The 137,134-nt window shown below is 35.4% G+C and overlaps 10 protein-coding genes and 1 non-coding gene across 13 annotated transcripts; 5 read left to right on the plus strand and 6 right to left on the minus strand.

Annotated features, from left to right (window-relative positions):
• Positions 1-34,379: 34,379 nt before the first annotated feature.
• Positions 34,380-37,500, minus strand: LOC133316488 (uncharacterized). Its single transcript, XM_061518245.1, has 7 exons — positions 37,037-37,500; positions 36,174-36,977; positions 35,931-36,128; positions 35,582-35,774; positions 35,098-35,431; positions 34,694-34,945; positions 34,380-34,552 (listed from the first exon to the last, which is right to left on the minus strand). Exons 1-7 carry the CDS (start codon positions 37,498-37,500, stop codon positions 34,380-34,382), a joined length of 2,418 nt encoding a protein of 805 aa, XP_061374229.1.
• A 74-nt stretch (positions 37,501-37,574) lies between these two features.
• Positions 37,575-38,564, minus strand: LOC133316489 (uncharacterized). Its single transcript, XM_061518246.1, has 2 exons — positions 38,038-38,564; positions 37,575-37,935 (listed from the first exon to the last, which is right to left on the minus strand). The coding sequence occupies exons 1-2, from the start codon at positions 38,562-38,564 to the stop codon at positions 37,575-37,577; spliced, it is 888 nt and encodes a 295-aa protein (XP_061374230.1).
• Positions 38,565-40,095: 1,531 nt separating this feature from the next.
• On the plus strand, positions 40,096-43,039 carry LOC133316501 (probable E3 ubiquitin-protein ligase LOG2). The gene is made up of 3 exons (XM_061518259.1): positions 40,096-40,883; positions 41,878-42,373; positions 42,647-43,039. Exons 1-3 carry the CDS (start codon positions 40,471-40,473, stop codon positions 42,785-42,787), a joined length of 1,050 nt encoding a protein of 349 aa, XP_061374243.1. The 5' UTR covers positions 40,096-40,470; the 3' UTR covers positions 42,788-43,039.
• Positions 43,040-43,297: 258 nt separating this feature from the next.
• Positions 43,298-45,421, minus strand: LOC133316499 (uncharacterized). 2 transcript variants are annotated; one of them, XM_061518257.1, is made up of 2 exons: positions 45,055-45,421; positions 43,298-44,943 (listed from the first exon to the last, which is right to left on the minus strand). In XM_061518257.1, exon 2 carries the CDS (start codon positions 44,913-44,915, stop codon positions 43,500-43,502), a length of 1,416 nt encoding a protein of 471 aa, XP_061374241.1. In that variant the 5' UTR covers positions 44,916-44,943; positions 45,055-45,421; the 3' UTR covers positions 43,298-43,499. The 2 variants fall into 2 exon arrangements, with proteins under 2 accessions (XP_061374241.1, XP_061374242.1); XM_061518258.1 differs by having other exon boundaries at positions 43,298-44,967.
• Positions 45,422-59,854: 14,433 nt separating this feature from the next.
• Positions 59,855-61,257, plus strand: LOC133316490 (uncharacterized). Its single transcript, XM_061518247.1, has 2 exons — positions 59,855-60,325; positions 60,562-61,257. The coding sequence occupies exons 1-2, from the start codon at positions 59,855-59,857 to the stop codon at positions 61,255-61,257; spliced, it is 1,167 nt and encodes a 388-aa protein (XP_061374231.1).
• Positions 61,258-61,735: 478 nt separating this feature from the next.
• Positions 61,736-62,638, plus strand: LOC133316492 (uncharacterized). Its single transcript, XM_061518248.1, has one exon. It carries the CDS (start codon positions 61,736-61,738, stop codon positions 62,636-62,638), a length of 903 nt encoding a protein of 300 aa, XP_061374232.1.
• A 5,674-nt stretch (positions 62,639-68,312) lies between these two features.
• Positions 68,313-74,226, plus strand: LOC133316498 (uncharacterized). 2 transcript variants are annotated; one of them, XM_061518256.1, is made up of 8 exons: positions 68,313-68,583; positions 69,695-70,171; positions 71,042-71,207; positions 71,866-72,135; positions 72,504-72,598; positions 72,670-72,760; positions 72,868-72,947; positions 73,570-74,226. In XM_061518256.1, exons 1-8 carry the CDS (start codon positions 68,491-68,493, stop codon positions 73,816-73,818), a joined length of 1,521 nt encoding a protein of 506 aa, XP_061374240.1. In that variant the 5' UTR covers positions 68,313-68,490; the 3' UTR covers positions 73,819-74,226. The 2 variants fall into 2 exon arrangements, with proteins under 2 accessions (XP_061374240.1, XP_061374239.1); XM_061518255.1 differs by having other exon boundaries at positions 71,866-72,154; positions 72,526-72,598; positions 73,570-74,223.
• A 6,164-nt stretch (positions 74,227-80,390) lies between these two features.
• LOC133316494 (uncharacterized) lies at positions 80,391-86,509 on the minus strand. The gene is made up of 11 exons (XM_061518250.1): positions 86,107-86,509; positions 85,416-85,730; positions 85,234-85,342; positions 85,049-85,142; positions 83,713-83,800; positions 83,538-83,621; positions 82,504-82,600; positions 82,305-82,392; positions 82,003-82,108; positions 81,665-81,757; positions 80,391-81,080 (listed from the first exon to the last, which is right to left on the minus strand). The coding sequence occupies exons 1-11, from the start codon at positions 86,275-86,277 to the stop codon at positions 80,682-80,684; spliced, it is 1,644 nt and encodes a 547-aa protein (XP_061374234.1). The 5' UTR covers positions 86,278-86,509; the 3' UTR covers positions 80,391-80,681.
• Positions 86,510-93,942: 7,433 nt separating this feature from the next.
• Positions 93,943-96,086, minus strand: LOC133316495 (zinc finger protein JACKDAW-like). The gene is made up of 3 exons (XM_061518252.1): positions 95,948-96,086; positions 95,436-95,832; positions 93,943-95,258 (listed from the first exon to the last, which is right to left on the minus strand). Exons 1-3 carry the CDS (start codon positions 96,084-96,086, stop codon positions 94,187-94,189), a joined length of 1,608 nt encoding a protein of 535 aa, XP_061374236.1. The 3' UTR covers positions 93,943-94,186.
• A 12,076-nt stretch (positions 96,087-108,162) lies between these two features.
• Positions 108,163-121,656, minus strand: LOC133316493 (uncharacterized). Its single transcript, XM_061518249.1, has 6 exons — positions 121,508-121,656; positions 121,375-121,447; positions 109,716-110,592; positions 109,358-109,658; positions 108,708-109,057; positions 108,163-108,242 (listed from the first exon to the last, which is right to left on the minus strand). The coding sequence occupies exons 1-6, from the start codon at positions 121,654-121,656 to the stop codon at positions 108,163-108,165; spliced, it is 1,830 nt and encodes a 609-aa protein (XP_061374233.1).
• Positions 110,396-110,502, plus strand: LOC133316509 (small nucleolar RNA R71). Its single transcript, XR_009752213.1, has one exon. It is a non-coding gene; the product is annotated as a small nucleolar RNA R71 (small nucleolar RNA).
• Positions 121,657-137,134: the final 15,478 nt, after the last annotated feature.

Here is a 137,134-nt window from a genome sequence, read left to right on the forward strand (position 1 = left end):
ATATAAATTACTCCCTTGAACATTGACCATGTTTCAAATTACCCTCTTGTACTTTTAATTATTTCAATTAACCCCATGTACTTTACGATTGTTTCAAATCAATAATTCCGTTAAAATTTTTACAAATGCTGTTAAACCTCCTCACATGTCTAAGTCCCAAATCTCTAAAGTTTCTTCTCTCTTTTCTTCTACATTCTCCCATCTCTTATTACAATTTTCTTTGGATCTTTTCTCAGTAGTTTGAGATGATTTCGATTTGGATCAGAGAAGATTAATGTATCTCTTTTCTTCTATGTTCTCCCATGATCTCTTTTAATACATATTAACATCTTCTACGAAGGGGAAACAATCATCGCTGGAAACTTTATAAATAAATAATCAAGAGCTAAACACTCATATTTTAGGAAGCCATGAGTAATCAAACTTACCTCCACAACAACAGTTACAAAGTTTCCAATGATGATTGTTCCCCTTCATAGAAGATGTTAATATGTACTTAGAGAGATCATGGGAGAACATAGAAGAAAAGAGACACATTAATCTTATTTGATCCAAATCGAAATCATCCCAAACTACTGAGAAAAGATCCAAAGAAAATTGTAATAAGAGATGAGAGAACGTAAAAGAAAAGAGAGAAGAAATTTTTGAGATTTGGGGCTTAGGGCATGTGAGGAGGTTTAACAATGTTTGTAAAAATTTTAACAGAATTGTTGATTTGAAACAATTATAAAGTACAGAAAGTTAATTGAAATAATTAAAAGTACAAGGGGATAATTTGAAACATGATCAAAGTTTAATGGGATAACTTATATTTTAGGCTAAAATTTAATTATTCTTAATATATTTTAAAATTTATAAAGATTTGTCCTGTTGTTTGCTTAACACATAATTTTCTCAAAGGTTACATTCTTTCATCATTATAGCCTATATTGCACCGACACCGACACGAGATACGACACGACACAACACGACGACACGTTAATTCTGAAAAATATTAAATTTCGACACGTTAGGACACGTTTTGATATTAAATAATATTTTTAATTTATGTAATGTATATTATATTTAGTATTCAATAATTTAACAAAAAAATAAAGCTAAACTTATAATATCCATTAATTTTGAAAAGAAACATAATATATCCCAAATCTATTATATATAAAAAGGAGAACCAAAGAAACCCCCTTTGTGTTCACACTTTGTGTTCACACTTGCAACCCTCCAAAAAGCTGACGTGTCAAACTCTAATTCATGTTCAGCTGTGTGTTCACATTGTGTGTTCACACTTGCTGTGATAAATATATATATTTTTACTATAATGCTACACAATCGCTTGGTGATAGTAAAAATGGTACGTAACTCTGTTTTTCCAGTTTGATAAGTTTTTTTCGACAAATCGACCGATTTTTTTTTACTGATAGTATTACTTCTGGGTGTTAACATATTAGTGTAACATATTTAATGAGTTTTTGCCTTTTGTATCGTAGATTCGCAGGCACAAGGAACAAAATTCACATAGCAAATGGCATATTTGGTAAGTGTTGATCTTTTAACTCCATATGTGCTTAGTGTTATTGATACTTTGAGTGGTATGCATTATTCTTTTTATATCCCTTTCTCATGTTAACATGATGTATTATGGTGTATTATGATGTTTTAGTATGCAAAAATAATTGATCCCTCTGAATAGCAGATCTTTGTTTGTGGTTGATATTTGCAAAGTTCTGTGTCAATGTCGTAGTTTTTTCCACCTGAAATATAGAACAAAATAGCAACGCAGTTTTTTTTTTGTAAGTATAAGGTTTGCAGTGCGATTAACCAACCACGACGAACGACAAAAATTTTGATCTTTTTCTCCCTGCATCGCATGGGTAATACACTAGTGTTTATATTAAACTTAATAAAATCGTAATTGTAATCTAACGAATCTAATAGTTGAAACTCAAAATGTAATGCAACGTGACCTTTGAACCTTTTATGAATCTTTGTAACGAGCATTGGAGTGTCGAGAAATGTCGGTGAGTATCGAGAAGTATCGGATACGACACGTCAGGATTTTTAAAGTGTCGGTGCTTCATAGATTATAGCAATATATGATTTAATAATATTATAAAAATAAATGATATTAATAATATGTTAAAATTAAATATTTATTACATTTATGTAAGTGAATATAAATATTTAACAAAATTTTATCATTTTCTCTCCACAACTTAAATCTTTTGAATCCGCCAATGTTTAAGTCTGGCGGATTAGAAACTAAAAATTTATTTAACTATTTAGGTTAAGCATACGTATTCGTGTCCTTGCGCTTATTTTTTTTTTTTTTTACCATGCCGAAGCAAATTATTAAGACATTGTTAGCCGGTGGCCACACGGTATATTTTCTTTAATGAAATCGAAAAGGATTTTGTAAATTTTTTATTGGCAAATTATAGATTAAGAATAAGTCAAGTCGTTTTCAACATAGAGAATGCGCGCATCTTTTGTTTTTGATGAAAATGTGCGCATCTTTAAACAAGCAACTGCACATGTTCTCTTGACCATATCTAATGAATTTTTTTTCATCATGAGTTAGTGAGGTCAACTTTGTATCCTACAACGCCAAGCAATTAAGATGCTGATATGGCATCTTGAATAAAATGACTTTTTTAAAATTAAATATAATTGCAATTTAGTTACTTATTTGCAATTTCAAATAATAGCCTTTTAGCATACCCTGTGTACGGGTGTTTTCAATTTTATTTTATTTTTTTATAATCACAAGTTAAGCATCAAATTGAGGGATATATTTGTAAGAATCTAATGTAAACTTAAAGTTGTCAATATGATCAATGATATATTATTTTGTATGTTCATTTAAGCATGAGTGGCTTAAGAAAAATGATATGAAAAATAAGCAATGACATTATATGCTTTGATGTGTCTTTTAGTAAGAGAATTCTATTACTTTTTATCATTTTAGCTATATGAGTCATTTAGAGGTGTTCATCAACCGATTCAAACCACGGTGACCGAATCGAAAAATCGAAAACAAAAAAAAAAACCGCAAATTTTAATTGGATTAGATCGGTTTTCGGATTGGTAGATGAAAACTGATCCAATCCAAATCAATCCAATATATTAATTTTTCTCTACCTACTTAGGTCTTTCCCCAATCATAGCCCAAAAATTTCTAAACCCAAGACCCATTAACCCATCAACTAAACCCAAGAAAAAAACATAATCACATCTTATCAACAAATTTTGATTTATGTAGAGGTTCATATCTCATTTTCCAAATAAAAAAACTATATTATCGTTTAGTGATGCTTTTGTATTTAAAAAAAAAGTAAAACTACAAAGGCAATATATACAAAAGATGTTATTTGCACAATAATCATGAAACAATTTTTAGGATTTTCAAAAAACCGAAAACCGATCCAATCCAAACCGAAAAAAGTGGATTGGATCGGATCGGATTTGAAAAAAAATCCAAACCGAATGGATGATTACATGATCAAACTGAAGAAATTGGATCAAATAATTTTTTCTTCTAAAACTGATCCAATCCAGACCGCGAACACCCATAGAGTCATCATCGTCTCCTATTGTAATACAGTTGATATGAGATACTACTCTCTATGTTACAAAGTAAAAAAAAAATTGTTTAAATTTTCAATTTGGTTATCTAAATATGATTGACAAGGTCCGAATTGACACCTTTTGCAAAATAATAATAATAATAATAATAATAATAATAATAAAATACAAAAAAATAGAAAATACAAAAAAAAATTAACCAAATGTAACGATTTTGAAAAATCTAACTGAATTGTCATATTTTAAGACTTGTTATCAGTTTCAACGAGTCATGTTTCTGTTTGGGCACATATAGTATATACAGAACCTTTTGTAACATCCTCAACCTCGAGCCGGTTCAATTAACATACATATGATACTTAACAGAAATAACGGAAGACTTAAACTTATGAAAATACGAGCTAACTTTTTCTTTTTCTCATTAAGCGTAAACGAAAATCGGACAGAATAACCTTTGTAAGTCGGACAACTGCGGATTTTCCAATCCCACTCTCAAGAGTTCCTGATAGACAGTTTAAACTATATATATATATATATATATCCAGAAGTACCAGTCATGCAAATATACTCAGATACCCATCTTTGGGCGCATGCAGAACTTGGCTCCGTGCCACTAATCTAATAGCATGCAATTCAATACATAACATAACTGAATACTACATAGTCATATCAACATGCCTGAATACATAAATGTACATGCATCGAATATGAACACTATACAACAATACATCTTTTCCAAAAATACGTCTAAAATAAATAGTAGCCTCCAGCCACCCAGAACTCCACATCCTCATACTAGTACCTCTAGCCACGGTTTGTGTCCTTGTCCCATGAGGCTCTTCAATTAACTGTGTTCCTGAAATCATATCCCCAAACGGGGTTAGAGACGAATCTCTAGTAAACTCCAGGTTTATGGAAAACTCTCTATACCCTATGCTCACTTCCTGCATGACAGTCAGATACATAATATACAAAACATCATATAAGCAATTATCATAACTGTACAAAGCATATATACATATCTTATCAAAGACATATGCAGTCATTCCCAAGGGATGAGCCCAAGCGGAAATCAACGTACGTAACAAATATCATTTACAAAAATCATCACAATACTCACATCAGAACAAAACGTGTTATATCAGAGATGTACGCAATCGTTTCCAAGGGATGACCCCAAGCGGAAATCAACGTACGTAACAAATATCATTTACAAAATCATCATACATATCACATAAAAGATGTCATATATTCAATTATCATAACTAAACAAAACATATACACATATCTTATAAGAGACGTACGCAGTTATTCCCAAGGGAGGACCCCAAGCGGAAATCAACGCACGTGTTCCCAAGGGAGGACCCCAAGCGGAACCAGAACATATCAGAGGCGTACGCAGTCATTCCCAAGGGAGGACCCCAAGCGGAACCAGAACATATCAGAGGCGTACGCAATCATTCTCAAGGGAGGACCCCAAGCGAAAATCAACGCACGTGTTCCCAAGGGAGGACCCCAAGCGAAAATCAACGCACGTGTTCCCAAAGGAGGACCCCAAGCGGAACCAGAACATATCAGAGGCGTACGCAGTCATTCCCAAAGGAGGGCCCCAAGCAGAAATCAACGCATGTGTTCCCAAGGGATGACCCCAAGCGGAACCAGAACATATCAGAGGTGTACACCGTCAATCTCAGGGGAACCCAAGAAGACATCAGTGTACCATACAAGTCAATTCCAGCCAAAGATCAATACAGAAATCATATTAGAACAAGTCATATAACAAATGTGTACACAGTCAATCCCAGGGGAGGACCCCAAGTGGGAATCAGTGTACGTGTTCCCAAGGATGGACCCCAAGCGGAACTCAACAAAACAAATCATATTAACACATATCAAAGTAAACACATCAAAACAAAACATATCATATTATCATATAGCTCTATATGAATGCATGTATATCATATATCTCATACATATCATACAATCCGACCACAGTCCGTACACTATGGCAGAACACAAAGTAGGAGCGAACCCCGTAAACATAGAGCTTACCTCTTGGAGTTTTACAATTTGCTTACTTGAAGAACAAGCTACTTGTCTTGCTCCACGAGAATCCAAATGTTCACGATCCCTAGGCACACCTAGAGAAGGAATTCATACAAATATCAATAAAATGTTTCAAAGCCAAGTAGTTAACCAGACACACCATTTATTGATTTTATCTTTTACTTATCAAATATTTCTTAACTTTTCATACATACGGTACTGTTCATCTCTACAAAGGGGCGCCACTTTCCCTTCCATTTTTCTCTCAATACAAGGCTTTTTGATAGATTGTGGATTAGGGGTTGTGTTTGTCTCTCAATTCTAAGCAACTTTGCTTTTTATCTCACTTGATTTCATCAAGAAATGAGGAAGTTACAATTCAAGCTCTCCTTCCAATGGCCGCCGGTTTGTCGCACAGAGAAGAAGAAAGAAGGACGCACGCATGAGAAGAAAAGAAATGAGGACACTCTATGTTTCTAACTTAAGTATTTAAGTTAGTTTAATTGGGTAAAATCTTATCTATCTACACACCTCCATTCACTACCAAACTTTGCACACTAGTCCAAAATATTTTTTTGGTAATATTTATAATTTTACTTTTTACTTTCGGGTAACTTTATTTACCCGCATTTTTACTCCTTAACTATCATTTTAACTCCATTTTCATCAAAGGTGACTTTATTTCTTTTTTCTTTATAAATATCCTTCCATATTAAATCCATAATAAAATGTGAGGGTCATTATACCTTTTGTCAAAGACAATAGATCAAAGATTTGTTGTGGGACCTAACGGGTTCCTGACCTGTCGTGTTTGACAGTGGGGCGTTGTCAATTTGATGTGTGACAAACTCATAGTTGTCCCTTCTACCTAACCCGTTAAACTCGCTACCCTTATTTCCTATGTAAACCACTTGTCGTGACACATTCGATAACTCACTACATTCCACATGTATACCTTTAGTCCATAGTAAAATTTATTACAGCTCTAGCCAGTGGCGGAGCCCGAGAAAAGACCCAGCCAGTGCCAAAAGACCCTACTAGTAAAATTTAGCTAGTACAAATGTTGTATTATTTTTAAAATCCTAACGAATAATAAGTCTACCATAATTTTTTTTTAAAATGTAGCATTTTTGAAAATCGGTCGATGCCTAGGAATCAAGTGGATCGCTGCTGATTGTAGCCATTTTTTACCCACACATTCCAAAAATGATCTCCAATCGTGAATTCTTAATAGTGGTTGTGTACTACAATGGTAGAAAATATCATGGTCTCGAACATCTCATTTTCAAAGGAGATTCAAGAATGATATGCACCAGTCCTTGTTGTAGCTATAATGTTCTGAAGAAGATAATCCACAAGAAATTAAGTCTAGAAAAAAATTAAATTGTTTCCCGCTTGACGAGTGTTGCGAATAATCGGCAAGTGTACTGATCGTTCCAAGTAATAAAATGATAAGTAGAGTATCGTCTCCACGAGGATTAAGGCACCGAATTTATTATAACTATTCCTCTCTTGTTGGATTAATAAGAATGGTTTAAGAACAATTATGGTTTGTGAAATATGAGAACAATTCAAGAAAATGTAAACAATTCAAAGGTTCTTTAGAAACTCAAGAACACAAGATTAAAGGTTGAGAAAATATTGCGGTAAAAAGAAACAAACACATTTACGATCCCCACCTTGCAACTTGGATTACATTTACGTTTACTTATTCAATTGATCAAACGATTCATCATCTTTTATATGATTAGTTAAGCCCTAATTCCTTAGACTTTAACCTTATTAACTCTATTAGAATTCTAATCCCTTAGAAATCCCTTTTCAAGTTAAACCTTAGAATCAATGAATCTTTAACGTTTTCGGTTCATGTAGCCTATCCCTAGTGCATACATGAACCGTTATCTTAACCTTTGTCAGGAATTAGAATTCCAATATCCCTATTGAAAACCCTAACCCTCACAATCCTAATAGATTGATCAGTTCCAAAAGAATTATAGAATGAAGAACAAGGAAAGATAAATTCAATTTAAAAACCTAAACATAAACTTCAACCAAACTACAAGGGGTTCACATCAAGGGTTGTGACCCTTACCACAATAATGAAACTAGCCAGACATATTCATGTCTGACAAAATAAACATAAAAGAAAATAAGTTTTAGAACCTAAAGAAGAGAAAGAAGATGAGGATCTTCCGTCTTGACCGTTCGAATCTTTGAAACTCCAAGAAGCTCCCAAGAATTCTCCCTCTCTTTGTTGTTTTTCTCTTCCTTGTTGTCAAAAAGTGCCTCATTCCTCTGTTTCTGATCCTTTTATTAGGTTTTGGGAAAACCTACTTTCAATTGCTCTCCAATTGGGCCTCTTTTTTAAGTAATTCGCATTAGATTAAAATCAAAAGTATCGCCCACGCACTTTGCACCAACTCTGACGCACTTTGCATGAGAAAACAGAGGGAAAACTGTCAAATGGCGTACTTTGCTCCAGGTCCTGCGCAAAGTGCGCCAAGCCCGCGCATTGTGCGCCAGGATACAGGAATGACTTGGATCAAATGGCGCACTTTGCGCTAAGTCCCGCGCACAGTGCGCCAGCTGGAAAACTGCACTTCTCTCATTTTTTATTTTTTTTTTGTGTTTCCTGCTATTAAAACACATAAATTGAGTGAGAGAATGATTGAGAAGGAATAATCAATATTTCTTGCATTTATGACTTATTTTCACACATTTATGATTAATTCCTTGCTTCTTTTATGTTAGAAAGCATCATAAGCTGAACGCATATCAACGAGTAAACACAACACTAGTGATGGGAAATGGATTGTCATGAAAGTTGTTGTTGATGATGATGTGGCATTTGTTGTAAATGCATCAATTGGCTAATCATGGAGGAGATTTATTAAACGTATACAGAAGTGGACTCTAGTGAACACATTATGTGTGAGTTATCGTTCCTTTCAATTCAGTCAATAGACATTAATAGGGAGTCATAGTTTAATATTGAAGAAAGGTATGTCTCCCCTCTCCACCTCCACCTCCACCTCCACCAATTTTAAGTCAAATTACAACCAAGGAAAATGAATATGATCATACTTGGGGCACACGTGGTGATGAAAATGAAGTTGACAAAATTCTACTTCCGGATAGTGACTCATTGAATACTGACATAGAGGGTGATTTTGATGTTGAACCATGTCCACATGTCGTCTTGACAAATGTTGTGATATGCCCTTAAGTTCCATCACTAGGCACTGTGGGTGGACACCATTAGTCAATAGGAGGTTAGTGTACTACCTAGTTTAATGTGATGTTATGTAAAAACATTATATGTATGTGATATTTAAATGTGCTTAAATCATATGTAATGTAAATTTTAAAAATCACATCTAAATATGGGAACGAATAAGGAATAAAGTGTATATATCTTAATACAACCAAATAAATATCAATGATGTCCAGGACATCTATCAATATCATGCTCATATAGTGACAACAATTAGCAATGTCGAGCAACCCTATTGGGGTTCCTCAGTGTCCTATTGTGCTGCTTCTTGGGTTCGTTCGAAGCATCTAAATTGATATGCAAAATCTCTTTTGCCATCATGGTAAGGTAACCTAAAGGTGATTTCAGATGAAATGCGGGATACGAATTGGGGGTCATAACCATAGGTGACCCAACTACCAGTCTATATCCCTCAACCAAATCATAAAACTTTGGTGAGTGTTGTGTATTGGACTATCCATGAAGCATATGGAGTGCGCGGGCACGATTCTTTTGTCTTCGAAATCTTGAAAGGAAGGGCACTGACGAAGCTTCTTTCTGAGAGAGATCAAAGACCCAGCTAAATTCAAACTTTGAATTTGCATTACTTTTTAGTATTACCTTTATGAACTTTTGTTGTTTCAAAGAACTGATCTGTATCTTAATACTCTTAAGCTCCTTCTTTTGAAATTAATTTAATGCATGTAGTTGTAATTTCAGAATTTTTAGTTTCATTCATCGTTAGCATGGTTTTTTAAATTTCTTTTTCTAGAATTTGAAAGGATTGGAGAACACCTTTTTTGGTATAACACTGTTATGCTTTCTTTGTTGCATTTGATTAACAAGATTATTAGCTTCAAGAAGCCATGAAAATGGACCTTAAACAATCTTTTTCATGACTCTGTAATTGGGAAATTAGAGGATTGTGAGATTTTGTTAATTGAACCCTTCAAAGGTGAGGGATAACCTGAAGTGAACTTGATCATTAAACTGAAAAATATGATTTAATAGCTTAGGAAAGGATTTAAGTGGGTTTAAACAACTGGAATTGAAAAATTCCATAAAAGGTGCTTTGGAAGTTCAATTTATGTGATAAAACTGCTATAGTAGTAGGAATATGCATGGATGCGAATTTTTAAGGGGAATCCATGAATTGAGAATTCCAGGATCTTATCATTGTTATTACTTGTTGAATAGATATTTTGGTTACTTTTGTTAATTTATATCCAATTATAATTTTAGTTTTGTGAGTCTTTAATTTAAAAGTTTGATTACTTGTTATTCAAGAAATAGATATAGATATAAAAAGAAACAAAAAACAACCGTTCTCTAGGGACAATCTTTAGAATTTGAATGCATATACTACTACTGTGTTTTTAGAACAAAACAAGGCAATATTAATTTTCTGTTTTGAGAAGCAATTATAAATCCTAACAGTAACCTACACAAATAATTAATTATTCATTATGTACACTTAACTACTAACTATTACACTGATTATTTTTATTTTAATATATAATTAACAATTGTTCAATAACATATTTATTAAATTAATGTGCTACACTACATTTCCCTGTACTATCTACAATCAATATGCTACATTAAAAAAATTAAATAGGAAAGGAATAGAAACTTAGTTGATATAAAGCTTTGGAGAGAATTCTAGAAAGAAGATTTTTAAAAAAAGGAGAAAATTGAAGAAATGAGGAGGTGAGGAAGAATTTGTAAGGGAATGGAGGTTTATATATGGGTCGGGGACAACGGACAAACCAGATTACACTACAAGTATCGCAATGGGGAGACCTATTGTGAAACACATCAAAACATGAACTCGTTAGACCCTGCAATGGGTCTTTGAGCTGTTATTTAAGTGAGTTATGTTCACAAGACACATGCTTAAACTAACTGGACATGCTTAGCTTGACAGGGTCTTAAAATGTGGTATTTCAATTAAATATTTCAGTCCTATGACATTTGAATTTTTTTTTCTTTTCAAAAAGGTGCCAATTTGGTCAGTTGCTAAATATTAAAATATTGTCACATTAATGAGAGTAAATCTATTATTCTTATCTCTTTTTTTTGGTAAATTATTATTCTTATCTTTTAATATATATTGTGCTTGTCACAAATTACTTAAGCCAATTGTTCCATACTAAATGGAAAGTAACTACTAACTAAAGGTTTTAATATGAAAAATCTTGGGGAGGCATTATTTTCAATCCAGTACTCAAATTAATAGAGATAAGACATGCAATTTATTCTGATTCTGAAAAATCTGGTATCGTTAAAGTTCTAAAATATTTCATTCATAAATTATTATAAACCCATGGATATTCACAACTAGAAAAAGCTCTATTATTGACGGAATTTATCCACGAAAAATATTACGTCAAAAATAGTAATGAAATTTTTGACGGAAATTCAATTCCGTTGGAAATAGAGACGGAAAATATTTTTCGTTGAATTTAGTTACGAAAATTTTCAACGAAAAATAAATTCCATCAAAAGTTTTGACAAAAATTAAATTTCATTGCAATTTTCAACGGAAAAAAGCCGTTGAAATTTTAAACAGAAAACAATTTCATTGAAATCTTCAACGAAATTATTTTTTCGTCGAATGATATAATTTTATTTTAATCAAAAATTATCGACGAACGACAATATTCTGTTGAAAATTGCAACGAAAATTTTTTTTATTTAAAAATGCAATGGATTTTTTCGTCAAAAATTTCAACGCAATTTGTTTTCCGTTGAAATTTTTTACTAGATTTTGAGTAAATTTTACAAGTCAATGAATCAAGTCATTTATAACTGTTTATGATATTGTAAATACATATTTAAAAATTCACATGTGAATGCTTAGATCCCCTTGTAGGATAATGGAACTGAAAATACGTAAATATGTCGCTAAGAAATCTCTGTAATTTTTTATGGAACTGAAAATAACAGAATTAAATTTCGTTGTAAATTTCAAATAAAAACACAATCACCATAAAATTCGCCTAAATAATTTAAAATTTGCAACGGAATTTTTTTCGTCAAAATTTTTGAATAAAAAAACACAATTCTCGTGAAACCTCATTAGCCAATGGGAATGCTTGAATAATTTAAAATTTGCAACGATATTTCTTTCCGTTGAAATTTGCATCGGAATTTTTTCTATCAAAATCCTCATGAAATCTCATTAGCGAATGGGAACGCTTGAATAATTTAAAATTTGCCAAATTTCGAATAAAAACACAATTCGCATGAAACCTGATTAGCCAATGGGAACACTTGAATAATTTAAAATTTGCAACGAAATTAAATTTCGTTGCAAATTTTGAATAAAAACACAATCCGCGTAAAGCCTCTTTAGCCAATGGGAACGCTTGAATAATTTAAAATTTGCAACGGAATTTTTTTCGTTGAAAATTTTGAATTAAAACCTTTATATATCATTCCATTTCATTAATCCTCAACGATTTTCACAATTCCAAATAGCAAATGGGGAAGCAAAAGGCAGCAGAGATGCAAATGCAAAGGGGAAGAAATCCATAGTTGCAAAGAAATCAACACCGATGGAGAAGAAGTCGAAGGTTGTCAAGAAGGAGGGTTGTGCTCCTCCAGCGAAAAAAAGAAAAGGAGAAAAAAGAAGATGAAGGAGCGATGCTTTGATAAGAAAATCTCTGTAGTTTTTTCTCAAGCTTTCTTTATTGTTATGGTGATAAAGCCATATTTCTTTTTGATTTTTTTTTCGTCTGTTTTGTAAAGAAGAAGATGGACAAAGTAGAAATGCTTAACAAGTACGAAATGTGTCTTTTTTTTGTGCCAGAATTTTCAATGGAAAATTTTCGCTGGTATTTTCAACGAAAATATTATTGTTTGTATTTTCAACGGAAAATATTTTCATTGGTATTTTCGACGGAATTCTAGTTAAATTTCATTGTCAACTATGACAGAACTTTTTGACGAAAATAATTTCCATCAAAATTTTCAACGAAATTTATTAAATAAATATTATATTTTGGCTTTATTTGTTGATGGAAAAATAAGTCTTGTGATGGAAAAATTCCGTTGAAATTTCCAACAGAAATTTTTTCCATTGCAAATTTCAATGGAAAAAAATTCTGTTGCCCTTCGACGAAGGATTTTCAAACGAAAAAATTCCGTCAAAAAACGCATTTTTGACCGAATTTTCATCATTTGCAACGAAAAATTTCCATAAAAAATATAGATATTTCTAGGTTTATAACACTAAGGGGGTGTTTGGTAGAGGAGAAAAAAAATTTTACCAGGTAAATATGATTATTAGGGAAATTGTGGGAAAGTATGTTTGCTAGTAAAGTTAAAAAAAATTTGTTTCGTTGGATGAAATATTACCGTTGGTTGGACAAAATCATTTGCGAGGGAATTTGCGACGAAAAATAGTAGCGAGGATGAAATTAACGACGGAATTTTCATAGCAATTTCGTCACTATACAGGTATTTTCTAGTAGTGGGTCGAGGGTAAAATATTGATGGGAAAGTGATATAAAATTACGTTTGTAACCCCTTTTTAATTGAAGTAACTTCAACTCACATAAACAGATTGGATTTGCATTGTTAAAGGGTATTTTAGTCACCTCCTTGTTTTCTTTTATCCATTTAGGCGATTATCTAAACAATACCATATTCAGAGTGGCATTTTTCCTCTGGGTTTGTCGTCCGTTTTTTCAAAGAAGTGACAAAAGATGGGCAACTCAGTTTGCTTGAAAAAATTTTAAAAACTTTCAACCAAACATGATATTCTTATAATGTCAATGACAATGCATGGATATCTAATAAGAAACCCTGAACCAAACGCGCCCTAAGATTATAACATTAGCAATAGCCAATATTGTCTATGTAATGAGTTAATCGAGAATAGGTGTTGGGAACTTGTGCGTTAACTAGATGCTAGTAAATCCATTAACTAAATGACTTATACTTAGTTTTCAAATATGCAAGTCGATCGACTCCACTAACTAAGGGGCTACTCAGTTTTCAATATACAAGTTAAAAGTATGAGCGTTGAGCTCTTTTGGTGTGCTTGGTTAGCAAGAATGCTTTGTATTTAATTATTCGCTACACTTTGCTTGTCTTGTTGAGAAACTATTTTTGGTTTTGGGCATGAAAAAAAATATAATGATGCTATGATTATATTGTCACATAAGATTTTTTTTTTTTTTTCCATCTTATGCATTTGATTGCCCTATTTGGTAAACTTGTTATTTATGTATGGGAAAATGGTTGATGTGTACCTTATTATATATATTGTCATATGATTTTGAGTCAAATAGTGATTAATATAAATGCACGATGAAGCATATTAGATTTCTAATTTAGATGAACAAGTCAGTTATTCAAGCTTATAGGAGCATCTTATTTATTCTCTTTCAAAAGGAAATGTCACTTATTCATATATAGAGGAGCATGTTAGTTACTTTTTACTAAGATAAAGCATGACAGTTTTAAGACTTTTTTCCCCTCATATAAAGCATGCTAGTTTTCTTGTTCAAAGAGAACATAACACTGATTTCTTACATTCGAGGAAAGCAAAGGTGTTGAAGAGCAATCAGTAAAGGAGTGACATTAAAATAACACTACAAGATTATATGTTTAGTGTTGTGTTATATGTTACATTATCGCTTAATGACTTTGAACTATGTTATTGATAATGTTCGTAATATGGAAGGTCTTATATACGTTAATAAAAAATATAATTACTGCCATGATTTAACATTGTAAGTTTCAGTTGGGTCAAGCTCAAGATATTACCCAGTTAATCATTATTATTTTTTTAAATCATGGCCACACAATTAAAAATAATAGTTGTAACCTGAGAATCATTTGTAAAAAAAAAAAAAGAAGAAGAAGCTTTTGAACAAATAATTTAATTAGTACCGCGAGAATATTTGAATATTCTATATTGTGAGTTGTCAATAATTGATAATATTTAAGTTTTATAAAAACGAGTTCATAGTGAATCCATGTAGAAAACATAATAGGTTGAGGAATAATCAATTTATTTTGAACCTAATACACCTTGTTGGGTTCATTTGTCGGGCGGCTATTAGAATAAGCTTATTTTTCAGTACTTCGTGATGAAAGCACTAATTAGGGATGAAAGGAACATATTCTCAAAATAGAATAATAATACTAATAAAAAATAAATAAATAAAAGGATGAAAGAAACGCTACAGCTGTATTCTTGCGTTCGACATAATCCAAAAAAAAAAAAAAAAAAAAAAAAACTTAAACTACGTCATTTGCGTTGCCTCATGAGTTGCTTGCTTCTGCTAGGATTTCAATAAAGAATGCGATATTTGGGTTTGGGTTATTTTCTGACCCAAGGGCCAAGTAAAAAAAAGACATAGTTAATTAAGCCCATCAGCTTTTGTTAAGTTGGGCTAATATAGTTTTAGAAAGTTGTTTCGTTAAGGTAGGCTTTCTAGAATATCTTAAAATCAAAAGTACAAAATTCTCAAAAACTAAAAACAACAAAATTAATAAACAAAAAATAATAATATTTTGTGTAGTTTATTATTTGCATATGAAATATGATCAAGCATCTAAAAAAATTTAAAGACAAAAAATAATAAATTAAATAATTTTTAAGTACACTTATCTTTGTTGCAAGTTGCAAATCTTTCGTCCTATAACGTTGAATATATGAATATATTACTAGCTGAGATTAATTCATATGATACATGCTTGATTTCGTTATACATGAGGTTTATTCAAAAAAAAAAAAAAATATGTTCTCTTATAATCACATCATATTAAATCTCGTGGATTTTTCTAGAAAAATATTTTTTTTCCAAAACTCTGCAAAATTAAAATTTCTGTTATAATTCTCCAATTAGTATTTTGCTAAAATTTTCAAAATCTATGCAGATATATAGAATGATGATTGTATAGTTCGTTATCCTCGAATGTCATAAAATTTCTAGGAATTTATGGATAATTATGTTATTTTAGACTCAGTGCAATAATGAATTTATTTTCAAGAAATAATATTTATTTTTTAAATCTTTTCAAAAATTAAAATTAAAAAACCCGATATTATTTTCTACCGAACAATATAGCTTTGGTTTTTAAACAACTTTTTTTCTAAACATTTACTTTCATTTCAAATTAAATATTTTTGCTAATCAATTTTCTATGTAAATAACCAATTTTATTCATTTTATTTTATTTTCAATATTTAGGGTAAAATAACTTTTGTTTAAGTTCATTAATGATTTTCACATTAAATAGTTTTTAAATGATACGACATAGGATTGTTACACCTTCCTTACACGTAAACTACTCCTAAATTAAATCTATTTTCAGAAACGACTAGATTCTTCAATAATATTTTTTTTTCCAAATAAATGTAGTGGAAGCTCCATTTTTTATTTTTTATTTATCGTCATCCCATTGCAATTCTATTAAAAAAAACTTGTATCAAATCCGTATTAAAACTTAAAGTATGGTAAAATATGATATGGCTTTGACCATAAAATTTTCTCATTCGCTATTGATTATAACTGGATTAGTTTAATTTTTTAAATTTATTAACTCAACTATTAATTTTGGACACGTTCAATGGTAAGGCATATGCCTTTCTTTTTTCTTCCAATTTTATGTCATGGGGAAAACAGAAGGGTTTCCAACACATTCGTGATCTGGCTAAAAGTTATAAAATAAAGGTGTGATCAATGGTTCTTTTGGAAACTAGAATTAGCTGGGAATATGCAAACAACAAGATCAAACAAAAATGATTTGATAGCTATTATAAGTATGAAAGTACTGATTTTTGGGGAGATATCTAGCTACTATGAGATCGGTGGGAGGTTGATGTTTCTATTCTAGTAATGCATCATCAATTCATCCATGTTGAAGTTAAGTGGCAGGGAAAGAGAAAGAAAAGACTTGAAAGAAAAGGGTATTTGAAATATTATTGAATTGTGTAAATAATCTGTACAAAGAGGTCTCTATTTATAGAGAATGAAAACCCTAATACTTGACCTAATGGGCTTGGCCCAATACAACAAATACTAATAATAATAAAATAACAAATATTTACAACACTCCCCCTCAAGCTGAGGAATAGATATTTATCATTCTCAGCTTGCTAGTAAGTTCTTGAAATCTGTCTGAAGGAAGTCCCTTTGTCAATAGATCAGTTAATTGACGCCCAGTGGGAATGTATGGAGTGGTAATCATCTCGCTATCAAGTTTCTCTTTGATGAAATGGCGGTCGACCTCAATATGTTTAGTCCGATCATGTTGAACCGGATTATGAGCTATACAAATAGCGGACTTATTGTCACATAGCAGCTTCATAGGTCCCTCACATTTTATTTTGAGATCATCAAGTATAATTTTCAGTCACAGTAACTCACAAATGCCTTGAGCCATAGCTCAAAATTCAGCTTCTGCACTTGATCTGGCGACCACATCTTGTTTCTTACTTCTCCATGTCACCAAGTTACCGCAAAGAAACATGCAGTAACCAGTGGTAGAACGACGGTCAGTCACGGATCCAGTATAATCAGCATCAGTGTAAACTTCTAAAGAGAGATTGCCATCACGACGGAATAATAATCCTTTACCAGGAGTAGCTTTAAGATACTACAGAATTCTCTCTACTGCCTGCATGTGTTTCTCCTTTGGATCGTGCATAAACTGACTGACAACACTAACAGCATAAGCTAGGTCTGGTCTAGTATGAGCCAGATATATCAATTTCCCAACTAGCCGTTGATATTGTCCTTTATCAACTGGAGGACTCTCTTCTTCATAGCCTATCTTGTGATTCTGCTCAATAGGAGTATTAGAGGGTTTACACCCGAGCTTTCATGCTTCTTTGAGAAGATCAAGATCATATTTCCTCTAGCAAATAAAAATTCCTTTCCTTGAATGAGCTACTTCTATCCCTAGGAAATATCTCAATTTCCCAAGGTCTTTGACTTTAAACTCAGAGGCAAGTCGTGTTTGCAGAATCTGTTTCTCCACAAAATCATCACCTGTGATAATAATGTCATCAACATATACAAGGAGCACAGTAAGCTTCCCATTATGGGAGTGCTTGAAGAAAAGAGTGTGATCTCCTTGACTCTGTCTGTATCCTAAGGTCATCATAACCTTAGTAAACCTTCCAAATCAGGCACGAGGTGACTGCTTCAATCCATACAAGGCCTTTTTTAATCTACAAACTTTATTTTCTCCCTTCACAGAATCAAAACCAGGCGGGATTTCCATGTAGACTTCTTCTTCTAACTCACCATTGAGGAAAGCATTTTTCTCATCAAATTGATTTATATCCCAATTGTAATGGGCAACAAGGGATAACAAGACTCTCACCGTATTCATCTTTGCAACTGGAGCAAATGTTTCTTTATAATCAATGCCATAGGTTTGAGTGTAACCTTTGGAAACTAATCGAGCCTTGTATCTCTCAAGAGTTCCATCAGAATTATATTTCAGGGCATAAACCCATCTGCACCCTACTGCTTTCTTTCCATTAGGTCTATCAATAACCTCCCATGTTTTATTTTTCTCCAACGCATTCATTTCCTCTTGCATGGCTTGAGCCCAATTCCTATCTTTCAAGGCTTCATGTACTGATTTTGGGATTGGAATAGAGTCTAGTGCTGAAACAAAGCTTTTGTGCTACACAGAAAGATTAGCAGAGGAAACAAAATGGGAGATAGGGTATTGAGTACAAGAGGGACAAGATTTCTTGGGACAAGCTCTTTTTCCTTTTCTAAGAGCAATGGGTAAATCATCAGAATCAGTAGTAATGGGTAAGTCATCAGAAGTATTAACATCATGATCAGAAATATGAGATTCAAGACTTACCAGTGGTTCAGACGATTGAGGTTGCTGCTGAGACAATGTGGGCTTATTCCTTCTTTCAGGTGTCATAATCTTCCGTATCTCTGGTGTACTTGATGTATCAATCACAGGAGAATCAGTCACATGAGGATTACTCACAGGAGGATCAGACACAGGAGGAAAAGACACAGGAGGAACAGGACCAAGAGGAGGATACACTGACATAGGTAAAGGAGTAGACACTGAAGATTCAAACTCAAAGAAGGGAGGTGATGAGATTTCTGGTGAAGGATTCTCCCCCTGAAGATGAGGACCTTGGAAAAAGGACTCAGATTCCTGAAATGTAACATCCATAGAAACAAAAAATTTCCTACTACTAGGGTGATAGCACTTGTAGCCCTTCTTATAAGGAACATAACCAAGAAAAACACATTTAATAGCCCTAGGGTCCAACTTACTGCGATGATGTTTATGAAAATGAACAAAAGCAACACACCCAAACACTCGTGGAGGAAGACTCATCACAGTTGGAATAGAAGGGAAAAAAGAAGTCATAGAGTGAATAGGACTTACATGGTCAAGTACCTGAATGGGTAAACGGTTGATCAAGAATGCTGCAGTAAGAATAACATCTCCCCAATAGTATTTGGGTACATGTGTCTGAAACATTAATGCACGAGCCACTTCAAGAAGGTGACGATTTTTTCTTTCAGCAACCCCATTCTGTTGGGGGGTGTCAACACAAGTAAGTTCATGAATCATACCGTTATTTCTTATAAATTGGGAAAAACTGTGATTAACATATTCAGTACCATTATCTGTTCTTAGTCTCTTGATTTTTTTACCAAACTGGGTCTCAATCATTTTATAAAATTGAAAGAACAGTTGTGGTACCTCAGACTTTTCACGCATTAAGTACACCCAAGTTACACGAGTGCAATCATCAATAAAAGAAACAAACCATCTATTTCCAGAAGCATGAGGGACTTTAGAGGGACCCCAAACATCAGAATGAATAAGATCAAAAGGTTCAACACTCTTAGTAATACTAGAAGGAAAAGACACACGATGATGCTTAGCAAATTCACAAACATCACAATGAAAAGACTCAACAGACTTAGACAAAAACAATGAGGAAATAAAGATTTGAGTAAACTAAATGGAGGATGACCTAAGCGCTTATGATGAAGCCAAATCAAAGAATCAGCAGTTGATTGACCATGAGACATCAAGATGTGATCTGTTACTTTATTTGCAGGAGATTGTGACACCAGATAGTACAGCCCACCTTGCTCTTTAGCACTACCAATCGTCTTCCCCGTGGCGAGATCATGAAAAACACAATGGATAGGATAGAAGGTTACAGTACAATTCAAATCTTTTGTAATTTTATGAATAGAAAGAAGATTCGTGGATAGTTTACGAACATGAAGAACATCCTTAAGATGTAAGGACTGCTGTAAGTTTATGTCACCAGAACCCGCAACTGATGTATGAGAGCCATCAGCTACGGCTATTGTATGAGTTCCAATGGTAGGATGATAAGAAGTAAAGGAGTCAGCACAACAAGCCATATGATCAGTAGCACCAGAATCAACAACCCAAGAATGTTTAAAATCATTACATGAAGAAAGGAAAGAATAAGTTTTGGAGCTCATACTAGTCATAGTCAAAGCACTAGTATCAGATGGCTTACTCATAGAATCAAGAATGGTTCGGAGCCGTTCCAACTCATCTGGACGAAATGCAGGTTGGGTCTTATTAGGTGCAGGAGTTATTTCAGAGGAAGTAAAATGTGTTTGACCACGCAACCTTGCCATATTTTCTAAGATAGTTTGCTTTCCATGGAGGCGAAAGCATAGATCTTTGATATGACCTGTTCTTTAACAATAAGAACACCATCGATCATCTCTTCTAGAAGATGCACCATAAAAAAACTTGGTAAAGGAAATCCTTTGAGAAGGGGCCATACTACACAAAACTTGTCAAAGAATAGCACCAAGTATCCAAAAAATACGGAAAAAATACCAAACGACGTCTGATCTGAGAAAAAATCGCAGATCCAGAAAGAGGATGAAGAGACGATCAGAACGCTGTTGACCGGAGCTGGAAAGAAGCAGTCACGCGCCTCCACGCACCGGTGGAGGTGTCTGCGAGTGGGCCTCACTCGCCGGGAGTGTGGCAGCGCGTGCGGAGGTGGTGGTCCCTTCTGTGGCTGAGCGGAGTCCAAATGGTCACCAGAAAGTACTGTTCCAGTGATGAAAAGTAGTGGGTTTGAGTCGTTCTTAAGAGATCCGGCCGTCAATTGATTGTAAAAGGTCCACAGACTGAAAGATCAGAGAAAAAAGGTTTGAAAACAGGTCCTCTCGGTCCAAAAAAGGTCCCTGGAAAAAATTTCCAGTGGCGGCTGATTGGCGGCGAGAGGAGGAAAGGAGAAGCGGTAATTGCGGAAGCAGAGCCCTCAGGATCGAGAGCTCTGATACCAACTTGAAAGAAAAGGGTGCTTGAAATATTATTGAATTGTGTAAATAATCTGTACAAAGAGGTCTCTATTTATAGAGAATGAAAACCCTCATACTTGACCTAATACTTGACCTAATGGGCTTGACCCAATACAACAAATACTAATAATAATAAAATAACAAATATTTACAACAAAAAGCTAATGAGTTTTTATCTATAGGAGCCCTAGAAGAATAAGGTGTATTTTGTGGGAGGAGACACTGAGTCTAAGAAAAGATATAAACATCGGCTCTTTGAGCCAAAGGGGTCTTTAAACACTTAATGTAACAATTTGGTATCTAGTTGGCATATTTTACCAACGGGGGACTTCAAGTTAGGCGAGTGTTGCAACCCTTTGGGGAACTCACATGAGTGTGTCAAGTGGCACAAATCTGTTACCGTAAATAGCCCTATTATCGTAAAATTTCGAAGGCCATAACTTTTGATCGGGTATTCAAATTAGATATTTTTTTTTTATTTTACATAACTTTTTAAGATCTACGCAATGACATCTCATTTGCTATATTTTATCTCCCACAAACATAGTTCGAATTTGTAACAATGGTACCACAATCACAAGAACGTTTAAAAGCAGAATACTAAACACTACTCATTAATCGGGAAAAGCACTCATCTAAGACTGCTGGGCAAAAGAATTACCTAGTTAAAGCTGATTGGATAAGTTTTTCCAAACTAATGCAGTCAAACACATCACTGGTACGGACGGGACTAGTCCCGTCAATGATCCTGATGGGACTGATGCCATGTCAGCACCACGTAGGCAATTCCATTACTGTAAAATTTTGGAAGGCCGTAAATTTTCAAGATCTACGCAATGACACCTCATTTGACATATTTTATATTCCACAAACATAGTTCAAATTTGCAACAATATTTCCACAATCACAAGAGCGTTAACCTCTGAGCCAACAATTTTTTCAGCAAAGGAATTAAATAACATCATTCACATAGATAAAACATGTCAATCGATGGCATGTGTTGTAGCTCATGGTGTTGGTTCGGAAAGAACTCGGGAACTTATGAATTTAAACACTCTTATGATTATGACAACATTGTTACAAATACGAACTATGTTTGTGAGAGATAAAATATATTAAATGAGGTGTCATTGCGTAGATCTCGAGTTTCGGGGGAAAGTCGTGGCACTCACCTGGAAAAAAAAACATGAGTTCTGGCGAGGAGGGGTGTGGGACTCAAACCCACTGCACTTCCCTCCTCCCCAATAAGCGTGCGAAACTTGAAGACCCCACTAGTAAAATATGCCAACCGGATACCAAATTGGTACATTTAAAGGTCAATGACCCCTATTTGGTCAAAAAGCCTATAAACATCCCTTGGGCCATAATGGAGGCTTTTAATGCATATACGAATGAAGAAAAAAAAAGTGAGATGCTCCTTGCCTTGGCAGTATTTAAGAATTCAAAAAGTGCATGTTGCATAGAATCATATACTAGTTTTAAAAGTTCATGTTTTTTGAGGAGGAAAGGGCATCTTCAAGAGAGGCTTGATCGAGCTCTATCTAACATGAAACAGATTATTACTTACCCAAATAGATTCATCATCCATTTACCATTCTATAACTCTAATCATGCTCCTGTTATTCTCTGCGAGGGTTTCAAGCCAAATCATCATGACTACAAGAGAACTTTCATATTTATGGTTGCTTGGCTACATATGAAGGGTTTGGGGAGATAGTTGATCGTTGTTAGGGAAAACACTCAATGGAGTGTTGCTAAAACTCACTTCCAATAACAAGCTTTAGAATGACATCAAAACACTTTTAAGGCTCACTTGAATCGTAAATATAGTATACATGCTCATATGTGTAGGATAAATGCAAAACTAAATTGTTGCGTATGAAACACTCTTGAAACTATTAAATTGATCGTTTATCATTAGGCCAAAAGATTAGTTGTTAATCTAGATGCAACTCTTTCTACTTATTCTTACCAGCCCATATATCATGGTTAGAACTGACCTCGGCCCACACTAGACCATGCCAAGGCAAGATATTGGCCTTACCGACAGAAACTTTGCACCGTCAACTCTAGGCAGAGCTGAACAGGATTTATGTGCAAGAAAAATTAATGTGGTTTCAAAGGTCAAGATGTTGTTGACTAAAGTTTGGAGACAAAAAGATAAAGTTCAACGATTCCTCTACGGTTGTAAGAAGAAAACATAACAAAATTGTTACCTAGAAAGACGATGACAATAATTGGGTGACAGATCCATAAGCTCTCAAAATAATGGTATTCAGGAACTTTGAAGATCTTTATACGACAGACAACAATAAGCTACTCTCTTCTGTTTAATAGGCCAATTCGAAAAAATAACTTATCCTTTATTCTATTGGATGGCTTCTACTCCTAATAATGAAGAGATAAAATAAGTACTTTTTAGCATGGGATTTTACAAATCTCCATTGTGTCTAGGTAGTGTTTCTCCAATCTCAATGATACAAAATTGGAGGTTCGGTCTTTTATTTGGTGCAAGGGATTTTTATTAACCTAACCAGAGTTGGGGAAATAAATCAAACTCTTCTTTGCCTAATTCCTAAAGTGGACACCCCGAAGTCAGTTAAGCGATTATGACCGATAAGTCTTCGTAATATCATTTACTTGGTTGTGATGTTACTAACATTATAACAAATTATCTCCATCATCATATTAACTTGTTGATTATGCCCAACCAATGTAGTTACATAAAAAATGGCAAAGTTCAGACCACATTATCATTGCTTAGAAAATCATGCATTCTATGCGCTCAAAAACAAGAAGCAGAGGTTGGATGGCAATAAAAATGAACTTAGAGAAGGTAAATGACAAAGTAGATTGGAACTTCCTCCATCAAGCTATGAGGTTGCTGTAAGAACTCGGACCGTTAAATTGAGATTTTAGAAATTTAATAATAATTAAAAGAGAATTATTAGATGAGAGATTTAATTGTTTGAAATTAAATCAATGTTTTGAGAAAATTGCGAACAATGTCATTTTGCGGTAAAACTGCGAATAGACAAATTACCTAAAAACTTAAAAAATAAAATAAATTGTGATTTTAGAAAATTATTTAGTAATTAAATAATTTAATTAGAAGAAAATTATAATTATTCAAATTAAATCACTTTTCTGTGAAAAGTATGGATACTATGTGTTTCGTTGTAAAAATAATTACAGTAGGCAAAAGTAACCAGAAATCTAAAAATAAATTAGGGGTTATGACTCCATAAAATTTGTGAAGTTAAATTGACAAGAAAAAAAGGCATAAGTCAAGTAACCCATGTGTTAAGAAGAAAACAAAATTTGAGTGACTGGGTTAGGATGTAATTACCAATTAAGTTATGTGGGTACAACTAAAATAACCTAGACCTACTCTCTTCTCTCATTACTTCATTTTTTCAATTTCTAAACACAAAGACAACAACCTTCTTCTTCACATTGGTCGCCCCTTCCCTTCACTCTTCATAGGGTTTCATCTTTTCCTCCAAGAAACAACCAAAGACACTCATCTACCTTCTTCCCACATTATCCCACCATAGAACCCACTTAAAGCTAGGCATTGTAGAGGAGAAAAATTCCATCTTAGGAACGATAACTTGCTATTTTTGGAGATTAAGAGTATCATCCCTTCATTCTTGAATGATTGAGTCATCTACACACCTTGTATTGAAGCATCTTGGTGTGAAAGAAACAACCTTTACAAGTTCAAATATGTACCCCCTCTTTAGTCAACCATGGAAATCAATGGTTGAGCTTGTAAAGTGTCTCTTTTTCTGGTTGCTGAAAGCTTGGGATACTTCTTCTTGCTTGGATGAAGCTTCGTGGTAAGAAAAACATGAACTTTCTTTAAATTTTCATGATAAATGACTTGATTTAGGTTAAAGGTTGAGTCTTGATGTGGTTTATATGTTTATGATATGAGGTAACATTGATTAAGTGTTCATACGACCTCGGGAGATAATTGTACAACCTTTTTGCAACAAAAATAGAATTTCTTGTTGCTGAAAAAAAGAAAAGACAACATATTGGTTTTACAATTGTAACCCTAATTTTTTGATTGAACACAGTTTGTATTTCGTCCACTTCATGAGTTTTAGACCTTGTATTTAAACATACTTTAGTGTTTTGAAAAGACCTACAACTTTCATGAATGGGTCGAATTATGACTTGGTGGTTAGTGGGATGTAATTGTGCCCAAAGTCCTTGGGGCAGTGCTGTTACAAATTTCGAACCTTCTTCAAATATTTGGCCATATCTGGAGTTACAAATATCAGTTTGGCCCATTCCCATGTGTTTTGAAAAGATAAGACTCTAAGATAAAACTTTTATGAAGAAATTGAAATCCAATTTTAATGTTTCAGTAGCCTAAATTGGTTATGAAGTTAAGATAATAGTGTTGTCACATTCACTAGGCAGGACATATTGTAGTAAAATGAACATAACTTGAGATACAGGCTCCAAATTGAATGAGGTTTGGACCTATATGAATCTAACATATAGGGCTATAATCCTATAAAATCTTATATCCATTGGATAAATGAATCAATCCCAGTTTGAGTTTAAAGTCTCTACTCTATTTTCAAAAGCCCAGTTTACAATAGTCAGTTGTGAAAGACATGATCTGAGTTATACAAATTCAATTAAGACATTATATGTTGTTGGAAAGTTTGAGAGGTCTAGTTTAAGATAGTAAAATATTAAAATCTATGATAATGAGTTGTATAATCAGTTTTTAAAATGGTAAGCATGGTTTAGTGCTAAATATGCCAACAAAGTTAGTTTCTTTGGACTATTCTTCAAGAAAATGACTTATAGACTATATTGTGCTAGTAATGATGTTCTAAGGGTATGAGACCTTAGAGGAGTTGATCTAGTTCCTCTTACCTTGATTTGGCGTCCCTACATAAAGATTTAATACGTAAAAGACAAGTGACATTAACTTGCCTTACTTAAAAGTGAAAGTTAATGTCTTAAGGATTCTTAAATAATGGGAGTTATTCAAAGATGTTCTAATTTATCCTTAGCTAATTAGTGATAAAGAAATTGCAAGTGAAAGAGATTCTTAATGAATATAGATTTATAACAATTATAAATTATAATTACTTGTTTGATGATTATGGTATGATGTGTATTGTTGATCATACTTTCACCGTTAGGATAGGTGTGGCTAGTGAGCAGTTGGTGTGTTGACACTGGGATATCATGAAAGTTTACTGTTGGGTGGTTTGCTGATGGTGGAAAAATATAAGTTCTGATAGGGGACGTTCCTCTGATCTTGCAGAACACAAATTTGTTCCCTTAGTTCCAACCCAAGTGCGCAAGTGCACGCATCAAGTAATAAAGGGAGTATTAGTGCCCAAATTATCGTTCCCACGAGGATAGAGTCCTAATTATTGTCTTATACTGTTTTATAAAGAATGAAGATGAGAAGAAAAGTTAGTAAATGAACTGTCTGGTCAAACGTTCCCTACTGTCTTGACAATGTTCCTCAGGAACAGTAGGTTCAATCTAGTGACAAACAATTGCTCGCTGCGTTATGTATATAATCCTTCATGTTTAGAAGAAGGTGAGATAATAATCATTGGAGTTTTATAAGTGCAAGATTTAATAAAGTAAAAACTACTAAAACAGAAGTAACTATAATCAAGAGACAACAGGGTAGTGGCTAAAACAGTTTAACAGAAGGAACGGATTTACTGCTCCACTCTTAAAGGGGCTGTTTTCTCTGCTCAAGACTTAGCACTTTTTGGCTTTGTCCCAGTTTCTTGTCTGCCAACTCTGATTCCTCAGCTCATGGACTAGATGGCTCACAAGTTTTCATATTCCTATGGCTCCCTTGCCTCCAACAGGTACTTAGAACAGAACCTTAAAATGGACGAGTTGGCCCCTTATTCCTAAGGTGACCAGTAGTGTTTTTGCCATAACACTACCTTCCCACAATGGCTAAGCTGTCTGAAATCCCTTCCTTATGGAAGTTTCTTTCTCGGTATGTGCCCAATTTCCATTGGTTCACAATGAATATAGCTTACTTAGCCAAAGAAATACAAAAAGCTTCAGTCAAGAGTTTTGAAAACAGTTCTTTAAGAGTTTCACAGTTCACCCGTTCCACAAATAGTTCAGCTCATGGCTGATAGTTTAAACAAAATTATTCCCAACTGAAATCCCATAGACCCGAGATTCAATTAAGAGATAATAAATGGAACGAAGAGAAAAACACTTATATTAATTGAAAAGACAGTTTACAAAAGAAACAAAAAATGGAGAAAGATGGGTTGATGCTCGTGAGGAGTCTTAAGGGTTGATACAGAGAACAGAGATGGGTTGTCACTTAACTATAGTTACAACTTAAAATAAAACTAAGTTACTAACTACTAATATTGGGTGATCTCTTCCTTTCGGACTTCAAACCCTCCAGGATTCGATGGTGTTTTTGTGTGGGGGTGGTCCTATTTATAGATGGAAGAGGAGTGGCAATGTTGTAAATCCTTTGGAGCGAGTTGCTTGACTGAGGGGACGGGATGGTGGCAGCAGAGCGTGAAGATTGCGCAAATTGCTGGATGGAACAGGATTTGGTGATGATTAGCCGTTGTTTGCAGTCCTTCCCATGCTTTGATTTCCTTTTCAGCCAATGAGAACTCTTGATTCTCTGCTCTTCACGTTTCCAGCTGCTCAGTTGGTGCACCGCCTTTGCTTTTAGAAGACTTTAACCTTACGTCACCTGCAAAGTGTACAAAGGCATTAAATGAGTGGAGCAGGTGCATTAAATACGTCTCAGTTCGTCCCCCTTTTAATATATTTTAAAGGAATACATTATCATCCGTTCCTCCACTGTGTTTTTGTCACAAATGTGTAAAACAAGTGATTTTCATGCCAAAGTTGCTCATCAGATGAGGGAACATGTGGTATTTTGCCATCAAAATGGACTTAGATGGGAACGAATTTACGTCCCATCATTTACTAAAGGTAAGCTTTCGGACTTTGGACTTGATCCCCTTTCTATTCCACCATACTCCGAGGGAGTAATGGTTTGATAGTAGGTGTACAACACTAAGAGTTGTTATAATGCATGTTATATGTAAATGATTCGGCCTAATGCATATGTTGTGATTCCTTAATAATGTTGCTTAATTGATTGGTAGTGTTATGTATTGATTGGATCCTTGGCCAAGTGATTATTGCATTGATACACACACACACACACACACACACACATATGTGAGTGCTAATGCCTGAGAAAGGATGCCCTTATGATGGAAGAACCTTGTCTCGGAAGTGCTTTGTTTAGAGGACTCTACTCTTTAAAGTATAATATCGACCTCCTTAGTACCTAAGTAATGTGGATGGAATACTGAGTGAGTGGAATACCAAAGAAAAGATGCCCATGTGATGGAAGAACTTTTTTTGGAGGTACCATATGAGCATTCCAGGGATGAACGAGCATCTTGAGGGATGGCTTGCTGATTGTGATTATGAGCATTGTATTGTCATACATATATTGTATTATATTTCTTCTTATTGCTTTATACTTGAAGTGAACTTAGGGGCGAAGAAATCCTTTAAAGACCCTTAGTTTACTAAGATTGTTATCTCACCGGGACCATTTCTCAGGTACTATGAGTGATGATGTTGGAGCATCTCGTGGCGTGAGGCCAGGATAGAGATCAGTGCATGTTTTGACTGACATTTGATACATTATGCTATGTTTACATTGGTTGAGAGCATAAAGATTGTCTATGCCATTTTGAAATAATCTTGTTTAATATTGTTTGAGAACATGTATTAGCATATGGCACTGAGTATTTGTATTGTTTTGATTATATAACGTAATGACATGATTAAATGTTATCTATTAATTAAGACAATGTTATGTATATAAAAGCCTACGCAATGGATTGCTACACAATATTATTTAGGTATGTATGACATGAATGAAATTTGATAACTTATACCAAGAAATGTATGTTCTAAGTGATACATTAAGCTTAAGGATGTTCTCTTGTAATACTTAGCTCAAAAAATGTGTAAGTAAGCATGTATATAAATTATGAATAAGATAACTGAAGAATAACTAATGTGTATTGCAATTAACTCGACATGCAAGTAATGATCACAAATTAATATAGAATGGAAAAGTTTATACGCATTTTCACTTAATAATTTTAATGTTATTTCTGCTGCTAGTAATTAAGATTAAGTTATGCTTAATACCATTATGATGAGAATACATCGGGTGCACATGAGGTGTTACAATTTATATTTCGGTGACAACTATTAAACTTTTTACAAAATGAATATCCTCCAATTTAATGAATGTGATTTAGAATGGATCAACTAATGGATAGTTCCACCCTACCCGTGGCACTAGACAAGGTAATTCTTTATTATTATATTTTTTGTGCTTTGCATAGAGATTGATTCATCTCCTCAACGAGGCCACTAACAAAAAGATTTGAAAGCCAATAATTTAAAGGAAAAATGATCCACATATATGCACTTTCTTTTTGTTGAAACTTCTGAACACCAAGCGAGGCTGATATCAAAGATATTGGAGTGTTTTTGCAATTCTTTTGGACAAAAGGTAAGTAATGATAAAGCAAGATTTTTTTTTGTCAAAAAATATTCATCATATAAGAGCCACAGATATTGCTCAGACCATAGGATTCTCCATTACTCATATGATTTGTGCAAATACTTGTGAATTCCTCTTCTATTGGGGTATTCAAGTGTGATGGAATCTCACTTTAGTGGGTAATGTACTAACTGAAATCCATATAAGTGGGAAGATCGATGAACCCAATGCCTTAAGATTTTGGATTGTGATATGGTGTCGAATCCACTTGGTGTGGTTGGTGTAGCTTAGTCCATTGGTGGTGTTCCCCCGCCATGCATTGATGGGGTATTCAAGTGTGATAAAATCTCACATTAATTGGTAATGAGCTAAGTGAAGTCCATATAAGTGGGATGATCCATGAACCCAATACCGTAAGGTTTTAGGTTGAGACATGGTATTGGACCCACTTGGTGTGGTTAGTCTAGCTTAACCCATCAGTGATGGTCCCCAACCATGGGCTCTCATGGCCACCTGACAATGGTATCAAAGACTGGTTAGGCTCGAGCTAGTCTGGTGTTTGGCTAAAGGCAGGTTGAGTACTTGAGCCTAGAGTACTCAAAGAGGCTTCCGTTGAAGGGGAGTATACCAATGTTGGGTTTTACACTTGAGGGGGAGATTGTTGGATATTCAAATGTGATGGAGCCAAACATTGCTTGGTAATGGGCTAAGTGAAATTCATATAAGTGGGAGGATCCATGTAGTTAATGCCTTAAGGTTTTGGGTGGAAATATGGTGTCGAATCCACTTGACGGTTGGTGTAGTTTAGCCCATTGGTGATGGTTCCTCACTATGGGCTCCCCCTAGCCCACTTGACAGTGGTATCAGATGCAGGTTTGGCTCGGGCTAGCTTGGTGATTGGCTAGAGGTGGGTTGTGCCACCTCTATATAAGTGTGATGGAAACTCACATTAGTTGGTAATGAACTAAATGAAGTCCATATAAGTGGGAGGATCTATGATCCCACTTAAGGTTTTATTTTGATACATAGTATTAGAGACATGGTATGGTTGGTCTAACTTAATTCATCAGTGATGGTCTCCCATGAGCTCCCCGGACCCACTTGACATCATCATACCAGAGTTCGACACGGAGCCTTTTCTTACATTTAAACAAGATTAACAAAACTGAACTCTTGAAAAAAATCTATACTAAATCTGGCTGGCGGGACGATATTAGCCACAGTCTCTTCTTATCTATATAGCACCAACACTTCAAAAAACTTGAAGTGTCACGTTCGACACTCCCCAACACTCTGACACGCTTCGAAATCTATAATATTTAAAATTTCATTACATATCATGAAAAGATTGATCGATATTTTACCAAACTAATATAATAAAAATTAAAAATAGATACCGAATAAATCTAACTGGAGTGTATAAGAGATTTTCAATTTGAAAATATAATAGTAAATATTTATATCTTATGTTTCTTTGCAAAATTGATGGGTATTATAAATTTAGTTTCATTTTTTTGTTAAATTATTAAATATTAAATATCATATACACTATATAAGCTAAAAATATTATTTAATATAAAATGTGTCCTAACGTTTGAAAATTTAACATTTTTTTAAAATTAACGTATCGTCGTGTCGTATTGTGTCTTGTGTCCCGTATCGGTGTCGGTGCAACATAGCTTCTTATAATATGTAACTTTAATTACATCAACTTTTGTAAAAATGAATAAATAATAAACCAACATTAGAACAAAATAAAATTCAATTGGACTCACTAAAAAAATTTGTTTGTCAACTGTCAAACCGCTATCACTTAACCACGGCCTTTTGCTATCACCTTCAACAACAATGACATTGATTGGCATGTGACCCAAGCTGGTGTTCGTAAGTTTTGGCAATGGAAATGCTTCGGCTTCTTCTCCCCTGTTCTTGTTCTTCTTTATTGCTCAACATGCATTTTTATTCTAGATCATGCTATATATGATGGTTTGTTCAATTAGATGGAAATATTTGAAATTTATTTTATTTCGTTGATAGTTGAAACTGTTTGGATTAAATTTGGATTTTATGTAATTTTTTGGTTTAAATTTGGAAATTTGGTATGGGTTTATGAACGAACGTTCGATTTTTAGATTTTGTAATCTATGTTTGGAATTTAGTTTGTCATCGGCGGTATGATAGTAGTTTGGTTAATATGTCTACTTTAAAATAAGCGAATAAATGTTTCCAAAAAAAAGAAGCAAATAAACTAGGTTAATAGGTTAGGCCTTTTAAGTAATGGGTAAAGTGTGTGTCATTTTAAAGGATGTAAAATTGTGTCATTTTAAGATAGAAAAAGAGATAGATAAAGGAGGAGAGAGAGTTGACAAAAAAAAATAAAAGTGTGGGTCCCACCTCTTTGTGAGAGTGAAATGATATAAGTTGTGTCATTTAAAAGGATAAACATTTTTGCCTTAATTAATACCTCTAAATAGGTTATCGAAAAAACAAATTTTATATCATATATAGGATTCATGTTAGATCAGGCCTTAAATAAGTTAGGCTAAAAGCACTCCACGCGTCACTTTCCTTTTTCCAACTATATAAATAGGTATCCTATTTAATCATTTCATGTACTAATAAAAAAGATAATGTTATCATGTAATAAAATAAAAATATTAACCTAACTTCAATGTACTGTCAAGTAAGTGCACTAAATACTTGATAAAACCTGCTATTATAGGTCATAAAAAAAGGAAAAGTGTGCGTCATTTTAAAGGATGTAAAGTTGTGTCATTTTGTTATAAAAAAAAAAAAAAGTTGTGTCATTTTAAAAGAGACAAAGAGATAGATAAAGGAGGAGAGAGAGTTGACAAAAAAAAATAAAGGTGTGGGTCTCATCTCTTTGTTAGAGTGAAAGGATATAAGTTATGTCATTTAAAAGGATAAATATTTTTCCCTGAAAAAAACTAATAATATTAGTGTAAATGGTAAAGTCCAAATCTGCTTTGTGGTTTCTAAGATTAGTTATTTTTTTTTTTTTTTTGATAACCAAAAGGCCTAAGCCCAAACAAACAGAAAAACAAACAAACTAATCCCTACACACCACTGTCCTAGTCCTACTGACAGCAGCTATGTCACCAAGAAGTAAAAACTGAAGATCCGGAGGAGGATCCTTCCAAACTTGATACATGATATTGATATTCGTCTCCATAATAGAATTAGTAATCCAATCTGCGCAGACATTTCCTTCCCTGTAAATATGCTTGAGAACCACATTCCAATCTTTATTCAACAATGTCCGTATACGAGTTATCAGATGACACTCACAGACTGCTTCCCTTTCCTTGGAAAGCACAGTGATCACACTAGAACAGTCACTTTCAATAATGATTTTTCTGTGTCCTTCGTTCCAGGCCAGCTCTAAACCCCTAAGAACACCCCAAAGTTCCGCCTGGAAAGAAGAACAGACACCAAGCTTATAAGAAAATCCCCCCCCCAAACATCTCCCTTGATAATCTCGAATCAAACTACCACAAGCAGCCAGCCCAGGATTCCCTCTAGACACCCCATCAGTGTTGATTTTAACAAAATTATCATGAGGAGCCTGCCAACAGATATCAGCTAACATAGTTCTCCTTGTTGACATACGGTTAGCAACCTTTATCCAAGCAAGATTAATATCCTTTCCTAAATTACAAATAATATCCTGCCTCACACTAACAGTAGGATAAGTCGCACCATGTAAGGACTCATTCCTCCAACACCATGATTTTCAACAAATAACGAAAAAGAAAGACAACCATCCCCTACCAGAAACAGAAGCCTCGATACTCAAAGTAAGCTGAATCCACTGATCCTCATCACCAGAAAAGAAACTGCATAAGCTACTATTAGGCACAAAAAGCATCCAGAGAGATTTAACCTCATCACAGTCCCTTAAAGCATGCAGCAAAGTTTCCCTATCTTTCAAACAAATAGGACAAACATCATCCCCATTACCCCAGCCAGCAGTGCGGCTTTTGGTCAGAATTTTACCATGAAAAACTTTCCACATCAAAATTTTCATCTTTTGAGGTCTATTCCACTGCCAAAGTTGTTTCCATCTATTAGAGCTAGGGACCATATCCATATTCTGTCTTGAAAGAAACCTGTATATAGCCTTAACTGATAAAATAGAATCTCCATCTAAATCCCAAGTTCTAGCATAAGGCCCATCAGCATCCATAGGAGGAAGAGTCCCTCTAAAGATCTCAATAACATTGGCAGTGAACCAACTCAGAAGAAGATCAAAATTCCACTCACCATTCAAATTGACTAGATCAGCAGCACCCAAATTAGCATTGATATTGGGGACCAAATTGCTAGCTGCCTCAATGAAAGTTTTATCCTTCATTAGCCAAATATCCTTCCAGAAGTTAATGTCCTTTCCATCACCTACCTCCCACCTAAGAATTCCCTCCATAATTCTCCAAATCCTGCACATGTTCCTCCATAAAGCTGAATCTCCACTGCAAACCTTGAAACAAACCCTTTTTTTGTTTCTACTGCCATACTTTGAATGCAGGACATGAACCCAAAGTTGATCAGGATTATTCGAAAAACTCTAAACTCTCTTTGCAATGAGAGCATCATTCATTAGAGCTAAGTTCTTAAATCCAAGACCTCTATACTCCTTCGGCAACAGAATAGTCTGCCAACTAACCAAATGATGAGTTCTCCTACCCTCTTTGTCTCCCCAAACAAAATTCTTCTGAATTCTCTCAATATCATTGCACACTGCCACAGGAAGCTTGCAAGTTTGCATTTGGAAATAATGGATAGAAGCCAAAACCGATTGTGCTAAAGTAATCCTGCCAGCTTATGACAGAGTTTGCTGAGTCCAGCCATTCAATTTCTCTTTGAGCTTGTCCACTATACCTGCATAGAGATCCTTAGAAGCCCGACCATGTTGCATCATAGAGCCTAAGTATCTTCTCATATTTTTCACATGTTTAAATCCACTTTTCTGAGTAATAGTGTTTATAATCTCAGCATTGGTGTTTTTTGAAAAATAAACACTAGTTTTATCAACACTTAACTTCTGACCTGATACTTCTTCAAACAGATTGAGACATTTCAAAAGAGTATCCAATTGGTCCTCCTTAGGTTCCATGAACAACATTAAATCATCTGCAAAAGCAATATGAGAAATACTAGGCCCACCTCTTCCAACCCGAATTGGACTCCACAGCCCACCACTCACAGAGTGTTGATGATATGAGTTAATTTCTCCAAGGCAATGACAAAAAGATAAGGGGAAAGATGATCACCTTGGCGAATACCTCTTGAAGGAGAGAATATCTCAGTCTTGCCCCCTTTCCACAAGACATTGAAATTAGATGATTGAACACAGTGCATAATCAGATTAATGAGCTGCATTGGAATCTGAATTTCCTCCAAGGTCCTTCGAATAAAACTCCAAGAAATCCTATCATAGGCCTTAATCAGATCAATCTTCACTGCCATAAAGGTCTTCCTACCTCTCATTTTATGCATATAGTGGATTAATTCTTGCACAATCACAATGTTGTCTTGAATTTGCCTATTAGGAACAAAACTCACCTGAGCTGGGGATATGAGATTTTTCATAATAGGTTTTAATCTCTGGACAATAACCTTTGACAACAATTTATACAGAACGGTACACAAAGAAATAGGCCTAAACTTTGAAATACAATCACAACAATTAATTTTAGGAATCAACACCAGCAGGGTGGAATTGATCTCTTCCACCAAATGAGGGTTACACCATATGCTGCAGATTACCCTCAAAACTTGACCCTTCAAGGTATGCCATTGCCTCTGATAGAATATGGCAGGATAGTCATCCACACCCGGTGCTTTAAAGGCACCCATGTTTTGCAATAACTTAGAAACTTCTTCCATACTAGGGAGAGCAATCATATCATCCTTTATCTCTTGAGATAAGGGCATCCAATTGTTAGGGGAAGAGATCCACCTACGATTTTCAATCACTTCCTTAAACAAATTTTTATAAAAATTACACACAAGGTCCTTTAATTCTATCAGATCCTCCACCCACTGATTAAAAGCATTTTTCAGTCTAATTATTTTGTTAGAACCTCTCCTGATGACCGTCTTCAAATGATAGAACCTGGTGTTCCTATCACCATCAACTATCCAATTCTGTCTAGACTTCTGAAACCACAACAATTCCTCCTCCTCTAGCACAACGTCTAAGTTCTCCTGCAGAAAATTCTCCAAATCTTGAAGGTTCAAATTATCAGCAAAAGGCCTTTTTAGTTGAACATCAACAATATCTTTAGTCAGGTTAGCTTTCCTCCTACCTATACTGCCATAGACCTCCTTATTCTAACATTTCAGGTGAGATACAAACTCATTAAGCATGAAATTGAAATCTGCATTTTGATCCCATCTATGTTCCATCAGGTCATTAAAGGTAGGATGATCCAACCAGGAAGCAAGAAATCTAAAAGGCTTGTCCTGCCAATGCCTACTGCGAGCAAGAATATTCACAAGAAGAGGATTATGATCCGAATGGAGTCTAGGAAGCACCCGAACCTCAGCATCCTCAAAACAAATCCTCCAACGCAGGTTACCTACTACTCTATCAAGCTTCTTATACACCCTCTGCAAATGGTCCCATTTCAGGCCTTGCCAGGTAAACACAGGGCCAGACCAACGAAGATCATCCACATGACAATCATTTAAAAACTTCAAGAACCTGTCACACTTGGATCTATCAGGGGAAGATCCACCTTTCTTTTCCCCCACACTTTTAATGTCGTTAAAATCACCAGCAAGCAACCAAGGATCCTCAATATTTTGGCTAAGTTGAAGAATTTCATCCCATATGACATGTCTCTCCTCTTCTCGGGGACTACCATAGACCGCAGTGCAGACAAAACTTTGAGCATCTTCAATTGTCACACTCATGTGAATGAACTGTTTTGATTTTGATAACAAGTGCACCTTGGCTTTGGAACTTTTCACCAAAACCCAAATACCACCAGAAAACCCAATGGCTTCCTCAAAAATAGCAGAATCAAACTTGATCTTTATCAAAATTTTCTTACTATTCACACTCCCAGTCCGTGTTTCCAACAAAATAACCATACAAATATTATGATTATCAACCATCATTTTCAAAGTTCGACCAATAGAAGGCTTGGCCGCACCTCTACAATTCCAAAAGAGCAAAGACATTAAGAAAGTTTAGGATTTACAGGCTGAGATAACCGGCCAATTACATTTCTTCCTACTCCACAATGAGTAACATTAGCTCTAGGCTTGCTAACAGTTTCCTTGATAACCTGATTTTTAGGATCAGGAGGTTTTGGTGGTTGAATTTTGTCCGAACCAGCCTTAACCAGCTTCACACCAGGAGATTCCAAAACAGCAGTACTCCCTTGCGAATTCCCATTACTCTCAGTTTCCATATTCACCTGAGTTTTCTCCATAACTGTCTTCTCAAAGGTTGGATTCAGTCTGACCTTTACAGCATTTTGAATTCTTCTTAAAATATCTTCTTGATCAATCCTTCCATCCTCCTCAACCTCATCATTTGTCATTACATCGTCCCATACTAGATCAAAAGCATTCTTTGTTTCAACTAACCTTAGCCCCTCTTTAGATCCTCTTCTTTTTTCCTTATGAACCACCACAGTCATCTCTTTTTCCTTCAAACTGTGACCTTCCTCCATTATCAAACCCTCTTGATTCTTATTAACCACGATTGTTGCAACACTCTCCCTTGAATCCTCCTTAGGGACTGAGACTATTGGCTTAACAAATCTTTTTTCCCCTTGCCTAATCCACCCTCATCATTCCGAGGAACCATCCTACCTTTTTTTGATCTAGTAACAACCATCCAAGGTCCATAGCCTGCATGATTCTCATCCCCCTCCTGCGAAACACCCTGGTTATCATTTGAAACATCCTTCTCCAGAGACATTCTCCTGTTATCACTATTCAGATCCGTTGGCAACACCTTATTACTACACATTTCAGCCCTATGACCATACTTTCCACACGAGTAGCAGATGAGGTGGAGCCCCTCGTACTCTACTTTCTTATATCGGCCCTCAATCAAATATTCAGCTTTTAAAGGCTTGTTGAGATCAATCTCCACACAAATCCTAGCAAATTTCCCCCTTGCAAGGTTAGTGGTTGCAGCATCTAAGCGGATAAACTTACCAATCCAATCTCATACGCTCTTGATCAAAGGGGTATTCACATACTCAATAGGAAACCTCGGCAGCCTTGCCCACGCAGTAATTTTATTGATTGAAGATTGGTATGCGTTGAAATCTGGTTCCCAAGATCGAATGGCCAAATAGTGATCAAATATGATCCAAGGACCTCCAGTTAAGACATGATCCATATCAGAAATTTTTTCAAAGCGAACGAGGTAAAAATCATTTTCAATATCTGTGACGAAAACGTTTCCATCCCTCGACCACATGTTTTCCAATCTCTTCCTTAAGAAATTGATCAAGACTTTCTTCCCAAGGAGCTTAATAATTAACGATTGCTTCCAAGGTTTCCAGGCCTTTTCTTTAAACTGATTCGAAAGCTTGAAATTTGTTTTTCCATCATCCCGGATTTCAAGTGTAACATCAGTTATTTTCTCGGCACCATTTTGATCATCAGGATTAACACCATCCAACAACATCTCATTCTTCCCCAAGTTATCTAAGTCCTCATCTACATCCCATTCACCATTATGCCACATCAGAATTTCTTTGAAACTCGATTGACCATCCATCCATGCTTCCTCTCGCTGAACAAGAGTATGATCATTAGAGAACTGACCCTCCCCTTGTATTTCTTCTTGCTTCTTTGTAGGTTATCGACTTCTTCTGATGCTAATTCACGTATGTTAGGATTCTGCATGGCGACACAGAAACCCTCAAATCAGTTATCTTCTTTTTATCACTTACATTTTATGCATATATATTTTTTCATTAAAGTCGATCTAAATTTGGTTTAAAATTATATAAACTGTTTATTTTACTCTATGAATAGTAAGAGGGTATACATGAAAAAGCATCATACCCATAAGAGTAAGGTAGTGTTTGGTTCGGGAGAAAAAATTTTTTACTAGGGAAATGTAATTGATAGGGAAATGGTTGGAAAGTGAGTTTGGTAGGAAAATGTAAAAAAAGTTGTTTGGTTGATCGAAATATTACCAGGGAAATTTATTTAAATATGCAAAATCTATGTTCGGGAGAAACTTTGCACCTGTTTTTTCACTTCCCCAGTTATCTCAAAATATCACATCTCAAGTGGTATTCTGTAACAGTGAATTGCATCCAAAAATCAACACAAAAGTCATTTTCCCATCTATCTTAGTATTTTTTGAAAAAACCTGAACCAAATGTGGTATTTTCCAATATCCACTTACACTTTCCCATCAATCCCAAAATAAACCTTCAACCAAACACTACCTAAGAGATTAAAAATGGAAATGGAGAAGTCAGTGTTCGTTTTACAAATTTGTTGTGTGAAACTGAAAATGGTTAAAAATGAAGGAATATAGTTGAGCTACAATATACAGTGAACAATAGGTATTTTTATCATATTCCCATTTATAAATGAAAATTCAGACCTTGACATAAAATAATCACAGATGAGATAACTGATAAAAAAAATTAAGAATAAACAATTTTAAAGTAAACCATATGAACCATATGAACTTTACTCCAATTTATATGAGGCATTTAAACTTCACTCCAGTTAATATTGTGTGTCTTTCTTACATGATACATCAAATAGAGCCTTGGTAGGATAGGAAGTGATTCTGCACCTTTTGATACAGTCGTCAAGTTCCCTCCAGCAAGGAACATTGCCATTGAAACTTGTTTTCCTTCCCATAGTTGATTTCAACTTTCTAAAAGTCCTCAATATCTTGTCATTTATTGAATTGAGGAATCAAAAGAGTAACAAAATCTAATAAGCTAATATAACATGCTGATGCTGATATAACTAAAACATCTCAAATATACATATGCAGTCCACACACACACACAAAAATTATGTCTATGCGTGTGAGCTATGCAATCAACTTCATACTTTAGTGGGAAATTGAGAAGGCCTTAATTACAGATAAAGATGGACGAGTTAGGCCTATAAATGGCAAATAGGTGAATAGCGTGTCAAAAATGGCAGTGTAGATTTTCGAATCTGGAAATTGTTTGGCTTCTGTTAAAGTTATATCTACAAAGAGATATCAAAACTCATACAGTAACATTAACATACATATTATATTAGAAAAATGACAAATCAAACAAAAGGGGCACAAAAAAAAAAAAGTAGGCTACTTTATCAAAGCGTTAAAGTCTCATCCCTCATCAAAGGTGCCCCCTCTTGCTGGGTGGAGCTTTACGCAATCCCATTATACCCTCAATGCTCCTCCTTGATCCATCCAACAAATATCTAAATAGTTTTTTCTGCACTTCTCATAACATCCTTTGAACAACCACAACAAAACCCATTTCAAACGTTCTTGCATTCCCTTTATTTTCTCACCCTTTTTTTTCTATGCTTCGAAGTTTCGATTTTTTTCCACCCCTTCTGCAGAATATTATCAATAGCCCGGAAACATATATATAGAAAATTAAAAGAAAAAGAAAAGCTTTTCTGGGTTATTCTGGTAATTTTCTCCATTTTCCATGGGTAACATAGGAAGTAGTGGTCGGAGAAACAGTGGCAGCGCGAGGGGCAGGCGGATTCATCCTCCTCCTCCACCGGTGATTCCGCCGCCGCCGCCGGAAATCACTGCCAGCCGATTCGTGTACCCCGCCGTGGCGGCTACGCCGTATCACAACTATCCCGGTTACTATCCCCCGCCGCCGACAACTTTGCCGGCACCGTACGACCACCATCACCGTCCGGTGATAGACCCAATGGCGGGGCGTTACCCGCCACTGCCGCCGCGACCTGCGCCCTATGTTGAGCATCAGAAGGTGGCTACTATGAAGAACGATGTCAACATCAAGAAGGAGACTCTGAGGATTGAACCTGATGAGGAAAATCCTGGAAGTTTCCTTGTGTCTTTCACGTTTGATGCCACCGCTTCTGGGAGGTAACTCTGTTTTCCCTCATTTTATGATGATGATATAATAATACTCATGTAATATTATAATATATTTTTTTGGTTTCTAATGCATCATGTGTTGGTAATTATATGCAAGATGCTAAGTTTTAGAGAGTGTTGTTGAATGTTTACAGGTTTTATATAGTATTTTCCAAATGAAAAATATAGATATAAACAGAATTGTACATGAAATCAGTTGATACTTTAGAGTTTTTGTTTTCGCGTGTATTTGGTGATTTACTGAATAAGCATGTCTATGTGTTGCTAGGGTTCAAATTCCTTTGACAATCTGGAGAGCCCGATTGAAAAGCAAAGTCTATCGCTGTTAAAGATTGCCATCATGACAGATTATCTTCATTTCATAATCAACATTGCTTATAAACACTCCCTTGTTTGCTTTTTTTATTTTTATTTTTTCCCCCGTTTGATATATTTTGGATTTCAATCTGATCACACCGTGGACAATATGACACCTAAGTTTGCATCTATTTGAGAATGTCCATTGATGTTACTGAGAGTGCCTTTTTTATGCTAGTTTTTTTACTGGAGGTGAAGAAATCACTTATTGTATTGGGCATGAAGCGTTGCCTTCTAAGTTCTAACAATTGAAAATGAAGTTATTTATTTAGTACACATTGATGGCAAGTGAGATTGTCAACTGAGTTGAGAAATTAGTTGCCAATAATGTGTCAGTTTGAAAGCTAAGGTTATTTTACATGAACAACGGCTTAAAGAACAGTAGTTTCCTGATATACTTATGCTAATAGTTGTTATTACGGTCAAATCACCAATCTTTGAGTGCCTGTCAAGGCATTAAACCCCCTAGGGAGTCTTTCACCTTTAACTACCATGGGTTGACTTAATGCATGTCTAATTTAGATTATGTATTCGATATTAGTGCTGTTAAAGGCTAAATTGCCATCTGTGTGAGGGGTTTGATCTAATGGTTTTTTTTTTTTTTTTTTCTCTCTCTCCAAAACAGCATCACCATACTTTTCTTTGCAAAAGAAGGTGAAGGTTGCATTATTACTCCAATGAAGGAAAATGTTCTTGCGCCCGTGACAGTAAATTTCCAGCAAGGTCTTGGCCAGAAGTTTAGGCAGCCAGCTGGAACTGGTATTGATTTTTCAAAATTTGAGGAGTCTGAGTTACTGCAAGTGGGTGACATGGATGTCTATCCTGTAGTAGTTAAGGCAGATGCATCCTCTGGCGATCATGAAGGATCAAATGCAACTCCAACATCTGGTAACACAAATTCTCATATAACTCAAGCAGTGTTTGAGAAGGAGAAAGGAGAACTCCAGGTGAAGGTTGTTAAGCAGATCTTGTGGGTGAATGAAATGAGGTATGAGCTGCAGGAGATATATGGTATTGGAAATTCAGTAGAGAGTGACTTGGATGGGAATGACCCAGGAAAAGAGTGCGTTATTTGCTTGTCAGAACCTAGGGACACCACGGTCCTTCCCTGCCGCCACATGGTATTTACAGTTTCCCTTGTTTGAATTAATTTTTCTTTGATTGGTTCACAGAATGATGCTGATGGTAGTCATTGATATCATGAGTATTAATGTGCTTTCAAGTGTTAAATGATATCCATGTAATTCCTCTTTATTTCAACTCTTAAGTTACTCTTGTCGCTCATCAGTCTTAGCAAAATGATGATTATTTTTGCTCAACTTTAACTGTGGAAAACTAATCAGTCCTTGAGTCCTCCTTTGATATACTTTGGATGGATTGTTTCCTTGTTGTAGTGCATGTGTAGCGGATGTGCAAAGGTTTTGAGGCTCCAGACAAATAGATGTCCAATCTGCAGACAACCAGTTGAGAGGCTTTTGGAGATGAAAGTTGGGCCTGAGCCTGAGGCCGAGCGCAAGCCCGAGCCTGAGGAGTGAAGATCAAGTGTCAATGACACAAGCTTCCTGTACAGTCCAACTGTTATAGTTAAATACTTATCCCTTACTTTCTCAGGTTTTTCCAATAATAAAAAAAAAAAGTAGAAAGTGGAATTTATGTATGAAATGCTGTTTGACATGGACAATAGGCTGGCATTGCACCCAACTTGTATAAGCAAATGCCTCCTCCATGCTTGTTTGGTTGTACTTCTAATTTCTAAATGGCTTTCCTTCTGAACATCATTTACTTGTGTTTCTCACCTTCTCTTCTAACAACATCTTTTTATTCTTCTTTTATATTTCTTTCTTTTCTTTTCTTTTCTTTTCTTTTTACGCTAAAGGTTTAAGATTAGAAAAACATTTCTGACTTTCAAGGTATTGTTATCTGTGTTTTGGCTTGCAAAATGCTTATTGACTAGCTTTTATGTTCACAAACTCCTCACCCTTCATGTACTTTTATGCAGAAGTATTGGATAGCACGTCTCATTGTAAAAAAAATTTAATGATCCAGACAATTTTTACTTGCCATTAAACTTTGTTAAAAAAAAGAAAAGAAAAAGAAAATACAAAGCATGCAGCTCAGTGCATCAACATTAGCATCCTACATTCTTGACAAACAACAAATACAACACTACTAAGATTGTTGTTCTGTTATCCAATACATCAAACACACAAAACAGATACAATTTATCTCACGCGACAATCATCATATCTATGACACCTGAGGCCCTTGATGTAATTTAGTATCCCACCATTGATGGACATAGACACCATTGCTTCTGAGACCCCTATAAATATCCATGCAGTGTTCCTTGCTGCTCATAGTTTTACTTTTAACATCTCCACTGTCTGAGCAACTGAGAAATAGCTCATCAACAAAGCAAATAGCTCCACTTTCAAATATATCTGAGAGGAACTTCATTTCAACTTTCCCTGCATTCATCTTCAGGACCACAAAATCAGCATGCTGCACAGTTTCTTTGAACCAGTCAAGGAAATCAAACTCTTCCTCTCCCAAAAAAGGATCCAAGTCTCCATCCACACCAGCTTTGGCTTCAACCTTCCCAGCCAATCCCGGATGATAAACAAAGGAGACACGAGGTTGTTTCACATAGGACAACAGAATGGAAGTGTTGTAATGAACAAAATACACATTGAAAGCTTTCTGATCAATAGGATAAGAAGGTGGGAACCAATCAGTGACATCTGTGTTCAGTAGCTCCCCTACCCCCATATCAATATACACCAAACGCTTCCTACTAGAAACGTCCACAAAATTAGGCAAATAGGATATGCTTTTCTCATACCCTGAAAGTGGTGTTTCCTCCACAAGAGGCTCCATGAGCTCCACGAGAGGCTTGGTGAAGGTAACACTTACACAATCTGCTGGAAGGCCATAATGATAGAAGAAGGAGCTTGTGTTTTCAGATCTTTTCTTGAAAACTACAAGGCTAAACTCATTGACATAACCAACATGCACGACGCTGGAAGATCTCAACAATGATGACACTGAGGTAGCTGACACAAGCAAGGCACCGATTCCACCAGGCTTAAGGATGCGCTCAACCTCAAGCACGAGCAATGAAGGGACTGAAACCTTGTCTACATCCTTGGAGAACACGAAATCAAAAGAAGAGTCCTGGTACTCAAGCATGTACACGATTTTCTTCATGTTGAAGGAGAACAAACGGTGCTTGTGTACACCACTGACTCCGGAGAATCCTAAATGTTGCATTGCCAAGACAACCATGTCTGAACCTTCTCCAATGCAGAGACTTTTTGCGCCGCAATCCAATAACCCTTTACCCATTAGCTCTGTGACTACACTGAAAGTCAAGTTTATGTCTTTCTTGCAATTCTCGGAGTCAAAGGAACCCCAGAAGCTGTGGAGGATCCGACTCTGGAACAAGTAGGAACCAGGAGTCGAAGTGCCATTTTTGGCATGTGATTCTGAATCGTTGACACAGTCAACATAGTTCTTCGGAGCCAAAGATCCCAAATCGAGGGTAGGTAGGATTCGAAGCAGAGAAACGATGGAAACAGCAAAGGCAAGAAACAATGCACGGAAAAACACACACCTCGCTATAGACCCGCTAAGGATGCGGAACTTGAAGCCCTTGGAATCCATGGAAACTTTTGTTTCTTTCCCTCAAATCCTGTAGTACCCAGAAGAGCAAAGTCTATGAAGTTCACAAAGTGACTTGTCAAGGAAGAGACACATATTTTGATAAACGAAGTTGTGAAAGGTGGAAATGGAAAATACAAACCTGGAAGAAGTGTGATTCCTAGCCACAAGGACACCCATTGAGATTTGGAACCATAACCAGACCCTCCTTGGAACCCTCTTTGAGTACCATCCCCAACCCATGTTTGGTGGATTCAATCTCCACATTTGTCACATGAGATTAGCTCATCCTTGAAAATCTCAGCTTCAATCTAGTAGTAACAATGTTAAGGAGCTTTTTTACTTCTTCTGAAAACCCTTGCTAGATCCAAAGAAGATGATGGGGAATCAGAATTTGTGGTATAAGAAGTAGAAGAAGAAGATTAAGATGGAAAGGCAAGGATTGGTTGTGGAGTGGAGTGTGAACTGGTGAGAGTGGATCAGGGGTAGGGAACATGTAGGAAAGAAACATCATAGGGAACGTATATGCAGTGAGAATGCCAACGATGAATAATGTAATGTGATGTGGGGCACCCTCGTATCCTATGTTTACGTGGCATGATATGGAAGATCCTTAAAAAATATTAAATATTTAATATATTACTTTATCCTTTGTGAAAAAAATTAAATTATTTATCTCTTTTAACTTATTTTCTGATCTTTTTATTAAGTGAAATAAGAAAATATAATAAAATAAGAGAATAGTATTTATTTTTAATTATTATTTGCAACCTTATCATGAAAATTGAGAGATTTGGCTAAAAGATTCCTTAAGGGATTTAATGTACATAAATTTAAAATTATTCGGGTTTTAAGTAATTTCCGAAAACTTGTTGACAAGAATTGATCCATTGGAAATGTCGACGCGTGTGTTTAGTTGGTTCTAGTAAGTGAAAGTGAACATCATTTAGTTTAGAAATACCAAAGAGTCTACACCAACCACGATCGGTCCTATAAACATATATTATTTGTATATATTTATGTGGCAAGTTCAACTTGTATATTTGTTAATGTATTAACTTAGTTGATCGATTATTTGAACATAGTCGGATTTATTATAAGGGGATGATTTTAAGATATTTTTTTTCATTTCCATGATTAGAACTTGAAACCCCAAATTAAGAGGAACAAGTTCTTTATAACTTGAATAAATAGTTGTCGATTTTTTATTAACCAGTGTTTAAAGTTCTAATAGACCTAATTAATCTGATTTATTTTGAATCTCTTTACTATTTAAAAAATTGTGATTTTTAAGAATCAGATTCACTATTTTTTCGACAGGTGAAATCATGAAGTTTAATGCCAGACCAATAACTTCTCCCATTGATATGGTGCATTAAATTATAATATTAACACAAAGTTAGAAGAAGCAATTAAGTTGTATATACAGCACCTTGTTTCATGATTAACACCGTACGCATTAAATGGAATAAGAAATATTTGACAAACTATATAATTGGGGAGAAATGAAAGGACACCCTGCACACTGCGGTATTGGAAACTTTATTGGATTAAAGAAAGGGAGAAATGATCACGATTCTCGATGGATGATGCTTTCAAGGGACCTTTATTCTAAACTCAAATGGCTGAAATGAAAAATTGACAAGTGGACTAATTTAATCAATAAGGTGCTTAATTGCATGATTGAACTCATTAGCAAACCCATAATGCACTCCACTGCTTTGATTAAACGCCATAAAGAAAACTTTTCCAACTTGACTTGAGTTATGGTACAAAACAATCCACGGTTTCAACGCCCATCGCTTATGACGGATGAATGCTTTTTAAATTTTTTTTTTTTTTTGGTAAACAGAAGGCTAAGCCCAAGAGAAAACAGAAAAGAAATTAAACTAACTCCTACACACCATTGTCCTATTCCTACAGACAGCAGTAAGATCACTAAAATATCAGGAGAAGGATCCCTCCAGATTTGATACGGACTATCCTCCATATCAAAGATAAGTTTGTCAATCAATCCACACAAACATTCTCTTCCCTGAAAGTATGCATGTCGACATTGACCAATTTTTATTTATCCATGTCTGAATGCTTTTTTAATTTTATGTATATATTGAGATTCACAAAATAATAATAATAATAATATTTTAATTTTAAATTTTGAATCCTTATCCCACAAAACATTTAGGGGCGTTTGGTTGAGGAGAAATTTTTCGAATACTAGGGAAATGTAATTGATAGGGAAATAGTTGGAAAGTGAGTTTGGTAGGAAAATGTAAAAAAAAAGTTGTTGGTTAGAAAAAAATTTACCGGACAAATTAGGTAAGATTTATAAAGTCTATGTTTGATTGATGATAGAATATTGATGGGTAAATGATATAAAATTACAAAAGTAACCTTTAATATTTAAATAACAAATACGGTTGTCTGCCTGAAGTTCACAATATATGGTTCAGACGGCTAAGCATCTCAACAAACAAATCATATAATCACGAAAAGTAACCAAATCATCTTGTAATATATATATATATATATATATATATATATATATATTCATAGTCGAGTTTTGAAAGAGAAGTGGGTATATTTGGATTTCAAGAACCAAATCATCTCGTCAACAATTTAATCACAAAATCAAGAACCATCCATTTGAATTTCAGAACCATTTGTACGGTCCTTCACCACTCACAGCGAGTTCTTGGAGTGGGTATATTGGTCCGTTTACTTCATCTTCTATCTCTCATTTAGGTGGTTATCATGAATACCACATGAGAAGTGGGTTGCTTGCAAAAAAAAAATTGTCAATTTTTCCACACAATACTAAAAGGCTGGGCAACTAAGTTTGGTAGGTAAATTTTGGATTCTCTTCTACCAAACATGGACAACACATAATACCTCTTTCAGATGCCTAGCTATCCTCTCAAAAAACCTATACCAAACACCACCTCAACGGGTTTGCGCTAGAGCGTTTATAGTAATTTCCTTCAAATATTATGCATACCGGGAAGCCAAATTAACACGTTTTTTTTTTTTTCATTTTGCTCTTAATTAAATTAAAATTTATCACTTTGCTCTCATTTTTAAATTATTTAAAAAACATGATATTTTTCTTAAATATAATATCAATCTGTTCCTGTTTGATCTTTGACTGGCCTTCATACTCGAGTATATGACTAATATATTCGAGTAAATCAAGTATCATGAATTTACACTCGAATATAAACATGATACTCGAGTATGGCACAATATACTCGAGTATATGGTGACACATGCCCTACAAAAATTTGACAACACATAGCTCTAAAAAATTTATGTAAAATAAAAAAAGCACTTGATTCGACACCCGAGTCAAAAGTTAAATTTTTGAAGTTTTACTGTAAAATTTTCAAAAAATTTGTAATGAAAATAGGTTTTGTAATATCCACAAAACTTCTCCTCAGATCACTCGAGGAATGTCAAATATTATGAATATATTATTATAGAAGCTTGTTTGTTCCAAAAAATCTTATGGAAAAATATTTAACCATAAAATTTCTTAAGACCATAACTTTTGACTTGAGTGTCCGAATCAGGTGCTGTTTTTATATTCCATATAACTTTTCGAGAGCCTATAAGTTCGCAAATTTTCAGAATATTATTTGTCAGTGTTGGAAAGTAAAAATTTAAATAACATCATTCGTAAAAATAAAATATGCCAAATGAGGCACAAAGAAGCAATTTTTGGAAAAAAATTTGGACCAAATCTCTTACGAGGTTTTTCGGTAAAATTTTCAAAATTTTGTAATGCAAATAAGTTTTGTAATACCCACAAAGCTCCTCCTCATGACACCTGAGTCAAGTCCAATATTATTAGTATATGACTGTACAAACTTGTTTAAACCAAAAAAATTTGTGGAAAAAATTTAATCGTAAAACTTTGGAAGGCTATAACTTTTGACTCGGGAGTCCGAATAAGATGCTTTTTTTATTTCACATAACTTTTCGAGAGCTACACATTGACAAATTTCAGTAGAGGATTTAGTCATCATGTACTCGAATACATGACTCATACACTCTAGTATATGGTCCCATACTCAAGTATCGAAGTTTTATACTCGAGTAAATGTTCATAAAAACTCATATGACGAACAATATTCGAGTATCAAGTCCTGTACTCGAGTATTTACTATTTCATGCAATATACTCGAGTATAAGGATCCTATACTTGAGTATATAGCTCGGTTAACAGTCAAATAGAAACAGATAGATAACATATTTTAGAACAGAGGCAAAATAATATTTTTTAATTTAATTTAGGGCACAATAGTTAAAAAGCCAAAATTAACATTCAAGGTTGTTAACTATTAAGAGCATTGGTTAAAAGGTATTTATTAGCCTTTTAAAATAATGCTGTTTTGTAACAAATGTTGTTTACCATAATAAAATTAAGAAAATTACAAAATAATCTTAAATTCAAGTGAATTTGACTGCATTTAAGCAATTTTCTTCAATTAAAATATTGAAATATTATCTCTTCATTAATACTAAATCTTATTTTATTTAGTAAAAACATTAATAATAAGGATAAAGTTGAAAATATGTAGAGTCTGTTTACATGGGATTTTTTTTTTTCAGGAACCCGCATTTTATCAAAAGTAAAAGTGTTTTCATTTTATATGTGTATTTTAATGTAATTTAAAAAAAAAAAAACTAAAATGATGCTGATCACTGCTTCTTCTTTTTCGGTAAACAAAATGATGCTGACCTCTTTCAGCCAAAGATTCCTCACTTTTGAAAAAAGTTGAAGTCAAAGGTTAATGTAATTCCACTGAAATTTAATTTTATCGTCCATCTAAAACCCAAATAAATATATATATATATATATATATATATATATATATATATATATGTTTGTATTTTGACAAGTCGTTTTTGATAATTTTATACATAAAAGGCGCCTTTTTCTTTATGACATTCCAAAAAAAAAAAATTAATTAAAAATACTCTTTGGATACTATATTCAAACACAGAATACATTTACTTTTTTGAAAAAATATTTCTAAAAATAGTAATATACAAAAAAAAATTTGAAAAAGAAAAGCTCATCGAAACTGCCCCTAATCTTCTAAAACGCAAATAAACTAAAACAAAGAATTTTTTTTTCTGAAACTACATATATTTCAAAATATTGAGAATAAATTGCTTTAATTAATTAAATAAGAGTTAAATTTTTTATATTTAAATATGATATAATTATTTTTTTTAGCCGGAGTCTTAAAATACTCATTTGCAAAATCTTAAAATTCATTTTTTCTGCTTCAAATAATATGCCAACGTTTTTATTAACAAAACATTAAAAAAATAAAAATTAGCATGCTTGTTGTTAAAAATTTATAAGGATTCATTTTTGGCGCATTATTAGTATACTTTTTTTTTTACATATTATCATCTATTTTGGAATAATGATTAAAAAAGTTTTCCTATCAAAATATTTACTTGAGATGTTTAATTATTTTAATAATATATTAACACACCATTAAAAGATAATGTTGAAATTTTACATTAACAGTGTCTCAAAATTTTGTAAACTTGATCTAATTAAGGAGAATTTTCAATCCAACAAACTATATTAACTAAATTTTATTTTATATAAAAAATTTAAATAATAGAAGTGTAGAAAACTTGCGCGTGATATAAGTAAATTATACTTTCGTGCATAATTATATTAATATTTATATATTAACAATTTACTGATTTTTACATTTCAGTGGAAATTTACTACTTTTATATATAATTGTAATTGTTTTTGTCTTAAATGTTTGGAAATTGCGAAAACATATTTTATTTTAACTTTTTGGAGAAGCCACTGTCCCAAGACTGTTGTTCATCCGAGATTGAGACCGTGTTCATTCACCCAGTGTGTCAAGTCAAGAGGTGCGAAGGTACGTGAATGCATGATCTCATGTGTTATTTAAAGTAATTATGTTATGTGAAATGATTCTAATTATTTATAGATAAATTAATAATTATGAGAGATGAGATGGAAAAATATTAGATAAGGAGTAACAAAATTATCACCATTGCTTTATCTATGAATGATTAAAATCCTCTCATATAACATGTCCTGATAAGTAACACGTGAAATAATTCGCTCTTGCAAAGACATACTTTGGTGCAATAACACTTGAACAAATACTACAACTCTCAACATACTTGCATAAGGCAGCCATCTCAAAGGAAAATAATGATAAGGGCCACTTGAAATACAAAGAAAACAGTGAAGATAGAAGTTCACAAGTAAAGGTGAAAAACCTCACACACAACACTCAAAAGGCAAATATCATGAAAATCAAACACTGGTCAACTGGAGGGTTCATAAATGTACCCCATGGAGGATAAAGTATATCAATCTAGGGATGTTCATAATGATAATGGTAGAGACTAAGGCCCTTATGAAACTTCGCATAATGCTGTACGTAAAAAGGCGAAAATGTGTGTGAAGATGGCTAAGGTGACCCTTCATAAAGGTAGAGTAACAGCATGAGAGTGAAGAAGAGAAGATGATCCCCCTTCAATGTGTGATAGAGGTATTTAGAGAGGTAATACCTCTGTCAAGCATGGGAGAGAGAAAGTGGAGAGCTGTCTTCTAGGCATGTTGAACCCACTGCCAGTGTATAGGAGCAGCAGTGTTCATGGGGAAAAAGGAAAATCCTATGTGGGTGCCCTTTAGATATGAGCTTTGATATTGGACCTAACCAATTGGGACTATATATGTGGGCCGGCCAGAACAGAAGCCCCACAACTTGGTAGCTTGCGCAGTCAGGGTGCCAAGGTGTACGAGAACTTAGGCCGGCCATCCATAGTGTGTAGTGTTCCAAGCAGGGTACAATGATTTAATCGATCAGTAGTACATCAGCTTTCGTGTTTTGTTTATGCGTTGTCATTAAGTATGAATTGTCTGGTCGGTAAGACTTGAGTGCTTTAAGTTAAAGTCTTCAGTTGTTGTCATGTGGCTGTGTTGAGGTTCTGGTCGGCAAAGAGTGGAAGTTGGTAGAGGCGTGACTGACTTTGCGCGCTATATGAATTTGTGAGGAAGTTGATTTCTTCTAGTGGGATCCATGAGATATTTATGTATAATGTAGTAAATAATGATGCTCTGACCGATGGTTGAGCTTGTCGAGCCATCTGTTCAAACAAAAATCGGCCAAAAAACCAGGTTGATGCTGACCGAACAATTATGAAGAACCACTTGGCATTTATTCTTAAATGAATCTTCATGTTGGTTGCCGAGATAGTAATTCATCGATTGTGTATGTTTTAACAGCGCTTGTTGAAAGGATCTTAAAAATGACTGTTTGGACGGGCTGGATGACAATTCTGAACCGACGTATGTCTGTCCATCAGTGGCTCTGCGTACCACGTAGAGTTGAAAACGATCGTGACAACTTGGGCATCTACGGGTCAGTGGAAGAGTTTGACCTAATAACTTATGAGCTTCCTTCATGCCGGAAGTGAAGACCGATATGAGCACCGTTGTTGGTTGGTAAGACACCGATCGATAGGACTAATAAGATCGTTCAGAAGCAAGACTGGTGGTTGGTCAGCAGGAACTGTAGCTTTCGACGGTGAGTTAGGATCTCCTCCTGATTGTTTATCTTATACTATATGAGCTTGTTGATTCTTGGGAAGTTGACTAGTAACTTGAAAGTTAGACGGTGAAAGCAAAGTAAACTGATGAGATGTTATGGAATTAATGGATTGGAAAACAATTAGCTTGATTGGTTGTCCAAGTCTGGCGTTCGGGAATTTGGCCTTGAGAGTGTCTTTGAGTTCTTTACCGAGAAGAGCATCGAACTTAGGCATAAGGAGGATAGCAGCCTCGGTTCTCAAACTACATTGTAAAATAGAGTTGAGAGAGTAGATATAAACGAGTGGGAGCAAACGATGACCATGGTACTACGATGAGAAGCACCTAGAAACGAGAATACAAATTCTGGGGAATTGGGAAGCGAAATCATGATTACTTCACCCTGTTGAATATCCAATTTGATGAGACTAGACATTGTAGGTTTGAGTGGTTGTAGTGTACCAGTCGGTTAGAGCGTATGAATCTCTCTATAAAAATAAGCCTATTTATTTACTTTCTTTAAGCCACATGGAATCATGGTATTGTGACGTTTAAGGCCGCGTGCAAAGAACTATTGACTTCACGAACACCATAATGGTCTTCGGTTTACTGTAAATGTGTTGAGCGTAGTCACCTTGAACAATCGGAAACAACCAAGTTCTGCATCTGTTCTTGGTGCTGCATTGTGTAAGGGATACCCATCATCCCTGATGAAAATGAAATCGGACTTCACTAAAGATTTAAGTGAAACTCTAGGTGCTGAGGATGGTGGCTTTTCCCGATTACTGATATATTTTTGTCTCGGCCATTGTAGAAGTATCCGGTCGACATATGCAAGTTATGAATGTTGTGAATGGTTTTATCTTGATATTGTATGAGAAAATTCAACGGTCGAATTTTTCAAGCTACAAGTGTACCTTCTAGAATGGTTTCATCATGGATGGAAATTTTAGAGAGATGCTGATGGGTTGGGTGCAGTCCGTGTACTGTGTTGGTTTGTAAGTTGGCGTCGTGGACATCTGTGTTTGGAACTGGACACCATAATTGTGTTGGGAAGTTGAAATACCCACCGAAAAAACATGGGGGGAGGGAAATATGGACTTGGTTCACAAATATTTCTCGTATGATAAGCATGCTAGCCACGAGTCTATGCATCGTATATTTGTAGTAAAAAAATGTAATATTATTTTCTGACGAGCATTCTCAGTCACGATATTCAAGTCCCGGGTCTTTCAAATTAAGCATAACATATTAAGCATGAAAAGTAGCAAGAAAAAGGCAATATACTGGGGGTCGGAACCATGCCAGTTCTTCTAGGGTGTTTTTTCCGCCTAAAAATATAATACTGGGGGTCAGAACCGTGCCAACCTTCGGAGCTATTTTTTCGGCCTAGAATTGAGAGTTATCTCGTTCTTCATCTCATTTGTATCCTAGGGGGTTGTTTTCTTCTCATTTGTAACCCGGGGGCCGATCTTCGTCTCATTTGTATTTCGAGGGGCCGGTCTTCATGTCAATTGTATCCCGGGGGGCTAGTCTTCATGTTACTGGGGTCAGAACCGCGCCAGTGTTCGTTAGTGGTTATGGTATTCGCATGAAAATTGTAATCAAACAAGAGAAAATATATGATGTTCAAAGAGAATAAAATATACGCTAATGAGGAGACATATCGTTGCTGGATGTTGGAAATAAAAACTTGACCATATGAGTGTCGTTAAACACTTGGCTTGTAACTGTTGGCCGTCCGGGAAACATGAAGATTGCCTTTCATAAGTGGTAGGACTCATGTTGATTCACGAGAAGTGTTGATTATAGGTTGAACTTGTCTTGGTTTGGTCGGACTTCGAGGTTGATATTCTCATGAAAGTAGCTTATTGAAATAATGTTACTTTGGCGGGGGGCCCACGGGCTGCTAAAAGTATTTAAACCGGGACTTTGCAATCTGAAATTGCTTCATTCACAATCTGAAATTACTCGGACTTTGCAGTTGTATTTACTGCGAGTCCCACCATGTGCTTTAAATAGTTAATTTGGCTTTGGTCTGTACGAGTTTCAGGATTAAATATTTGATTGAGGTTTTGTCTTTATTTGCTTTCACAAGCGGTGGGCCTTATAATGAAGACTTTCATTCATATACATTTTGCATGTTGATGACTTTCCTTATTCTTTACTTTGGTAGATGGCAGGTCAACTTTGGAGGTATTAGGAACTTTTGCAATGTTGTCTTTGTTTGTGTTCACGGATTTCAAGGCTGAAAATCACGTGGTTACTACCTTTTAAATGTTAACTTGCTTTGTCTTTGTTTTCTTTGTAGAGGAAATTGCCATGGGCCCTACCATCTGGAGAAAGCTCAACTTTGCTTTGCTTTGCTCTAATTTCAAAATTTAAAATTCCTATTTGGACCACTTGTTAGGCGTGTGAGACTAAACATTTTGACGAGAGTGCTGGGCTAAGGAACCCCTAGTGTATCACGGTTGGCCGTTTGTGCAGTCCAACGTCGGTTCCAAAAAGCTAACAAATTTTTGACCAATTTTGATAAACGCGATGGATGGTAAATAACATGAAGGAGCTGTCGGAGGGAACGACATGAGTGAGAGTCCATGTTAATGTAGAGTTGGCTTCATAGAGCACACCTGATGGTCAGGATCAACAGACAGGGAGAATGGGCGCCTCAAACCGATCGGTAAGTTTAGACTGGTCGTCTTTAAGTGCTTATGGGTTCCTTTCAAGCTTCTGGTGGGCAACTCGCTGCAAATAAATCAAATCTTGGAGGGGAAGCTAGAGAACAAGGTGAAAGTTTATGGCGAGACGAGAGATTATTGTTGGACGAAATCTGAGCTTCAGAGGAGGTAGGAAAGTTGATCTATTTTTCTGCATGTTTTCCTCACGGTCAGGTTCTGATAATGTCTTTCTATTTGCTTTTCTGGTGGGCAAGTGGCTAGCAACGTAGCCCTAGCGACCAGTTGAAGACCTGGTCGGCAATAAGTAGTATTTCGATTTACTGGTTTGGCGTTTTGATCGACCAGTTTGGTGTACTGATTCGAAGGCCGATGGGCGATAACATTTTCTAATAGGCGACCAGCATGGTGCTCTGGTCTGAGAGATGACCGACGTGGGGGAGAGTATAGCTTTGCACTAGGTTCGCATGTTGTTCAACTGATTGGGTTCTTCCAAAGAGCTGGTAGGTATGGTGATTGATCAAATAAGGTGATTGGTACCATTATGAGCTTCAATATAGGCTGTCTGAGACGTGTTGACCGGACGTGTTGACCAGGTCGACATGTTCTGAATAATTCTTCAAATGATGTTTCTGAATCTGGTGTTCATGCGGTTCTGATTCTGGCCTCCATATGGTTATTCTGATTCTGGTCTCCAAGTCTAGTCTCTATGTGGTTCTTCTAATTCTGGTCTCTAACTGATTCTGAATCTGGTCTATAAACCTTGTGCCTTCTTTTCTTGTTCGTTTGTTCCGATGTTGATAGGATGTTGATTAGTTTGACAAGGAAGCGGTTCAAGCAAAAGGACGTTATGGTTGTGCTTCTTTCACGCAACGTTGACCGACCAGTTAATTATGCACGTATGACAGTGGAAAGGGTATATCTGGGCAGGCAAATTGAAGCATTGATGCAGCCCATTGAAATATTTTCCATCGGGATTGAGGAATCTCTAAGTACCGAGTTAATCTTGATATCATGCTTGCTGGCCTGGAATTTGTTTGCTTTATCATTTCATTTTGTGGTTTTTGGTCTGTCTGTGTCTTTCTTCATGCTTGCTTAGCCAATAAGTAGTTGGAGATTTGGGTTTGGTGACTGTCCGAACTGAAGCTTAGATGATGGAGTAGGCCATTGTGTAGCTCAAGAGCAAAGCAGCCATAAGCAAAAAAAACTAAACAGTGAGCCATTATAGAGAGAGAGAGAGAGAGAAAGGTCAAAGCAAATGAGGAAATATGGGTAAGAGAATCAGAAAGGAAGGGAGCTGCAGCCGCATGTAGTAGGAAAGGCTTCAACTGGATGAATGACTTGAGGAAGTGACTCTTAAGCTCCCTCCTTGCAGATCTTTTTAGGAAGAAACCATAAGCATGGCTGAATAAATAAATAAGAAGTCTTTCTAAAAATTCTTGTTCGGAGTCAGAACAGAGGGGTATTGTCTTTCGATAGCTTTTAGTAGAGAAGAGAGAATTAAATTTTACTATTTACCACAGACGACGCCAATGAACTAGAGGGTCGATAAATGTTCCCCATAGAGGGTAAAGTATATCAATCTAGGGGTGCTCATAGTGGCAATGGTAGAGACCAAGGCCCTTATGAAGCTTCCCATAGTGTTGTACATAAAAAGGGGAATATGTGTGAAGATGGCTAAGGTGACCCTCTATGGAGGTAAAGTAAGAACATGAAAGTGAAGAAGAGAGGATGATCCCCCTTCAATGTGTGAGAGGGGTATTTAGAGAGGTAATGCCTCTGTCAAGCGTGGGAAAGAGAAAGTGGAGAGCTATCTTCTAGCTAGCCTAGCCTTTTCAGGCTAGGCATGCTGAACCCATTGCCAATGTGCAGGGGTAGCAGTGTGCATGGGGAAGAAGGGGAATCCTATATGGGTACCCTCTAGATATGGGCTTTGATATTGGACCCAACCGATTGAGCCTACAGATGTGGGCCAGCCAGAACAGCTGGAAACATGCAAATTAATAGACATTCAATTTGAGATGACCTCCTACAAGTGCACAAGCGCCTAAAGGCTACAAATTAATTGAAACAAAGCCAATTGTCTAATTTAGCTAGGAAAAAGGAAGGATATCTCAAAAGATACGATATAATGCAGCCTAAGAATAAGGATAAGAATGACAATCCAAACCTCATAACAAGAACTCAGATACAACCCCTAAAGAAGGGTACATGTGGAGTTCTCACTAACAATGAAAATTCTTAGAAATAAATTCCTAGATATAATCTAAGAAGAATTGGATAAACCTTATTAAAAGTAAGGCCTCCAAATGCATCCCTTGAAGAAGAGCGTAAGACAAAAAGACCCTAGCCACATTCATAATGAAATTCTTGAATGTAACCTTCAAAAGTAGAGTACACTTTAAACCCACTGCAAAAAGTCAGAGCCAAAATCTTGCACTCGGTCAAGGGAGGATAATTTGAAGAAACCTAAGAAGAAAATTATTGGGAACTTCAAACTGAGGTCTAAAACTCATGTTTCATTACTTTAAATTAAGGCTTATACCTTTGGTCACATTTCTTTGAAACCAAGGCTTGATTATACAACCACACTACTTCATAGCAAGGCTTAAACCTGCGGTTACATCAGTTTGATCCTAGGCTTAAAACTTTAGTCACGTCAATTTGAGCCAAGGCTTAAAACCTTTGGTCACTCCTGTGAACACCATTTTTTTCAAAATAAAAAAAAATCCAAAAATGGAAAGGATGTTTCTAGCAAAAATGGTTGTAAGTTTCTATAGTTAATGCCTTTCTATAAATAGACAAAGACTATAACCTGTACACACTGAAAAGAATAAAAAGAGAATCAGAGATGATTTAAGGGGTTAGCCAAAATGAGTAATGGAAAAGAGGAAGGAAAGTTGAAAGGTTTAAGAATTTTTTTCTCAATATGAAAGGAGAAAGATGAGGGATCAAGAATGATAGCAAAGAAAAAAAAATCAAAGAAGACAGGGAACACTTTTGAAAGAGAGGCATTTTTGGTATATGAGGATTGTAAGGCAACGTACGAAGAAGGATTTTCATTCTTGAGCACCAAAAAAGAGTAGAAATAAAACTTTGTGCTAATTCTCTAGTGTGAAAAGAGGCTGCATGGGGAGGGGGTCTCTGTGGGTTGAAACTAAAAAAATTTAACTAGAGAGTGTAGAGAGAAATCATAAGAGAGTATACAAGAGATTGCAGAGAGTTTGAGTATGAGAAGATTCAAGGTGTTGGAAGAAGGATAGGAGAGGAAGCTTTATCTTAAGAAAATTTTCTAGATTCTAGCTCTTTGTATTTTTCTTCATCCTGTTACAAGTTCAACTTTGCTTGTTAATACTTGAAAATGGAAGTTTAATATTCTTTATTATTATTTGAATGTATGAAAATGGTTGAATGTTATATTTTACCCCTTAAAGCATTTATTCTCCATGACATTTCTTAATCAAAAAATAATAAGAAAAGCAAATAAAAAATGAAAAAACCAATTTACGCCTCTATTTCTATGATATGAACAACCCTAAACAACATTTTCAAATCAAGTTTGAATAAAAAAAACTTTAGAAATGTATTGAATGTCCCTTTCATCCTTCATAAGTTTTCAGCAATATTGAACCAAAGAAGTAGAGAAGAAGGAAAAATTGGTATATCCTCCACAAGCTTCATGGAAAACTCAGCCACATGCTTCCATCTCCTCGGTGCCCATACCAGTACCACCATCCAAACCCGCAAATACAATAACCACTTGCAAGTTTGGTCATGTTCCTCCATCTTCTCGTTGACCAAACCACCATGAATCCGCTAGCTATGTTGTGAACAAGTTCCCAATAACCCCGCAAGCGCTCCTAGATTCTCTTATTGTAACTTGTCCAAAATCATGTTATCATAAGCTTTTTCCTCAACAAACTGTAACTCTTTTGGTCACTATCTACTATCAATCTTCATTGCATCTAATACACAACCATGGTAGACACGTCTCATCAATTCATCAATTCTTCAATTAAACAGAAGTTATGACTAGACTATATCGAAGGTTCGACCAAGTGTGGAAACCCCTATTGACTATTTCCTCATACTTTTTAAATAAAAGAACTTTTACGAAATGTATATTATTTACTCTTCATATCACATTGATATTAGTTATTAAAAATTGAAGTGCATCATGTCAGTCTAAATTGATAATAAAGAATAAAAGATTCCTTTCCGACCATACCAAGGGAAATACATAGCAATGGAGGAAGCTTTGGTGGAAACTGGGAGAGAAGAGGATGATTTACTGGAGCGGAGTGTGGAAAAAGCTAAAGAAATCTGCAGTGTAGCAGCTCCATTAGACGAGGAAATGTTGGATAAGAGTTTAACAGAGGTAAAGAAAGGTAATCTGGATACCCATGGTAAGCCAACCTGGGTTGCTCGAGGAATGGTCTCATACAAGGACATAGTCCTCCAACTTAATGGGGAAGATGATGGAGGAATCAGCGAGAAGGAAGACTGGATTACCATCCAAAGAAGAGAAGAGGAAGAAGACGACCTAGCTGAGGAAGAGGAGACCATGATTCAAGAAAACCCTTTGTGTCCAGTGTACTACTTCTCCAAAAAAACAACACAAGAAGGACTGTAAGAAGTGGAAATCAGAACTAATAGTCAAGTTGATGGGGAAGAAAATAAGCAACAGGTTCCTTATGGCACAACTCACTAAACTATGGTGTTTAACCGTGAAGTTTGACATCATTGACTTGGATAATGGCTATGTTCTGGTTAATTTCTATGATGAAAAGGACTACTTCCATGTGCTTCATGAAGGCCCTTGGATAGTAGTACAACATTATGTCATTGTCCAAAGATGGAGACCTATGTTTGATCCATACGAGGAGCAGTTTAAACGCATAGCTGTCTGGTTGAGAATCCCTGGCTTGCCGTTAGAATTTTACACTTCACAACACCTTTGGAGAATAGGCAACCTTTTCGGGAAAACACTCAAAGTGGACAAAATCTCACTTAGGCAATCTGATGCAGGTGGTGGGGAGTATATAGAGAAAGGAAAATATGCAAGGATTTGTGTGGAGGTGGACCTAAGGAGAAGCCTCGTATCTCAGTTCCAGGTTTTGGACAAGACTCTTCAGGTTGCGTATGAAGGATTGCACCAGATTTGCTTCTGATGTGGGAGATATGGTCACCGCCAAGAATATTGCAGCAGGGGAATCGGCCAAGAAATCCTACAACCATGAGGGAATCAAAGTAATCAAACGAAAGAAAATGAGAAGACAAGTAGCAAGTCTAATGGCGAGGAAGAGGCAGACGCTTTTGGCAACTGGATGGTTGTTCAAAAGCACAATAGAGGACGTAAACCAAAGGCCAGCCCCCAGAGCCAGCGGCGACGAGTGCTAGGGTTCCGCCCCAACAGCAAGCCTACGGCCAACCTCAGAGGAAGAATACCACCAACGAGATTATCGAGGGAAGCTCCAAATCAAGATTTGCTGTCTTGACAGGATCTGTGGAGCAAGAAGAGCCATGCATGCAGCAACCAGGAAAGCAGATAGATACAGGAACCAAGGAGTTAACTTCCCCCAGTGAGACAAAAGAAATACGAGGAAAGAAGCATACCTCAGGGAAAACGAATCACAATTCAAGAAGTGGGCCAAAGGGTCGAATGAAAGTTACCCACCAGAATGGCCAGAAAGGAAATACTACAAAAGTGCAACCTGGAAAACCTAGTACCCATTGGGTTGAGAAGGGCAAGGGCCCCCACGTATCAGCTATGGAGCTTGTCCCAATCACAAAAGAACATAAGAGTGATGTGGTGGAGACAGAAAGGGAGGTGCAAAAAATGACAAACAATGAGGATAAGAAACAACAAGAGCAAGAGATTATCTCATTTATGAGATACATGCCAAAGGAGCAGGACCTAGCAGACTTGGATAGGGCTATTGCATGCATGCAAACCGGAACCAGAAAACCCCCTTCCCTAGACTACCACAGAGCGGAGGCTAGCAACCAGAGGAACCTTGCCATGCGAGTGCAGGTGCTCACAGATCCTGTAGTAATAGTCCCTTGAGACTTTCTTCGGGGATTAGAAACTCCCAAACCCTCAATGGCAGGAATACCAACGGGAACGAAGGATCCCAGAAGTCCATCCATGTACCCCCAGTGTATCAATGAACATCCTTGTTTCGAATTGCCGTGGTGCAGCAAAAAAAGATTCAAAGGCATCATGGGAACGCTAAATAGGAAGTTCAAGTGTGACATGGTTGTTTTGGTTGAGCCTATAGTTAGTGGCTCGCGTGCAGTTTCCATTATTCATAAACTAGGTTTCGATAACTCCATTGTAGAAGATGCAGTAGGCTTTTCCGGTGGTATCTGGGTTATGTGGAATGACTCCTCTTTCTCTGTAAAACTAAAGGAAAAAAGGACCTCAATTCATATCATTGCAGATTACTTATCCTAATAAGCAGCCCTTCCTGTTCATGGTCATCTACGCTAGCCCTCGCATAGAAACCAGGTTAGAGCTATGGGACAAACTGAGGTGTCTGAGCATGACGTACGATGATCCATGGCTCTTAGCTGGAGACTTCAACGAAATCATCGCAGCTAATGAAAAAAGAAGAGGGGCTCATGCTGATGTTGGCAGATGTTCCGCCTTTGCTTCGATGCTCGATGACTATCAGCTGATGGACCTTGGTGGATCTGGACCATTCTTCACGTGGAAGGGTCCAAAATTTTCCCACCTAGACCGGGTGTATAAACGTCTTGATAGGGAAGTTGCAAATGCCCATTGGAGAACAATGTTCGATGAAGCCACTATTCACATAGGTCCCAGGGTTTATTCTGATCATAACCCACTATACATTTCCCTGTGTAAGGATAACAATAATTGGGAAGACAGACCTTTTCATCTGTTCCCACCTTGGCTTGACCACTCGCAGTTTCTAAACGTGCTTACTGAGAACTGGAGGAAAGATACAGACGTTGGCACAAACTTGACCGAGCTGGTTCCTGCCTTAAAGGAGTGGAACACAAATGTGTTTGGTTTTATTCCAACAAAGAAGGCTGTTATCCTTCGTCGTCTGGCTGGCATCCAAAGCTCTCTCGATTATGGACATAATTCGTACCTTGACAAGATGGAATGTGAGTTGAGAAGTGAGCTTGATAAGACCTTAGAACTTGAAGAGAAACTTTTGTACCACAAATCTAGAGCCATCTGGATTCGAGAAGGTGACCGTAATACTAAGTTTTACCACACCACTGCCGTTGCTAGGAGGAGGAAGAGCAAAATCTTAGCCTTGAAGAATGCAGCTGGAATTTGGATTAGAAGTGAACTGAACCTTAAAAACATGGTGGTAAACTACTATAAGCAGCTCTTTGTCGAGGAAGAAGCAAATAGAAAGTGGATGACCACCTCAATTAACTGGCCACCTTTGGTGACCCACGATAAATAGGTCCTGAACAAACAACTAATTGCACTTGAGATCAGAAGTGATCTCTTCCAGATGGGAGCTCACAAAGCTCTAGGTCCCGATGGATACCTAGCAGCCTTTTACCAGAAAAACTAGGTTTTCTTATCGGACAAAGTTTGTCAGGAAATCACCACTCTGTTTAAACACCCGAAAGACATTGGTAGAATCAACGATACTCTTCTAGTGCTCATCCCTAAAGTGGAGAAACCAGAAAGGGTTGAGCAACTCCATTGCTCTTTTTAACGTGCTTTACAAGATTATTACCAAAGTTATTGTCAACCGGTTGAAACCCATTATGAAGAAGCTTGTCTCCCCAGCTCAGTCCAGCTTCATTCCTGGAAGAGTTATCCATGACAATGTGATCATAGCTCAGGAGATGACACATTCCATGAATAAACTCAAGGGGGAAAAGCTTATATGTCCACTAAAATAGATCTAGCTAAAGCCTATGATCGTTTAAATTGGAATTTTGTCAACCTGGTTCTTTTAGAAGCTGGTGTGCCTGCAAAACTAGTTAATATTATTAGATGTTGCATTTCTTCTTCCAGGTTCCAGGTGCTGTGGAATGGAGGCAAGTCTGATAGCTTCATTCCCTCAAGGGGAATCCGCCAAGGGGACCCTATATCCCCTTACATTTTTGTACTTTGTATGGAGAAGCTCTCACACTTGATATCTCAAGCAGTTAGCAACCACAAGTGGAAGCCCATGCGAGCTGGTAAGAATGGTCCCCCCGTATCCCACCTCATGTTTGCAGATGACCTTGTGTTGTTTGGGGAGGCAAGCATTGAACAACTTAGAGTAATGATGGATTGCATGAAAAACTTTTGTGATATGTCAGGCCAGTTAGTCAGCATTGAGAAAACGGTTATTTATTTCTCTAGAAATGTGTCAAACTTGTTGATAAAGAATGTATTTCCCAAGCTAGTGGATTTAGAGTGGCTGACTCCCTAGGCAAATACTTGGGAGCTATGTTGCACCATGGTAGAGGAAAGAGGAGGAATTACTCCCATGTCATCTCCCGTGTCAAGGCTAGACTTTCGAACTGGAAATGCAACCTCCTATCCATGGCTGGGAGAGTAACCTTGGCAAATTCGGTCCTTAGCTCCATCCCTGTGTATCACATGCAGCATGGGGTGCTTCCAATTTTTGTTTGCAAGGATATTGAGCAGATCCAGCGCTCTTTCATTTGGGGTGACACCAAAGACTCAAAGCAAGCCCATCTTCTTGCTTGGGACAAAATCTGTGTCCCGAGGAACGTAGGAGGACTGGCCATCCATAGTCTCAAGGTTCACAATGATGCCTTCCTCTTCAAAGTAGCATGGAAGATCATTAACCAGCCTGACACTCTTTGGGTGCAAGTGTTGAAAGGTAAGTATCAGAGGAATTTGGACCTTTGTAGATGTATCAAAGTGCAAAGCTATGATTCCACTCTATGGAAAGGCATTGGTCGTATCAGGGGGGACCTCCTAGAGTGTCTCGAATGGGATGTGGGAGATGGAAGAGAGATTAATTTCTGGCAAGATCACTGGACCACCTGCATGAACCCCTCCTACAGCATACCATGGCTGACCTCTCTTCGCATGACTTGAGTCTCAAAGTTTCTGATATGGAGGATCCAGTGTCAGGCCAATGGCGTATAGATTGTTTAAACCAGCATCTCCCAGCAGATGTGATTGGTGTTATTTGTGCTATCCTGCCTCCTTCGCCTGAGAGAGGTGAAGACCGTCTCACTTGGAAAGAAAATGTGTCCAACTCTCATATAATAAGAACTGTTTACTATAAGCTAATGAATTTTGATTCCCTTACTCCTGATCTAGTTTGGGATACCATTTGGAGCTGGAGTGACCCACAATGAATCCACAATTCCATTTGGTTGATTTATCATGGGCGGCTCCTAACTAGACAATACACTGCCAAATGGGGTGGATCTTCATACTGTGTTACTTGCACCAATACTGTTGAAGACATTATCCACATTCTTCGTGACTGCAAGCATGCGCGTCCTATCTGGCACTTTTGTTTTGCAGAATCTATTCCCAGCAGCTTCCTGTCGCTTCCCTTTGATGAATGGATCCGACAGGACATGAGAAAAGAATGGCGCCATCAGCAAGCTTTGGACTGGAGGGACATCTTTATGACCACAACGTGGTTCCTTTGGCGGTGGAAGAACATGGAGGTCCATGACCCGCTTTCCTCCAGACCTGATAACCCTTCAATCCTCATATCATCTTACATTGGAGAATTCAGATCCAGCCTTCATAGACAAGGTCTCCCACTTAGCCCCACCATTGAGCTCGTGAAATGGTCTGTCCCCCCTAGGTTGGTTGAAGCTGAATACTGATGCTTCTGTTAAGAGCAACTTCAATCAAGCGGCTTGTGGGGGAGTTATCAGGGATGATCAAGGCAACTGGATTTTGGGCTTCATGTATAAAATTGGAAACTGCTCTCCCTTTGTTGCGGAACTGTGGGCAATTTATAAAGGGATGCAGGTGGCTTGGAGTAGTGGGACTCAACAACTCATCGTGGAGAGTGACTGCTTGCTGGAAATCCAAGCCATTACTAAGCACAATAACAACAGTTCATACTACTAGATTGTGAGAAGTATAAATCTTTTGAGCAACAAGACCTGGCACATAAAATTTGTACATGTCAAGAGGGCTGCGAACACCTGTGCTGATTAGCTTGCCAACAAAGCCTTCGACTGCATGGAGGATACTGTGATCCTAACTGATGTACCCTTAGGTTTGAGCCTTATTTTGGGCTCAGATTCTATTTCCTTGTAGTTTTCTTTGGGCTTTAGCCCCATTTTGTACTAAAAAATAAATTGAAGTGCAAAAGTAATAGTTTTTAATTTTCTTTTTACTCTTAAAACATTATATGAACCTCTAGGTACTTGGATTAATTAGCATGAGATTGTTCCAATTTACTCAGTGATATCGAGTTGATGTCTTGAATATACAATTACATTGAAAATTTGATAGGAAAAATTTTGTCACCCTTGTAATCTAGTGCAGCTCAACTAGATTAGTTGAAAAAAAAAACTAATTTTTTTACCACTAAATTTTCATATATACATGTGGGTGGTTATGACTTTATGATCATTATAATAAAATAAATTAAACTCATTTAACATTTTAGCTCTTCTTTTTTTCTTCCATTTAAAAATAAAAGTAAAAATTTGTACACTTCTAAATTGCTCAACCGCTGGTGAACGACAATGGAAACAAGCCTCTCTGGCCACATAAAGAGATAAGGAGTCAACATTCTTGAGAATAAGAAGAGCCCTTTCTTTTTCACCCCTGACCTCTCTCCTTCTTTGCTTCAACGAAAATCCTATAACTTCATTATTGAATCATTTCTTTTTTTCTTAATCACTACAAAAACATCCCTCATATTCAGGAAAATTTCTTTTTGTGCGTCATATTCAAGTGGGTATATCTTTTTCTCAAAAAAGAGAAAATTTTCTTACTTTTTAATTCATATCTTTTTAATATTTCCCATAAAAAAAAAATTAGGAGCGATGTTGGTACATAAGATGTATCAAAAAAGAACTTTTTAGCCACAACCACCACTATTCTAGCCTCCAATTAGAGGAGCTGGATAAAGACAATGGTAGTGTGACGAAAAAGTGAAAAATATGCCAATAAGGATGGATATAATTGGTTAAGGATTGAAATCATATTTCATAAGAATGTGAGTTTGAATCCCGTTAGTCGGTATGAGAATCTTGTTGATGGTATCTAACCTCACCTTATAAGTTTTTTTACCAAAAAAAAATGGAAAATATTTCTAAAAAAAATTGAAAACAAATAAGAAAGCTTTCCTTTTATCATTTGTCTTAGAGCTTTAAATTTTGTAATTGATTTAATGCTTTGCTGAAGTTTTAAATTACAATATTCTGGTTGGGTCACGGTAAATATGTAATTGTTAATTATATAAAATAAGCATATTAAAAAAAATATCTACTTTACATTTTGCCGTTAGTGTTGGAGTTCAAACTTAGATATCTACTTTACATTTTTTATTTTAAAATTATGGATCAAAATATAATCAAATAAAAAGATAAAATGTCAAACAACTTTAATTTATGTAATTAAAAAATAGTCATGACTTGGATTACCAAAAAAAAAAAAAAATAGTCATGAATTGGTTAAAGACTACACATTATATCAATGCACTATTAGTTTGTCTTGTATCATTGGCCTGACCAGGTATATTTTTATTTGACAATCTTTCATGTTAGTGAAGGATTCTTGTAAAAAATAAATTAAAAACAAAAAAAATATTAGTATTTGGAGAAGGATATACTTACCACCGAAAAATCTTACCACATTTACAACTAATCTAATCACCGTTGATTTCTGTCAATCTAATAAATTATTAAAAATTATTGGGTCGTATTTATTAATTAATTATTAATTTTTAATAAATCTAATAAATTATAACTATTAAATTGACGAAAATAAACATGATTAAGTTAATTGTAAAGATAATAAACTTTTTTTGGTGGTAAATCTGTTTATCTATAACTTACTCAAATCGCTTAAATATTTGTGTCAAATCTCCACGTGGCTAAATATCTGCTACAGGCATGTCTTCGACCACAGAAAACATAATACATGCATGCTAACGAACGTTTATTATTATGAAAATAAATTAAAAATAAAAACATAAGAAATTTCTTTGTATTCATGTGCAACTTACTCCACTTATTTCGCTTAAATATTACTGAAAAAGTCAAATTTAAATCACTATCATCTCCACGTGGCTACATATCTGCTGTATGCATATCTTCGAGACTTCGACCAAAGATAACAAAAGAACATATAAAGAACATTTATTAAAAACAAAAATATCAAAGAAATCATTTTCTATCTAAACTTGGCTTCCTGCACCTTTTAAAATATAGAATAAACTTGTAAAAATTAAATACAACTAATAAAAAAAAGAATTTACATTTTGGAGTATTCAAATATCATACTGGATAAAATAAATCTCAAAGTCTAGAGGTTAGCACGTCGTTGTTGAGTAACTGGATAAAATATAAACAAAATAAAAAGTAGTGGCTAATAAGAGAAAGTTGTTAAGGTAGCCTGGTTTGCCAATTTTGTAATAAATTTTGGATAGAATATTGTGTCTATTTTTTTTATATCTATTTATTTTTAATATTATTATATAAGAATCTCAATTAATATTTATCATTTCTTTTTTCTTTTAACATTTTAATTTAACGATGCTAGAAAAAAGTAGGTAAAATAGACATAAAAAAATTAATCACGATGAATCATTATCTATTTCTTAACTTGAGATAGAATTCCAAATAAATAAAATAAATAAGAGAGATGTTTGAGCCGGCAACATATATATTATATGTAAGTGTTTTATTAATCTTATGTTAAAGAAGATAAATTATCTCATATCATAGAGATAAATTTGTGGGCTTTATCATCTGAAAAAAAAGAAAAAAAAAGAAAAAAAAATAACTTAATTATCGAAAAGTGTGTAAAAGAGAAAGTTATAACATGTAACGTAATGTCAATTTTTCCTATATATAAAGACTTATATTTTGTGTTATAAAAAAAAAAAAAAAAAAGACTTATATTTTGTATTTAATTGAGAAAACATGAAACATGTCTGCTTCAAGCTTACACCACAACCTGTCTTCATGGTGCCACTTCTCTCTAAGACTTACTATATTCTCTCTGAGCTTCTTTCCACGAAATTTCCAGCATCAATGATCAGGGGAAGGTGTCATCTTCCTTTTCTGCAAAATAAACACTTGTTTGAATTTCCATTCTGTTGTTTTTCTCTTTGGTTTGGTGGTGGGTTTCCCAATGAACATGGCAACTGAAGATGAAGGATTTTCCAAGGATGATAACCAAGGCGCTGGAACCATTGAAAATAGAACTCATGTCCCAATTCAAAAGGTCCCTTAGTTGTCTCTATTTTTTATTTTTCTTGCTTTGGACTAACATTTTTGTATATTGGTTTTCTTGACATGAAGATTGTGAGTGTTCTTTGTATGCCCTTACTTCTTGCCTTTTGTTTATCTATCATTGATCGTATAACCTATAGATAATTCAGCCATATTGGTGGTCAAGAGTTTCCCTTTTAGAATTTGTGTTCTGGTAAAGGTTGGGAATTTGGTTTTGCAAATTGCCCCAGTTGAAATTAAGTAGATTTTAGAGGTTTAAATATCCCTAAGATTTGATCACTGCAGGCCAGGTACTGCAGCAATGTTCCCCTAATTCATAATTTTTTATAATGCTCAGATGTTTCAGTTCTCAATTGTGTAACTTGTATCAAAATTCGTTAGTTCATGTAAAAATTGGTTGACCCTTTCCTTTAAGTAGAGATCTCGAATTCGAGTTCGGGAAATGAAGAATATATTAGTCCAACAGTGCTCAAACCAGATTAATTGGGATTAACCGGTTGGAAATAATGAAAAAAAAATTGTTTGACCCCAAAATTTCCTTTCCAAGAGTCATTTCTCTTCAAATTTAGTGTCATTTGTTCTGAAAACATGTTTAGAAAATTTGGTGGTGATTCTCACCAAAGTAAGCTACTAGTCAAGAATATGGCTCATCAGCAAAGCGTACCCAATATCTTCTGAAGATTTTCATTAGTATAGTGCTTGTGAATACGCATGATTGATTCCCTATATAGATTTGTGAAGCTTCTACAGTTTTAATGAATGTCAATTAATTGGCGACTTGTATGATTCTGCTTCATATAACCCCCTGTGAAGTTAAACAAGCAGCGACATCATCAGACTCACATTATCTTGATGTACATAATCTTCCCTATGCTGGAAAAAGCATCATATGTATAAGCACTCCCTGCATAAATGGGGAAAAATGTCAACACTGTAGATAGATGAGTTCAATTGATTAAACGGACTTTAAGTATCCTCCAACTAATATACATGTCTCTGAAATATTTGTGTATTAACTAAGATATATTACTTTGCAGCTCAATGAGTAAATTTTTTCCTTCTGTATTTTTTAAATAGTTTTTCTTCTGCTTCTTTATATATAGGGTCTAGAGTCATCTGAAATAACTGATGAAGTCTCAAGTGGTCAACATGGAACAAGGCAAAACCTTATCTTGGAGATACCCTCAAGAACTCAGGAGGAAGCAAGAGAAGATTTTTTGAGAATAAACATGCCTCCAACTCCACCTCCAAGAAGAGTGATTTTTTCTCCCAGTCCAAGCCCTGGTTTATCCATAAGCAATGGATCCCCCTCCTCATCAAAAAGTAGATCAACTATTAAAACCCTTCTTCCCAAACTCAGTTTTAAAACTCGGAGCACAAGTTCAGATATTGAAAAGGATGCCTTCTTAGCTCTTGAAGGTTCATCCACAGTGGCACCAAAAAAGCCTCTTCTTTCAAGGACATTATCTCTTATCACACCTAGAGGGAAGAAAACTTCATCCTTACCTGTAAGCCCAAATGCTCATTCAAATCCAGGGTCTGTACATGGAGGGAACATGGCTTCTCCAGCAACAGTTGTTGTGAGTAGCTTTGCAACTATTGCAATACGTTAACCATGCTTTGTAATGATCATATTTAATTAACATATATTGACAACAGAGATGGTTGATATCATTGTGGAAAAAAACTCTTTCTTCCTTGGAATGTTTCTAACCGTGCTTTGTATTCATGTAACCAGGTTTTCTGAGATTGTAGTATTCATGTGTTGTTCTCTAAAACTGTAAAGTTCCTTTTCTTGGTTGCTGAATACATCTTACTTCTTTTCCCAAATAAATGACCTGAACTTGAAATCTGTCTAACAGATAGTGTGACATCATTATAGAGATGTTTTTTCAGCAATGATTCTGCTTGACATGATCAGTTTCAAATATTTCCTAAAATATATTTCAGATTTAATGCAACAGGCATCCAGAAATCCCTTAAGCTTGAATTTGTCAAGTATGTATTGGAACCATCATAAAATGATTCTTTGGCTATCCCTTAAAACTAATTTGAACACTTCACAGATTTGATGCATAGAGCATGAACACCTGCTTCTCTTTTAATTAACATTTTGAATGATAGTTTGATTTTGCTTGTGGTGGAGTTTCTCAGACAATTTATTTGCTTCTGCTAGTCATCTAGTGAAGAAATCATGATTGAGTAGTATGGCATGAAGATTTTCTATATTTGTATGGGTTTCACATACATCAATCTGATACATGTTTAACATAAATCATACAGTCCAATGCACTAAATAGCTTTCTCCAAGAGATGCATCTTTTTAATTGCTGATCAGTCAATGCTCTTTTATACCTTTACAAATCATCATTAGACATTTTAATATCTTCTGGATAATTTTTTACCCACTTATATGACTATATCTAATTTATACATCCCTCATTTTATAGGAGAAAGGACCGCGATTACCAATTCATCGTTCCCGTTCAGTTCCTGAGCTTACCAAAGAAGGTAACACACCTGTAGGTGGCATGTTTCGTATAGTTCTGACCACACCAAGATTGGATGAGAAAGTTGCCACAACAACATCTACGGCATCTCCAACTGATGATAAAGGTAAGATTCTTTTTCAAGTTTGTATTATAGAAGATCTAATAACCTTAGAGAATCTTCAACAATGTCTTCAAAACTACATGCTACATGCAAATGGTGGTTACTCCTTAAGTTCCAAATAATTCAAAGTTTCTAGTATGCTTTGTGCCATTGATTAAAAATACAAAATACAATTTGCTTTCTATTCATAATAAATTATTTTTTGATTTTTTGTTATTCTACACAATAGATTCCTCAACCTTTAGGAACTGTTGCATGTTTCCTTGCCTAAAATTCAAGTGAATACAACTAAGTCTAATTCAGCTTTGCTCAGCTCACACTCTCATGCTCACTTATCTATCCTTTCCTTCTTTATTGACTTCTATTTATTATTCTTTTCCTTTCTTATCCTACTCAATCTCCTACTTGGGCTGTCTTAACCTTTTCAGCAATTGTGTTTCTTCTGTGTACATGACTAAGAGTCAAATATATTATGTTCCTCTCATATTTGAGTTGAAATAACCTCTCTTTGGTTCAATCTACACAAACTTACTTTTCAGGGTTAATTAGTTGCTTTGATAATATTGCTAATTTCCAAATTTGAAGATATCAGTTATTAGCTTGGACCTCTAGATTTAGTTCTTTCAATAACCAACATGTGCATCTGAGTATTCTGGTTCAGTTGAAAATGAGGATGGTGGTGAAGATATTCCTGAAGAAGAAGCTGTCTGTAGAATTTGTATGATTGAATTGGGAGAAGGAGCTGATACTCTTAAATTGGAGTGCCACTGCAAAGGTGAGCTTTCACTGGCACACCAAGAATGTGCAGTTAAATGGTTCAGCATTAAAGGTAATAGAACATGTGATGTGTGCAAGCAAGAAGTTCAGAACCTACCTGTCACTCTTCTACGAGTTCAATCTGTCCAGGCACAAAACTTGCTTGGGAGCCGAGGTCAGCAAACTGAATACAGGCAAGGCCAAATTATTGCAGTGCTTGAGTAGTTTTTTCTTTTTTTGGGAAACTTTCTAGATTATTTAATAATAATGATTTTATGGTTGAGGACTTTATGCTTTATTTCATTGATAAGCTTCTGGATAAGGATTATAAACAAATATGAATAATAATTACTGATGATTTGTTAGACTGATCATACTATACATCAATTGGATTTGGCAAAAGGTAGAGCTCTAGTTTGCATTGACTTGCAAGAGACACACATAACTCATAATTCTTTTGGGATTTAAAGGAAGTCAAACTTTTCTAACCTCTTCTTCTGACTTGAATATCTTTCTGTATTGTTTTCCAACATGGTACAACAGAACTAATGCAAAACTTCTACAGGGTTTGGCAGGATGCTCCGGTTCTTGTCATTGCCAACATGGTGGCTTACTTTTGTTTTCTTGAGCAGCTACTTGTAAGTTTAACTACTCTTTAGACCTATGTTCCCTTTAGCCATTCTGAATTCCTGATGTTATCCATGGACAGATTAAAAGTATGGGATCTAGTGCTGTTTCCACATCTCTCCCATTGTCTTGTATACTGGGTCTTCTTGCAAGCGTAACAGCTACAACAATGGGTAAGACTTTTTCTACTTTTACACAACTCTCTGTACTTGAATTCCTCCTTTGGTATTATACAATTTACTCCAATTCCTTCAATTCTTGATTATTATTATTTTTTTAGTTAGGAGAAATCTTGTTTGGGTTTATGCAACTGTTCAGTTTGGTCTGGTGGTTCTCGCTGCACATCTTTTCTACTCATTGGTAAGAAATTCTTTTTGCAACCATAGTCGTAGCACATTTTGTTAATTTTGCACAGTTTAGTAAGAAATTTGTTGCATTCAAACAAATATCAGCTTATAAGAATGAATTATTATTAGCAAAATTTTGTTAAAAGGCCTAGACTCATGGTCAGTGACCTGAAAGCTTATTAGTCAAATGTATTTAAAAAGGGAAAGATCAACTAGTACCAGTTGCATCTAACCGTTCTAATTTATTAGAGAACCGTTAAACCGTTAGATGTCAGTGGAATCAACAGATAATAAAAGGTGTAAGAATTTGTAGACATACGTATATTAAGTTGTTCCTACCCCCGTTAACATAGCATGGTTGTAACCCAATTGGTGTCAGTCGCAGTGGTTGAAAGTAGTTAATTGAACCCCAAGGTCGAAATTTCGATCCTTGGAGAAGTATCATTGGGGGAGACCTTTGATCTTTACCTCTCCTAGGTCAAAATTGCGAAAGCAAATGTATATATCTCAAAATAACATGGTTGTGGTTCCCATATGTTGGTTTTCAATTGTATTGATAAAGCATTTGTCAGAATTTGCATGATCAACATCTGTCTTGACATCAAGTATTTTCATGCATTTATTTGGGATGGCAGACTAGTATGCAAGTTGTTCTGGCTATTCTACTGGCTACGTTTACTGGGTTTGGAGCTGTAATGTGTGGAGCTTCTATTGTTATTGAGATTTTCAATTTGAGGAGAAGATGGCTTGTTCAGTTGAATCAGCAACAACGTTCGCAGGAGGTGGTACCACCTGATCAACCATCTGCAGCCACTCATCAAGCTCAGATTGATTCTCAACTTCCTGAAAGTAATTTGAGAGATTCTCCTGCGCAAAATAGCTGATAGAATATATTTTCATATTATTTTCTTGAACGCTGGCATCATAAAGGTGTCTCGGGCTGTACATAAAGTAGATATGGACATGTTTGAGCACATTACACGATGGGTTTGATGAATCTCAAGTTATAGCACATGAAATTACATCGTATACATATAAAAGTATATGAGATTCATGTGGGGCCATGTGAAGAAAAGAAAGAGAAAAAAAATATGAACTTTTCATACTTTTATATGTCTGTAGGAGATAATTTTATCTCCTACAACATGAGAAACCCTTACATTACACTATTGTTCTCCTTTCTCCTTTCTAATGCCATGGCATATATACACTTAAGATTGAATAATTGTGTGTCTAATACGAGCACACATGGAATATATATATATATATATACATATATATATATATATTAACAAGTACATAAACTAATCTATCATATACAAGATGTGAGACTATTCTATTATATACATTATACTGTTTTAACATACTATTCTAACATTCTCCCTGAAGCTGGTGTGTATGTATATTGTGAGCACCTAGCTTGTTACAAATGTATTCAACCCAAGGACCTTTAAAAGCTTTAGTGAAGACATTTGTGAGTTGATCTTTGAAGTTGACAAATGTCATTTTGGTTTCTCCTTATTGAATCTTTTCTCGAATGAAGTGACAATTGATCTTTATATGCTTGGTTCTTTTATGAAATACAGGATTAGATTATATATGAAGCGCAACTTGATTGTTACAAATGTGTCATGGACTGTTTCTGTTCACAAAGATAGAGCTCCTGAATCAACTGCTTTAACTAGATTAGTTCGCAGGTGGCATCTCTCATTGCACAATACTCGGCCTTTGCACTAGATCAGGCTACAACAGTTTGTTTCTTACTCTTCCAAGAAATCAGGTTTCCTTCAAAGATGATACAATAACTTGAAGTAGAAGGGTAATTCTACCCAATCGGCATCTGAATAACCACAAATTTTTTTATGTCCCTGATTTGAATATAATAAGTCTTTCCTTGGTGCTCTTTTGATGGATCGGAGAATCCTCACAGTAGCATCACAATGAGAATTACAAGGGGAGTCAAGGAACTGACTAGCCACACAAATAGCAAAAAAGATGTTTGGCCTAGTCATAGTGAGATAATTGAGCTTCTCAATCAACCTTCGCTAATGTCCAAGATCAGATAATGGCTCCACCTATCCGGGCAATAATTTGATATTGGGATTTGTAGGTGTATCTATTGGCTTACACCCCAACATGTCAGTCTTCTCTAAGATATCTAAGTCATATTTCCTTTTACAAATGAAAATGTCCTGTCTAGACTGTGTCACCTCAATCCCTAAGAAGTAACAAAGCTTACCAAGATCCTTTGTTTGAAATTGACAGAACAAATATTATTTTATTTAGTCAATCTGAGCTTGATCACTTCTAGTGAGAATGATGTCATCGAAATAGACTAAAAGATAGATGCACTTATCAGGAGATGTGCACTTATAAAACACAGAATGATCAACCTTATTGCGGATTAAGCCAAAAGCCTAAACGACAAAACTAAAATGACTGAACCACGCACGAAAAGATTGCTTGAGACCATATAAGGAGTTACGAAGTCTACAAACCATTCCAGACTCCCCCTGAGCAACAAAGCCAGGTGGTTGCTCCATGTAAGCCTCTTCCTGTAACTCACCATGAAGAAAAGCATTTTTAGTGTCTAGTTGAAGGAATGGCCAATGACGAATAGCAGCGAGGGCACGAAACATGCGGACAGATGCCATCTTAGAGACAGGAGAGAATATGTCAATATAGTCTAGGCCAAAAATCTGAGTAAAGCCCTTGGCGACTAAGCGCGCCTTGAGATGGTCAACATGGCCATCAGGTCCAACCTTAACAGTAAAGATCCACCGACAATCAACAATAGACTTCCCTAGAGGAGTAGTAATAAGATCTCAAATGCCATTGGAGTTAAGAGCGACCATCTCATCAAGCATCGCTTGGCACCACCCTGGATGGGAAAGTGTTTTACTTGTAGTCTTCAGAATAGAAACAGAAGAAAGACTAGAAACAAATGTGAAATGAGGAATAAAATGACGGTCATAGATCAAAAAGATATAAAGAGGATAAGGGTTACGAGTAGCACGTATACCTTTTCTTTGGGCAATGGGAAGACTTCTAGCGAGGGATCTGGAGGGGAAGAGTCGACAGGAGAAGGCGATGAGTCAGTCGGGGTCAAGTCCACATGAGGCACAGTCTGACAACGCTGATAGGTGAGAAAAGAGCGGTCCTCAGGGATGGAAGCAAGAGGTCGCTCCTCTAGAACAGAGTCACCTGCAGCTGGTAAAGACAAGTCAAGAAAAGGAAGAGGAATAACCTGATCAACCTGTGACAACTGTTTTGGTATAGAATGAAATTTTTGTTGATCAAGAAAAGTGAAATCAGTGAAAACAATATAACGCTTAAGATCAGGAGAATAACAACGATAACCCTTTTGAAGATGAGAATAACCAAGAAAAAAAATACTTTAAGGCTTTGGATGTTAACTTGTACTTAACAGGAGTGAAATCATAAACAAAACAAGTACAACCAAAGACATGTGGGGATAAAAGATAGAGAGGAGCATATCGGGAATGTCATTGTTAAGCATAGAGGAAGGCATGTGGTTGATGATAAAACAAGAGGCGGGTACTGCATCTGCCCAGAAGTGAAGAGGAACATGCATGTGAATAAGAAGAGTTCGAGCAGTTTCAATGAGATGTCTGTTTTTACGTTCGGCCACCCTATTTTGTTGTGAAGTGTGATGATAAGTAATCTGGTGTAAAGTATCTTGTGTGGCCATGAAATTAGAAAAGTCAAAAGAAACATACTTTTTAGCATTATATCTACGTAAAATACGAATAGAGGCACCAAATTGAGTATGAACCTCAGCAGAAAACCTTTTATAACTCAGAACGATTTTTCATTAAATAAATCCAGGTACAACGGGAATAATCCTCAATAAACATAACAAAATATCGAAAGCCTAAAACAGATAAAGTACGACTTGGACCCCAAATATCTGAAGCATTAAGAGAGAAAGGAGCATCAGCTCGATTATTGACTCGATTGGCAAAGGAGGAGCGTGTGTGCTTCTCTTGTTGACACGACAATCAATCTAAAGACTAAAGACCAGATAAAAGAGGAACCATCTTCTGCAATTTTGAAAGACTTGGATAACCGATGCGACTTTGGATAAGTTGTGGAGATTCTGTGAGAGAGCATGCCACTGAAGGACGAGGCACAACCAGATAGTAAAGACCTCGTGACTCACGGCCCACTCCAATTGTCTTCACCGTACCCGGATCCTGCACAAAAACAGAATAGTTAGAGGAGGTAATAATGTAAGTAAGGAAGTGGACCAATTTACTAACTGAAATTAAGTTATAAGGGATGCCAGGAATATAATAGACAGATGTCAAAGTCAAAAAAGAGGTTGGATGAGCTTGTCCAATCCCACGATCAGGGGTTTTAGTGCCATCAACAAGGGTAAACGAAGGTAAATGATTAGAATAAGCAAGAGATATAAAGAGTTTTTATTACCACAGGGGTGATCGGTAGCACCTGAGTCAAATATCCAACAATCAAGTGATGTAGAATGAGAAACACAAGCAACGAGATTACCAATATCTGGAGCAGAAGGTTGAGATTGAGGAGAAGCCTTCCTTAGAAGAATCTGGAGTGTTGCATAGTCTGCAGGAGAGAGAAAGAGATGCTGAACTAGATAAAGCAGTATATGACTAAGCTATATTCGCAGCATAAGAGGGTTGCCGGTAAGGATACTTTGTGTAACAACGCTCCTCATACTTCGTGTGAACAGGAAATGATTCTGCCATTATAAATGCAATAAAAACTTGCAGAACAAAGCAAATAGAATCAAATTGATAGCCAAACAAGAAGAAACATGCACCAAACAAGAGACCCACGAAGAACCAAGAGTAGATTTGGAAATAGGAGACAAATTGAGCAGTTTTGCCGTGGAACAACCAAAAAAGGATGCCGGAACAGTGTTTCCAGCGATGAACAGTAACTCCGGCGACGTGAACAATGCTTTTGACAGTTGTAAGCCAGAGGAACACATGACAAGGAAGGAGAGAACAAGTAAGCAGTGGGCTTAGGGTTTTAGCGGAAGGGAAAGTTCCTAAAACAAAAAAGCTCTGGTACCAACTTAAGATTGAATAATTGTGTGTCTAATACGAGCACGCAGAGCTCTGGTTCCTAAAAAAAAAGTCTCGATGTCCCTAAGAAATTCAAAGTGAACTCATTTAGTTAAAATCGTGGTCCCTCACAAATTCAAAAAAGACCCACATTAGTCCCTCAAAAGGACTAAAATTGGTCCACTTTGAATTTTATAGGGACCAGACGACTAATTTTTTTTTTGTAAGGGACTAAAGTGAGGACCGTATTTTTTGTTAGGGATCCAAATGGGTTTTACTTATATATATACATATATATATATATATATATATATATATATATATATATGGTAAAATCATTTCTGCAGCCGCTTTACGTACAGCAACGACAGGTTTATGGTTATGATTTCTCATATTTAATGTTTTCATCCTTTGTATGGTTATGATTTTCCGCATTTAATGTTTTCATATATATATATATGGCAAATATTTGATTGCTGCACGTACAACAGCTGCAGAAATGTAAACCCCTATACTCCCGGAAGTACATAATTATAATATTTACTATAAGTCTATAACTATGTACTTCCGGGAATAGATAGTAAATCACACCAAATTTTATATCTAGTCACTGTACATTTACTTTATATATATATATATATATATATATATATATATATATATATATATATATATGGGAATGTTATATTTACAACTTATCTTCATTTACAACTTCTTACAACAATATCTTAACCGTTGATTTCCGTCAATCAACGATTAAGATTTTTGCAAATCAAATTTATTAATTGATTTTTAATTCATAATAAATGACAACCGTTGATTGACGGAAATCAACGGTTAAGGTATAGTTGTAAGAGTTTGTAAACTATTTGAGTTGTAAATATAACACCTCTCATATATATATATATATATATATATATATATAATTCATTTCATTAGAACAGTACTTGAGAGTTTTGGCCTAGTATTTCCGGCAATTGCAATGGTTTCCTTATATATATATATATATATATATATATATATATATATATATATATAAACTAAGGGTTTGCATTCTATCATTTAACATAACCACAACAACTTTTTTACACATAATATTTTGTGGGACCGCATGTTTTAAAATAAAAAAAACTACCGGCACGCAAAACGAATCTCTATAACATAACACAATCATTTTTCCTACAACATAACTCTTATAAAACCCATAAACTAATCTATCATATACAAAATATGAGACTATTCTATTATATTCACCGTACTATTTTAACATAATATTCTAACATATACAAATAGACATTTACCGTGTTTGGCACCCCTCTCTCATTAGAAACAAAGAAGCCACTGCTTCTACGAGAATTGTTGGGCCACGGTCGCAAGAAACAAAGGAGGCTGTTCATGTTGGACAAATTACAGTGAACAAGAATTTTCGACTTACTAGGAGTGAGAGTTTGATTGCACTTAGTCTTACTTTTATAATTTTTTTAATTTTACAAAGAGGCTGTTTATCAAATTAGAACGAGTGATCTTCGGTTACAAGGAACTCATTACACAAGACCCTTTATGTGATTGATAATATTTTGCTGGTCCTGTTATCTAATTAAGGATTTGTTTACCTTAAAAGTGAGAGGTGAAATTTTTATAGAAAAGTGTGGAGCTATTCATTTATAGGGATAAGATAAATATTTGAGTTTATTAATAATTTGTACAAATCAATTATTTTACAACGAATATATTAATGGCAGTGATATTAATTATTAAGTTTTAATCCTTTTATTCTGAAGACTTAATTTTAATTACTAATTTTATTTTTTTCTAATTCAAATAAAATAAGAACTCTCGCCTTGTGACACTATCTGGATGTGATATCAACATGATGCGTGCCAACAACGATAATTGTCGACAATAATTATTGAAAGAATATGACAATAGCAATTGTTTAAAGCATGTAAGTGGCAATAAAAATAAACAAGAAAATGCAAAATATTAATTTTAACTTATGCATTTGGCATTTAAAACTGTAATTCTTAAGATGTAAGTTAAGAATTAAATATATTACAATTGTTTTTAATTCTATAAAATAGAATTCAAAATTAAAATTTTAATTCTAAAGTACACACCAAATGAAATAATTAACATTGGAAGATCCAAATCCAATTTCGAGCACAAAACGTCACCTATAATTTACTGAGTGCTAATATTTGCGTACATCTTTTAGGTTTCACACAAATCGCTCACTCCCAATCTATCTATATGCAACTCATTGATTTTAAAAGGAATATATATATATATATATATATATATATATATATATATATATATATATATATATATATATATATATATATGTGTAAAAAAAAAAACACAATTAAAGCTAACAGAATAAAGGCTTGTATTGACTCCAAAGTATAGATCTCCAAGAACCAATTTCACATTATTCCTGTAATCAGACATACCCTAATGAGCCGGTTTTTTACTTACAGTAGGAGGCGGGAGAGAACTCACCCTCACATCCCCACAGTGCCATCAACGGCATGCTCATCCCAGAATATACAATAGAACCAGTTGGTTTATCTTTACTACAATCAGCATGGTAAAATTAGGAAACCAACCGGATAAAAAAGAAAAACAAACCATATCAAAAATTGCTGAAAATTCCCTTCGGAGTATTACCAAGATTTAGTTCAATGTTTATAGCTAGCATTGCCCATCTTACTCGAACTCGAAGGCTTCTCCTTGAGGCTAGTAGCTAAAAAGGTTTCAGAGTTGATTGATGATTGGCTATCAGCAACCACAGGTCTCATCCAGATTTTTATGTGCCCTTCCCGGCAAGCAGTAAGTACAGATTCCTGGGTAAATATCACGCCGGAAAGTGGTTCGGTATGGACACGGTGGGCAACCAGTGGAGAGATTTTTGGAACATCCTGCATACTAGGAGCAGGTTGCAAGGTACCCAATGGGACAACAGTGTCCAAGTGAGAAGACTGGCTTCCAGCACTGTAAGTCGGGGATCCACAAGAAAGACGTCGCAAGGGTACTACAATCTCATCCATTTCCATGTCCCACAGAAGCAATTGCGTATCCTAACACCAAAACATCTTTAGTGCATTTTTGCTCACATAAGAGGTTGAGTAATGCAACACACATAAAAAGTTAGGAAATTTCAGGAATGAATATTCATAACCCCTGTCAATGATCACAAAGATCAAATGCCATTTTCAAAAGTCTAACATCACATATTATAAATACGTGTGTGTGTGTGTGTGTGAAATCTGCTAAACCCCAGTACTCAATCACTACATGAGAAAAGTTATATCAATATATTTAAGGCCGTCATTCTTGATTGTGTTTCCTTCAGCTTTCAAGTTAGCTTTAATTAGGCATATAGTTGATATTCCAGTCTACTTGATTTTTGGAAGTCATCACAGAACCAATACTTGGAAACCATTTCTGGACCTGAATTTCCCCCCAGTGTCACTAAACAGCCATAACTAGCAATCAGCAAACTTCTACAAGACACAGCAATATATGTTCAAAACTGCCAATCATGTCAACGTGGGATGGATAAAAGGACAAAAAAAATCAGGTGAAAAGCACAATTTTGAAAGGTAGAGCCAAACCTACAGAAGGAGACAGCAAAATGTATAGTGAAAACATTTTTGAGTACCTGACCAACAGAACCAAACCGATATCTAACAGTCTCGCCATTGTCATTTGCATTAGGTGATGACCAGTATGAATCAAAAGCCACTCCACTGACCTGATCAAAGCATCAGACAAAAACAAAATTCAGTATTAACAGTAGAGAAGTTCCTGGTTTGGGGAAGTTTGGTTGGACACAACCTTTATCATATCAAGTTGAAAAGATATTTCTACCATTAAAACCCATGACCACCGGATCACAAAGCAGCAACCTTGCTGTTGTGCCAAGGCTCATCTTCTCAAAAACTAATTTAGTACTATGATGCAAAAATTTTGCCTACTCAAAGTTACCATACAACTTACCCATGAGTTGTGTCCCTCACCCCATGCCACAACCTTGCGATCTTCCATACTCCAAACTTGAACTAAATCATCTTCTCCACCCGTCAAAATATATTTTCCATCTATGCTGTTAAAGCAGACTTTCCATTATGGCATTGTATTTTCGAAGTATGAATTAAAAGAAAGACAAAGAAAACACAGTTACAATCTAGAGGAAGTTAATATTATTATTTTAGAAGCATTGGAGTAAGAACTGAACTAAGGAAATAGTATCCAAATATGGAAATATGCCAATTGACTGACTAAAACCAAACATGCCTCACCTCCAAGCACAACATAACAAAGCACCATAATAACTTTTCCCACCACATATAAGTTGTTCTTTTGTGTAATCAAACACTCGTAAATAACCTGAATTAAATAAGTAAAATAAATGTTGAAGATATTTTTGTAAAAAAAATGAAATAAAAATCAGAACTACCACACAGTGCCAATGGTGTTGGAAGGATAAATAAAATATACCATCTCTTCCAACTGTTGCTAAGTATGCCCCATCAGTTGAGAAAGAAAAACTGTTAATTGAACCCTGGCATAGATGCCATCTGGCTATTGGATTGCTCTGCAAAGTCAATATTCAAAGAAAAAAAGATGATAGAGATAATACAAGAAATTCTCCATAATAGAATAATCTAGAATCTATCCTACACAAATTAAGCCTAAAAAGTGTTTAAATGCATGATTAATCAAATGTTAAACAATAGAGTTGCAATTTGCAACATTCTATAAGAACTAATTGATAGGAATACAGCAATTAAAAGAGAAAAATGATGAACTGGAAACAGAGTATGGTATTGATATGGCTAATAGCAGTGTGATATCAGTCAAAACAGAGTAAAAATATAGTCCGTGAGCATGAGAGGATTCTTGAGTCTCCCAATTTCTCACTAACAATTAGCTTAGATCCCCCCGCCCCCCCTCTCTCTTTTCAAAACCCGTCTTTCCTATTTAACTTCCTATTTGCATACCCAGTGCTGTTAGTAACAGCATTTCCCACCAATAAAGGGGGAGGTCATGCATGATCAGTTTGTCGAGAAGAGCCCAATCCCGTAAGGCCCTTGCTAGTGTAAACCCGCATTACAGGAGGAATCCTATCAATATTTCCCCCCAAAGCTTTAACCTTGTCCTCAAGGTAAAAAGTTGGGAATTGTTGCTGGATAGTTATGAAAAGCTTCCAAGTGTTCTCGATGGATGGTAAGACTGCCATTTGATCAACACTTAAGAGTTGGCCAGCCGCATTTTCATATAGTTACTAATTAAAGCTGAATTTAACTACGATAAAAAACAGACAACACCCCTTACATAGTTTGAGCTTCAATTCAACTCCACAGATTTTACATGACATTGTAAATTGTAAGTACAAGGTTATGCTAACATAGGAACCAAATTTGACAAATTGTCATCAATTTTGTATAAAATCTAAACATGTGGAAATTTTAGAAAGCATTTATCCATATTCATGTTTTGTTAAGAAATCAAATGTATGTCAAACTCAATACCTTACTGTAACGTGCATGGGAAACAGAAAATTGTGTTTGATCTTTGAGAATTGGGAATGAAGAATCACCAGCACCATCTTTGTTCTGAAAGGGGAGAGGAAAGTTAATATATGCTCAAATCACCATAATAGAAATTGAACCGAAATTAGCATATCTCTTGTTTATTGAGTCTTGCCTTTTCATATACATACAAATTCCCATCAGCATGAGCAACAACAAAGGCACCATCACCTCCAGGCACCCAAGCAATACAAGTACAACGACTGTTCAAAGCAAAATACATCAATCAAAGCTAGTTTCCAAACAGTATCTTTAACACGATAATCCAATACATTAAAGATCTTTAAAATACTTAAGACAATTTTAACAAGTAACAATTTCAACAAATGACCTCTAGCTTCTTTACTATTCAATGCCAAGAGATTAAGACCATTGAATTTCACTATGCACCAACAATCACAAACTTTACCTAGTATGAAAAATATACACTTATAATAAATCAGCTGTATACAATTGAGCTACATTTTCCCATTAACCGAAAATCTTCATTATTTCACACCAAGATAAATTACTAGCTCATAGACAAATCACTTGCACCATACATGTAAGGGGGCTGAAAGGCAAACAGCAAATATGGAAAGAATAAACCTACAGCATACAACAGGAAGAGGAACATGCACATAACTTAGCAGATAATCGCGATAACTTCTAAAACTGTAAAAAGTTCATCTCAATATAAAAAGTGACCCTAAACACAAGGAACTCATAGCCTCCCTGTATATCTGATGTTCTCTGAACAACTTCATATGATGATCTACTCTAATCTATCATAGATAACCCATATCCATGCCCATTCTAAATCAGGGCCGAATGAGCCTTTAACAAACTGAAATGGAAAGGACTTGATTGTGAAGCATTGGTATAGGTAACTTAAGATGACCATATACATAGCCCAATAACTTCTATTATATACTTTGCAGCCACCATGACATGAATCAACATGCAGTGGCTGAGCAAGACCTTAAGAAGCACTATTGTCTCGGGGCCAAATTAATGAAAAATAAAAATTCCAAGTAAAATACTAGATTTTAAAAAATAAAACTGCATGGAGCCAATGCACTATGTGCCGCTCCTGTCTATAACTAACAAACAGTATAATATGTTTCTTGCAAAGTCAGGTATTCAGGGTAGTCATACTCAATGAAATTTAGGGACAACTTTCAGAATGACAGATGACAGTCAAGGAACAGAAATGATCAAAATTTGGCCATCTAAGCATAATATTAACTGACTATTTGTTTCTTATGATATATTTTCAAAAACTCACAAGATCACCCTCAACGAACATGAATCTCTCAAGAAAGCAAAGAACGCTTGCTGCATATAAGATTACTCTAAAATCATCATTAATATACCTTTATATCTCTCAGTAATATTAATAATCAAAAGCTAGCAATTTTAAGAAACGCCAACACTTGCAGTGAAAAACATCACAAGGAATCAAATGTTGCCTGTTATTGACAGAACCATCTTTGTTGTAATGCTGGGCCCCAACAAGCTTTTTACCAACATCTTGTAATTGCTGTCTCACTGACACCGAGTAAACTACATAATACACACAGGAATAATAAATTGATAAAGTTTAAATTTTCCTCACAAAATGGAAATTTAAATTTCAGTGAAGGCATTTTTTTACCATCACCGGTGCTCAAGCCAATGAGCAAATCATGCCCATCCTTTGAATCCTGATCAAATGCATGGCATGTGGGGTTTGAATTACTGAAGTGGATAGACTTTATGGGGTCCTACATTGAACAAGAAACCCCTCATGAAGAAACTTCAAATTACATACAATCCACCCAAACCAAACCAATATACCTTGTCTTGAGAATTCAAATCACTTATGAAAATTGCATCCCCAACATTGAAGATCAAGTAAGTTCCTTTCCCATCAAAATTCGAATTAGCCATTGAATTACTTGAACTAGAGGCACCAATCGAACCAATCCTAGTGTTTCCAGCAAAATTCTTGCTGCTACCATTTCCTCCAACAAAACTAAGAGCACGGCTTCCATTGCTTCCTCCCAACAATCTAGCTGCAGCGGACCGTACACCACTGCTGGCACTGAAACTCAAAGACTGCCCAGTTGGAGTTGAAGGTGCGGGCTTGTCTTTGAGATGTGCCAGAGTTACCTGATCATCCAACCCAACCAACAAGGTCCTAATGATTAATGTTTACATATTACATTTTAATTCTACAAACTGTTAAGGGAGCAACACACACTGAACAAGGAAGAAAAAAAAATCATCATAATAATAAACAAACCTGCCAAGCCTTCACTGAAATTGATTCTACAAAATAGCTAACTAGACGACAATAAAATAACCACTGGAACTGAATAAAACACATCAACGAAATGACCCTGGAATTTGCTTAAAATCAATAACTTAAGAACTAACACAATTGCCAAAATCGAATTGAAAAAAAAAAAAAAAAAACTCAATATCAGAAACAAAAATTCAACTAAATAAGAATCATAGGAAACCCTAGGAAGAAGAAGGGATGGACCTGAGTAACGGTTTTGCCATGGGCGTAGTGAAGAAGACCGGAAGGGTAAGTCTTCTCGTAGTGAAGCTTATATCGGCCTTCGAGGGTTTTGAAATATGTCTTCAAACCAGAGGGTTGTGCGGTTCCCGACGAAGACGACATCGGAATCACGCCGTTCCCGTTGTTGATCATGGTGGCGATTACGATGGGAACCGCAACATACGATCACGACATAACACTACTATCATCACTCTACTATAACTAGGGTTTCAATTGAGTTCAACACTTTTGGTCCTTCGAATCCTCTTTCCCTTTTGTGTTTTTCTTTTTTAGTTCAACAATGGCTTCGTTTGAGGTTTCCTTTGCTTGTTACAGTTGCAGATCAAAGGAAGAAGAAAGTGGGGTTTACATCACATGTTTTGCCGGTCAACGGAATGAACGGCAGTGATTTAAATTTTTAAAATTAGTTTCTTTTTCTTTCCTGTTATTATCGCTTTATTGCAAATTATCATGGTTATTGTAAAGAGAAGATGTATAATTTATTTTTGTTTACAACTTCTTATAATCATATCTTAAATGTTTATTTTTGTTAATCAATAATTATTATTTATTGTGAATTAATAATTAATTAATGAGTTTAAGAGTTTTATAATAGTTATATTGTAGGTAAAGTGATTGTGTAATGTTATAAAGATTCGTTTGAGTGCCGTAATTTTCTTTTCTTTTTTCAAAAAATGTTAACTCCACAAAATGTTTTGTGTAGGAAAGTTTGTTATGTCATGTTAAATGATAAATTGAATCCCCATGAGTTTAATTTGCAAAAATAATAATTGTTTAGTGCCCGAGACCAATGGTTAAAGATATGATTGTAAGAGATTTGTAAGGTTGCAAGTATAATCTTCCTTATTAAATGTAAAGTCATAAAAAATAAAAGAGTGAACCGGGGAAACTGCTATGCTTGCGGTTCGCTTCTAGAAGCTGTGTACTGAGAGACTGTAGGACTCGTAGGAGAATATTCTGAGATTACAATGGGCTTTCTTGTATTGGTTCAGTGTTTAGGGGCTGTCTGATTTTTATTTTATCTTTTGTAGAAGGGGCTCTCTGATTTTATTCTGTACAATAGTTAATAAAATATATGTTTTTATATTTTAAAAATTAAAATTCAAAATAATAACAACTTAGATATATTTTTTAATTTTAAATCTACACATTAAAAAAATATATATAATTTTTAGAACTATTTTTACCTAACAGAACTTATTTAACATTATTTTTTATTTTGAAAATTAAAAAATTAAACAGATATCAAACAGGCTTAGATTGCCGATCCATTAAAACCACACTCCATATTTATATTATTATAAGAGATAATTTTATCTTTTACGTACCTATAAAAAAAAATGTGTGAGATTCATATTTTTTTTTCTCTCTTTTTTTTCTCACATGACCTCATATGAATTCCACTTGGAAATAAAATTATCCTTAGAAACATTAATCCATTACCAAATTACTGAAAGTGAAAGGGGTGAAGAAAGAATTTAAGTGTCTCACGACACCAGATGATGTGGTATTATTGGGTAAGGCCCTCTGCATTGTAACAAGTTCCTAATCCTAGCATCATAGAACAATATTAAGAATCTATTTTTTGACATATTTTTTAATATACTTTTATTGTTAAATAAATTTTATTATTAAAATATCTGAATTAACATAAAATTTATATAAAATTCACTCAATAGTAAAAAATGTGTCAAAAAAAAAATGTTATTAAAACTTTTTCAACAGCGTATTCAAAACTCGTGCTGCGAGTTTAGCTCGAGTTAATTTAGTCTTCTTTGGACTTGGGGTGTAGTTGTTATGGATCTACAATCTAAACCTGATCCAATACAACAAAGCCCATTGCAGAATTTGCTCTGAATCCTAATGCCTTGCCGGTTCCTTTTTTAGGTTATGACTTTACAATAACAATTTGCAATTAAGCGATAATAACAGGGGAAAAAAAACTAATTTTGTATGTGAATGCTAACTTCAAGCAAATATGAAAATGTCCATTATATGGGGTCAAGTGAGAAAGGAGAAATGAAAACAGACTCGAGACTTCAAAATGAAATTTCAAAAATAGATCAGGGGCTTATACTTACTCTTTTTGGATAGATTTTTCAATCCAAAATATGATGAAAAGATGTTATATACCTTTCTTTGCATGTTTGCATAAATGTTCACAATTAGAGGAAAACACCACAAAAGAGTTATAGATAATCTAAAGTAATTTGGGTCAACATGTGTACATCCACGTATGAAAAGACTCAAACATACGCTTAAAATAAGATTATAGGATAATTTTTAAGGATGTTTTTAATTTCTTTTATCTAACAAGTAACCACTCTATCTATATTTCTAGTCTTCTCAATCTCATATCCTTACCATTCCTCAAATAATTGTCCACAACAATTCACTTAATAAACGATTATCCTCAAACACTACATATGAGCCTCCTAATTTTCTATTAAAGTGAGTGTGATAATGTTATGCCAGGTAATCAAAGTGGTAGAGATACTTGATCATTGGTTTAACCAGTAGGTCACTAGTTCAACCGTTTAAATTGGATAAATATATATATATAAATTTAAAAAATTTAATTCATATTTCAATTTTTTTTAAAAATATGACATAAAAATATATTTATGGCATCAAAATCAAACAAATGCAGCAATGCCCAATATAATAAAGAAAGTGAAAATAATTTTTCCAAAAAAAAAGTGAAAAAATAGGAATAAAAAATTATAAATTTAACTAATGAAAAAATTCAAAAAGAAGGAAATGAAATAAGAAATGAGTGGTACATACGAAACCAAAAAAATAAATCTCTCTATATCGTTTTCTCTTTCTTCAGCGTTGGTTTTCAAATTTCAACTTTTATTTCTTTCACTGTGGCCAGTCTTTCTTCCGACGTCTTCCACTCTTCTTCCTCTTTTATCTTTTTTTATCTTCACTGTTCATTTCATTTCAATTAAGTTTTTTTTTTTTTTGACTCAACAAGTTACTGGGTTTAGTAAAATCAACTGGTTCACTCCGATTCATACCAGATCACACCAAATCACTTGCATATTTTATCCATTATTTAATCTAAATCGGTTATATAATTGGTTTATCGGTTTTCAGTTCCAACCGACATGTCCAATTCAATTTTTATAACACTTGTGACTTGTGAATTTGTTGGTTGAGCTTTGTGGGTAATATTTGGAATAGAATTGAACCAAGCCCACTCTCGGGCGCAGTGCCCATCTTTGTGCATCTCTAGGGATAAACTCCCATACAAGGCAAAAATTTGAGCCGATTTTCATTTTTTTTTTTTATTGTTAGTTAGAGAACAATTTTATTTTATTTTTGAAAAAGGAGAACAAATTTTTGTCGAGTCAAGTATTGACTTATTTTGAAAAGCAAACCATAAAGAATACACAATTTATATGCTGTACAACCTATATATAATACTCACCAAGCTTTGTAAAAAAGAGAAAAAAAGGGAAAGTAGGATAATTATTGTTAGGGAACGCAGGAGTTCAAACTTCAAAGAGATTGCTAGGCCCGACTCAGGTCTCAAAAAGCTGATCATGACAAATACCAATAAAAAGTGAAATCTCACTTAAAAAAAAGTTGAAATCTCATTTTGTGCAATTTTCTTTACGCTTAGGACTTCTCTTTTTGTGCATTTTCAAGAATCCTGTTGCTGCGCCCTAGCTAGCCATGGCCTACCCTCTAGATACACCTCTTGAACTGGAGAGCTTTTTGGGTATTATAATTCTTATATCATTTCCTAAATTAATAATCATGAAAGCAAATATGAAAAAAAGACAGAGATTAAAATAATATAATTTTATTTGAAAAAAAAATACCGAATTTGATACTAAAAAATAAAAATTCGTTGAACAGTTTCTCTTACATCAACGGCCCTTTTTTTTTCAATTATATCTTTATGTACTTATAAGAAAGAGAATCACATATTTAGAAACTTTTTATTTATAAACTTTTATAAACTATGACCGATCATACTTCAATTCAATGGCAGACTCAAAAAATTTTATTTATGTCGACATATTTAGTGACGTGTTGCCCCCAAATTTTTTTTAAAATAAAATTTTAAATGCATTAAAAAATTATAAGAATATAAACAAGAAGGGTTTATATTCTTATGTTACTTAAACCAAATTTTTTGTCAATGTTAAAAAAAAATAAGACCAATTCATTGAATAATGTGTCATCTCACTTTCTTTAGTATTAACTTGTCTTTTCAACTTAAATTTTTTTTTCCAAAGTGGTGGGACCCCCCTTCTTTGACCTTTGTTTAATAACTAATAAGAATCAATTCGGAGCAAACATGTAGTAAGCGCCCTGCAAAAGCAATAACGATATTATAGGAAGGGCCGAAGGGGTGTGAAAAAAATCAAAGTAACTGAACTGAAAATTGATCCAAACTGCATCAAGGGAACTGTAAAGAATCTTGGGATACGTCACTCCAAAAGCTAGCTCAAAGGGTGGGAGTGTCTAAGACCTTATAAACTCCACATTAATTGCACATACAACCAATGTGAGACTATATATCTCAACGCGCCCCCTCACACTAGAGTCCATTGGGCTTGAAGAGTGGAAGATGCAACATGCCCAGCCTACCTGTGCTAAGAAACGCCACAAGAGAAAGTGGGGGAGGCGGCGAGGGCCTTGTAAAGAACCTTGGGATACACCACCCCAAAAGTTATATAGCTCAAAGGGTGGGAGTGCCCAAGGCCTTATAAACCTCACATTAGTTGTCCATACAACTAATGTGGGACTATATTTCTCAACACTTGGGATACACCGTCCCAAAAGCTAGCTCAAAGGGTGGGAGTGCCCAATGCCTTATAAACTCCACATTAGTTGGCTCATACAACCAATGCGGGACTATATATATCAACAGTAAGTATGTTTTGTATTGTTTCAAAAACTGAACTACTTTATTTGAACACGTTTAAGAATTGAGAACCGAACCATTTTATTGGTTTAGTTTGGTTCGGGCTGAAAACAAAACTGAACCGAACTATATTCATTTTCAAGAGTGTAAAAAATTCAGATGAATTGAATTAAACTGCAAACTATAAACCGAATTACATTTTTTTCAGACCAATTTAATAACTAAATTATTTTCTCCAAGTCAGTTTAGAAACTAAACCATTTTTTAAAACTGATTTGGAAACTCAATTCGATTCAATATACAAAACATAACCAAACCGAACCACGCACAGGTACATCATATATAAAGCCCGAACATATTGGGAACGTTAGGGTGACCGGGTGCACCATGCATGCAATCTATTCATTAACCAGCAAATAATGACGATTGATATCGCCGAAAACAATATAAAAAAGAAAAAAAAATACAAAAAACAAAACAATAAGAGAGTATTAATATATCTTTTTTTGAAATATTCCAATCGGATCATCATTTCGCGATTAGTTCGATTTTGGGCGGGTCTCGAAATTATAGCTTTCAACTAGTGGGAAAAAATTATGAGAGCCACAAAAATAAATATTTTTCTTTCTCCTTACTTTCCATTCAACTTTGTTAGCATGATAGAAGGAAAAGGAAGAGAAAGAATATAGAGAAAAAAAAAACCAAAAAAAAAAGCAAAAACAAAAAACAAAAGCAGATCGAAGTCGATGTATTATTACCCCTCCTTTTTCAGCTAATAAAAAAGATCGAAGTGATATCTTCTCTCATTTGTTTAGTTTTATACAGAAAAAGAATGAAAATGCATGTAAATTAAATAAATAAATAAGAGTGTATGTAAATGTATAATGAGGCGCATAAAATTACTTTTTCTTCCTTTCTTTTCATACGTACCAAAAGGGAAAAGATAAGAAAATGGTGGGGCCCTCGAAAAATTTATCACCTCACATCCTTTCCTTTCCTTTACAAATGTGTTGTGAAATAAGAGATAGATTTCAAACCTAGATCCTTCTTTTCTTTTCCATTCTAAAAGAACATACCAATTAAAGAAAGCTCTAAAAAAGAAAAGACATAAATAGTTCTAAAAAATTAATTTTTTTATTTCACAATCAATTTATTGCAAAGTGCAAACTCAACTTCTCCTGTTCAAATATTATCCCATTCATCTAAGATGCGGTCGTGAGCTTTTTCAAAAAAAAATTATATATTAATTGGTATTCAAAATCCTAACAAATCCATTAAACTTCTTATTAGTTCTGGTAGAGGCAGAAATTATTTTAGCCCGTAGCAAACATCAATTCCAAAATAAGACTAGCTAGTACCAACGCCAGCTAACTGTGGAGGAAGGATCCTCTCATGTGAAAAAGTAGTCATGTGATCTTATTATTGAATCACAATTACTCATTCATGATGAGATAAGAGAGAGAAAAGTGTATAATTTTATCCTCTCATGTGAAAAAGTGATCATGTTATTTGATCACAATCACTCATTGGTGATGAGATAAGAGAGAGAAAAATGTATAATTTTTAAATGAGTGGTCATGACAATCACTTTTTCACATGAGAGGATCCACTCCCGTTGAGGAAGATGTTATTTTCATAGTTTTATGTTATGTCTATAATTATATAATGGAAAAAGTGTGTGTCATTTTAAAGGATGTAAAGTTGTGTCATTTTAAGAGAGAGAAAGAAATAGATAAAGGAGGAGAGAGAGTTGACAAAAAAAATAAAGGTATGGATCTCACCTCTTTGTAAGAGTGAAATGATATAAGTTGTGTCATTTAAAACGATAAACGATTTTTCCTTATGTAATAGAAAGCCAAACATTTTTAAAATACTTATTGATTTCAACGGGGTCGGCCACATATTCCCATCAATAATTATTGGTACGTAGCAATGAAGAGATTAATTTAAGAAGCATGTCAAGTAGTTCACTACTCCGGTAATTGTGGATGGTTATCTAATGCACAGCATCAATAAGTATGCAAGTGATTCTTGGTTTACACATTTGCATCGTTTTTGGACATTGATCCTAATTGGAAGCAGTCAAGGACACACTTTACAGTTACTGTGCTGAGAGAGAGAGAGAGAGAGAGAACAGCAACCACGAACTGTCAAGCAATCAAGTGTCGTCAATCCATATTCCAAACACAATGAGTCACAGAAATTTGACCAGCAGCTAGCCATATATTCATTTCACCCATGATGATTCTAATTACTATGACGTGATTTTTATATAGCTGTAGCTACCACTACCACTTGACAAATCTAACGGCTCGAATGTAACTTTCACTGTTTAACACTGGGTAGCTGGAGACTTCACTTTCTAATAGTGACAATGAAATCAGGGTCTACCGAAAAAGCTACTCTGGCACCTAGATTCTCCCTACTTAACAAGTACTGTGTTGTGTTGCACTTCATATATATCTACCAAAAGGGTAAGCAAAGATTTACGAGGAATATTACTTTTATATTACGCAAGAAAAAAAAATCTTTCATATATTCATAAATTGAAAAAGAATATAAAATGAATCTCACATTTAATTTAATATGTGAGTGCATGAATATAAGAGTAATATTCCCCAAGATTTATAACTCCTGAAAATGCTCCCCTGCATTATTATTATTAAAAATTTCGTAAAACATATCCAAACGAATCAAATTGGGTTACCCTTGCAACTAATTATATATATTAATATTTATTAGCACCAAATACGTGATCAACTGGTAAATATTATTTCAATTTAAATAGTGGTATGATCTCAAGTTTGAATATTGGGTACGCACCTATCTTAAGAAATTTGATTAGCTGAGTAATCATGGGGAATTAAAAAAATAAATATTAACGTAACTCATTTCATTATTTTATACCTCCATTCCCTTCTCTCAAAGAAGATGAGAAGCCAAAAACAACAAGAAGGTTAAGACAGAAGATAAAACAACAACAACAACAACAACAATGAGGAGAACATGCATGACTTGGTGTTCGCTATTTCTTTCAGTTATCTCCGACATGCAGTGGGTCCCAACACGAACCAAAAGCTTGATGAAGATTCAAGTTTGATGTTATTTTACAAAGATTCATAACACATCACATGAAAGGGTTGGCTCAAAACGACTTCACTGGTTGCCTGTGAACTGGGTTAACCCCATTGATGAGCCTATAGAAGCAAACTTTGCAAGCTCATGGGGAAGGAATTGATGGCCAGCTCCTCCTCCTCCACCACTCACGCCAAGAAAATCTCTTGTCAAACTATGTTCCACAGCGTTTGAATGGAGCTTCAATTTCACTGGCTCACTTTGTTGCCCATTGGTTTGCATCACAAGTTGATCAAAACTGTTTGACGAATGCGTCAATGAGCCAAAATTAGTAGGACTTCCCATCATGGCTGCATTGCTAGTTGTCGAAGTAAAATTCTCAGGTTGCTTCATACTCTGAAAGGCATTATTATTATTATTATTATTATTATTACTATTACTATTATTATTGGTATTACTATTACTATTGAGAGTGGTAGTTTGGGAGGAAGGTGAAGTGATTACTCCAAAACTACCACTAAAAATGGAAGGGTTGGTGCTTCTGGTGGAACCCATCTGAGCTGCTTTTTGAAGAAGTGCAGTGGCAGACATTGGAGGAGCTGGCCTTGATTGCTTGTTTTGACCCTCAGAATAAACACATGCCAAGTCTACATTTCCACCTTCTCCCCTTTTCCCAATAGGTAGTGAAGACAGTGAAAGATTTGAACTTGTTGAATTTGTAGCAGGCACTCCAAAAGTAGACAATATTGAAGAAGAGCCAATCAAGGAATTATTAACCTGATGACCCATTTGCACAATCTCAGGCAAACCTGATGAAGAGCATGATGAACCATAAATCCCAGAATTTGGTCCCACACCAGGGTTCCCCTGGTTCAACCATAGTGATAAGCTTGGCCTAATTTGCTGCTCTGCACCCATTCCATTAAAATCTAGACTAAACGACCCATGTGGACCAAATTGGTGAATTCCATTGCCAGCTACATTTTGTAGTCCATGCCCCAAACCACCCTGTGATGAGTTGTTGTTCATCACACTAGTAGTAATACCCTCTTCGTTCTTGAAATTTAGATTTGTTGTAGCAACTGAGGTGAGTCTCGCACTCTCTTCAGCCAAGGCATCACAGAATGCTCTATGAGTTATAAAGCTGTCCTTCCTGTTCAAAATTCAATGAAAACCCCATTAATTACCTTATTCTTTGAAAACTATGTATATATATAATTAAGGAAGCATTAAATGAATGAATAAACCTCGTACATGTTACATTTATATATATATATATAAACATTTATTTCATTTACAACAGACACATATGTATATATATTTTAAGTACCTGGAGAAGAGGGTGCCACAGTCACACTTGTATTCTCTAGTGCCACAGGTTTTGGTGTGAGCTTTCCAATCTGATTGGACTGCGTATTTCTTAGAGCACTTCTCACACTTCCACTTCTTCTCACCGTGCTTTCTGCTGAAGTGCTTTTTTATACCTGTGAGGTCACCGAGTGCTCTTGATGGGTCATGGTGAACGCAAGTCTTCTCAGGGCAGATGTAAACCTTCTTCTTCACCTCTTTGTTGGACCTCTGTCGTAGCTTCCATGGAAGGTTGTGACCCCTTCGATGAAGCTGAAGGTTTTGATCTCTCTGAAACCCTTTGTTGCATATTTCACAGATGAATCTGTTCGTTGCCATGAGGGTCTTTGGTGAAAGAGCAATGACCTCGGCATCTGGATCTGTAATGAAAATTAATTACCCATTTGAAAAATATAAAAAAATAAATATAAAATTGAGAACAGAAAAAGAGAAGAACAGCTAGAAAGGAGAGTGCTTTAATGAATGGTGAGCGACCTGGTGTTCCTGGTAGATTTCTCTTCTTCTTGGGGACAGGATTAGGTTTAGGGTTAGGGTTTGGGTTTGTGTTTTGTTCTTGAGAAAACCCTCCAATTGAAGTGGATTGAGAAAAGGGATCACCGGGCATCATTTGCATATTAGAAGAAAGAGAGTGAAGAAGCTATAGTGGAGTGGTTTTGGACAGAAGCAAACAGCAAACTTTTTCAAAGGTTTCAGACAGTACAAGGAAGAAAACAATGGTTTTGGAGTAGCAAAAGCCAAGAAATGAACATAAATTCTTTTGGAGGGTACCCAAATTCTTTAAAGAGAGTGGCTGGCTATATATATATCATTCTGCCAAAAGACAGGAAAAAGCCATAAACGAAACTTGAATCGAACCAAAAGTATTTGAAAGTCTAAAAAAGAAAATATATACTAATGCAAGAGCTTCCAACTAGTGATTTCGTTTCTTGTTTGTTTGATTTCATTTCTCTGAAGATAAAACCAAAAGCTCTTATAACCATAACATGGCTATAAATAAATATATCAGCTCTTTTTTTCTCCCAACCTCTTCTCTTTCTCTCTCTCTTGCTGTCTTTGGTCTTGGGAGTAGTCTCTTTCTCATCTTATTTACTGGTATCCTCAAACACGGTGAGCCATATATTTTGATGGGCCACCACACACACACACACCCTCTCTCTCTCTCTCTCTCTCTTTCACAGTCACACACAGAGACAAACAAAAACAGACACAACCCACACGCACAATATTGTGGAATAGTGTGTCTTGTGTTTGAGGGAGTGAGCTACCTTTCTTTTGCCTTTTTGCCTAGTAAACCATAAATTTGAATGTGTAGGAGGGTAGTGTCTTTGTAGAACATTTTTTAGAGCACAAACTCCAATTGTTTGCTTAGAAAGCCGAATTTTATTTTTTTGAATAGCCTTTTGAAGTACTAGCTTTTCGTAGAAGTGAATAAAAATATTATTATGATGAAAATCTCGAGAGCTAAGTAGTAATAGTAATTTAATAGTACTAGTACTAGTACTAGACTAATAGCTAGAGTAATAGTAGGAAGGTTTGTGCTTGACTACTTGTGTGTTGTGCATGCAGTACAGATAGGAAAATCAAAGGTTAAAAAATGATGCTGTGGTTCTTCAGAGAACGAGGGGTAACAGAAAAGTGAGTTACCTTTTTAAGAACCTTTATCTTGTGTAGAATGATTAAGCCATAATTACAGTAACGTAAGACCCCCCCGCTTTTTTTAGCATGCAAGAGATTAAATCAGATTCACAACACAGACACTGATGAGATTATTGTATGCAAGACTCTGAATATTGTGGGGTCCAATACATTATATAGTGGGGCCCTGTGGGGGAGGTTTCTCTTTTCCCAATGCAAAGTGATAGGACCGTCCGTGATACCTCTGTCTCTGTCAGAGTCATAGCGTGGGACCCAAAAAAAAAAAATTGGAGTGTGTGGGGACCCTTGATGCACCGTCCATCTCCAAAAAGTGCGAGCGTGATCAATACTTGTGCATTAGGTTACAGTGCGCTTACAGGTACAAGTCAATGAGAAGTCACAGGGCGAGGTTATAGCTAAGACTAGATGTTAGTTGATGTATGTATGTTTATACGCGTACATTACGTTAGAATAGCATAAAAACATGTCTGGGAATATGATCGTATTGTTTGGTCACCATGACCACGATGTTACATTAATAAAGCTTAAGTTTTTTATGGGCTGGCCCTGCCTAGTTTGTTGTTCGTAGCAGTGTCCTAACTAGATGTGATAGAGAAAGTTTTGTGAACAATTTATACTGTAATTGTTAAACCAAACAATTTTTTATCTGTGTCTAAAGAAATTGGTGTCGTATTTAAAGCATATATAGCATATAGATATATACCTGTATGTTAAAAGGAATATTCCAACTAACCACGAACTTTAAGTATAGATTTGGAGATTACTTGAATGAAAAAGACACCTCACCCTCCACAATCAAACTCCTACAATTAATGAGAGTTACTAGATGATCACCAAGCCAAGACAATCATTAACCAATCTCTTTCTTTTGTTGGGCTAAAATTGTCAATTGATCGAATTCAAATTTAAATTGATACTTTTTTTGTTGTTGATAAATTTAAATTGATACTCTATATCTAATGTTAGGACTGTAACAATCACACACAATCACAAAGTAAGGAAAGAGAGAAGGGAAGAAAAAGGAAACACAAAATTTACCTTGTTTCATTCAACATGGGCTACATCCATCAGCAATATTTACTATATTCTTCTCACAGTATTTATTATAGCACTCAATTTACAAAATGAATATATAAATATTCTTAGAAACCTTAAGCAATAACTATTCATGAGTCGAAGCTTAAACTATTAAAAAAGAGAAAATAAATAAAATAAGTTAAAGGCTTACAACAGTATCAGGCATCCGTTGTCTTGGGTGCGCTGCTCCCACATCTCCGTTAACTTTCTCTGCGTCCTGCCAATAAAAATTGTCATATGAATGCGAAGTATGAATTTTACCCAACATGTAATAATATAGTTACACTCTTCTAAAAATCTATCGGACTAATGCAATACACATAAATATATATATATATATATATATATATATATATATATATATATATATATACGTACAGCTGCACAATCCCTCTATTATTTGTACTCTTATCTTTTTTTAGATGAACAATAACTATTTAAGCGAGCCAATAATTTTCAAGTTATATATATAATACTAGCCTGAGCTACTTCTCTATACCATATGTAATCCACGTGATTAAAGTTTACTTAGCTTTGAAAATTTATACATTCCGATTCCTCGTCATAACTCTTTCTGTCTATTTCCAACAACCCTACGTGTCTCCTTGTGTGAACAAATTTATTCATCACAAGTAACAACATTGACCTTTTTTATTCCTACCTCAACTAAACCACTACTACTACATAAGGTTAGTTATATATATACGAGGACTCAGGACTATACTATTCCATAGAGGGCACCGATTGTTTCAAAGGATGTTAAATTTTCTCATGCGAATGGTTGTTTAGAGATTGTACACGCATTTCAACTGACTTGGTTTCATATATGCATGCATAGACTAGCTATAGTTGACTTTCACTGCAATGGGTTAGATGAGGAGAGGGTGAGCCTTTACCGTCCTAATAAGCATAAACCTACGTGCTTAATTATGCAATTAAAAGGAGGACCAGCCTACGTTATTGATACTCCTTTTTGAATCCACATGCATACGAGAAGAATAAAATCATTTATGTAGCTCTAGCCAGTTAAAGTGTATAGTGCTTAGTTTGGCATAATCCCATTTTTGTGGCCATGGTAACCAACGGCCAGCGTTAATTGAATTTCTAAGATATTACCTCATTTGGTCCCATGCATTTAAATGTGGTAATTAATGGTTTAAAAAAACATGGGGCAGTCCAATTGCCATGAATATCCACAGTTAAAAGCTGTCACTTTTGATATACCAAACTTAGTATAATATATTAGAAGCTTGAGTACCCACTTAATTTGTGTTAATATTAAGAAAGACTTGACGAATTGCAACTTACCTAAGGTAACATTAATTAAACATTTAAAAAAGGGATTAAGATTGCATCATCAACTTTGGGGGCTTGACTAGCTAGTGGAATTGGTGAGGAACAGAATTAGGTGAAAACTAGCAATCAAACCAAGAAATAATTAATTAGATAGAATTAGAGGATTAGATAAAGTAGAATCTGTTGGGGCCCAACCTATTTGACAATATTGTATTCAGGAACTGAATGAGCAGGATCGATGCTCTGGGGCTGCATCTTTACATTATAGTTTGATGGAAACATAAGGAAATATAATAATTAAATTATAATAATTAGGGGAAAACGTAATGTGTTATGTTATAAAAATATCAGACAACTCAACTGCTTTTGGCTTCTTGCATTCGGAGCTTCCTTTCCAATCTATATTCTTTGTTTTCTCATCCTCATTTTGGTATCCGATGATCAATTCCTATTGTCACATTGACACTCATTTAAAACCCCATGTGCTAATTAATAATTTAATTTTACAAAATATTAAGACACGGTAAATAATTTTTTGAATTTTTCCACCTATTCATGGGTTATTTCGTTCAAGCCAGATAAGACTATAGTTTAAGTTGGACAATTCCTATCAATTGATCCACGTATTTCGTTCAAGTCAGGATAATTCTTATGAGTTAAATTTTTCCACCTGTTCATTTAAAACCCCATGTGCTAATTAATAATTTAATTTTAGAAAATATTAAGACACACGGAAATAGTTTTTTTGAATTTTTCCACCTATTCATGGGTTATTTCGTTCAAGTCATATAACCCTATTGTTTAAGTTGGACAATTCTTACGAGTTGATCCACATGCTCGGTGTTACTTATACATAGTGTACGTAAATTTAAAGTAAAATAATGAAAAATATATAATTGCTTGCTTTTTCAAATGAATTAGTATTATAAATTAAAAAGAACTCTGATTTGATTTACATATTCGTCCATGGAAAGGAATGAAACTCTCAGGTACGATATAAAAATCCATACATTATGTCCATTGAGATAACGACACACGTCACACACATCAATTCCATGGATTCCCCCCCGTCTTCCCCGCAAGCGTTTAGAGACTGAACGCCCCATAATTCTTGTTTATAAATTATAATTCATTCAATAAAGGCTTGGTCTTCGCTTGCAAATTTTAAACAACTAACCTGGAGTTCATTTCTAAATAAACTATAAAGTTTTGCTATCCAAAAACGCGTTTTAGTGCTAGATTTTCAAAGAAATCCTATGGATTGAAAAATGAATATGCATCAGAGAAGCAAACATTAATATATTCACAAGTGGATCTACTTTCCTGTATATGAATTGATTAGACGTTTCAAGGCCTTTTTTATGTGTTTTTTTTTTTTTTATTTGATACCAAAGGCATCATAAACAATATTTCAGTATGTTAGTACCGCAATTTGTTAGCTTGGATTATTGAGGCTGATCATTTCGCCTCGCAGAATCGTCTATGACAAAACTGTAAGTACTTAGCTTAAGATATGGTTAAGCCACAAATAGTAGAGAAAGAGAGAGCTCCAATGCTTAAGGGAGGACCTGTTTTGACTTGTGAAGAGGAGGCTGCTAGCAATAGCTTGGGTTAGATTGAGGTTCTTAAGAAAAATAAGATGCGTAAACATGACAATTGCTTCAACGTGCAAATATGGAAGACACCATTTTTTCTTTCTTCAAGGCTAAGGCATAGATGGGGTCAAGATATATATCACACAACCAGATTATCCAGATCCAATCATTTTTTAAATAGTTGTGGTGAATGGTGATGTTTTACTTCTTAATATATGTGTTAGTTATATATTAGTGACTGAATTACTATTGTTCATAGTTTAAGTTGAGTTTATCATAATAAGAGTGTGCATGACAACCATTCTATTCTTTAGCACTGTTTCTGAAAAGAAACAATTCTTTTCTATTTCTGTGCCTTGGAATAGTTTTTGAGAAAAAAAATGTGTTTGATAACATGTTCTATTTTTATTCCGAGAATGAGAATTGTGTTTGATAACACAACAAATAATATAAAAATAATAATTTCTATTAAATACAAAAAAATTTCAGATCATCACTTTCCTTTTCATATGGTGTGGTTGTGGTGGTGGTGGCGGTGGCGGTGGCGGTGGCGGTACGGTAGTGGTGGTGGCAGTGACGTGGTTAAGATAGTGGTGGTGGTTGTGACGGCAGTGACTATGATGATGGCGGTGGTAATGGTAGCGGTGGAGGTGATGACAATGGTTGCGACAATGGTGATGGGTATGGTGGTTGGTAGCGGCAACAATGGTAGCAGTGGCATGGTGGTGGTGGTTGTGAAGGCATCATGGTGGTGCTGGTGGCAATGACAGTGGTGGTAGGTGACAGTGGCGGTGGTGGTGATGGTAGTGGCGGGGGTGGTGTAATAGTGACAATATGGTGGTGGTGGTGGTGACGATAATGGCTGTGACGATGGTGATGGTGGTTGGTGGCGGCGGCGGTGACGATGACGGTGGTAACTGCAACAATGGTAGTGGTGGTTAATGACAGTGGTGGTGATGGTAGTGGTGGCGATGGCGTGTGATGGCGATGGTAGCGGTGACGGCAGTGGTTGCGATAATGATGGTGGTGGTTGATGGCGGTAGTGGTGATGGTGGTGAAAGTGATAGTGGGGGCGGCGGTGGTAGTTGTGGCGGTGGTGACGATGACATGGTGGTAGTGATGGGTGGAGGTGGTGGTGGTGGCATCGTGGTGGTGAGGGGCGGTGACAATGGCACTAGTGGTACGATGGTGGCGGCAGTCGTGTCGGGATGATGGTGGTGGTGGTGGTGGTGATGGTAGAGGTGGAGAGTGATTGAGAGAGATAAGTGTTTCTCATTTTGTGCCCGGGAACAAAAAAGCAGAAATTTTTTTATTCTTTTTTCTGTTCCCCAGCACAAAAATTAAACCGGTTTATCCCGGGAACAAAAAAATAAACCGATTTTACCAAACGAGTTTTCTATCCATTTCTGTTCCCGGGAACAAAAATTAAAAAAGAATTGATTTTGGGAAGGTTGTCATGCACACCCTAAATGTTATCATGAAATTGTACTTTATGTTTGGCAAGAAAAAAAAGATAAGAGAAAATTGTATTTTTTTTTTTTTGATAAACCACATCTAGGTATCCCCCACAGGAGGCAATCATGTTCGAGCTTAGAACATTCACATTATGGTGGGCTAGCTCTCCAAAGAAATTTTTTTGCATTCATAAGGACTTGAACCCCAAGACTTTGTTTAAATAGAATTAAGCATATACCACTTGAACCAATCTACTTTGATAGAAAATTGTACCTATATATTTATACGGTTACAAAGGAGATTTTTTTATGTTTAACTTTAGATTTTTTTATAAAAATAACCATTAAATATATATATATACATTTTATTGTTACATGGCTTAGGGAGTCAATAGGAAACTATCATCAATAGATTAAAATACTTGTTTAAGAAAAGAAAATATAGAAAAAAAACGAAGACAATTGAAATATGGATTCTAAAAGCCTAGTTCTTCAGGATTTAGCTATAATCTTTGTTTCTTCTTACAATTTCATGGGATACATATCTTTATATAGAAATAAAAGAATATAAGAAGTTACATATGTTCATAATGTGTAGATTACACCATTATTTGAGAATACAAATGGTTGTACCCATAAAGGCATCTAATGCTACCTAGGGGTGGTAAACGAACAAGGGACCTTTTAGGGGTCTTTGGCTCGGCTTGTGAAGGCCCGATCTTACATGTCTAAAATTAGTTATTAAGTCAGACTTGAAGTTGTATAAAAGCTCGTTTAATAAAAAAGCTTCAGGCTCCAATTCAAAAGTTTGGCCTTAGAACCTCTCAGGCTGGCCTAATATATTAATTTTTATTTTTATTTAATATTTTTATACTACTTATAATAATGTGATTTTTACTTTTTAGTTACAGTTATCTTCAAACACATATCATTACATAGTTATATTTATTTTAAATATTTTTTATAATATTTTTTTTATAAAAAATTTAAATTTATAGGCACATATGATAATACTAATTTGAATGTTAAAATTATAAAAAACGATTGGTTTATTCATAAATTGCACTTCTCTCTTCTGAAACTTGCTTATGTTTTTGGCACTTCATCTGTTTTGAAAAATTACACTGTTTACTTTTAAGAGATTGAATTGGGTTACATGTTAATCTATTTTAGTTTGAACAAGTCTCGTAGGAGCCATTTTTCTCTCTCTCTTCAACTCTTAGCATCATTGGCAGGTGGCAAAGTGGGTCGACTGTCGACTCACCCCGACCTGTCGCTAACTCGCAAAAAATGAGGTGGGGCGGGTGTTATAGCAACCCATATCTTTAAGATTTTAAAATGTCATATGATTAGTAGGTTTTATAAGCTTTAACAAGAAAATTTAGTAAACTATGAATTTAGTAAGCCTTTTATGCAAAGTATGTCAAGTTGATCATGTGAGGAACATGATGAGATGAGTAAATATATCATTCATGCCAAGCAAGTCATCTAGTATTCAAGTATATTTATGATAAGGATTCGGGACGTATATGTCATTATGGTTAAAGTTTAGGACCATTGTGTAAATAAACAAGAATTGATCTAAACTTGAATTAGATGTTATAATTAAATTATTTAGCAAATTCTATGAGTTTTAAATGGTCTTAATTTTATCTAATTATGTTTAGATTATTTATGAAAAATAGGTCAAATTATGTTAAATTAGTAACCAATAGGATTCTTTTTAAATGGTTAAAGTCAAAACTATGTTAATTTAAGCTATCCTTGTTATTTTTTCACACCTTGGTCGATCATCTCTTTTCTTTTCTCCAAGTTCACGAGCTCTTCTTCTTTCTTGAGGTCGTAGCCATTAAAGAACAAGGGCAAGTTAGGAGACTTTGATTTAGCCACTTTTTGAACATGGTTTCTTCATAAAACTTAAAGATTATCATCTTGTGATGAAAATCCTTCACTTAGTTCATTGTGAGGGGCTATATATAGAGAAAGCTTTTCCTCCTTCTTGTCAGGCGGGTCCAGGGGGAAGCCTGTGGCGGGGGCCACCACCAATGAGCTAAGGCTACACCAACCGTAGCAATTGGATCTGACACCATGTCTCAACCCAAAATCTTAAGGCTTTGGGTTCATGGGTCCCTTCCACTTATATACTCTTCACTTAGCCCATTACCAACCAATGTGGGACTCATCACACTTGAATATCCCAACAATCTCCCCCTAAAGTGTGAAATCCACCATTGATATGCTCCCCCTCAACCGAGTACCCCAAGCGCAAAGTACTCGACCCGCCTTCTAGCCAATCACCAGGCTAGCTCGAGCCCAATCCGGCTCTGATACCAATGACAGGCGGGTCCAGGAAGAAGCCCGTGGAAGGGGCCACCCCCAATGAGCTAAGTTACTCTAAGTACACCAAGTGGGTATGACGCCACATGTCTCAACCCCAAACGTTAAGGCATTGGGTTCGTGGGTCCCTTTCACTTATATACTCTTCACTTAGCCCATTATCAACCAATGTGGGACTCATCACACTTGAATATCTCAACAATCTCCCCCTCAAGTGTGAAACTCACCATTGACATGCTCCCCCTAACCCGAGTACCCCAAGCGCAAAGTACTCGACTCGCTGATAGCGACTCGGCAAGTGCACCGACCGTAAAGTAATAAAGTTTACCGGAGTACGAGATCATTCCCACGAGGATCAGAATTTTCAAGCACTAGTTCGCTAATCACGTTTTAGTTGGACAATCAAAAGTTGGATTGGAGAGAAATGTAATTGAAGAACTTAAAAATTAAAAACAAGTATAGCATTCAATTGAAGAAAATTCAGAATTAAAAAGACAAAGATGATGATTGATTAAAAATTTAAAACAAGCGTAGTTAAGGTTTCGACTTCCCCCAGTATCCTCGTTATGTTATGAATTAAAGAGTCAAGAACTTGTTCTTAATATATTGCCAATCAATTCTTTCTAAGTTAATTAGGGCTCAATTCCTTGTTACCCTAAATCTATGTGATCTCAGAAGAACCCTAGTTCCCCGATTATTCCCCAAGAAAACATGCATTAAGATCAAGAATTTCAAGATTGTACAATTACCCTATGTCTATCCCTAGATCACAAGGATTGTGATAAATTTATCAATTCAGGGTTCATGCACCAACATCCCTATCGTCATACAATTCCCCAAAATCTTTCTATAAAGAGCAAACTCATATAAAGCATTAAAGACAGATAAATTTATTCAATTATAAAAAGAAAAGAATTCGAAGACAATTTAATTCATAAACATAAAGATTCAATTGGGTTCCATCTACCCTTAACTACATAAAAGACTAGCCTAACATACTGAATTGAAAGACAATAATAAAGAAAAGAGAACCCCAAGTTTGCATTGGTGTGATGTTGACTTGGTTCCTCAGTGTTCCAGCGCTCCGCAACAAGATTTCTCCTTCCGTCTTGGTGTAATGCTCTGGACTTGTGAATTGGTTTGACCCTCAGCTCTTTATTTATAGCTTTTTGGAGTTGTATCCGTCATTAAATCTCCAATGAATCCATATCAGATTTGTGATTGATTTCATCTTTGTTTCCTTTTTGCATTTAATATCTTGGAGATTGGTTGACAGATTTGAGCTTCGAATCTTCATTATATCTTCCGACGAATCTTTCCAGGATTTCTTTCAATTAATAAAGATGTTTCCGCTTTAATCCCAGATATCTTAATCTGTATCTTCTGGTAAATCTTAATTGAATCTTTGGGCTGATTGGTTCGTGCATGGACGTTTTAGCGTGCATTTAGAGAGCCAAAACGTTCTCCCAGTGTATTGCTGTCTACCTCTGGGTGTTTTGGCATGCTGATTAGCGTTTAAACGCACTCTTCGAAGGGAAATTGAGGCTGTCAGGGCGTTTTGGCGTGCTGTTGAGCGTTTAAATGCTCTAATCTAGTGGATTTTGGCTATTTTACTTTTTTAGAGCGTTTTAACGCTCTCCTGAGCGCCAAAACGTCATCTTTCAACATGTAAGTACTTGTAATCTTGCTTCTTTAAGGCTTCAACTCATCTTGTTGCATTCTTTTGGTTTCAAAGGGCCATAATAGGTGTCAAAAGTCCCTTGGAATAAGAATTATGACAACATGTTAGCAAGATATTCAATTATTGCGACTTTACGGTATAAAACCCTAATTTCTATGCAATTCATGATATATATCAATCATAATTAAGCCTAAAAACATGGTAAACCAAGGGTTTATCAACCATTCCCAGATTTGAACATTGTTGTCCTCTACAATGCACTAGTATAAACTTAATGGAATTCAATCAAGACTCTCAATTGCATGGAATTCATAGGCAAAATTTAATCAGAGAAATGGCTACAGAGCATTTAGACTTAAGAAAAGGATGATACATTAAAGCATTAAGATCAACAATCCATCAGTAAAAACTTTTAATGAAATTCCTTAAGATCAAGAACAGGGGAAACTTCCTGAGACACTCCTTCACTAGGTTTATAATTCACTCGCGCTCAACTGTCTAGAGGGTTGGTGTTTCTCTCTTATTCCACTGAATTAACACTACCATAGACTTGCTTATATTCTCACTCTTCATAGTTCTTATGATAAATCAAGCAGATCAAGAGGTCTTTAGCATGGTTGTAACGTGGCCTGGTGAAACGGAGGGAAAGAATTTGGGACAAAAGTTTAAGATCAATATTTAGATTAAGGAACAGAACAAGTGTTGTTCATTTCTTCCGGCTATGGAGCTTTTCTTCTTCTTTCTAGTTCTTCATTTGAACCTTTTTCTTTTGTCGTTTTCTTTCTAAGAATATTTTCTTGCTTTTCACTTCTTTTCCTTTCTTTTCTTTGAGCAATTTGCTTGCTCTTCTTGTTCTAACCAATTTTTCATCCTTGGCCTTTGCCCTTTTGCTTGTACTTCTTCTTTCCGTTGAACGCTTGTATAGTCACAACTTATATCCACTCCTTTCTTCAAATCTGAATTTAATCTTCTATTAAGGTGAGGATTTAATTGGAGAAGTGGCTATTCACATTCAAGGGTTTTTCATGAATAAAAAGGTCTAGGCTCAATGGGGCTTAACTAAGGAATATCAATAAAGGTTAGCTATTTGGCCATATAGTTAGAGAAAGAACATGTCTCTATCATTTCTACTAAATATATCACAGACCATTTCAATCAAGAAACAAAGCAAGTTCTAGAGTATCTCAACAGTAGAATGCACACTCAATAAAAATTTTCTGTATAGGCTCAAAACCTCACGGCTATGAATGCACAGTAATTATCCTGTTCTTTTTCTCAAACAAATTCAATATCAACATATATTCAATGAATCATGTCACTTATTGCAATGATGCTCATAAAACAATGTATAAATGCATCACCATGCTCTGAATCAATTACTAATTTAAAATTCCCGCCATTTTACAATTAAAAACACTGAGAAAACTTTAAAAATTTCAGAATTTTCACAAAACAGTGGCTTGGGGTTTTCAAAACAAACTAAAATTAAAAATTAAATTCAAAAAGAATTAAGCTAAAGAAAAGGAGAAAGGATTTGAGATAGTTCCCTGTTTTAGCCGGATATTCTGTGTGTGCTCATGAAGTTCCTCCAGCTTACTCAATTGTGCTTAGATGAATCGCGCGTTCCCCATTCCCAGATTTAAATGTTGCTGTCCTCAGCAACAGATTTAAATCTACAATGAAATCGCATGAGAAATAAAACACAACTAGTCATTCTCTTGTTGTTTGTTCCCTTTTCTTCACCTGTAAAATTCACTCAACGATAGCCATTAGTCTCAATGTCTTCTCCTATATTTTTGTATTTTTCTCTTTATTTAATTCAAAGTAAAAATAACTAAAACAGTGAAATTAAAATAAAACAATAAAGTGTGGGTTTGCCTACCCATTAGCGCTTGTTTAACGTCACGACCCTGACGTACCTGATTTTTATGGGGGTTCAAAGCATGATCTTGGTGATGACCAAGCTCCATCATTCAGAAAGTGTGTCCTCCCATAGTGCTCTTGTGCATATAAGTGAGATGGAGTAGCCTCAAGAACTTTGAATTTGGTATTTATATGTTTTCCCTAGCTCCTGGGCTTCTCCATCTTAACTTTTGGCTTACTTTCTTGAGAAGACTCCTCATTGTGTTCTTCTTCACCTTTCCTTTCACCAATATAGTAGACTTGATCTTCCAATTGAGCTACGAATGAGGGGAATTCTTTGTCAAAGAATTTGAAAATTGCTTGCTCTCCGTCTACCCGTAAGATCAACTCGCCTTTAAGTACATCAATCAGTGCTCCTGAAGTTGCCAAGAAGGGTCTTCCAAAAATCATAAGAATTGTGGCATCTTCTTCAATGTCAAGGATGACAAAATCAACAGGAATGATGAATTTGTCTACCTTTACCAATATGTCCTTAATGATGCCATAAGCTTGCTTTGAAGAGCAGTCAGCCAATTGCACTATCGTCTTTGTGGGCTTCACTTCAGTAATCCCCAGCTTCTTCATCCTGGAGAGTGGCATGACATTGATGCTAGCTCCAAGATCACATAAAACATTGTCCACTTCCACTTTGCCTATAGTGCATGGAATGTTGATGCTCCCTGGATCCTTGACTTTGGTAGGTAACTTCTTTTGGATGATAGCATTACATTCCTCCGTCAGATTCACTGTCTCACATTCCTGCAACTTACGCTTTCTTGATAATAGATCCTTCATTAACCTTGCATAGTTGGGCATGTTCTCTAAAGCTTCAGCAAAAGGAATGTTGATCTGCAACCTCCTGAATATGTCTAGAAACTTTGAATACTTCTGCTTCTGAATCTCTTTCTTTAATCTTTGAGGATAGGGAATTCGAGCATATGGGGAGAGATCCAAAGGCTTGTCTTGCCTTTCTAAAGCTTTCTTCTTCTCCCACTTGAATAGTTTCTTTTTAACTTTTTCAGGAATGCTCTTGTCAACTTCAATAGTCTCATGTGCCTTTTCTTTATTCTGTTCTTCAACTGATGCCTCCACATTTCTCTTCTTTTCTTCAGGTTGCTCCTCTATAGGCTGAATCACTGTCCCACTCCTAGTGGTGATAACATTGCAATGCTCCCTTGGATTGACAACTGTGTTGCTTGGAAAAGTACCCTGAGCTTTCTCAGAAAATTGCTTCGACAACTAGCCAATCTGAATTTCCAGATTTCTTATGGAAGCTTCTTGATTCCGGTGTGCTGCTGTAGTCTCTTGCATGAAAGCAGATATGTCCTCTCTGAAAGCATTTGCACCTTGAATATAATCAGAAGTGGTCTTGCATAGCAGTGCAACAACTTTCTCCCACTCAGAAGTGTTACTTTGTTGTGGGGTACGTGGTTGCACTGAAATGGGAGGATTGAGCTGATGGTTGGATTTGTAACTCAACCCTGGATGTTGATTCTGATTCTTCTGGTCATACCAGAGTCTGTTTACTTCAGCATTTTCAGGTGCTCTCATGAAGTCGCAATCTTCAGTAGCATGAGTACCTGCACATATACCACAAGTAATTTGAGGATTATTAACAGAAGAGACTTGAGAATTAGCAATTTGCTTTGTGAGAGCATCTAATTGTGCTTGTTGTTTCTTATTTATTTGCAGTATCTGTTCATTCTGGGCCAACAGCGCATCATAGCCGTCACGCTTCATGATCCCTGCTCTCTTGCTTGGGACTGGAGCATTATCGAACTCCTGAGAAGCTAGAGATTCCAGCAATTTTAGCGCTTCCTCAGGAGTTTTTGTTTTCAGAGATCCTCTTGCTGCAGCATTCACCAAGGTTCTTGTGCTCGACGTCATTCCTTGGAAGAAGGTACGTCCCTTCTCCCAAGCTTCCATGCCATGTTGTGGACACTTCCTGAGCAATCCTTTGAATCTTTCCCATGCCTCGTACAAGGATTCACTTTCTTTTTGTTCAAAAGCAGTGATTTCTGCTTTGAGCCTTTCCGTCTTTGAGGCGGAGAAGAATCTGGCCAGGAACTTTGTAGCCAAATCATCCCAGTTGGTGATGCTTCCTTGAGGTAGTGACCGCAGCTGTAACACCCCATGTATACCCGGAATATTAACATTACATCGTATTAAGCGATGCTTAATTAAAAATGCGGAATATTCTTTTTCTTTTCAATTATGACGTCATTATCAATTACCAACTTGATTACTTAATCAATTTCATAAAATAACGCCTGTATGTAAATTGCAATAAGACATCTACTGAAATACCTCAATCTATAGATAAAGTGTGTATCTAAATCACGGCATTACATCAAGTAATCCGGACAATATCCTGATACATTATTACAACTTCAAAAGACTCAAGACATAATAATACTATGTGTCATGGACAATCCACATGCTCACCAAATAGACATAGTAAACTACAATCTCAACATAAAACTCCAAAATCATAACTGAAGCTATAAGCATATAAACAGCATGCAAATCCAGCATCCAATCATGGCAGCATAAAATAACAGCACTCTAACTCAGCTCCGGCCTCCTGCCGCCTGAGGTCTCAACATTACCTGATCCTGAAATAAGAATTCCCCAAACGTGGGGTGATATCTCTAAACTAGAAATCTCAGTAAGACAAGGGGTCCTCAAGGATCTTCCACCCCAAGCTCACTTACATGTACAATATCAGTTCAAAAGCATTTATATCATTATCAGTTCCAAAAACTATGTAGTGCAACAGATATCTATGGCATGTGTGTAATCACTATCTACTGGCCAGAGAAATGTAGGAATACGTCTATTCCCTACATGTAGTACAAGGAACACCGCTTGCACCTCACCCACAGCCTCACCCTATTGTATGTTCTACATACTTAGGCTTACCGTATAGGTGGAACACCTCCATGCATATCAACAAGGCACTAACATACAATAGCTCAACAGCATTTCGAAAACATCAAAAGCATGTAACACAGCATGCATATACCATATCCCCATGGGACATGGTGGAACCACAACATGGCTAAACCGAGGACACGAAAGCTTACCTCTAAGCTAGCTATCCAATGCCACAAGCTCAAAGTCCAATCACAGCAGATCACAATCTGATTGGACCAAACATAAATCAATAACATGTACCACATGCATACAAATTAAAGACAACGCCTTTTCATTACGTTTTCAAGTCTTAAAGCTTCTAACAAAGCCACAAGCCCTTAATCCCATGATTCTGGCTTAATCCGTTAAATACAGAAGTTCAACTTCATCAAACTAGGGTCCACAAACCCCCAATAGCCTACTGTACACACAGCACAGCTGCTGTTCTGCGAAATCCAAGAATATCCGGATATCTCACTGTCCATATCCGGATATGCAATATCCGGATATACAGATTCACATATCTGGATATCCAATATCCGGATATCCCAAAACCACGTATCCGGATATCCAATATCCGGATATCAGTTCGACAAATATCCGGATATTTCACGACAGAATGTAGTTTCTGCATTTTCGTGAAGATATCCCTTAAAGGTTCCCTTTTTACCGATTTTAAACACCTAATCATACATTTCTAGATGTGTTAAGCCTCACCCAACAACAAGTTATCATCTTTTAACCTTAACATGCATCAAGCTACCATTTTTAAGCCTTAAAACTCAAGATCAAAGGTTGGTATACATACCAAAGGCCAAAACAGAGGTTCAACTGCTCAAGAAGCTCCCAAAACAGCTTCAACAGCTACTGGGAATATGGTGTACGAAAATGCTACACCAAGACTTGACCTTTCTACCCAAAGGTTGCTTCTTTAAGCAACAAAATGCCCAACTCAAGCTTCCACAATCAAGCCAACCAAGTCAGCCCCAAAACTCTCACCAACAGCAGCTGGAGTACCACTGAAGAACACCCTCACTCATCCACAATGATGTCTCTCACTCACACCAAGTGTTTAGGATGATGAAACAACCAAGAAAATGGGTTCAAGGTTGAGTTTTGGTCAAGAACAAGATAAGAAAGCAATGGAACAGTGCTCCCTCCCAAGCTGATCAGCTCACTCACGAAGGAAATAAAAGAGTCTAGGGTTTTGTGCCCATAATAGGAGTATTTATAGCTCAAACACACTTAAACACACAGTATTAACTTTAATTGCTACGCTTAGCATTTTAATCCCAAACTTTGGATTCTGGAACTACATAATTTTCTAAGAATTATCATATTTTTCTTATATTTTTCTGAGCACCTTTCCGGTACGCGCTTTTCAAAGCCAGTACCGGTTTCTAGCACCAGTTCTCATTATTTGGACTTGAAACTCGTTTTACAAGTCCTACATATTATTATAATAATTACCATGCACTTACTTTAATTTTCCGGGATACTTTTTCGGCACGCATTTATATCGACTAGCAGAACCGATATCTGCACTTTTCTTCCGAAAAGCGACTTTCAGCATTCTTAATCACTTATTACGATTATTAAGCCTCATAAATAATTATTAGGGTCAATTATGGAATCATTTCCTATTTTCTCGTAATTTATTAATTAAATTCCTTAATTAACGGTGCGGGTTCTTACAGCAGCCACCCTCTTGCTTCTTCCTTCAGTGAGCATGGAAATAGTCTTAACAAAATGGCGTCACGTGAGACTCCATTCATCTTCAATGTGTCACAATAAAGTAGAAAATTTTCAAGATGACTGTAGAGGTCTTTTGTGCTTCCTCCTGCGAACTGATATTTTTGAATTAGTTGCAGCAGTGCCGGTGTAAGCTCAAAATTGTTAGCTTCCATGTTGGGTCTAATAATGCTCGCCATCTGCGAAACTCGAGCTGGAGTCATGTAATCTCCCAACGTCCTCAGAGGGTTCTGAAGTATGTTGTTGTCAGCCATTGTTTCTTCCTTCGGTTCCGTTGAACTTGATGTTGCTTCTTTTGCTTTTCTTTCTTTTGCGTTTTTCTGAGTTTTCTAGCTGTCTTTTCTATCTCAGGATCAAACTGCAAGGATCGTGCGTTAACAGTACCTCGCATAAACTAAGAGTAAAAGATTACGCAGAAAAACCAAAAAAGTAAAAAATAGAAAACAGAAAATAATATAACGCAGAAAATACAGAATTATGCGGAAAAATAAAAATAAAAAAACAAAATAAATTAAAAAAAATTTAAAAATAAAAATAAAAAATAAAAAATAAAGATTTAAAATTCAAAAATAAATTAAAAAATTAAAATAAAAAATAAATAAAAATTAAACGAAATAAAAAAAAATTAAACATAATAAAAAAATACAAAAACAATTTACAAAAATAAAAAACAATTTTATAAAAATAAAAATATAAATAAAAATATAAATAAAGATAAAGATAGAATAGAATAGAATAAAATTATACAGAAAATTAAATTGCAGAAAAATAAAAAGTCCAATCTAAAAGGCCTTTAGCTAGGGGTGGCAATTTGTGACACGACCCGCCAACCCGACCCGGACCCGACACGAAATTTTCGTGTATGGGTCAACCTGTTTAATAAATGGGTCGTGTTCAGGTTGGAAAAAAAATAACACGAAAAAATCGTGTCGGGTTACGGGTCAACCCGTGAACCCGCTTTGACCTGTGAAAGTTATTATACTCATTTTATTCTATGGTATAAAAGGCAAAAAAATACCCAGGGTTTCAATTTAACTCCCCTCCAAGCTCCAGCGCAGCTCTCTGCCACGCCTCTCTCTCAAATGTGATTTACTCCAGTCCTCTTTGGGTATTTTTAATTTGGTTGCTTCTTTTTTTCTTGTCCCAGTTGTTGGAGTTTCTTTTCTGTTTGGAAAGGTTCATGGTCTTCTCAACTGCATTTCTCTATGAAGATGGCCCCTTGTTTTCTAGAAAAAGGCTGAGAGTGTCAGATCTTGGACATCAAGATATTGATTTACCTGCAGATGCAGGAATTTGCGGTGATATTTCCTTGTTCACGCAGCAAAATGTAGAAAGGTTTTATTTTTTGGGCATTCATGAGATGCTGACTTGGTCTTTCTGTCTTGTTGCCATCTTTATTTGGTTTTAACATATTAATAAAATCTGTTATCATTGATAACTTGTTAAATTTTATCATTATCATGTTTACATCAAGATTCAATTGGTCTGTATCTTTTATGCTGTTTATTCCAATTAGTCCTCTGATTTTGACATCAATTTCTAACATAGGATTCTTCTGTTCCATTTGTGACTTGTTAGTTTTGATCCACATGTTTCAGAATCACACATATATTCTATGTTAGCAAAAATAATTAATGATTATGATTGTCCTGCTGTAACTCACTCAAGTCCCCATTATTGATGGTAATTTTGAAACGATGCATCTGGTGGTGCAGTGTGGCGTGCCACACTTGGCTGTGAACTTGGAGTGGTTGGTGGGCTTGGAGGGTACATTGGTTGCTTGGGTCGGGTCGGGTCGGGTCGGGTCGGGTCGTGTCGTGTAAATATAAGTTGCACTCAAAATCGGGTTGTATCGTGTCAACCCGTTTATAAATGGGTCGTGTGCAGGTTGAGTTTTATAACACGAATTGTTAATCGTGTCGTGTTTGGGTTGAGTCTATTCGTGTTCGTGTCAGACACAGGTCGACTCGAACCCGACCCAAGAACACGATTTGCCACCCCTACCTTTAGCTACTCCTGATGTTCAAAGATCCAATCACCGGCAACGGCGCCAAAAACTTGATAGCGACTCGACAAGTGCACCGGAGTACGAGATCGTTCCCACGAAGATCAGAATTTTCAAGCACTAGTTCGCTAATCGCGTTTTAGTTGGACAATCAAAAGTTGGATTGAAGAGAACTGTAATTGAAGAACTTAAAAATTAAAAACAAGTATAGTATTCAATTAAAGAAAATTCAGAATTAAAAAGATGATGATTGATTAAAAATTTAAAACAAGCGTAGTTAAGGTTTCGACTTCCCCCAGTATCTTAGTTATGTTATGAATTAAAGAGTTAAGAACATGTTCTTAATATATTGCCAATCAATTCTTTCTAAGTTAATTAGGGCTCGATTCCTTGTTACCCTAAATCTATGTGATCTCAGAAGAATCCTAGTTCCCCGGTTATTCTCCAAAAAAATGCATTAAGATCAAGAATTTCAAGATTGCACAATTACCCTATGTCTATCCCTAGATCACAAGGATTGTGATAAATTTATCAATTCAGGGTTCGTGCACCAACATCCCTATTGTCATACAATTCCCCAAAATCATTCTATAAGGAGCAAACTCATAGAAAGCATTAAAGACAGATGAATTTATTCAATTATAAAAAGAAAATAATTCGGAGACAATTTAATTCATAAACATAAACATTCAATTGGGTTCCATCTACCCTTAACTACATAAAAGACTAGCCTATCATACTGAATTGAAAAACAATAATAAAGAAAAGAGAACCCCAAGCCTCCATTGGTGTGATGTTGATTTGGTTCCTCAGTGTTCCAGTGCTCCGCAACAAGATTTCTCCTTCCGTCTTGGTGTAATGCTCTGGACTTGTGAATTGATTTAATCTTTGTTTCCTTCCGCAACAAGATTTGACCCTCAGCTCTTTATTTATAGCTTTTTGGTGTTGTATCCGTCATTAAATCTCCAATGAATCCATATCAGATTTGTGATTGATTTCATCTTTGTTTCCTTTTTGCATTTAATATCTTGGAGATTGGTTGACAAATTTGAGCTTCGAATCTTCATTATATCTTCCAACGAATCTTTCCAGGATTTCTTTCAATTAATAAAGATTTTTCCGCTTTTATCCTAGATATCGCAATCTGTATCTTCTGGTAAATCTTAATTGAATCTTTGGGCTGATTGGTTCGTGCATGGACGTTTTAGCGTGCATTTAGAGCGCCAAAACGTCCTCCCAGTGTATTGCTGCCTGCCTCTGGGTGTTTTGGCGTGCTGATTAGCGTTTAAACGCCCTATTCGAAGGGAAATTGAGGCTGTCAGGGCGTTTTGGCGTGTTGTTGAGCGTTTAAACGCTCTACTCCAGTGGATTTTGGCTATTTTACTTTTTTAGGGCGTTTTAACGCTCTCTTGAGGGCCAAAACGTCATCTTCCAGCTTGTAAGTACTTGTAATCTTGCTTCTTTAAGGCTTCAACTCATCTTGTTGCATTCTTTTGGTTCCAAATGGCCATAATAGGTGTCAAAAGTCCCTTGAAATAAGAATTATGACAACATGTTAGCAAGATATTCAATCATTGCGACTTTACAGTATAAAACCCTAATTTCTATGCAATTCATGATATATATCAATCATAATTAAGCCTAAAAACATGGTAAACCAAGGGTTTATCACCCGCCTCCTAGCCAATCATCAGGCTATCTCGAGCCTAACCTGGCTCCGATACCATTGTCATGCTGATTTTCTCCCACTTGGTGAATGCTTCACATGTTTCTTCAATCCCAATACAGCTGTACACCATTCAAACTTCTCTGAAGTCACTGCCTTGGTCAGAAAATCAGCATTGTTGACCTTTGTGTCAACCTTCTCCAGCAATACAACCTTGTCTTCAATCTTCTCTCTGATGAAGTGATACTGTATGCCGATATGTTTGGTCCTAGCATGAAAACCTGGGTTCTTAGCCAAGAAAATGGCGCTCTGACTGTCACACCCAACGATCATCTATCCTTGTACAAAGCCAATCTCTTTGCACAACCTCCATAACCAAATAGCCTCTTTAACAACATGTGTCAAGGTCATGTACTCAGCCTCTGAAGAAGATAAAGCAACAGTGTTCTGCCTCTTACTCATCCAACTGATAGCTCCGCCAAATGAAGAAACAACATATCCACTTGTAGACCTTCTACTATCAATGTCACCTCCCCAATCAGCTCCCACAAAGCATCTCAGCTCTAATAATGCCTATCCCATTGAGCCCTTCACGCCTTCATAGCATATCCCAAGGTCAGACGTACCACGAAGATAACGGAACACATGCTTCACAGCCGTCCAATGCTTATATCCTGGCTTGGACATATACCTTCTCAATACTCCCACTGCTTGAGCAATACCAGGTCGAGTACAAATCATGGCATTCATCAAACTCCCAACTGCACTAGCATAAGGAAATGATGCCATCTCTTCTTTTTCTTCTTAAGTCTTGGGACACTGGTCAGCCGATAACTTAGAACCAGTAGACATGGAAGTCAACACAGGCTTGCAGTCAGTCATCTTGAATTTCTTGAGAACATCTTCTATGTGTTAGTATATGGATGTCCTAGAGAGAATCTTTTGATTAGATTAGGACATTTGTGTACCTTTTATATTGTCGCAAATAAATCATAAGCACTCTTTATCCTGTTTCATATTTTGTCTCAATATCATTGTTTATATATTATATGAGTAACTGGATAAATCCCTTGGAATAGAATAGGTATCTCTTCAGTATCTGTGATGAGATCACGATCATGAGGATTCAAGGATACCAAATGTTTATTCCTAATTTTATGTTCCTAGTCTAGAGACACTGAAAATGGGGATCAGTAATCTCGGGTAAGACTAGCACGGCTTATCTACTTGTATTCAGATACAAGGCAAAGACCTCATGAGCTACATATATGGAGATGTCTTAGCTAAAGTCGTGAGTGGACCTATAAGGTATAGCTTGCACTGAACAGACCCACAAAGAGGGTCTATGAGAAAATCTCACAATAGTATCATTAGAGCAGCTTCTTATTATTTGGGTATGTCTTTCCTTAGACCAAAAGTTTTCACCTAGACTATGTTCTAGATGCATGTTTTGATTGTATACCTCGTCTTCCTGAAACATGGAGATTCATAGGTATACCTTTGGGCATGTCCTGAAAGAACACAAGCCTAAGGTGATAAGCTGAAGGAATTCGTCAAATCTCTGTGAGGGATTAGGTTATCTGTAAACCAGAGAAATCGAGATGACATTTACGGGACTCGAAAATCTATGCATAGTAAAAGAGATAATGAGATGATCTGCCTTTAGAGTCAGTAAATTGAAGATTCCCTATTTTGAATTAAAGCTTATCCTAAACTGCAAGGGTTGATACATCTCCTCACCTTAGGTTTAATGGGAAGGTAACCGAGATGAAAGGAAATACATACGGTAACCAAATACATTTAATAGGATGGTCATGTCATTAACCTAACTAGCTCTGAGGAAACAAAGCATTGCTAGTGCTCTGTGTTGTCATTAAATGAGTTGTGGTCTTATTGGGCCCAAGTCCATTTATGTCAGTGGCTAAGTTAGGCCTAATGGGTCACACACTAACACCTTATTGTCTTGACATTATAGCATTAAAGGTTTTGGGTCTAATAATGGTTGTTAGCCTAAGAAGAAGTTTGGATGCCCACCTTAGAGGGAAAAAGGGCGCATGGATTGTTGTAATGGGCTTGGATGGTCCAAGACATTATTAATTAATTTAATTAGTTAAATTAATTATCTAATGTTTAAATTTAAAATTTAAATTATGAATTTGAATTTTGAATTTAAATATTTGAATATTTAAATTAGAATGTTCAAATTTGAATTGGCTATGAAAGGAAGTTTCATAACAAAAGGAAAGGATAAGATCTTGATAGTATCTTGTCAAGATCAAATCTCAAGTATCAAGAGGAGATCTTTGGACATCATCAAAGATGATTGGGGCGCTGATTTGGTGGCTTAATGATGGTCATTTAATCAACAAATGAAGCTCCATTCAGATTTGGTTGGTTGTGGAAATATTTGACTTAGTTGATTCAATTTGAATTGCAACTAATCAATATTTTTGGAATGATTTTGGGCTGATTGGGGCGTATAATATGGCTGATCATATAATGGTTATTAGGTCAGAATATTGACTAGGTGCAGACTTAGTTTTAAGAGGATAGGATAGGAGTTTGTTGACTAGATTTGATTTGCAACATCTCCACTCTTTCCTCCACAAAAGGGGCGCTCCATGATCAGATTTTTCAAATTTATTCCTCTTTCATCTCCTTAAGTGTTTTCCTTTTTGTGATATTCTCCTTAGGGTTTTTGGAAAATAAAAAAGGCCATTCTCTTCTACAATTTGTGCGCTACTTAGTGTGAGTTTTATGGCTGAAAATTCTCTCATCTAAACATAATAAAACCAAGCTTCCTACCTCTTCACAAGGGACGCCTAGCTTGCTCCTTTGTGGTGTTCGAATTGGTGGCTTTTCAAGAAGAGTTCTTGCGTCTTGACAAAGGGTGGTGTGGATCAACATTAGAGAGTTTGAACCTTCAAGCCTAATACTGATCACCTTCGAGTTTTGAGTTACGAACAAGTATCTCTCTGTCCTAGAGTATATATCTTGATTGGTATGTGTGTTTCTGCTTTGAAATTTTTTTGTTTTCATCCTCACATGCCTACGGCCTTCAAGGCTCTATCTTTCACTATGTACTTCTGCTGACTTAACCATAATCTTCCTTTGTCACGCTCCCTTTTAATCTGCATACCCAAGATCACATTTGCAGCGCCTAGATCTTTCATTTCAAACTGCTTTGCTAGCAGTCCTTTAACAGTGCTGATCATCTTCAAACTGTTTCCAACGAGTAACATGTCGTCAACATACAAAGTTAGAATAACAAAGTCACCTTCTAACCTTTTCACTTAAACACAGTGATCAGCATCACAACGGTCAAAGCCAAGCTTCAGCACATAAGTGTCAAACTTCATGTACCATATCCTCGGGGACTGCTTCAGGCCATACAGAGATTTATTCATCTTGCAGGCTAGCTCCTCTTTGCCTCTTGCAATGAACCCCTCTGGTTTCTTCATGAAAATAACCTCATCCAAATCACCATGAAGGAAAGTCGTCTTCTCATCCAGCTGCTCCGTCTTCACCATGAAAATACCTCACCATAATCAACTTCTTCTATCTGTGAATATCCTTTTGCATCCAATCGAGCCTTGTAGCTCTCAATCTCCCCATTGGCACCAACCTTCTTCTTGAATACCCACTTGCAACCAATTGTTTTTCGGTCTGCAGGTAAATTCACCAAACTCCAAGTTTGATTTTTCATCAGAGATTTCATCTCTTCTTTCATAGCTTCCTCCCACTGTTTGGTATCCTCCGAGCTCCTCGCATGTTTTACAGTGCTCGAATCATCACCTGTAATACTAAATGCACAAACATCATCACTAGCACACATGATATAATTTTCAGTTGTATACCTCTCAGATGGTCTTCTTTCCCTCGTGGATCTCCTCAGCACTAGTGCTTCAACCTCAGCCTCAGTTTCAAAAAATTCATCCTCTACCTCGTTATATTCAGCAGCTTCAGAATTCAAATTTCCTAATTCAACTTGTGAGTTTATTGTATCCTCTTTCAAACCCACATCCAACTCCAATGTCTGTGACTTTTCAGGAGCTTCAGGAAAAATTTGATTCAACTTAGATTCTCTGAATACAATGTCTCTACTATAAGTTACACTTCTAGTATCTGGATTCCACAACTTATAACCTTTGACGCCATCCTTGTACCCAATAAAGATACACTTTTTAGATTTACTGTCAAGCTTGCTTCTTTTCTCCTTGGGTACGTGCATATATGCTTCACAGCCAAACACTCTGACACGAGATACGTCTGGCCTTTTTCCAAACAGTGCTTCACACGGAGTCTTCTCCTTAAAGGCCGATGTAAGAGATCTGTTCTTCAGATAACAAGCAGTAGCCACTGCCTCTGCCCAAAACTCAGCTGCCAAGCCTGCACCGCTCAGCATACTCTGTGCTTTCTCCATGAGAGATCGATTCAACCTCTCTACCACCCCATTCTGTTGAGGTGAGTAAGGCGTAGTCTTCTGTCTTACAATCCCATTGCTCGCACAAAACTGGTCAAAATATTTTGAACAGAATTCCCCTCAATTGTCAGTTCTCAGCACCTTGATTTTTCGATCAAACTGATTTTCCACCAAAGCCTTGAACTCGCGGAATTTAGCGAACACTTCATCCTTGCTGCGCAAGAAATATAACCACACATATCTTAAAAAATCATCAGTAAAAGAAACATAATACCTTGATTTTCTATGTGATGCTACAGGTGTGGGGCCAAACACGTCGCTGTGTATCAGGTCCAGAATCCCCTCAGCTCTTCCTCTTATGGAATCAAAAGATACCCGATTTTGCTTCCCTTGCAGGCAATGCTTGCAGAATCCAAACCCCATAGATTAGCTCGGAATTCCATCCACCAACTTCTTTGATGTTAGAGTCTCCAGACCTTTTCCTCCAATATGCCTCAGCCTCCTATGCCATAACATAACAGTGTCCTCCTCCGTCTGTTTTGAAACATAGCTTTCACCACTGAATACTGTGCTACCCTGCAGTTTCCACAATTTACCATGACACTCTCCTCTTGCAATAACCAAAGCTCCTCGAGTCAGCTTGCAAGAATACTTGTCACTGCTAAAATTAATACCAGCATCTGCCATACTACCAACGGAGATCATATTTCTGGTAAGCCCCGGAATATGCATCACACCCGGCAGATTCTTGATTGTCCCGTCACTCATCTTCAGCTTTACCTTCCCACACCTCACTATTGCATGAGTCGTGTCATCTCTCATTCTAACTGTACCGCCAGAATATGATTCATAGGTGCAGAACCATTCCCTATAAGGTGTCATATGAAACGATGCTCCAGTGTCAATAATCCAGTCATTACAGTCACTATGACTGTCAAACGCCATGTACAGGTCCCCTGTACTATCATCATCATCCTTCTTTGTACCCGAAGCAGAAGATTATGAATCATCCCGCTTCTCAGGACCAACGCTTTTACTTCTGCAATTCCTTCTCAGATGTCCAACCTGTTTGAACCTCCAGCACCTCATTTCAGATTTATCATATTTATCACGGGACTTTGATCGTCCCCTCGATCTTCCTCTGTGACCAGACTTTGATCTGTCACCACTCCTCCCTCTAGCAACCAGAGCCTCATTGCTGGTACCTTCAGAACCTACCCTTCTCATCTCCTCAGATAATAAGGCAGCTACAACCGTCTCGAACGACAGTTTATTAACACCAGTACCGATTGACACAATGATGTGCTCCCAAGAGTTGGGCAGTTAACACAACAAGGTGCAAGCTTTGTCTTCCCCATCCAAGTTGATGTCGATAGACGAAAGTTGTGCACAAATAGTATTAAATTCATTTAAATGTGCTGAAAAGGAATCACCTTCGCTCATCCGCAGATTATATAGCCTCCTTCGCAGGAACAACTTGTTCACGAGTGACTTGCTCTGATAGAGACCTCCCAGCTTCGTCCAGAGATCCTTCGCGATCTTCTCAGAAGTTACGTTCACCAGAACGTTATCTTCCAGGCATAACCATATCAGGCTTCGCGCCTTTCGATCGTCTCTGGTCCACGCCTTCAACTCCTTCGACTCGCCGTCACCTGACGTTTCATCACCGACAGGTTTCGTTTGTACTGATGGCTTATCATCTTCGATCACGTGCCATACATCCCTGTCAACGAGCAGAGCCTCCATCTTCAGCTTCCATAACTCGAACCCTTTTCCTCCGAACTTTTCAACCTCGAACCGTGATTGGCCATTCGACATCCTCTCCAGATCAATTTCGCAGTTTTCTCTATGCCAAGAAAAAATCCCAAATCACGAAACCCCAATCTGTCACAGGAACCTTGGTCGCAGAACCAAAGCTCTTGATACCAAATGTTGGAAATCGACAATCACACAGAATCGAGAAAACAGAAAAAGAGATAAGAGTAGAGAGATTAGACACAACGATTTACCCTGGTTCACCCAATATAGGCCACGTCCAGCTTATCTGTATTATATTCACCTCACTGCCACTCGTTACAAGTCACTCGGTTTACAAGGCAAATATAAATAGGATTAGAAAACCCTAACAGCAGCTATTCATGGGCCCAAGCCCAAACTGCTAAGAAAATTACAATAAAACAGAGGTCCACAACAGTACCTAGCCTCTACGGGCCTAGGGAGCGGGACCCCAGTTGCCTTTCTGCTGACCCTAACAACTAGAGCCTTCATCAACATTCGAAGTATGAGCCATACCCAAGCTTGTATGAGGTTATATATAAGAGTTTGTTATAGATTGTGTTTGGTGGTTAATAGTTATTGAACGATTACCATGAAATGGATTAAAAAAATCTGAATATGGGATGGCCTACAAAACAAGGTATAGATCGGCCTTTATGTATTTAAAGGTGTACACCATGTGTTTGTAATATTTCTTAAGAGAAATCATGAAATTGGAATGATTTTATGATGATTTAAGCGATGAAAATGATTGTAAGATATATGATTTTAATGAAATATGAATTAGGGCAATTCAGCCCAATGATGTTTAAGGTAGGTGAAAATGTGTTAGTAAGAATTATACGATGTTAAAATAACTTGCTAATGTGTGACAATTAATTAGATAATGATTCAATAATTGGAAAATTAGATTAATGTATATGTTTTCCTAATGTTGGTGTATCGACCTTATGGTCTAATTTTCGAGTGTAAGGTTGTGTTAGTGGTTTGTGATGAAGAATTAAGGTATACTAACTCTTATAGTGATGAGAGAATCAAAGTTTGAATTACATTGACAATTTAGTGTAAAAAAAGTTGTGACGTAAAAGTATATGGTGATGTTAGAATCTTACGTAATTAGTAATCATAGTTTTGAAAATTAATATCTCACTCATTTCTTAACCAATTGGAGTGTGAGGTATCAAATATAAGTTTAGGATATCTATTTTCTTGTCCTAAAAGATGGGAATTTTATAAGTACATGTTTCTTCCCAGAAACAGAAAGAGTGGGCACTGTTCGTAGCTCTTACAGTTTTATAAGAAGCAACATGGAGTTTATGAAATTCATAACTCCTTCGTTTCTTAACAAAACGGGACAAATCTTATGTCAAATTAAAGCCCAAGATGTCTAGAATTTGTCATAAAAATTATAGAATAAACTGTAGTGTAAAAAGTTCCAAAATTAAGAAATGGTACGCGACCCTATTCTTTGTGACGATGGGTTTAAGCCAATTACTTACTGCGGACGTATCTTGAGTTGTACTTATCAGAATAAGGCTTATGATATATCTTTGAAAAGTCATGACATCTAGATTATGGTGGTAAAGTATCAAAATTTTAAAAGAACAAATTAAGTAAAAGTAAGTTTATGGTCAAGTATGGTTGTTAAAGAATAAATTAAATTATGGTTTACCACTTGATGCAATTCGGCCATGGCTTAGTGAGTTTATGGCTTATGCTTTGGTTTAAGGTCAAGTGAGTTTATGGAAGCGTGTATCGGGTATGAGCATGCTTATGTTTAGAAGGTTGAGGTTTTAAAACCTAAGTTAACCTAGTAGTTAGGTTAATTACCTATTATGTAAGATTAATATAAATATGTGAAATTATAGTTATGACTTGATTGGATTGCATGAATTGGTAAGCTAAGATGTATGTATGACTATATAGACCACTTAATTGAAAAGTTCAAATTACACATGAATGGATGTGGATTTCATCAATTATAAGTAATATGTCATAAGTGGTTAATGATATTTTGTATATATTATTAGTTCTGAATTAAGTAGACCATTTTCATTCTTTAATATGTGATTTTGGTTGATCAAGAGTGCATGGATAGTTTTCTTCGATCTTAAGCAAGCTAGAAGGAAAATTGGTATCCAGGTAAGCTCTTGGTTTAAGGAGGTTTCTTCTCTGTGTATGTTCCACCAGGGTCTAATAGGATTAGGGTTGGATATCTTAACTTGCAATCCTATGAGTTAAGATAAGTTGCAAGTTTGATAAGTTATGTACGATTAAGTTGATAAGTTATGTATAAATAAGTTGATAAGCACGTTGGAGTCAGTGTGATAACTTTTGTCTGATTTCGTCTGGTATGTATGTCTGATAATTATGGTAAGTACATTTGATAAGTTGACAAGTATGTTTAATAGGTATGTTGACAGCCAGGTATAGATGTTCAAGTTAAGTGCACAATGCATAATTTTTGGATAGGGTATTATCTTATAGGATAACATGGATATGATAGTAGGATTTGTGTACATTGAATTATGTACCCAAGATGTATGTATTAAGTTAAGATGCCATAATCTATTATTCATGTTGTGACATGTTATATGTTATGCCATTATGTATTAACATGTACGTATAATTATATGTCATTGCAGTTCTTGGCCAATGAACACACTCTGTGAGTACTATGTTGCTCGGAGATACGATATGTATGTTATAGCTCCGTGAGTATTATGATGCTCGGAGATTATGTTATGGCTCCATATGTACTACGATGCTCGAATATATGTTATGTTATTATGTGATTGATATAGTTGAATTTATTCTAATGTGTTATGTATTTTTATGTTCGGTTAAGTCTTTTTGTAATATTTAATTAGCTCTGACTGTGATAAGTTTATGTTCAATTTTGATGCAGGTACATTCCGATCTGATATGATCTGTTAAGTTATGTAAGGGTTTTCTAGAATCTATCTATAATATATTAGCATACGTCAGGTTATAATTGGTTATTATAGGTTGTGTTAAGTTACGTACGTTATGTTTGTTGGGTTATAGTGTACTGATTATGTTAAGTAAATGCTGTTAAGTTTAGTTATGCTATTATGTCCAGTTTTTATTAAGTTTAGTTTAGTATGTTAAAATGGGTTATATCTTGTTAAGTTGAAAGTGTTGTTATAAGTTATACGCAATTGATGCGTTCTTTATTATTTGGTTATGTTAAGATTATTTAGCTATGTATACTCAGTAAAGTCATGTTAAGTTTGATATGTAAAGTTAAGCTAAGTAGGATATGTTAGTTATGTTTAGCTACGTAAGGACTTATGTTCTAAAAGTTTATGTATGGGTTATCCGAGGGAGGATTTTAGGCTCCCAGATGTCTTATATTAATTATGTTTATAGATTAGTAAAGGTTATGTATGAAATTATCCGTGGAAGGACTTATGCTTCTGCATGTTGTTTATGAATTATGATTAGATGTTATATGCATGCTATAAATTATATGATATTGTAGACTATACTATGTTGTCTGACCTTACATGCAGGAAGTGAACTCATGGGTGGAGACTTCTCCATAAACCCTGAGTTTACTAAGATAGTTGAATCTCACCCCGTTTGGGGACTTACATTTCAGGTAATTCGATAGCAATAGGAGATTCTGCGAAGGAAAATAGAAGGGTCGAGAATGGAGTTCCAGGAAGAGTAGTTAATGTATAGACATATATTTTTCATATTTGTTATCTGTTCGAGGATGACTGTATATACTTTGGTAGCATGATGTAGAAACATGTACTTGTATATTATGTTTTCAGTATCTAATAGATATGCCGATATGATTAAGAGACATATTTGTAAATGATGGATATTAGGTTTGATATAGAAACATGGATATGTATATGTTTATGTTTAGCGTTTGAGATGTTGACAGAAATGGCACGGAGCCATATTCTGTGTTATGTTTGGAATGTACTTTGTTGGATTTCAGGTACAAAATTATTGTGGGACTCGATCCGTGGTTAAGTGTAAGTTACAATCGTTATGTTGTCCATGAAATTCTATCTGAAATAGTACAGGATATCATATTCAGATAGTTGTTAACTGTTAAGTGTGGTCACTGGTAAATTAAGTAGGAGGTCTGTGCAGTTATGGAATTGTATAGATAATTATAATTGGTATATGAATTAGTTAAGGCAATATGTAAAGGTAAAGGAAATGTCTATTCATGTTCACATAGCGTGCCAATGACTCTTATAAGTAAAGTCTTCCATTTAACTAACCGGTTATGGATCGGGATGTTACAGGTTGACTTGCCTTTTAAAAGTGGGTTGAAAATATCAATCCGTCCCATTGATATAGCAGGTTGGTAGGTCAACCTGTTTAAAAAAATAAAATAAAATAAAAACTTTAGATTAAAAAAAACTTTAAAATAAATCTTATTTTATGAGTTTTATTATAGTGTTACTTGATTCCATATAACACTTCGTTAATTTTTCTCAATCCCAAGTCTAAATGTATGTATGTTTGTAGTATCTAGACAGTGTAGATGAAATCATTTTTGCCTCCATATACAAATAATTAATCTTTGTTATAAATAAAATGTTTTCTTCTCTATCTTTTGTAGAAGAGTGCCAAGATAAAAAAATTTGAATATCACAAAATTTGACATGACAAAAATAAAATTACTTGATACTAAAAAAAATTTGACCCGTTAGTCAACCCACCTTGCTTGGAGGGTTAGAACCCGTTAGTCAACCCAACTTGTTTTAACCCGTTCTTAAGTAAGGTGGATTCAAACATATTGGAGGGTTAGAAATTTCAATCCAACCCATTATTTGTGACGAATTAAACGGATCAATCCAACAGGTTGAATCCATTTTATCTTAGAGAGATTTTAAATTTTCATTTCATCTTTTAAATTCTTCAATTTTATATTACGGTGTTTAAAATTAATATCGATAATACTGAATTTTACATAGAGACAACGAATACTCCTAAGAGACTTGTTCATATAGTTTGTATTAAATTAAATAAGGAGAAAATGTTTGTCATTTTAAATGACAACACATCTTATATCCTTTCACTTTCACAAAGAGGTAGGACCCACACCTTTAAAAATTTTCTCACTCATTCTCTCTCCTATGATTTATCTCTTTCTCTCACTTAAAATGACACAACTTTATATCTTTCAAAATGATACACACTTTCCCCATTAAATAAATATATAAAATTGTACCAATCGATATCGAAGTCTTAATAAATCGACTAATCTAAGATCAAAATTGCAAGTAATAAAATCTTATGTGAGAATATTTAAAGCTAAAAATCATTATCACGAATAATGTTGTTAAAATTGAGATCTTAAGTAAAATCAGAAGGGGATTAAAAAATCGTAAAATGAAAAATCATAATGTAAAAAAATCGTAAAAACGTAAAAGCGTTTGAAATATTAGCAAAATCATTTTGATAAAAATAATCATAAAATCGTAATGATAAATCGAAATTTAACAACAATCATCACGAAGGAATCTTGCATGAAAATTTCTTTCTCAAGTACCGCCACAGGTCTGGATCTGTATATAGATCGGACTATAGAACAAGTAACTTTTTATACGCGTACTCATAAAACTCTATTTTACTAGAAACTTCTTTTATTAATAAAAGAATTATAGGATATTCTTTTAGGGTTTACCTTTTTTTTTTTAATTATTACAGATAAGTTATCTGCATAAGTTCAATACGACATCGTTTTGGGACAAAAATTATGGTGTTTTTGTAATTTTAATTTATTTCAAGGTTATAATAGTTTTTATATTTATAATTTTTTCAGATTTTAATATCAAAACGACGTCATCTTGAGAAAAAATACAGATAACTTATCTGCAGTAACTGGAGAAATATTTTTCCCATTCTTTTATTAATATCTTTCAACAATTTCTTCATAATAACAGTGACATTAAACACACCCAAGTCTTTAGGAAATGCGAAAGAAAGAAACAGAAAGGAAGAAGTTATAAAAGATAAGTCTCGGTTTATTTGCATTAGATGATGGGTTATGTTTATCTCATCTAACATGAGAATAAATAACTTTTCTATAAGAAAAAAATTAAAATATTACTATTTTAATAAATAATTATGAATATATAGCTGTTTTGAAACTATCAACGAATCTATTGCACTTATTCACGTTCAAATTAGGCGTGACTATTCACGCCTAAGTTAGGCGTGACTCGTCTAGTGTTGATACGAGACACAAAAAATTAATAGTTTAACCGTAAAACTTTATAAGGCTATAACTTTTGACTCGGGTATCCGAATGAGGTAATTCTTTTTTTGATTCCAAATAACTTTTCGAGATCTACGCAATGACATTTCATTTGAAATATTTTATCTCTCACAAACACAATTCAAATTTACAACAATGATACTATAAAGATGGCACCAAAGTGGATTAACTCATCTATAAATAAGATGACACCAAATTTTCTATTAAATACAAAACGCAATCAGCTCCTATTAAATACAAAACGCAATCAACTCCTATAACATTAAATTCAAAATTTGGATAACCTCCAGCAAATTTATTTGAATTGGCGACAATCTATAACCAACTCATAAAATTACAACGCAATCAGCTCCTATTAAATACAAAACACAATCAACTCCTATTAAATACAAAATGCAATCAACTTATTGGAGGTTATTTGAATTTTGAATTTAATGTTATAGTACCATTATTGGGCGTGAATGAGTGCAATATATTCGTAATTAGGTTCAAAACGGCAACTTATTCGTAATTATTTATTAAAAAAGCATTGTTTTAATTTTTTTGCCTCTACCAAGTGTTTGAAAAAAAATAGTGTACAAGGTTATTTATTTAATTATTAAAATATATACAAATTTATATAATATTCTACCAAGTGTTTAGAATATTTATTTAATTATTTTCTTTATTTATACAGATTTTTCAAATTGATTTTTGAGTTTAAATCACAAATTAAATCTTTATTTTGTTTTTCTTATTAATAATAATTTTTTAATTTTTTTTTTGGTAATACACTATATAATACAATTATTGCAAATTTAAATTGTGATTGTGAGAGATAAAATATATCAAATGAGATGTCATTGCGTAGATCTCGAAAAGTTATGTGGAATCAAAAAAGAATTACCTCATTCGGATACCCGAGTCAAAAGTTATGGCTTTCCAAAATTTTACGGTTCGTAAGTTAACTTTTTTTGCCAGGTGTCAATACCAGATGATTCACGCCTAAATTAGGCGTGAATGCCTTGAGAGCCACGCCTAATTTGGGCGTGAATGAGTGCAATAGATCCGTAGATAATTTCAAAACATCTATGTATTCGTAATTATTTATTAAAATAGTAATATTTTAATTTTTTTGTCACTTTTCTACACATACAAAAAAGGGTTGGGTCCCACACTCTTTTTTTCTCTCTTTTTATCTGCGGGTCCCACTTATAATTTTATTTCTACAACTTGAAATAACATTTTTCCTACAACTTAAGAAAAATATTTCCCTTAAATAATAAGTTATCAACCTTCGCCGATCGAAAGTCTCTAGCGTAATAATAATAGTAATAATAATAATAATAATATACTTGATGATAGTTCAATTGGCGTCAACAAATTGAATAAGTGGAGGTAAAAGCATATTTTTTTTATCCTCACCAGTATCATCTATGGAAGAAGTTTAAAGTCTTAATTCTAATACTCATCCCAAATCGAACTAATCGTAAAGTGATAAACCGATTAGAATACCAACAAAAAAAAAACTTCAAACTAGTTTAACAGTTTAAGGATTAAACACACTGATGTTGAAAAAAACAACACAATGTAAAGATTCAATTTAACCTAAAAATTTAAGTTATGGAGAGTGAGAGCCTTTTTAATAGTTTATATTATTTTTTAACACACCCCTGCTCTCAGACAAGAGCCCTTGAGCTTGAAACATGAATATTACACATGTTCAATTTTTAGTTTACCCTATGCCTGTTTAATTCTATTAATAAATGTGAAGTAGTCAGGATCAAACTCATAACCTCATAATCACTTAAGTTCTGGTACCTATAAACAACCAAATCAACCAAAATACTTAAAGTATTAGATAATAATTTTTTTAATAATATATATTATTTTCTACCACGCAAATGCTTCAATGTAATTAGTTGGTAGAGTGAATGTTTTGGATTTCGATTTTGTTTTTACTTTTTCGGCTGTTTTGACTCAGATTTGGTATAGGACGAAACAAGACATTGCTCATCGATAAAATCGAAGCACCTTTTCTCTCAAACTTTTTTCATTTTTTTTTTTCCTTTTAAAATCGCATTCCAAAATTGAACCCGGCAGATCACTGTCTAATCTCTTTTTCTCCACCAGTTTGTTGTATATGTTTATTGTCATGTAAGCAGCGCAAAGTGCGGAACCATGTCGTAACAGTCCAAAATATTACGACTATTCAAATATTTATCTAATAACTCTAAAAAGCTTATTATATAGCTGCTCATTCTGCTCCAAATCAATATTTATAAAAGAGGTAGGATGATTTGATACCGGTGTTAAATTTTAAATTTGACACCTTATTTTATAGCCATTAGATCAAAAAAAATTAACGACTCTGATTTATAAGCATGTGACTCTATTGATCTTTTTTGATCTAACGACTATAAGATGAGATATCAAATTTAAAATTTGACGGTGTCAAATGATCTTACCTCTTTATAAAAAGGGAGGTTTCGTAAATCTCCAAACACAAACACGTGATCTCGTGGGTTCATATGTTCGAATTTAGTTATTAGATATTTAATCACAAAACATGTGTGAACTGTGTGTGTCTGTTAGAGCCACTATGTATCCCTTAAGTGATGAAGTATGTCAATTTGGGGTATTCTTTGGAGCAATAGTTGAGATAAAGGCTCAACATAAGTTTCTCGTGTCTTAGGCAAATATACTGCAATGAAGGATGTGTAAATGACTATGATGGCTCTACATTCTAACTTGCTAATAACAGCTTATAAGAAGAGTAGATTAGATGATGTCCCTTCAATGGAAAAAAGGGGCTATTTAGATATGAGGTACTCTCCAAGAGTAGGAGAGAGAATGAGAAGTGGGGCTAGCTTGTCTTGTCCTTGGAACAAGGTACATTGTAGTCATTGTCACTGCACAAAGACTATTGAGTTAAGGGGAAAAGGAAATTCCTTCTAGTGAACCTCTAGCGTATATGACTGACTCATCATGAGCTACCTCTAGAAGATTTTAGACGTGAGTTATTAAGACTGGATCCAACTTATTGTACCTAAAAGGGTCGGCCAAAACAATGTATATCAACTGATACATACTTGTTTTAGTTTAATAAGTAATCTTAAGTTCGAGTTTTATCAAAACTGGTCGACACGATACGACACTACACAAATTTAACACGATATGAATAAATGCAATACAAACACGACACGAATTTTTATTCGTGTCAGAATCTTCAACACGAACACGCTACAAATTTTTTATAGTTGACACGATACGAATGACATATAAACTATGGGTCAAAACGCTAATTGATCAAAAAAAATTGCTCGAAATTAAAAAAAAAAAATGAGTCAAATTCGTGTTGACACGACATGAATTTTTTGCGTATTATTTTTTCCAACATGAACTCGACACAAATTTTTTTGTGAGTCAACCCGAACATAAATTTTTATATCGTGTCATAACCTGTTTTGATATCCCTAATAATTATATTAAACAGAAATATAAAAATTATTTTGTAGGAATAGTACTGTTCATTCCTACAATCATTTTTTAATCATATATTTTCAAAAATATATAATTAAAAAAAATAAATTTAATATTATAATTATGTACTTCCAAAAATACATAATTAAAAATAAGTTATAGGATGTCGTGTAATAGACATCCGATACACCTTATATTAAAAGCTTAGTAGATGCTTTTGTAGTTTTACCTGATTGATTATTATTCAACGTTTCTTCCATAAACCAAACATATAGGAGCTTATATGGAATCTTCACCAACCGGTCACATTGAATGACAGTTCTCACCTGCTGTATTTGCTATACCTACTGCTCACCCTTCTCACTTGATTGACCAGACGGGAAACATGGTCTCATTGTAGACATTATCATATGGAAAATACTATTATCATGTTACACGTGATAAATTTTTTTCAACACACTTTTTAATAACTGTGTCATTTTTTTTTTTTCAGATAATGAGACCCACAAGTTTATTTTTATGACATGAGATAACTTATCTCCTTTAACATGAGATTAATAAAACCTTTATCTTTGAGTTTATAAAATGAATTCTTAATTGCTCGATTTTATTTCACTAGTTTTTCAGTTTAATTAATTTCATTCACTATGTATTATGAGTTTAATTTTGACACGGTTGCACTGTAAATTTTTTTAAAAAGTTATCACCTAATTATAGCTAACATGTTATTAGTGGTGTTTGATTTTTTTTTTTTTTTTTGTAAATAAAGAGGGGCTAAGCCCCAGAAACAGAAAGAAATTACAAATCAGAAACTAACAAGCTAGACATATTTCTAGCACCAGCAACTATAAGTTCCATCAACTGAGGAGGAGGATCTTTAAAAATCTTGAAATGGAGATTATTAGTCTGCCCAGCTTTAGCTAACCAATGAGCACATTTGTTGTTTTCTCTCTTGGTATGAACAAGATGAATAGTCCAATCTGCTTTTAACCATAATCTCAATCTGCTAGTGACTTGAGAGTCCCTAGGATCTTCATGCTGCTCCTTTAACATCTGGATGGCTTGGCTAGAATCACATTCTAGCTCTATTCTTTTTAATCCTGTTCCCCAAAGCAGTTCCAAACCTTTCAGTAATCCCCATAATTCTGCATCAAGAGGATTGCAGGAACCTAAATTACAATAGAAGCTTCCCAAAAAGGATCCATTGTGATCTCTTAATATACCACCACAACTAGCTTTTTTCATGCCACTAGAAGAAGCTCCATCACAATTCAACTTAACCCACCCTTGCTTGGGGGCTGTCCAAACGCTATCGTTGGAATCACCACGGCGCTGATAAATTCGGGCTTGCAGAATCTGTTGGACAAACATCCAAATTGAAGCCTGTGATTGCTCATCATGACAGAAATGATCTTCATGGATCTCCAAATTTCTCCACTTCCACAAAAACCAACAAGTAGTAAAGAAAATATCCCTCCAGTCCTTCACTTTATTGGAGGACCACATGTTATCGATATTTAAAGTCAACCAATCCTGCAAATTCGAATTCATAAAGGAATTGGGTATCGAACCTGTAAACCAAGATTGCCAAATTTTCCTAGCATGTCTACAATCACGAAGAACATGAATAATAGTTTCCTCATGATTTGGACAACTGGGACAGACATTTGAACCTCCGCTCCACTTACTGGTTCTGCTGCGCACTGAAAGTTTAGCAAGCAAAGTCATCCACATAAACACTTTCACTCGTTCTGGTCCATTCCACGACCAAACTTTTTTCCATAAGCTAGTGTGAACATCTGCTGGGAAGTTCATAAGATTACAGTAAGCGACCTTAACCAAAGAAGTTGAGTGATGATTATTGATCCAAACTAATCTATCCTCCCCATTCCTTGGAATAAGCCTGAGATGATTTGTTACTGCATCAGCCAAATCTGACTCCAGAAATTGATGAACAACTTCAAGACGGAAACCATCATCCACCATGTAATCTGCAATTGATTTCTGACTCTCCTCCCACGGCACCTGATTGCTCGACAACTGCTGCAAATTTTCCTCCCATCCCAACCAGTTATCAGTCCAAAGCTTTACTTCAGAACCATCTGCTATTTCCCATCTAAGACCAGCAAGGAAATTACTCCAACATTTAGCAAGATCACGCCAAAGTTTAGAGTCATATGATTTTGCCTTTATACCTCTCCTTAAGTCTTGACCTCTACCATACTTGGCTACTAAAATCTTAACCCATAAATCATCTTTCTTAGTTAACACCTTCCACGCCAGTTTATGAATATAAGCTTCATTTTGGAGTCGAAGGTTAATTATTCCCAAACCACCTCTATCTTTGGGTTTATACATTTGATCCCAAGCTACTAAATGAGCCCGCCTTCTGCTATCCTGATCTCCCCAAATGAAAGCCCTTTGTATCTGCTCAATTTCATCACAAAACGTTACTGGTAAAAGACCATTCTGCATATGGAAAGAAGGGATTGCAGCAATGACCGATTTCACCAAAGTAACTCGACCAGCAAAAGAAAGGCAATGGCTTTTCCAACCATCCAGTTTTGAACGTATCCTATCCTTGATAGCTCCATAGTCTGCTTTAATATATCTCCCTTGTTTAACAATAGAGCCTAAATATCTTCCAATACTAGAAGTGCGCTTAAAGCCCATTCTGTTGACAATCCTTGTAGCAACTTGAGTATCAGTATTCGGGGAAAAATAAATCAAAGATTTATTTGCACTAACACTTTGCCCCGACATCTCACATTGGATCCCCTTGACGAATTCCTCTCTGAGGAACTATGCAATCCGAAGCCACACCATTTATCAAGACCCTCGAACGATTAGAAGTTATAGAAGCCATTATAACACCAATCATCCAATCAGGAAACTGAACTTCAATAAGCACTTTATAGATAAAACTCCAACTGAGTTTATCATAAGCTTTTTCAAGGTCCAGTTTGATTACCATTGTACCTTTCTTTCCTTTTTCACCAAATATTACTTGTGTGGTGTTATACTTGAATGTGATTTTATGATATATTTAAAATAAATAAATAAATTGTTGTAATTAATATCCTTTTTGTTTATTAGTGCATATTTTTGCTTGAATTATTTTAGTGCAAAATTTTGTTGGAAATACTATTATCTTTGATTCATTATCAATAGAGATGTTGCATTTTATTGTGGGCCAAGTTGTGGTTTTGGGCAAGAGAAAATTAATTTTGGTGCAAAGGTTTTCATTAATTGCTATAGGCAATTGCCACCAAAGTGGGATTACTATACTGGTTTGTGAAAATTTCTTTGTAAAATTTGAGAAATTATTTTGGTTATTTCATGCAATTACCTGTCCAAAGTGGGTAATTGTGTGCTATAACTGTGAACTTATTTGGGATGATGTTAATGGAGGTGCATTGGTCTAGGTAATCTGTCTGCCCAAAGGGGACACATCTCTGAAACCAGTGTATGCTCATTGAGAAAATTTTCTATGAGGTTGTAGATGAAGTTATTGGAGGTTCATTGGGCTAGAGATCTATCTGCCCAAAGGGGATGGATTTTCGAACCCAATGTTGTGCTCATTGATTAACTCATCTGAAGTTCTGACCTTGATTTATACCTTGGTTGGTGCATTCTGCCCAAAGGGGAATGTACTATTATGTTGGCCTTATTATGACAACCTATTGTACTAAATGATTAATTCATCCAGAGCAACTTTTTCTTGAGGTTATAGATGAAGTTATTGGAGGCTCATTAACTTGAAGGAATTCTATCTGCCCAAAGGGGATAGATTTTCAAACCCAGTGTTGTGTTCATTGATTAACTCATCTGAGGTTCTGGCCTTGGTTTAACCTTGGTTAGTGCATTCTGCCCAAAGGAGAATGTAGTATTATGTTGGCCTCATTATAATATTTTGATTAAATTGAATGTGTATATTATCCTTTAGTTAATTCTAATGCATACCTGTTTTGCCTTAATAATGAATTTATATGTTAGTTCCTTTAAATAGATTTGAAAACATGTTTGATTCATTTTGAAATTAATATTTTGGAATAATTATTTTAAATTTTTTATATACAGAGATATTTATTTGGAATTATTTGCTCTCGTTCATACTTAATTTTATGAGCTCTTATTCATGTTTGATTCTGTGAAAAATATTTATGATTTTTTTTTTTAATTTTGATTAATGAAAATTATTATAGATTATGGTGATTATAATGTTAATATTGTTAGTATTTGGGTGTCCTAGAGACAATCTTATGATTAAATAAGGACATAGATGTAGACACTTTTACTATCTGACAAATCAATAAAAGCACTTTTTATCTTGTTTCGTAATTCTGTCTCGATATTAATGTTAATATATTATGAATAACTTGATAAACC

The sequence above is a fragment of the Gastrolobium bilobum genome, unplaced genomic scaffold (assembly GCF_033153095.1).
Source record: "Gastrolobium bilobum isolate Gb01-03AN ecotype WA unplaced genomic scaffold, APGP_CSIRO_Gbil_v1 utg8685, whole genome shotgun sequence".
NCBI lineage: Eukaryota > Viridiplantae > Streptophyta > Magnoliopsida > Fabales > Fabaceae > Gastrolobium > Gastrolobium bilobum.

Coding starts and splice junctions, on each gene's coding strand:
- LOC133316488 (XM_061518245.1), bottom strand. CDS start 37,500: ATGGAGGAAGGTCACAGTTTGAAGGAAAAAGAGATGACTGTGGTGGTT. Junction 35,432..35,581: donor TGAAGGGTCAAGTTTTGAGG/GTAATCTGCAGC, acceptor TTGTTGTCAAAG/GTTATTGTCCAGAGATTAAA. Junction 34,946..35,097: donor GATATTCTCTCCTTCAAGAG/GTATTCGCCAAG, acceptor TTGCTTTTGCAG/ATGATTTAATGTTGTTCATG.
- LOC133316489 (XM_061518246.1), bottom strand. CDS start 38,564: ATGGATGGTCAATCGAGTTTCAAAGAAATTCTGATGTGGCATAATGGT. Junction 37,936..38,037: donor CTGCCGAGGTTTCCTATTGA/GTATGTGAATAC, acceptor GAAATTTGCTAG/GATTTGTGTGGAGATTGATC.
- LOC133316501 (XM_061518259.1), top strand. CDS start 40,471: ATGGGTAACATAGGAAGTAGTGGTCGGAGAAACAGTGGCAGCGCGAGG. Junction 40,884..41,877: donor GATGCCACCGCTTCTGGGAG/GTAACTCTGTTT, acceptor TCTCCAAAACAG/CATCACCATACTTTTCTTTG. Junction 42,374..42,646: donor TCCTTCCCTGCCGCCACATG/GTATTTACAGTT, acceptor TCCTTGTTGTAG/TGCATGTGTAGCGGATGTGC.
- LOC133316499 (XM_061518257.1), bottom strand. CDS start 44,915: ATGGATTCCAAGGGCTTCAAGTTCCGCATCCTTAGCGGGTCTATAGCG.
- LOC133316490 (XM_061518247.1), top strand. CDS start 59,855: ATGGGGAAGAAAATAAGCAACAGGTTCCTTATGGCACAACTCACTAAA. Junction 60,326..60,561: donor TTTTGGACAAGACTCTTCAG/GTTGCGTATGAA, acceptor ACCAAAGGCCAG/CCCCCAGAGCCAGCGGCGAC.
- LOC133316492 (XM_061518248.1), top strand. CDS start 61,736: ATGACGTACGATGATCCATGGCTCTTAGCTGGAGACTTCAACGAAATC.
- LOC133316498 (XM_061518256.1), top strand. CDS start 68,491: ATGAACATGGCAACTGAAGATGAAGGATTTTCCAAGGATGATAACCAA. Junction 72,136..72,503: donor AAACTTGCTTGGGAGCCGAG/GTCAGCAAACTG, acceptor ATGGTACAACAG/AACTAATGCAAAACTTCTAC. Junction 72,761..72,867: donor CGTAACAGCTACAACAATGG/GTAAGACTTTTT, acceptor TTATTTTTTTAG/TTAGGAGAAATCTTGTTTGG.
- LOC133316494 (XM_061518250.1), bottom strand. CDS start 86,277: ATGATCAACAACGGGAACGGCGTGATTCCGATGTCGTCTTCGTCGGGA. Junction 85,343..85,415: donor ATTTGAATTCTCAAGACAAG/GTATATTGGTTT, acceptor TGTTCAATGTAG/GACCCCATAAAGTCTATCCA. Junction 82,109..82,304: donor TTGTTATGTTGTGCTTGGAG/GTGAGGCATGTT, acceptor CTGCTTTAACAG/CATAGATGGAAAATATATTT.
- LOC133316495 (XM_061518252.1), bottom strand. CDS start 96,086: ATGCAAATGATGCCCGGTGATCCCTTTTCTCAATCCACTTCAATTGGA. Junction 95,833..95,947: donor AAATCTACCAGGAACACCAG/GTCGCTCACCAT, acceptor TTTTCATTACAG/ATCCAGATGCCGAGGTCATT. Junction 95,259..95,435: donor TGTGGCACCCTCTTCTCCAG/GTACTTAAAATA, acceptor AATTTTGAACAG/GAAGGACAGCTTTATAACTC.
- LOC133316493 (XM_061518249.1), bottom strand. CDS start 121,656: ATGGGGTTTGGATTCTGCAAGCATTGCCTGCAAGGGAAGCAAAATCGG. Junction 109,659..109,715: donor AAATCTGGAAATTCAGATTG/GCTAGTTGTCGA, acceptor CAAGCAACACAG/TTGTCAATCCAAGGGAGCAT. Junction 109,058..109,357: donor AAAGAGATTCAGAAGCAGAA/GTATTCAAAGTT, acceptor GCCACTCTCCAG/GATGAAGAAGCTGGGGATTA.